The sequence below is a fragment of the Hirundo rustica genome, chromosome 4, assembly GCF_015227805.2.
Source record: "Hirundo rustica isolate bHirRus1 chromosome 4, bHirRus1.pri.v3, whole genome shotgun sequence".
Classification (NCBI taxonomy): Eukaryota; Metazoa; Chordata; class Aves; order Passeriformes; family Hirundinidae; genus Hirundo; species Hirundo rustica.
In genome coordinates this window covers 40,246,197-40,380,279 of record NC_053453.1, presented here as the reverse complement: position 1 = coordinate 40,380,279, position 134,083 = coordinate 40,246,197, and the positions used below count along the sequence as shown (strand labels likewise).

Genomic DNA, 134,083 nt, shown 5'->3' with positions numbered 1-134,083 from the left:
ACATTGCTCCCTGAGGACAGAGCTGGCACTCCTAAGTGGGAAAGTTCTCTAGGATGAAGTTAACCCCTCCAATAGCACCACCACAGTGGTCAGAATGCACCTAAATTTTGTCAAAAAGGCTCAGCAAAACTGGGTTGATCAGGCTAGACAAATACACTTTATACCTTACTTGTATAGTCTTGTTAGGTACAATTCAGATCACATTACAGGACAATTTCCACTCTTCTCTACATCTCTTTCATCCCCATCACAGCCATTTCTGTCTGGAATATACCAAAATTTACACTTTTTCTAAGGAAAAACTATACATGTGGGGCATCACAATTTTTATTTCTTTCAAAGTTTTAAGGCCCCAGAAGAGTCAGAACAAGACTAAATTTTGTAAAGCAGTTTCCCACTAAATTTAGGAAATGCTGTCAGAAGATTGATTAAACCCCAAGTTTTAATAAAAACTTTATTTTAAGAAATATCAGCTTTCAAGGCTTTCTTTATTTAGGGATGATTTTTCTGTCTTGCCCTCATTCTCCCTTCTTCATTACTTCTCTAGATCCTATCTTAACTTCTCCTTTTATAGCATTTCTGTTCTGAAGGAAACAGAGCAAAAGAGAATTTCAAAGGAAAATTATAAAATGGGAATAGAAAAACTTATGGAAGTATAAATACAACAAAAAAATAGGAAAGTAGAAACAGAGAATTTCAGAGGCATTTTATAGCATTTTAAAGTTTCTATTAAAATTTTGTTTTTAAAGGCTTTGATAAAAGGTGTCCTGTCCACTACAATTCTTTTAATGTCTTTGTGAATGAATTTATTGCCTTGAAGAACCAAACACTTTTATTATTTGCTTAAAGATGCACCAAGAGAAATAAACTTAATAATTTCAAGGCACAGAAGTAACTCCATTGATACTCATCTACTTGTTTAAAATAAGTGGTCAAAGTGTGTCTTGTCTCCCACAAGCACAATAATTTAATACAGCCTAAATTCCTGAAATGCTTGCTAGACATTCTATACACAATATAAAAAACATAATTTAGCAAGTTTAGAAATTATAAGGGATTCTTATATTCTTGTTTAAAAACCAGCTAAAAAACCCTGTAAATTGCTTACATAAATATATGTAAGATAATTCTGAATAGCATGGCTTTTGTATTACACTGAAATAAAAATAAAGCTTAAAAGTTTCAAAAATCAAGATTTAATATTGTACAATTTTATAAGAACTTCAAATACTCACATGTTTTTATGCCATTTATATGGTAAAAGGAGCTCAACATTTTTCCACTTTCTGTGGAGACACAGAAATCATATTATCTTCCTGCAGTGAGGTTTTCAATTGATATTTTACTATTGCTTTTTAATGTGAATTTGCATTAGGTCCTTCTTTACTTGTAACATATATGCCATCAAATACTCCAATATTGGGCATGCGAACAAATAGTACCTCAGCATTGCTATAGGGCACATACGGAACTATAATTTGAACAAGCTTGGGCTCTAGAAGAAAAAAAAATTGCCACATGTTAAATAAGCTGAAAATAAATGAAGTGAAAACCACATAATGCATCTGGAGCAACTGCCCTGAGAAATACTCCTGCAGAGCACAAATTAACAGCTACCATAGCAGGTCCTTGTTCAGAAAAAATAAACCTGAACTTTTAACTATTTATTACTGGTATTTCCTTTCTCAATCACAATTCCACCAAGAAGGTAAGCAGGATAACTGGAAAACTATACAGAAATGTAGATGTGGACAGGGAGATAGCCATGGAGAATGAGATGCATTTGATGGATACAACATTGACGTGTTTAGTTCTCTTCCCTTATATTTGGCTGTGACAGCTGTGAAATATCCCATCTAGAATGTTGTCATCTGTGTCGTGAATGAGGTATTAAATCTAATCCTACATAAAAAAAAAAAATTTGGAAAAGAATTTAGACTGTTACTCTCCAAAATACTGAAATCCTTGAGAAAGAAATGACAATGCAGCATTTCATAAATCTGTAAGTTGACAGCTGCAGCCTTTATATACTACATGTATAAGTGAATCCTGCCCACCCCTTTCACATATGCAAAAAATTTATACTGCACCAAAAACATTTCAACATTTTGGTAAACTAAGACCCTTCAATAAACCCTTCCCTATCCATGGGAAAGATGCTTCAACAAACAATGCAAAGCTTTTACTTCCATCTGTTATTATTTCTAATTCTTTCCTAGCAGCCTCTCACTAATGGTAGGGCAACTCTTTCTCACAGTTCTCAGAACAACTAATGTATCTCCAAAAATCAATAATCTGTTTCAACCCTTCCAATGTTTTCCTATTTCAATGCAAATCAATGATTCACCCAGCTTCCTCTGCCAGTAGGAACTGGATTTCCAGCTGTTTTCCCCATCACAGTTGTCACTAGTACTAATATGTTTTCCAAGGCTGCATTGTCTTTGCAAAAATAATCAAATTTGCTGTTAACAATTATGACTGGATCTCTACATATTATATTTAAGTTTCAATCCTTGGCTATTTAGCAAATTGACTCGATCCACAAAATTTATTAGATGATAGCATCAATAGTGAGACTGAAGTGTGTATTATTATCTGTATTTTCCACCATAAATAATGTCTTACTTAAAGTGCATTGAACGGTCTTCAGTTCGCTCATAGTTCCATTTTTCACACTTGCCACTGCTATTTCATAAACCATTCCAGGAGTTAGGTCATCAACCTTTAATTATTCTTTATTACTTAATAAAAACTTCTTCATTTCACCTATGCCTGCATTAGGTTTCACTTGAATGTAGGATTCCTGACACTCTTGTGGCAGCTTCCAGTGAAGGATTACACTCTCTTCTTCTACATCCTCAGAGTGAATAAAAACAGCTGTAGGTAGACTGACAGCTTGATCAAAGAAAAAGATGTCAGTATAAAACCATGCATCAAACTTACTATCACTTTACAATCACTTTCCAGTAATGTCTCTAGGTTTGTTTTTTCTTATAAAATGCCACTATTTTAAATCTACTGATTCATTTAATAATTTCTTAAAATAATTTGCATGGCAACTACTGTTACAGGCAGATTCTATTTTCTGTTTTCTCATAACAAATAAGGACTCATTTTTCAAGCATATTCCATTCTAATGGATGCATATGAAGTAAAAAGATGACAGTCTGCTCTAAAAATTTGAGAAATCATGGTGATGTTTTAACTTTGCTAAAATTAGAGATATAAACTGTAAATCAGAATTTATCAGCAGGATATAACTTCTTTAGTTCATACTAATATGCTGTAAGTAGACAAATGAATAAACAAACAAACAAATAAATAGATTGGTACTTTCACAATTCTGGAAGGTTCTGAAGAGTACCCCAACAACCACAATTTGACACGGCTTTAAAAATAGCTTTATGCCCTGTATTTTCAATTTAAACTCTGTCTAGTGAAATAAAACAACTATAAAATGGATACATCACCTGTTGTGATTAATATAGGCTTATCGTGGCAGCTTACAGTTCCTTTCTCTGCTATATTCTGTAAATATAACTGATACTGATGATAAGGTTTTCTATTTCCTATGACTATTGAAGCCTTGCTTTTTTCAACTGGCAACTGTTCCCAGATGTTGGTTTCAGTATCCAGTATGTTGATCAGGTAGTAATGAAAAGAAACACCATATGAATGCTGTGGAGGCTTCCATTAGGTAGCCTCTAACTTCTGGAAGTGCAAGGGCCCTGTTGAGTAAGATTAGGAACAGAAATACGATAATAGTTTCTCATGCCTTTCATCAATAACTGTGGGGTGTTTTGCAGTGTCATTTTGTTTGTTTGTTTGTGTGTTTGCTTGTTTTAAATAGAGCCTGAAAACCCAAAAATGCACACTTACATACAGGCTAAATACTATTAAAGCAAACCCAACAAAGCAACCTTGACAGTGTATCAGTGACAGTGAATTTTGATAAACAGAGAATCCAGGAAACAGTGCAATTAAAGGGAAAACATAAAAAATATATTGCTAACTTGTTATTACTGCTATTTATTTTGTTTCTAACTTGTTTCTACCTTCAGAATTGGACATAAACTAGTCTGGGCTCCTTCTGGGTTCCTTGCTGCTAATAAGAAACTATATCGAAGGCCTGGAGACAGCTGCCCAATTTTTGTTTAAGTTGTATTCACAGGCAAGTTCAGAATGTATGGTTTCCACTGATCAAGATAGTACTTAAGTATAAGTGCAAAGCCTGACTTAAGCCACATGTCCATAGTGCTCCACACAAATACAGCCTCAGCTGTCTTGACATCACGCACATCAAACATGAAGTTTTCTGGAGCCAGAGGTACTGAAAAAGAACATCAAAAAAGGAAAAAAAAATCATTAAAACCCTTTTATTTTTATATTTGTGTCTTTAAATATAAATGTAATCAGTGCAAGGCTTTTAAGAATAAATGCAAAAGATTAAAAAAAATCATTACATTCATATTCACAAATATATGGTAGCTGTACACAGCAGAAAAATCCTGTGAATAGTCTGAGCCAGTGGGATCTCTCTGAAGGGCATAGCAATCAGTTTGATTTTCTGGTATCACTGACAGAGATGAGATACTGTCTTTTAAAAGATAAGGAGAGCCATCTGTCCACAAGAGCTGACCTTCTTCCTAGATTGAAAAAAAAATTGAATTAAAATCCAGATTTTTTAGATTATCTCTATAAATTATTAAGGTTTCCCTCATTGCAAGTGTATTCCTAAATATCCAAAATTTACCTACTTCATTTTTACAAGTAAATTATATAGCTCTATTTTTAATAAAGGTTTCAATATAAAATTCCATCCCTTCTATTGCAAAAGATTACAAGATAATAATATAATATAATATAATATAATATAATATAATATAATATAATATAATATAATATAATATAATATAAATGAGTATGTTTCATCATTACAAACAAGACTTTAGAAATCATTATTAATCAAATAACTTAATAATCTTGTATGGATAATTTTCTAAAAAGTGTATTCACTTAAAAAATCCTTCAGTCAAAAATACTCATAAACTGAGAATGAAAATAAAAATATTTAGCTGAAAAAAAAAAACATGGCTAGATCCACAGTCAGATGAGGAAATACTATCTTTCACCCTCCTCCTGTGTGCCGGTTTCTCAGCTGTTAGGACACTCACTGACACCTCACTCCAGGTTTCTAACCTTTGAGGTACTTTCTGGTTGTCCAGCAGAGCTCTGCAAACCTTAGGGTGAGGCAACATGACCTTTGGGAGGAAAGATGCTTGCAGAATCTGCTTACAGCATCGCAAGGCAGAGCCCTCCAGTGGGACACAGGCTTCAATCTGCAATACACTAACATATTCTGATATCTACAGGGGATTAATAGAAAACCCAGAACGTTTAGGCATGGCATTGGGGCACTCTCCAGAGGTAAAAGAACCTAAGTGCTTTCAGACATAGCAGGTCTGTGGTCCTACAGGTCAAGTGAACACTTTAAGTACTTCAGTGGAGAAAAGTTCAGGTACCACCATCATTTTAAGACTTCTGTTGTTTATTCTTTTATTAGAGATGCTCAGAAGAGGGGAGGGGGGGGGATAAAGCTCTTTTTTCATTTCCCTGAGAAAATGCTAAATCATGTTTGTTGAGAATAAGCCTATTTTTTTGTGTTGAAAAAATTAAATAAAATATTGTGATACTTTTCTCTTCCCAAGAGAGCAAAGTGCATCTTTAATGGTATGAAATACTTGAACTTGTCTTTCAGGAGAATTTGCACATATAGTCCGCCGGTTCAGAAATGCTACACAGAACAATGCTGGTTTTGTGTTTTGTTTTGGTTTCTTGGGTGGGTTTTTTTTTGTTTTTTTTTTTTTTTGGTTTTTTTGTTGTTTTTTTTTTTTTTTTTTTTTTTTTTTGTTTTGTTTTGTTTTGTTTTGTTTTGTTTTAAATGGTCTTCCTAGACACTAGAGTTAATGACAGACACAGGAAACCACGGAATACTACAACGACATAAACCTCTGCAGCAAGGCTTGCAAGAGAAAGCACAGTAAACAATCGGGCTACCTTTTACACTTCCTAACCGAAGAACTGCACAGAGTGTCAGGACAGACATGGGGGTACCACCAAAGTACTCCATTCATTCATGCACTAACCTACACCTCCAGGGTCTCTGCTGCATTCCACGGAATGACTGCCCTCATCAGGAAGGGTTTGAATTCAGATGCAGATGAAAGCAGGGTTAAAGAAGGAGAAACTGTGAGAATACAAATGTTAATACAGAACTAATCCTGCTCACAGTGCTGCTAATTTTTATCAGTGTCACGGTACTTGGCAGTTTTCCTAAGGCTGCAGAAATCTCCTGAGTAGGTGATAGCTCCAGCTTTAACCTACTCAGAGCTTACTTTCTTTTTGACTTACTTTCAGCAAGTATTTCAAGCCCTGGCATTCTTGGAGAAAAATAGAAATTGATAAAATTGTTTTTGAAAAGAGATATAACTTCCTAATGCTTCAAATACTAATAAGAAAGCAAAAATAATTTAATCTGCAACTCAAATCTCAGATTTTAAAGAAATTCTGTGACTTGTACTGTGTGTCCCATGATATTTGAACTCCTGAGGTAAGTGCAATTTGGCGCAAGTACAATTCAGAATTCTCATAAGATGACAACAGGTGACAACAATGACATTTCAAATTGAAACATGCTCAGACAGTACTTGAACACCTTAATTAAGTACAAATATTTAGGAAAGAAATTCTTGTAAAACAAGCATCATATTATTATACCTTGTTATTCTTAAAACATGGTTCTCATCTAGTCCATTTAACTGACTGACTCCCACAAGCATCAAAATGCATGTAATGATTAAATAGTTGACTAACCATCAAATTCCAAACTGGCAATCTCTTTTCTGTGTAATCAGAGCTTAAAAAACCCCAACATTTTAGTACTCTTTCTAACTTGCAAAAATTGTAATGCTTCTGAGGAATAGTGCCTTATTTCTAAAATACCCAGTCGGTTACAAGAAATATCACTACGATGTAAAACTAACTGTGGTGGTGTGAGAATTGTTTTTATTAAGTTATTAAGTTATTTTTGTAATATTTTTAAGTTATTTTTATAATGGTTTCGTTCACTGTATACCCCTGTGTTCTGCATTGGTTTTCCCTTCTGCATCGGTTGTTTTGTCTATTGTAAAACCCGACGTTTTCTGTCATTCATCCCTTCCCTGCACCTGTCGCTGTCAATCCCCGCCCCCCCTCCTCGTGGTCGCCTGCCTGTAACTCAGAGACCCTTCCCTGGCTTCTAGAATCCTCCGGGAAGGGTGCCGAGTAATAGGCTGGGGCCCGGGAGACCCCCTCCCCTCATTTTGTGATTGGTCCCCAGTCCCATGGTTCACACCCCCGGTTAACCCCCCCCGATCCCTGTGACTGGCTGACCGGTTGTCGCCACCCCTGTTTCCACCCCACTTTAAAAGCTCGTGCACGCCTGCCCCCGGGGTCTCTTCTGGGCGGTGGGTCAGAGAGTGCTGAGCCCCGTGCTGCCTCTCCCCCTGAATAAAATCCTGTTTAACTGAGCCCAGAGGAGTCCGCCTTTTGATTGGCTGCCGTGGGTTGCATTCGCCATCTGCTGGCCGTCGCTGAGAGGGGAACCAAGACCCACAGGGAGGAGGTGGCTCGCCCGGCTTGCCACCCCGACCTCATACGTTGCCGCGGTGCAGGAGACTGAGCTAGCCCGTGGCCGCGCTCATCAGCGCGAGGAACAGCACCGCGACAACTAACAGCAATTTGAGAAGTTACTTTGGAGTTGGATTAACAAAATAATATTACCTGTAAAGTGCATATATTCCTGGTGCTTTATTAACCAGGATGGCTACAGTGCTTCTCAAACACAGATTTACATTTCCCCAGTCTGCATGCTATCCCATTCTGACTTATTTGTGTAGTCCCATTTTTTAACAAAGTCTGCAAAAAAGGGAATTTTTCTATCTCTATGACATGTGGTGTGACACCATTCCTGCTCTGACACACAAAGTTTGCTTTGGTTTTACTATTTTCACAGTAAAATAACTTTAAAATAATTTTACCAAAACAATATTAAAATTAAATTTCAGGGTGCAGATTTTTTAAAACAAAAACCACTGACTTTCTGCCAGCCTTCTATACTCAGTATGAGATAAGTTTTCATTAAACCAAATCACAGAAGCCTGCGTCCCACATTTCTGGTACAATGCCTCCATCTTTCCAAGAGCTTTCCCAATACTTTTATTCATGTCCATAGTTCTTCCAAAACCACGCACCACCCCAAACTGAATCATTTTGTAACAGCAGATGTGCCATTAAGAACTTTCGTATCCCAAATACACAGAACAGAAAATATTTTAGAAGAAACACCTTGCTCCATCTCTACTGGACAGACCTCACTAAGCTCAACACTCAACATTTCAAACCTGCATCAAAACTGAGAAAGCCAACCCCAGACTTTGATATCCATAGTAACAAGTGTGTAGACTGAGATTTAAAATCTGGTAATGCAGCACCACCTACAGGCGAAATAATGTCTCCGAAAATAAGTAACACGCACTGTCACACACACACACACGCGCGCACAAAATTACAGGTTAAGTGTACACTGTGTGGTTTTTTTTCCTCAGCTATGGCCGTCTAAATATTTTCAGTATTTCTAAATAGGGAGAAACAATGATTCTTCATCTAATTACTAATACCTATATGAACAAATAACCGATGTTTCTTAGCAACTTTTTATTCCAAAGGATTGGCTTCTCTATTTCAAAATTCTCCTGTTTCCATATCAGTAATAACAAAGATGATAAAATATACTGACCTTTAGGTCATTAAGACCTATCCACAACATGATTATTCGACTAATTTTCTGGAGATATGACAACACAAACCCATGTTCTTCTTCACTCCCTATGCTGAGAAGATGTGCCCCTTGTGAAGAGGTTTTGCAGGTTTGTTGTGCCACCTTCCATGGCTTGCTCTCCTTACCCATTTGGTAGCAGCTGCTCTGGAATGCCACCCACCCTGGGAAACAAGTGTCTAAAGGTGAACAAGGACAAGATTTCAAAGATATGCTGTATTACTCATGGCACTGGTGCTGATTTCTTTAATTACACAGATATTTTGAGGACAATAGCATTTAATTAAGTCATTATTTCAACCCCCAAAACATTCAGTGATTATAAACCAACACTCCTTCAAAGTCCTGAGTGTTTTCAGAAAATCTGGTTGACTGAACTAAAAGCTGCAACAGCAACCCGGGGTGGGGAGGGGGGGGAGGGGGGGGGGCGGGGAAGAGAAAAAAAAAAATCATTAATCTTTGTCACACTCTAGAAAAGAAATTAATTTTAAAGTTTTGTTTCTGATGATTCAATTTTTTAAATTAAAAAATTAATTTAACATATTTGCTTTTAATAACTTTTTGAGTTTAGGAAAATAATTATTTTCTTGAATTGGATTGTATATTATCCTTTATTTTGTGTATCTAATTTTAAAGATTCGAGGTTGCATTATGAGAGCAGCACATTTAAAGGAATGAGGATACATGACCAAGCCATAATATACCCAGAATCACAGTACTTCTAAGAAAAAAACACAGCTAAGCTTGCCACTCAACAATAAAAAAATCTCATAATTTTGAAAGCTTCAGAAAGTGTTCCAAATCCTTATTGAATTCAGGATTTCTTTTGCCTTTTTATTGAAACTACATAGGAAATTCAACCCATACACTCCAGTAGTTACAAGGCTTAACTTCAAAAGTGACTTTACTCTGTATTAGACTGCAAAAATATAGTTAAAATATCTGCAAATGTAAATTTGAATTCTTGCTCCTAAAATGCTAAGAAGTATTAATTAGAAATAACCTTCCTTCCTATGCAATTAACATTCAATTTATTTCCTCTTTCTAGAAATAACATCTATATCTACTAAAATACATAAAATGGAATACAGGATTTCACAATTTACCCTTAACCCTTCTAGAAAATATGCAGTACTAACTTGCATTCACTGTGACTACAAGAAACTGAAATATATACCTGTTTGAGCTTGAATATCCAGTGTTTGAGACACATTTACAAATTCAGGATTTAATTGTTCAAATATAAACTTAAATGTATAAATTGTGGCAGATGTCAAATTTCTCCATACAAAGAACCCACTGGGTCTTTTTATAATCTGAGAAGTACCATTCAGGAAAAAAGAAACTGAAAATTCTTTGATCATCATACTCCAATTCAAAGACACTGTAGTAGCTGTCACAAATATTTTGATGTCATTTTCTGAAATTCCACCTAGTAGACAATGAAAAAATAAAATCTGTGTTTGCCACAATGAAATAAATAACTCAAAGGTGTGTTTCATCAATATTATTACTTTTTTTCTTTGGAGAAGTGATGAGGGATAGCACCACTAGAGAAGGATATGTAGCATCATTTAAGAAAGTCATGTTTTCCTTTATTTTCATCATATGTTAGCTTACATCTGAAGCAAGCAGAGATAAAAGTGCTCACTTTCAGGAGTGTTTGAACAGAAAAAGTACATATTCAGATAGAATATTGGCTAAATAATAGACACTAAGTGCAGTAACACATTAGCAGCAAAACCATTTCATGTAGCTTACTGAATGTTCTTTTATCAGCTGATGGCTCCTGCAATGCTTTCAACTTACTGTGGGTTTTTTCCCAACTATGTTGTTTGAATTCAGATAGAAGTCTGTATTCCAAAGCTATGCAATTGTATGACCTTGCAATGTGTACAAAGGTAATGCTATAAACTATTTTAATTGACAAAGTAAGATTGGAAAGCCCCTTCATTCTGGTCCCACAGTGGGACTTGTGGTCCTGAATGGATTTACAGTTATAAATGATGTTTTTATAAACTTATATATTCTAATACTGAAAGTCTGTCCCAGTTAGTCACAATGTTAAGATCGTCAAGATACTTATTAACCCTTTTTAAGGAGGTACTGTTATAAAGTTGAAACTTTTTTTTTTTTTTTTTTTTAATTTATATAAGACAATGACCCTATGTTGTTATGAAATTTCCAGGCTTTAAGTAACTTTTTCCAAGGTCCTCTTTTATAAATTTCTTCTCCTAGAATTACTATAGTATAGAAAAACCTGTAATATTTAAAAATCTCACAAATTTTTACATCAGTCCCATCTTTTAGAATTGTTACACTAACCAAACACATTATATTAAGTAATTCCTTCAGCACTTCATGGCTGAAAACATACATCAATGCAAAGTTTCTAAATACGTGAGTAACCTCGGGATCTGAACCCCTACTTTTTAATCTTCAGTATTAGACCAACTATAAAGATACTAAAATATTTTTGTGTTACTCAACTTACGTGTTTTAAATGATTTTACACTTATGATTTGGCCATTTTTCAGGGATTCTATTGTAATATCATACTTCCTATTTTCCTCAAGCAGAACCGTAGTACTGACAGATTTCCGTTCAAGTTTAGAAGTGTTTCTTACATTCTGCAATTTAAAAGAATTTCTGAATATAGTGAAAGTAATAAAAATACAGTATATAAGTGAGCTTTCAGAAGGAGAGCTTATATTGCTTCACATCAAACTTGAGGCTGCAGTTACACTGTAAAACATCCAATGCATTTGAAACAAAGCCTGTTAGAAATCACTTTAATAACAAACACCTTCGTATTGAATCCCCCGTATTTTCTTTAAATTCCAGAACATCCTTCAAAATAAGAACAATGCTGTCCCGCTGAGATCCAGGGGTAGTGTCTGTGCCTCTCCTGGAGAAGTTAAACTGCTCCTTCAAACCACAGTACCTTGAAGAATTGGCATATTTTTAATTTTGAGCATATGACTATCCAACCTTATTCAACAGGATACTTAAGGGTCCTTGACTCCTACTGGCTTCAGTAATAGTAATAGTAGATGTAAATGACATGAATTAAAAAAACCAATACATTTTTTCCAAATTTTCTCTTTTTTTGCTATTTTACTATATTTTTTAACTTTTTTTTTTTTTTAGAAAGAAAACAACAAACCAAACAAGCACATAGTGCTATTAATTACTGCTACATACAGCTTAAATAACATGAAACAACTTATTGCTTAGATTGATAAAATATACTTTTTGACTGAAAGCATCTGCTTGCTGGTATGTCAGAATGTAATAGTCTGGATCCTCTCCTTTGGGCAGTTCAGTCCACTCCATCAAAGCTATTCTAGCAGGTTTCTTCGCCTGGTCGCAGTCTACACACTGTGCACCCTGTAACACAAACATACATGAACACAACTTAGTACAAAATGCAGCAAACACACCTCTAACTAAACAATTAAACTCTGTCAATTTTAATTCATTTTACCTAGAGCGTCTCAGCTAGCAACTGTTTGTACATGGACGAGTATCACCAGCTCTGCTGTGTGACACACAGAGACCTCCTTATATTTCACAAGTTCTGCAGGTACAGGTTCTAGTTTTATTTCTCTCTCCTGTGGTGGTGCAAGAGTTGTTTATCAAGTTATTTTTGTAAGTTTTGTAAGTTTTTTTGTAATGGTTCATTCCACTGTGCACCCCCCCCCCCCTTTTCTGTAATGTTTTCCCCCCTATGAGTTAGTTATATAACCAGTTGTTTAATGTCAATCACCCCCTTTCCACCTGTCCCTGTCAATCCCCTCTCTCTCCTCTTGGTCGCCCTGTCTGTCACTTCGGGACCCTTCCCTGGCTTCTGGAAAGATCCAGGGGAGGCATCGAGTGATAGGCTGGTGCCCAGGGAATCCCCTCCTCCCCTCTTGTGATTCGTTCTTTGTTCAGAGGTTGACACCCCCTGTTACACCCCCGTGTTCCCTTATTGGCTGACCCATTGCCGCCACCCCTGGATCCTCCCCCTTTTATAAGTTGCTGTTCGGCTTTGATCTGGGCTCTCTCTGGGCAGCAAGGGTCAGAGGCAGAGCTCCTTGCCGGACTCCCCTTAATAAACCACCTTTAACCCTGCTCAAAGAGAGTCGACCCTTTTTCCACCGCCTTAGTCATGACAACATCAGGACAATCGGCCAGTGTGGGGAACCAAAAACCCACCGGGAGGAGGTTACTCGCCCAGCCTGTAACCCCGACCAATCCACGCTGCCGCAGTGCAAAAACTGAGCTAGCCTGTGGTCAACACCTGCCAGGCGTGAGGGACACTGCGACACTCTCCAGAGGTGGAAAAATTATGTCAGCCAACCCAAATATGACAGAAAGCTGTCATCATTTTATACTGGAAACAATGTCAGAAATTTCAATTGCAATGTTCATACTGCAGCCACAGTTACAGGCAGCAGGAGCTGGAGGTCTCCATCCTATTCTTGTATTATATGTTAAAAACTTTACTGGCATCACTTTCAAATTTTTCACTATTTCAGAATAACAAATAGCCACTTTCAAGATGTAAAGAAAGAATTTATTAATTTAGCCATGGCAATGCAAATTTCATTCAGCATTTCAGCTTCTTGCAGAAGGACACTCATTCTAGACACAAGTTTTCTGCATTTTTGACACTACCTTTCTGACAATTTTATCTGCCTTTGAAGGACTTTGGCTTAACACCTCAGAGAAGCAGCTTCCTTCTCTGAATTTCATTTTGAACCAGAAAATTATGGCCTGCTTGGATCTAGTTTAAGATAAACCCAAATCAGATCTAACATTCAAAGAAACCGGAGCATGTGATGCCCATTCGTATCACAAAACATTTATAAAATACTGCAGTTCTGTCTTTTGTGGTCCATTTTTTCTTTCTTAATTAACTGAGATGACAAATAAATGCCATTTTAGCAATGAACTTAAAACCTAGTTCAAGAAAACTAAACCAAAATAAAAATCAAATACAAATCCCTAGGACACTAAAATAAAAGTTAGGAGTTTTATTAATGGTATTACTTTGTGTTGTCCTGTAAAGCAATGTATCACACACAAAAAAACCCCTCAAACTGAACCAAAACCATAAAAAGCAAAAACCCTCATGTTTATTTTTTGAAGTATAACTTACTCTGGAATTCAGTTTGGCTTAACATAGCTTCCTTTAACCAATGAATAACATAACTATAAATCTCTATCAATATCTCAGTGTTAAGAGTTTAAATTATACATTGTGAAGTATAAATTTTGTAAAGCTTATAAAGCCTTTAAACTCTATAAATTTTTTACAAGATGGTATATGCCTCTTCTGGAATGAACTGACACAATGACTTTTTGATAACATACACAAAAATTGTTTAAGGAAATTTTTCCAGGAAAATTTGCAGGTTTTTAATTCAGTATATTGGGTGTATAGCTTGCCTGCATTCCCTGAAAACACAATCTGTCTAGCCCAGACAATTCAAAGTGTAGGAAAATCTGTTTTTAAAGATAAAAATATATATTTGGCAATAATGGAACTAACCATTTTTAATAATTTTCACCAGCAGCAATTACCTGCCATTTTACTATACATAAATACATCCTACTTAGACCTAAAAAACAAGAAATGTGTTTTCAAGTGTACACAAAAATAGTTCCATACTTATACCTAATGAGAGGGATTTAGAATGTTCCTTTTTGTTGCCAGCACCTTGACATCATTTTTTAGGCCCTTATCTAAAGACTGAAGCAATTCAAAAAATGAAAACAAAATTATTAAATTGACCAAAAGGACCTAAGTTTGAAATCTGTCTTCAGGCTCCCTACACAGGAGCCAGGGAGACCTAAACAACAAAAGGCAACATATTGACTTTTGCCATCAATTGTGTCTCAACATAAAACTCAAGTAGGATTCTCAGTCTGAAAAAGAGGCAGTTGAGGGGAAATACAGCAGAAATCAAGAAAATCTTAAGTAGCCAAAAGTATTCAGAGATTGATTTTCATTTTCTCTTCAAATACAAGCATTGTGATGGATGAAACACAGATCGTGTGCTCCAGATTTAAAGAAGAGGAAAAAAAAGACAGTTATTCACAAATTAAGTATTTTATCTGACAAGGCTTAAAATGAGTACTAAAAGTTCCAAGAAGTGTCAGAGGAGGCCCATCCATGTTTGCAGAAGTTCAAGTTCACAGAAGAGAACTACAATGAAGCTCACAAATTACACTGAAAATACACCCGTCTCAAGAAGTCTTTAAGATACAAATGGCGGAAAACTTACACAGTGTAGGTAATTTTCTTATGCTATTCTTACAGTCCTCCCCAAGGGTCTGCTTTTTACCACTGCCAGAGGTATGATAATGAACTCATTAAAGTTTTTAATTCATAGCATACCTGTCTAAAAGGTGACTTAAAGATTTTGCGATCTCTTGCTTTTTCTGCAGAAGAGCATTAAACCCAAAGCAGCAGGCAATAAAGCAGATTAAAGATCTGAAAAGAGCTACAACAATTTAAGCAGAAAGAAGACTGGAAATGTTTAGTAGCACTAAACGAGAGCTCCCTGTGAACAGGGAGGGAGAACATAGGGAAAAAAACTGTCCAAATCATATACCATCAAGTTTCAACATTCACTTTGACTAGTTATCCACCCCCAAAAAACAGAGTATTTTCCTTACCTTAAATAAATATTTTAATAAAAGCAGAAGAAGAATTGGTTGATCCATAGAGAAAGATATGTTATAGTCACAGTATCTCTTATGTACTTTTATCACCACAGATTCAAAGCAAAATCATGTCAGGATATCCTAAGAAGGTAAAAACTAACATACACATTTATACTTCACATGGACACATGTGAGGCAGCCAATGGTGCACCCGAGATGTGTGTCTTTGCTCTGGCCCTGCCTCTTCCCAAGCCTCATATCAAGTTTCCTACGATCCTTTAATTTCAGTGAACTGTGGATGTGCCTCTTGTTCACTAGTCATTTAAAAACTTCTCAGTGTAAAAAAAGATTTTTAGTTTCTATGTGATTACCAGATCAAAATTCATTGCAATCACTTACTTATTTTCCTTCAGACTCTGGTTGTTTTCTACAGTACACTCTTCTGTGCACACATGTCCTGTGGTCAGTGTACAAAATAAGCCTGAAAACACTTTTCTGCAGAAGTACTAAGCACAGCTGCAGAACCATTGGTATGTCTTACGACTTTACAGAGATCCCACACAAAGTCACCAGTATAAGCAACTATAAATAAAGAATAGACAAGAATTCATAGCAATAGAACCACTGTTCCATTTCCCAAAGGCTGCTGAACAAGAACTTGGCTCAGAAAATATACTGGGTGGCATTCATCTTTGGCAAGATCTGAAGCAGCAATTTCAGAGTTGAACTTACCTCAATATAATTCCCAGTGCCCTAACCTTTCCCAAAATAACATTTTTAATAAAAAAATTAGTGTTCCACTGTGTTCATTGAAATTAAATCAATAAGCTGATAAAAATGGTTTACTGATTATAAAATAAATAAAAATCAATGTCATGGTATATGTGTACTATAAAAAATAGCAACAATCATATTGTATACTTCGTATTTTCTTAGGTGCTATGATCACATCGTAATTCTGTCTTGAGATACTACCTTGTTTTTCAGTGGGCTGTTCCTAATTTTTACTAAAACCTGTATCCCACCGAACTGTGAATTGTGAAATAAGGTATAAAACTTTTAACTAAAGCTTTATTTAGAACTTGTAGTAAACAAGGCAGGCTTACTCTCACCATAAAAATATAATTTTGGAGCTTTTATGTTATCCAGACCCAAAGACACACATAGTGAAATAAAAGCTGCTGCAACGAAACCCCTGATCTCAAAACACTGCATCAATCCCCCTGTCAGAGCAGCAGAGCACATGGATGTAATCACCTGAATGCTATTTTAGCTATCAACGACAAAAGTAAGCTACTGCCTATTCAGCTGTTTTGCAAAGCAGACATGCTCAATTTTTTTTCCAGAGCAATTTGTAATCATCAGGCACAAAGGGAGACTTTATTAACAAAGTGATTTTTGAGACACCAGCAGGAGCCCTCTCTGTGTTAACCCCAATAAATTAAGTGTGCATGGCACATTCCACCTAAATCAAAAGAACACTCCCCAAAACATAAACACGTGCCTTTTATTCAGCATTTCTAGTGATTAAGTTGTGACACCATTCACTACTGGTTTTCTCTAGACTGTGACATCAGCACAGAAGCAGCTCTTCAAGCCCCCCATACAAAAACTACTCGTAAAGCTAGAAACTACACATGTCAGACATTTTTTTCAGACTATCTCCCTGAAACAAGAAATCTCTGATCTTAGGGAATCATTTACCACTGATTCCAGTAGATATAGGACTACCTAATTGGTCTACATGTAGAATTATTTTTTCAAATATGCAAAAATGACAATTCCTAAATGATTGGTGTATGGCTGCCAAGATCTAGTCAATGTATCTTATTTGCTACAGTCCATTGTCCTTCAGCTCTGAATATACCTTTCCTCCCTAAACTCTGTTAATGGAGAGATAATCTTTTAAGTTTTCTTATTCTACAGGCAGCTTGCACATTCCACTTGACATTTAAAGTTTAGACAAAATTTAGTACACAGTGTTATGTGTTGTAGCGTATTAATTTGGTTTAAAGTGAGTTTCATTTTTATATTGGGGTTTGTAATGTTTTTCTATTGTATCCCCTGTCCCCCTTGGAAACTGTATCATGTGGTTTGTCCCTGCTTGGCCGCGCCCATCCCCCCACACTGGAATGTAACCCAACTCTGTTCCACTCCCACCTTGTCCCTGATTGGGCAGTGGCTTGTCCCTGCCTCTAGGATCGTCCCCCCTGGGAAAAAGCCCCGGGACAGAGGGGGCTGGGCTTTCACTGGCCCCGGTGGGAACGGGGAAAGAGGTCCAGCCGGCAGGAGCAGGACTCCAGAATAAAGCCGTGATATTCCTCGGGTGAGGGAGCAGGCTCTTTCCTTTTGCCATCAGCAGTCGTCTGGGTTTCTCTAATGAAATACCACAGTTATGCACAAACCATCTTCATCATAACCTTTTCTCATTAAAACCCTATTTTTCTATCACATTAATGTGCTGGTCTACCCTTCAAAAGATTTTTTACTTACATCTTGTGAATGTTTTTGAAAATATATTCCAGAGCACAGCTGAGAGTGTACAAATTTTCATTAATGTTCTGGCCTTCATGCTTTCTCCTCCACAATGGTTATATCACTATGGTCATGTGTGACAACTCATTTATGTTTTGTTCCCTGCAACACACTCCTATAGGGTTTTTCCTTTGGACATATACCCATGCATGATTACAGCAGCAGCAGCATCACAAGGTAACACTGAAAAATATTTTGATGAGACAAAACTTGGAAAAATTAGTTCAGTTCAATGTTTTCCATTGCCACAATATTCCTGAGTGGTATCTACATGTTTATTTGGCAGAAAGTTTTTACACAAAGGTGAATCTCTGTAGTATATGGAAACTGGATTAGTCCTTTAAATTCTTGTAAAAGGCAAGAAGGAAGAAAAAGAGATAGAAAGAATTATACAGAACTAATGAAAAAAAAAAAAAAAAAAAGACTGTTGCTGTAAGCCGAGTTTATCAGCAGGGCAGAAGTTCAAGAGGAAAAAAAGTAGTGTCTAGAAAAATGGAATGTGAAAGAAGGGGGAAAGGAACCACATCTGAAATAGAATTTTGTCACTGCTGAAGCACTGTGAACAGTACAGTGACCATTTATAATCCCAGAGTGGGTTTCTGTAAATGCCTCTACCTCTTGGTGGATTATGTGGCTTCTAACTACGCTCAAACATCAAAACTCAGGCTCGATCCTGCCCTAAAATTTCACCAATTTCAGGAGTATGTATTTGGGAAGACCTCTGTCTACAAGGTGGAAATAAATCATGCAAATGAATTATGTTTTACTTTTTATTTGTAATATACAGATTTGGCTAGCTAAAAATGGGAATATTAGCTGCCTGTGTTATCTGTATTCTCAGATTTTCATTAATGGAAACACACATAAGTGGCTTATACCTTGTATTAAAAGCTGTGTTTCAAATTCTGATTGTACATTGGCGCTATAGTTGGTCTTAACAAATTACCTGGTAAAAAGGCAATGGAATTATAAAAGTCTAAAAATAAATAATATGGCAAAGACTTACCATTTTATAGAAGCACATTCAGGTACAATCTAAGTATAGAGATATTTTTATGTTAGTCCCTAAAATATCTGCATAGTTTTATGGCTAAGCCTTTATATGTTGTGAATTGTTTTCAAGCACAGAACAGTGGAAATGTAGGAGCGAAGGGCCACTGGAAGCAGTTACAAATGGGAGAAATGACAAGGCAAGGATGGGACTGCAGCACAAGACCTCCACTGCATCGTGCACAGTTCCTGGCAATTTTCAGTGACAGAGTGGGAGTTTCAGGAACATGCTTTCCCAGCCTTCCTTTTAGGGGAGTAGAAATTATGCTAGCCTTAGTTTCAGAGCGGGTAGAAGGGAGGGAACTCTGGGGGGGTTAAATCTCTTCTGGTCAATAATAAACAGACTAACAGTTTTGGTATTTAACTAAGTAAGTTTTGAGTTAGATCAGCTTTCCAAAGAAGCTCACAAGACACACGTGCAGAGTTACACAAAGCTTGAGGGCTGAAGGCAGGAATGCAGAGTTGAGACATGAGAAAGCCAAGATAGAGCCATAAACTGCATATGTGGTTATGTGTAGGTTGCAGACAGAGGAAACTGGAGCAGAACAGTCCTCCACACTGCAGGCTCATTCAAACCTTCTCTCTGGTGCAAGGCCTGCAAGGACTAGTTCATGTTAGATAAGACACATCACATTCTGCCAGCTTCACCTTCCTGGAGGTAAAAGGGCTGGGTGGGCTGTCCAGGAAATATTCACGGGTTTTAATAGATGTTCGCTTTCTGGCAAGGCCAAGGCAGCCTGAGTGTGAAGTTTAACTGTAAAATGAAAGACAATCTTAGAGCCATCCTACCCAGCTCCACTGAAGATGTAAGATTTTGCTGTAGACTTGAGGGAGAATCCCAACACTGTTCCTACTGATTGTTGCATTAAAAAGAAATGCAAATTGTCTAAGTGGGAAAAATACCCCAGTTTAACATCATTTATCTTATTGCAGGTTGTCATGAAGTTAATTTTAAACATAACTTATTTTTTTCATTTCCAGGCTTTCCTAATGTTTTGAATTAGCACTCATCTTAGTGGCAAAGCTTAATCAATAGCATCAACACTGATTTATTATCACTCTGCAAAATAGTGTTTATTAAATTCTTCTGAATTACAAACACAGTTCTAAGTCTTAGAAAATCAAACGGTTTACATGGCTTATAAAAGGCCACAGCTGTTCAATGAGAATATTTGATGATTATATTGAAAAACACTGTATTTTGAGAGCTTCCTTTTAATCAAATGCTAAATTCATTAAGTTGATTTGGGCCAAACGCTCTTAATGCAAGTATAGAATACCTACGTCTATCTCAAAAAATCAAAAGTATGGTGGGGTTTTTTTTAAAGTTGTCCTTTAATTTGCTGTACAAGTACACCAACATTACAGGTATGATATAACTTCTGTTTCTTGCCTCCATAAAAAGTTCCTGTGCACAAATTCTGACAGCAGTATCAGAAAATATTTTGGTTCTAGGCCCTGGTATATAATACAACTTAAAATATCTGCCTTAGAAATCATAACAACATGCAGATGAAGCATAGGCTATCTCAAAATGTCACTTTATTTTGATCACTAGTTGATCATTATTTCTTTATAATGGTTAAATATTTTGCTGATATTTTATAATTTAATTTTTAAACCAAGTCACTATTTTTAGTGATATGGATGAGTAGATGAGTCTTGTTAATAACAACAGATTTCTCTGCATAAACTATTTTTCTTTGTAAGCCATCAAACAGAATGTAGCAAACAATTAAAGATTTATCACACAAAGTAGAAAAATAACCTTGGATTTTAAGGCAGTTTTAATTGCTTATGTTTAATTTTAAAAACCCATGTGATAATCCAACCTTTTTGTAATTAAACTATGACAGCTTGAAATCAAAACTGTCAGAAGATTTTCAAGCTTTTAGACAAGAAATTCAATTTTGAAATTGAATTGTTAATTTCAACTGTAAAAATCGTTAAAATTGTTGAATTGTTAACACAGTCAAAAGGAAAAATGATAAGGAAAATACTGTCATAATTAATATAATTTTCATCTAGTGAGTTTATAAAGCAAAGTTGTCTTCTAAAAACATGCTTAAACTGCATCCTTTATTTTTAAAAGTAGGTTATAGTATGTTGAGTAAAAGAGAGATGATATTCACCTTAAGGTGCCGAATCATGGATATTTACAACTTGATTGAACATTAGTAACTCACCTAAGTCCTTCAAACCATTTATTTTAACTGACTTATTTTTCCTGGACTCAAAAATTATGAATCCTAAATTCATGCAATAGTCTAAATATCTGTATTGAAAAAAAAATATATATATTGAATACAAATCTTCAGACTGGGAAAAAAAAAAGACAAAACCCATTATGAATATTTAAAATGTGTAATATTGTGGGGTTTTTTAATAAATATATATACATATAATCTTATTCTATACCAGCAAACAGCCAATTTCTTATCTGTGAAAAGTGGAAAAAAAGGATATAAAATGGCAACCTTCATAGCAGAAATGCCTTTCAGATATTTTTAAGGCACAAAAGCTGTAACTCTTTGGCCTTTACACAGTCATGCTTCATATTAATAATAGACATAAAAATTAAATATATGTCTAAGATTTCAAGATATTACGATTCTGCTGAACCATATATACTTTGGAGATCTCCTACAAGTACTTACAAATTAGAGTTTCTCAGTGACTTACAGTGTAAGCAAAATCCAATCATTGACAACAGCTTAATGGACAAAAGATAGATTTTTGAGCAAGGTAAAATAGATTACAGTTGAATCCACTTTTTTTAAAAAAAGTTAATTCAGTCATTTTCAAAATCCTAATATGCTTCTTTTCCATTTAAACATGGGACTGGTAATGGTTTTCAACTGGAGGCTTCTAAGTAAATTCTAAGTAAAACCACTGAGAAATTATTGGAGAAATTCTCCACTTTGATAGGTAGCCATGATCCAAAATTTTAAAACACTGGAAATTCTAACCATATTAACCAGCTTTTTTCACCACCTCATCAGAAAGCCACTGAGTAGAAATAAATGATGGATGAACTACACCTTGTTCAAAAGGATTTATGTTTTTCTTTCTACTCTTGCCAATATTTTCAAAGACAATTCGAAGAACAACAAACATCTTTGCTAAATTTGGGAAAAGTTACATTATAAAGCATAACTGATACCTTTTTTTAATTTCCCTGCAGAATACTATACCCATGCATGACCAAAAAACTGTGTCTGATGAAAGCTAAACCACGTCCACAGTCATGTTCAGTTCCATTGGCATGAGCAGTCTATAGGCTCTTGAAGGACGTACATAATTTCGGTGCCATTTCCTGAGCAGCGCAAGGGCACAGTCAGGATTCTTGTTCCAATTTCTCGACAACACTTACAGAATCTTAGATGGCTGTCAATATTGACATTGAAAATTGTTGCAGATGGGCATTTTCCATCACAAGATGCCACATTTATCTATGAGTAAAATAAAAGAAAATAAGAATAAGAATTAAAACTAGATATCTCAAATTTTATTATAAAAATATTACATTTCAAACTTCTTTGTGATTAAAACCTATTTTTACATTTGAAAATAACTCTGGTCTTAAAAATTATTCTATCTTCTAAAATTCATTCATTCTAAGTTTAGCCACATTTAAAATATTTTTTAAAGTTTAACTTTTTGTTATTGTTTAATCACGTGTTTTGTTTCAACCTTGTACTGTGAATACCAAAATTGAATCCCCATTTACAAATTAATAACTTTGGAACAGCATAGCTGAATGCATGTCCTTTTCATATTCACTGATAAAAAGTTAAATTATTCTAAGTAAAATGAAGAGAAGTTTATCTTTCTCCTGAAAGAGGAAAAGCATATCAGTACAAAAGCTTTTCCCTTTCTTATTTTTATTGTTTGTGACTGAGGGCTTTGTTATCACTCAAAGGAGTATATCCAAAAAGTAGATGCAGTAACAAACTAGCTACGGTACATACTAGCTAGAAAATTATTTGTGCTCTAGACTTCAGCAGAGCAATGCTTTCTCTGACTGTTACATTATGTGAAGAATTTTTTAGCTGATATGTTGACAGAAAAAAAAATATACTTTTTACTTAAGCAGAGTTGAAATGCTGGAAAATCAAGGATGGCTAGTCCTCTTTGTGACAGACTTAAATCTGATTTCTTCTGCAGGTGGGGCATATGAAAGACACTGAGCGACTCCCTTCCAAGCCTGTGATGAAATATGCCATACCCATAGAAATTAGACTAAAAGATTACTCTTATAACTTCTAAATTTTCTGAGATTTGACAGGACTAAAAAACAACTTTGTCCTAAGCACTAGTAATCCCAGTTATTAATTAATTAAATGCAATCATGCTCAGCCCTATCCAAAATTGGACAGCAGTAATCTGGCCAAGAACACACATGTAGCTTCCAGTCAGGCACAGCAGATATCACCATTTGATGGATGAAAATCGCATGATGGAAAAAGAGTGCCAGTGGGGGAGCTGGAGAGGAAAGGAAGGGGAGTTTGGGGTATGAGGACATGAAAATCTGGATGTGCTTCTATGTGACGGATAAGAGAATCTGGACTGTGTGAAGGATGTGCAGCCACCGAGGAAGTTGGGAGCCAGGAGATGCTGGGGAAAGGGGCCTCTAATACAGATAGAGGTGGGATGCTGGTAGGTCTTTTTGGAAGGTGGGTAGGAGGGAAGAAAAGATAGTTTACGACAGAAATATGAAAAGGAAGGCTTCATTTTTTGTGTCATCCAAGAACGACCTGGCCAACATTCTTGTTGCTCCTCTGTGAATGCTTTAGTTCTGCAGCATTGTAGAGGGACCACAGCTGAACAGAACTCTCTCTCATACTGCATCACTGATTAATAAAAGACACTAGAATGAGTTTGTTTCCACTGCCTATCCATTTCCTTAAAAGCCACAGCTCTTAGTTAGCCTTTTTGTCTGCAGGAGAGCAAAGATTGTCACAGAACTGGATGAAAGGGCAAGGATCTTTTCACATGGCTTAAAAAACCTATGAGGTTTGACAAAATCTTTCATTTTAGTATTATGAATTTAGTCAATACCATGTCTTTTGTTGTTGTTGTTGCATTGCTGTCTCTTACTGGGTTGTTGAAGTAACTCTGAAGCTCTCCAGACTCATCTCTTAACTATGGCAAATTACTCAAATTTAATCTATATATTTATACTCCCTCATTATCAGTCCTTCTAAAACTAAATAAATATGCCATGCACTCCTACAATTAAAATTTATCATGTCACTATTGACCTTCTATCACGATGGCTTTTAACATGTGATGACATTTTGCCTCTTCCCTAATGACTGCTTAGGTTCTCCAACAGAATCTTGCCAGAGGCCTCTACGAAGTCTTGAGATACTTTTGTCAATTGCTTCCCTTTCTAGTGCTACATGAGAAGCACATTTGCTGCTCAGAAATTTCCTGGGGTCTGTAGATGGGGCTACACCAAAGCTGAGAAATAGGATGTCTTAAGCAGACCCATAAATAAATGTTATTGTGGATTTATGATATGGAAACCCATGCCATATGAGGGAGAAGACAGAGTATAAAGGTCTTCAAAGAAGAATGCCACAGTGTTCCCTCACATTTTAAGATGAAACATTTCTGCTGCTCTTTTAGAGCAGGATATTATTTCACTCTCAAGAGTTCAATGCCTTCATTAGTTAAAGGAATTATAGTCAGTATTTTTAATTTGAAACCAGATGTTTCTCCAGGTAGGAGGGCTCAGTCTTTCAGTCATAGAAATAGCTAGTTTTCCTCAGTCTTTCAGTCATAGAAATAGCTAGTTTTCCTCAGTCTTTCAGTCATAGAAATAGCTAGTTTTCCTCCATTTATGGTAGGATAACATTCCTAGAGTCAAGGGTCTGTTTTCAAGAAGAACGCAGCATTTTTTTGTTGCTTGTTGTTATCTATAACAAACTCCTTAATGCTCAGCTTGGCATGCCATAGGCCCAGCATTGAAATTTTATGCTTACCGGGCTTTGACTTATACAGTCATTTTTTCGTATGGTTGTCCTGATTGTCATTTTCTGGCAAATCTTTTCTTCCTTTTTGCCTGATAAAATAAAAAAAGTGCATACTGAATTAACACATCTTCTACAATGTATTTGCTTCTTAAAAAAGTAAAAATATTAACATAATTTAAATAGTTATACTTCATTTTCATTAATGTACACATGGAAACTACTACTTCCATAATTTTCTTTTTAAATCTATCATATTAATATATTGATCCTGTGCAGTATTATCTATTTTTAGGTGGCACCTATGAATATCAAATGCCCCAAATAAGCTATAAAAATTTTTAAAATATTAAAGTATTAATATCTTTTTAAATTGATCATATGGCAAGAGAAATATAAGTGATTAGAAAAAAATTATTGAGTAATTTTGCAGAGCATTAGAATTAATTCTGTTTTATAGGGAATGTTGAATGCAAATAGGATTTTCATCTGCTTTTTATAAAATTTTCAGAACTTAACATTTGAGAAGGTGAAGGTGTAAATATGATTACAATCTTCATGCTATTTTGCATGATTAAAATTTAAATATAATTATATTATTTCAATATATTTTTTAGAAATATGTTCTTCAAGGAAGCCTTGAAAGAGAGACAAGCATTTGCTAAATAGGTGCACTTTTTATCACCAGATCTGAAGCATGTAGCACATTCAATCAGCATACAGATCTAGGATGAAGGAAATACTGAATTTTTATGTTCAGTCTTGGAGATATTAATAGGAGGGTTTGAGGCTCTTTTTTATTTGAAAAATAAAGCTGTACAGTGAAAAGCCATTTTTTAGCACAGTAAAAGTCATAATATAATACTGAAAAATTAAACATATAGTTTTTCATGCTTCACTGTGTATCAGACCATTATTACTGTCTGTGTCACAGCAGTTATTTAGATCTCCCGATCCACTATCCATCAAAATAATCTGTTAGTTTTGCTGTGTAACCATTCTGGATATACAGCATATAAAACAACAAGTACTATTCAGTAGTTTCTTGACCTTCCTTCAAAGTTGGGTGTACAGAAAAACAACTCTTCTGTTTCCCAGAAGCTTGAGAGTACTTTTATAAGATAATTGATCTCTGAGTAAGCAAGATATTCTGCAACCACAGCTCCATTAAAATTAGGTTGGCTGCAGAGTACAGTTAGATTTCAACCTGTGCATTGAAGAATCAAACAAAATTCTGTAACTGAATTAGCAGATCCTTGTATGGGCAAAGTTGTTAGACTGTAACATCTCACTTTTCCTTCCTCAGAAACACTTTAAAAAATTTCTGTGATGTTTCAATCTGAAAGTGTTTGCCAGCATGAGTATGAGAAAGTCTAATCTTTAGTCTAATCTTTGTACTGCTACAAGTCATACAGAGATATATATCTAACATTTCAGCATATAAACTGCTGATGTCTTATGAAAGCTCTGCTGTACACTTTCTTTTCTCCAACCTTGAACTGTAAAGATCTGCATTTCAGTATCAGATGTGCTTTGTTTACTCACTCCTTATATGAGGAAGTTTTTGTGACTCACCTATCCTAAAAAGCAAATTATGAGTGTACTGCAACAGTTCCATAACATTCTGTAATTTCTGGTGTAAAAAGTGTATAGCAATCTATGGGGTTGTAATTGCATGTGTTGTGTCCCCCTCTCTGCCCCTGCTGTCAATATTTTTGTAACTTTGAAAAACATATTATTTGTGACAAAGAAGAAGTACAGCATAAATCCATATCTGCAAAGGTGAGACCAGACAGTAACACACACTCTTGCTCAACTTTAAAGGCAAAAAGATTTCCATCATTAAATTTAGAGACCTGGATAACAGTATTCTGGATTATGATTTTTTTAAAGTAACATTTCTTATTAAAACTACCCTGTACAGTAATTTATGTGATAAAAAACCAATTTCTACAATAAGCAGCAAGGATAACTGTCAACAGCATATACCAGAAGTGGATGAACCTAATTCTGACAGGTGCTGAGCAGTGAATCTTAACCAGGCTTTAGAAAACCACTGATTTGGGAGGCCAGCAAAGGATCAGCATCTCTCAGTATCAGGCCCAGAGCCATTAACTGCATGGTAACATCCAATGATGATGACAGCTATGATACATATATCAAGCAGTGCTTATATTATTAAAAAAAAAAAAAAAATTATTAAAAATAGTACCTGGTTCACAATTAATACTACCAGTAGGCACTACTGGACTAATGGCAAAGGGTAATAGACCCAATCCAGAACCTGGCAGAATCATTAGGAATAGAAGATTCTCATGAAATAAAAACATTTCTGTATAAATGACACTTCATTAATTCTTACACTGCCAACTGCAATTTTTCTTTTAGCAAAAGAAGATGAGCTTTCCTATTAGTCTTCTACAATTTAGAAACTCTGCAGCTGCTTCAAGTCTCACTAAAAATGGCCTATACTTTATTACCCTCCTGGTTAACACACAACTGAAATGCTTACTTTTTAAACCAAACTTTTGGAATTTGTCTATGGCAAGGTAAGAATTAAATATATGCACTCACTTTGCATGCATTAAATCAAGCTCTTTCAGAAAAGTTATTTGTTCCCATTAAAATCCCAATGTGTTGCAAGCTCTATTAATAAGTTCATGTCTTAACTGCTCCACCACAGGGCACATGCTTTTAGTTAAAAATAAAACAAAATAAAAATAAAATAGCATATAATTGTATGAATAATATGTGGGGGGTTTAGCAGCCACCTCAGCAAGTATTTCTGAAGTACAACAATGCCTTTCCTGAGGCCACAGAATATGGCTGAAATTATAAATCTTCCTTGTCAACAGAGAACTAGCAGTCAATAATTTTTAAGACTAATTTTTTAAATAATGCCAACCTTTTCTTTTCTTTCTTTTTTTTTCTTTTTTTTTCCTTTTTTTTTTTTTTTTTTTCCTTTTAGGGGATGAGGGGGCAGATTTTGTTTTTTTCACACAGTTTATCTCATGAGAGAAAGATTATTGATTAGTAAGATTTTAGTACAATTCTGGTGTGTTACTTCTCTATGGTGATTCTCAATTTAAACAAAACATATTCTGTTGTATTTAAATGCCTTTCCTTTTCCATGTTTTGGTTACAATGGAATAACAATATTTGCAGTTTCCTTTCTAAGACTCACATGGCTTGGAAACTTGGTATTGTTCGGTATTTTATAAATACCACTACTTCTCGTTATTTCTCGAAATTATAATCAATACATTGCACTTCAGTTTTATATAATAACTGTGTAATGTATGTTTATAAGTCTGCAACTTGCTATTCAATAATGTTAAGTAAAGATTTGTATACAAAAATTCCAAAGACTAATTTGCTTTTACTCTAATGTTGAACACAAAAAAGGCCACAAAAGAGGGTTAAGATTTTCTGTAATGTTGAACATGCCCTTGCTCTACACAATTAGTTTTATAAAACAGTGTTTTATATATATATACATACACACATAATTATGTAAGTAGATAATAAGAATTTTTCTAGTCAAAACTGCAGAGAAAACCAGTTTGTTCTCAATTTATTTTTAAAATTGCATAAATTGTGAAAACTTTATGTCAGATTGAGTCACATTTAATTATATTTTAAAGTTACACACTTTAAAATGTGAATGTATTACCAGATATTAAAAGGCTGATTTTATATATGCATTTTATATAATCAGTATTAATTTCTCCTCATTTGGGATTTAAGAAAAAACATTCCAGTATTTTGGACCTAGAAAATACATATTAGGGATACAGAATAAATTGCTAAGTTTGAAGATGTTTTGCAAAAAGTCATTGAATCACGAATTACTTTTAAGAGGAAAAATTCTTGTCTTTTAGGTGAAGATCGTATAGGTGTGATTTGAGAGCTAACTTAACGATAAAGAGAACATTTTAAGTGTTTTAATTGAGACTATTTTAATCTTCCATGGGTTATATTTGGAGAGATTTGGTTATACTCCAGAACAGTAATATTAAAAATCACTGAGTCAGCAGCCAAATGAAGCAAGATCTTTTAATAAGAGTAGTTAGGCAACTACAACAATTTTATGTGATTTGTAGGAGAACTGCATGCTTTTTCCCTCATGTCCCAGCAACAGAGGTTAAAAAATAAGCCCTCCAAAACCAAAGCCAAACTAGCACATATTGCAGCCTTCATCACTTACAGGTCTTGCAGCAGCCATCATTATACGTCTGCACAATTCCTCCATTCTAGGAAAATAAAAGAAGAATATAGCAAAAAAGTCTGGGCCCAATGCAAATGGAAATTTTATCTCAAGACATTCTACGTTTTAAAGACGTCAAACTAATAAAAAGTTGTGCCATTAAAAGCAAGAGAATGTATCAACTGAAGGTTTGGTTCACAAATTCTTTACAGCCTTTGAAACTGAAAATTAACTCGTCACTCATGGCAAGTTCATTCGTGTTCAGTTGACATCTGATCTAGTTTCCTTTGAAGAAGTCACTTAGTTTCTATAACCATGTTTTTTATATAATCTACTATAATCCATTTCCCCACTATGGAGATTAATTAGGATAGTGAGACATAAACTTTAGAGAATTAAGGATTTTTAGAGGGGTTAAGATTTTAGTTAGAGATCAGCTTTGCTGAAATTAACTAAAGTAGATAGGTAGGCTTTGCTGAAATTAAAAGTTAGTAATTAAGAGAAATTGGGTTTGGGATCACTCTTCCATATTAGAATAACTGATTACTTGTTAACTTTATGTTTGGTTAGCTGTGTTTATAATGAAGAATACAGAAATTGATAAATAGCTTTTAGCAACATAAGACAATTGTAGGCCTCCTCTGCCCAGAAACCCATTGAATGGTCAAGAAGACAGGAAAGAGGAGTCCTACCGAGGGTTCATTTATCACATTTGCATTGAAAAGGTGGAAAGGTCAGAACGAGGAAGACTTCTTTACTTCCTCATTTTGGGGACCCCCTCCATGAAAAGGACCGCCGACCCATTTCAAAGGATAAACTACGCATGCTTAATAGCTTTTGAGCTAATTAACATATGAAGCGGGAAATGGGATGCACCAAGGTTATGAATATGCATTTGTGTTTTGGGTATTCAATACTTGTAAATAAAAGGACTCTGTAATCACATGTAAATTGCGGTGTGAATTTGGGAGCTATCCCATCATCGTAATAAACATAGTAATAAACACGTACTTTCTAACTTTAAACTGTTAGAGAGTTTTTGTCTGTCTTAGTTGGGTATCGATACTAGATCAATACCCATATTTTCTTTAATAAGTCAATAGTTTCAAAACTAAGCCCAGATCTGCATATCAAGCAGACTATAGAACATAAATAGAACTCTTAGGATAACATCAGACAAAAGACAGAAATTTTTCAGCTTCTGTCTTGTCATGCAAGCACATATTTTTTACCTCATTACATTGAGTAAGTTGTTCAAAAACTTCTTAAAAGAGCACTTAAACTCAGATATTCCTGAATTATCCTGAACTGCCTGTGAGAAAAGCTTTCTTCTCAGCTACTGGTTCAAGCCTATGCTCAGCATCTCTCAAAAACAGGTCAGATTGATTCAGAAAGTTAATTTTAGGGCTCCATTCTTCAAAATCTTAACCTAATAGATGGTGTCAGAATGGTTCCAAGGAAGAAACTCAAGCATTACCTCAAAGTAGTACAGGCATTATTTTTAAATAGAATACCTTCTTCAGGACTGGAAGAAATGGGAATGTTTTTAAACAAATGGAAGGGATAAGTAGGTACTAAATGTATAATCTGTAGTCAAGGCAGCAGTGGTACTTATCCTCTCTACGTATTTGTTTATCATTATTTGTAGCTCATACTAAATATAGGTTGTACTACAAGTGAAAGTTTTACAAGTATTATAAAGTTAGAGATTTATTAAATTAATAATTAAACCATAAGCAAATATGCAATCTTTGTGAAGAAAACATGTCCTTCAAAGCAGTTTATGTGGATATTCTACCTTTATATTTTTAAATATTTGATGTAGGTAGATACCCTACATTTTTTGTTATGTTATACAAATTTTAGTTTAAGAGATAATAAAGTTTATATATACTCATCTCCCTAATCATTGCACAACTTAAGGAATTTTTAATATAGCAGACTTTTATATGGAGCATTTTTGGATTTCCTGATCTGATTTATGTATTGTATGTGTTCTATGAACTTGGCAAAGTATTATTCCAAACTAAAGACACAGTGGTTAGCACTTTATATAGTAGTATATCAAGCATGATTCCAATTCCACCATATTCTAAAAGAAGTCATCAACAAGACCCCAGCCAAACTCTTTCACTCTTCACAGATATTTTGTCAGAAAAAAACCCCAGGAGTCTAGGAAATTACTGCAAATTGCTCATTTACACGCTTTTACTTACCACTTTTTTAATTTAAAGAAAGTGCATGAAGTTTGCATGTGTTGTGGAGTGTAAGCCAAAATCCAGAGCAATTATTGTCACTTACCTTACCCAAAGTACAAACCTTTGTACACTCAGTGTCATTAAACGGGGGGCAGACAACACTAGACCCCAGTACAATAGCCCCTGCAGCAGTCTTTACACATTTGTAGTTGGTACAATTGGATGTCCAGGTGCTTCCTTCCTGAATATATAAAAAAGCCATTGTTAGGAAAGCCAAAACACTTCAGCTTTATCTCCAACCTGAAATGTCTGTAAAAGTAGTGCCCTCATGCTGTAGCATTTACTGGAGTGGAAAGTCTGCTACAGACTACCCATAGATGGCAAAAGGGAAAGACCATCCTCCAAGTACCAGAGGTTATTCCTCCCTGGAGCCATGGCTCTACCCACCAGCATGCAGCTGAGCAAGGGTGTCCTACTGCAGAAAGAAAGGAGACTGTGCCAGTTCAGTTGTATCTTTTGCTCTGAAATCAATTGGAAATATGAACCAAGTCATGGCCACATCTAAATTTCTGCGTATGTGGATGCTGGAACACACCATCAAGACTCTGAACCCCAGAGCCTCAATTTGCACTTTTTCTTTCTGTAGTAACCAGCATGAAGAGAAGAGTGGCCCTCCTGAGAAAAGAGGGACATAGAAGTCCTGATGTAGGCTCAGGAGCTCTCAACACATCTAAATCATTTAGAGCTACAGTTTGAATCCTGTTCTGCAGTTAGAGCATATCCAGCCTTAAGTAAATGATGATATTTGCATATCTTTGCAGAAAATATTACAAGCAATATGATATTTACATGTGTGAAATGGCAGATCTTTAGATAAACACACTCATTTCCAATCATAGATCATAAATATAAGCATATAACGAGCAGTAAGGAGGTATGAAGCAAGAATGACAGCATGAGTTAACTAAAAAATGCCTGCCAGACTCCTGTCTATTGCATCATTACAGTTACTTCCTATCTCTGTTCAGAGGCACTTACCTCATACACAATCAGCGTTCCATTCTCTGTATGAAAAGAGCAGGACACATTTTGACATGTACCACAACAACTATGGTGACTGAAGGAAGGAATATATACTTGATGCTGGAAAGAAAGGAAAGGAAGAAGACAAACTAGCACTTTTAAAACATACATTATATGGTAATTATTTGATTTCTGAAATTAAAAACACTAAGGAAAACAATGGATGGATGGGCAGATGGATGGATGGATGGATGGATGGATGGATGGATGGATGGATGGATGGATGGATGGATTGACAGACAGATAGGTTTACATAGGCTGCTAGAAACTGCATCTCAAAATAATCATGTAGACAGAAGATACACATCATCAGTCCTAAGTTCTCAAGTTCTTGTTGAGTAAACAGGACTAGCAAAAATCTTCACTAAAACTTTTATCCTAGTTGTGCTCACAAATTGCATCATTCTTGTATTTTAAAATACTCACAGCTTCACATTGCTGGGAACAGTTAATCATTGTGAAATGCATGGCATTGTAGCCAGTGTTCTGATCTTTTTCTTGTAAACATTGTACAGTGTAACAAAGGTCTCCATCCAAGTACTGAATCACTGACTGTCCAGGATTCAGTACTGTGACCCCTTGGAAGATGCACACATCATCCTTCTCTAAAACCAAAAGAAATAAATGTTACCAGAGAGGAAAGGGGAAAAAAAAAAAAAAAAAAAAAAAAAAAAAAAAAAAAAAAAAAATATTTAAGAGAACCACTGAAAAGACAAAAGTAGGGCAAATTGCTATTCACTGCAAAAGTATTCTGCCTGTTAGACTTGATTGGTTTGTGGTTTTAATTACCAAACAAGAGCGGAAGGAATGATAATTCAGTTTTAGAAAATGCTGCAAAATGCCAAACTGCCAAAAACTGATATTTTTTTCTACTATGGAAGTAAAAAAAAAACCTCGGTTGTTCTTATTTTAAAAGTGTTCTAATATTTAACATTCAGCCATTCTGTACATCACAAAATGTAGCCTTTCTGTCAATTAAACTACTCTGTCTGCAAATACCCATGGTCCAGTAATCTGCTCAGGCTGTACCATAAATATGTGCTTGGCTCTTGGAGGCAGTTTAGCCTGACCTGCTGCCAGGATTGGAGCTTGCCTCAGCACCCCCATGCACAGTACAGCTGAAATCTACTCTACATGGGTAGCTGAGCAAGGGAAGGGAGCAAAGCTCTGATCTCAAGACTGGCTCTCTCTGCTTGTGCTGGCTGAGCAGGTCTGTTGCTCTGTATGAGATGTCTCATTTGTGTTGAAATCGGACTAGGAGCAGCTGCCTGACTCACACTCAGCTACCGTTCACAGCCTGCTTCCTACTTGCCTCTCACCAGAGAGACTGTACCTGACTCTGAGAGCATGGGCGCTTCTACAGCACTCCCAAACTCTGCCAGAATAGACACAAAATGGATGGGTTAGCAGGGAAATCATCATATTCAGAAAAGAGAGTATCTATCACTGCATAACTAGACAGACACACATGAAATTGAGTGTTTGTGGGGTTTTTTGAGAAGGTTACAATTACCTTATTTCTACTTTCTTTGCACGCCCTTTTAGCTAAAAACTAAAACACAACAATGAGGAATATGAAAAAGTTACCACAAATGTAGTGAGTGCATCCACAAGCACTGGAAACACTGTTATCTATTTTTTTAACTTCTCCCTGAGTATAGAAAGATGAAAGTTTGCAAAGTCATGCAGAATTAAATGCAGTTCCACACAGACAATTTTTCTCTAAAAAGGTAAAGTATTACTTTCATCACTTCCACCCCTTGCTTCATAAAAGAGAAAAATTGCAATGTACTCAAGAAACAGTAGCACATTGAGAGTTATTCAGTGTATTTATCCCTTAAAACAGGAAACAGCACTTCATTTTCTGTAGTGGTGTATAGAATAGCAGAGTCAATAAACACTGAGATACTAAGTTATTTCAATAACAAGTATCTTCACAAAAGATTGCCTCCTAAGAATTTTCTTCTGAAAGATAGGTGAAAGCCGTTTACATCTCAAATTTCTTAATAGACTTGAAAGTATGCTGTCTTCACATAAGGAAAAAAATTCATAGGCATTGGATAAGAAAAATATGGTCACTGTGGTATTAATGAGAGTTTGAATGTTCAGGTGTGGCAGCTCACCACGAGACTAGACGACCGCCGATGGCAAAGGAAAGAACCTGCTCTTTGTCTGGGGGGAAAATATTGCTTTATTCTCCAGTCCTGCACTGCTTTGACTGGAGATCTTCCCCAATCGCTTTCTGGGCCAGAGAGAGCTCAGCCCCGCCCATCCGGGGGTGTTTTCCCCAGGGGGCAGGGCCCAGAGGCAGGGACAAGAAATCATCCAATCAGGGAGAAGGGGCAGGGGAAGAGAATCAGGTTACAGATAAGCAAGGAAAAATCACATGATACAGATTACAAATCCGATAAAACACAATATAAACAAAATTAATGCATTACAACATTTCCCCTTTTCTTATTAAATTAAGAAGAAGGAAGGCTCGGTTCGTGGGAGATGCTCAAAGTTCAGACTTTGAGTACCTTTAAAGTTGCAGAAGAAAAATTACTTTTAGTGTAAACTGTTTAGAAAAACACTGTTAAGGAATAATGATAATTATAAGGAGAAGATTCGGCGCTTTCTCCTCCTCCAGGCAGCACTGGCCACTTCTCGAGCCTCTGCAGGTGATTTTGCAGTTTTAGAGACGAAAGGTTTCACCCACTTGGCAGGCACCCACTTGGGACCTGAGGGAGTGGACACGCAGGCGTATCCACGACCCCAGGTGATCAGATCATGAGGACCCTCCGTTTCCCTGGTTGCTGGATCCTTTACCATTACCAGAGGCTTTGCTTTCAGCTGCAGTTGGCAGTTCTCTCTGAAATGGCGCACAATTGGTGGGTTAAGATTTTCAAATGTAGAATTTAAAAAGTTCAGCGTGAACAAGGCCTTGGACAACTGGATTTGGGGTGTTTCTAGTTTTAGAGACTGATGTTGTGGGTTGAGGACCCTTTTGAGATTTTGGTGGGCTCTTTCCACGATGGCCTGACCTGTCGGGGAGTAGGGGATGCCTGTTTTGTGCTCTACTCCCCATTGCTGCAGGAAGCTTCTGAACTCCTTGGATGTGTATGTGGGTCCACTATCAGTTTTTATTGATTTGGGGATGCCCAGGAAGGAGAAAGCCTGTATTAGGTGTTTCATGGCATCACTAGACTTCTCCCCTGTGTGGGCAGAGGCATAGACAGCTCCAGAAAAGGTGTTGACAGATACATGGGCATACCTTTGCCTACCAAAGGACATGATGTAGGTCACGTCTGCTTGCCACACCTCACAGCTGTTCAATCCCCTGGGGTTCGCTCCTGCACTCAGGGCTGGGAGTGCGTGTTGCTGGCACGAGGGGCACACTGACACAATTGCCCGAGCCTGTTCCCGAGTTAGGTGGAACTGGTGGACTAGGCCTGGCGCATTCTGGTGAAAAAGCTGATGGCTGATTTTGGCTTGTCCAAAGATGTTTGGGAGTGGGGCCATCTCCACAGGTGCAGCAAGAGCATCAGCCCTTCTGTTGCCCTTGGCTATGAATCCTGGTAAATCGGTGTGTGCACCACATAAAATTGTTGCTCTCAGTGGGAGATCAGATTTACTAGTTTTGAGAGCAAGTTGAAAAGTGCGGAATTGGAGACCTCACTCAGTACAGCTTGTTCAGCTCTGGATACTACACCTGCTACATAGGCCGAATCTGTGATCAAATTGAATGGTTCAGGAAACTTTTCAAAAGCTCTAACAACTGCAGCCAACTCAACTACCTGAGGTGATCCTTCCACCTCGACAATATCTTTTTCCCACTGCTGAGTTTGAGGATTTTTCTAAGTTATTACTGATTTATGAGATGTTCCAGATGCATCTGTAAAAACGGTTAAAGCCTTTAAAGGCCTCCTGTTCTGAACACTTTTTAATGATAATTTGAACTGAATTTGTTCTCTAAATAATTTGTGAGCAGGCCGATGAATTGAAATTTGACCTGTGTAGCTATCCAGAGCAAACTGCAAAGCTTCATTTTCATGAATCAGGTGTTCCAACATTGCTTTTGTGATTTGGCCCGAGTTTATCTCAACTGGGATGTGAATACACTCAAAATCACTTCCTACCAACTCCCTGACCTGGGTCCTGGCTTTCCGGATCAATTCTGCTACCAGTTCCTGTGGCCTGGTCATTCTTTTGGACTGGTGGTGACTGAGGAAAACCCACTCTATGATTAAGAGGGGATCCCTACAGTCTTTGTCCTTTTTTGATTTTTCCACTCTTTCCCACTGAAAAATCATCCCGTGTAAGCGTGGCAATTTGCCTAAAATGATGAATTTGAATGGCAAGTCTGATTTGCACCTGTTGGCCTGTCTGGTGGCCATACAGTCCTGTACCTTTTCTAGGGCTGCTCTTGCCTCTTGGGTGAGGGTCCTCGGAGAACTTAGCTCCTCTCCCCCTTTAAAAAGATTAAACAGGGGATCTAGGTCTTCAGTGGTCAGATCTAGCCAAGCTCTTACCCAATTTAAGGACCCACACAACTGCTGGACATCTGCTAAGGTCTTGATATTATTTTTGACAACCAATTTTTGCGGCACAATGGTCCGCTTACCAATCTCCAGACCCAGGTACTTCCAAGGCAGCATCCTTTGAATCTTTTCCTCCTGAAGCTCGAACCCTGCAGCAACCAAAGAATCGATTGTCAGGTCAAGCGCGTGGGACAGTAAGTCATCATTGGGGGCACACACGAGCACATCATCCGTGTAGTGCAGTATGATGGCTTCTCCTACAGCTGTGCACACTGGGGACAGCAGGGAAGAGAGGTACTACTGACAAATAGATGGCGAGCTTTTCATCCCTTGGGGAAGAAATTTCCAGTGGTATCTTTTCCTTGGGGCTTCTGGGTTGAGGGTAGGAACTGAGAAGGCGAAACATGGGGCATCGTCAGGGTGCAGAGGGATCTTGAAAAAACAATCTTTGATATCAATAACTGCCAAATTCCAATTTTGGGGGAGCATCACTGGGGATGGCATCCCTGGTTGGAGAGAACCCATGTCCTCAATGACATTATTAATTTGATGGACATCATGGAGGAGCCGCCACTTGCCTTTGTTTGCCTTTTTTATAACAAAGACTGCGGAATTCCACGGAGACGTGGTTTCCACAATGTGGCCTTTAGCTAGCTGTTCATTCACTAGCTCCTGAAGTGCCTTCAATTTTTCTTTACTGAGTGGCCACTGCTCTACCCAGACTGGTGAATCAGTTTTCCAATTGCTTTTCTGGGTAGGGTGCTCTTCAGTGGCCGCAGCCTGAAAAACCGGGGGGCATCTGGAATGCCAGTCGTGACCCCTCACTGGGCCATCAGGTCTATCCCCCACAAGGGCTCTGAATAATCTAAAACAAATGGACGCAGCTAATTGTCCATTCAGCCCCTTAATTTGCACAACACTTTTGATTGTTTTGCCCATTTCATTCCCCCTATACCTTCTACGTGCCCAGCCACATTTTCCAGTTCCCAATGTGAGGGCTACATCCTTTCTGGTACAATCCATGCCTGTGTCCAAAACTCCTTTGAGGTTTATTACTTCACCACCGTGACGGACCTCACACCCTATTATGAGTTTGTCCCTCCCAGTAACTCGTGTGGGGCAAACCTCAAGGTGTTTGTCCCTTGTGCTGCTTTTTTCAGGGAACGGGTCAGGTGCTGAAATTGCCTGAGCTATTATCTGCCCCTCAGGCAGAAACAAAAGTGGGCGGACACAGTGCAGCCAGAGAACTAATTGTTTAGGGTTTGATGAGACGAGACCCGGAAGGATCTCGATCTCTCTCGGTGTGTACTTGGTGTCCCCAAGGACGACATACTTACTGCCAATATGTTGCCAGGAGCCTAGCACTTGTAGATCCAATGAACCTAAGTGCCAGGCCGTGTCACTTAGGTGCAAGGATTCTGTCAGTTGCAACCTAAAAGGCTTTTGGAGACATTCTGTGGTTAGATAGGGTCTGCTTACATCATGATCTGAAAGGGTCATATCTGGTGACTTCTGCTGAAAGGTAGAATTGATTATAACAGGATTATTTGATTTAACATTTGCATTTTTTAGTTTTTTCTCTCCCCCCCCGATTTGCCCTATTTATGTCGGCACACTGGGCAAGTAAGTGCTGACATTTTAGTTTTTTGAAAAATTCCCTTTGAACTATTGAGACCTCCCACCCCCATTGTCTCAAAAGTCCAGAAATTGCTTCTTTAAAGAGCATTGAGATGCCCAATGTCCAGCCTGATCACACAGGAGACACATCGTTCTTCTCTTGGGTGGTGGCTGTGGCACAGGCACAGAGGGCATGGCGTCTGCTGTGGCAGCTCTTTGCGGTGGTCTGAATGCATCTCTGTAACTGTGATTAAGGTGTGCTGTCATGAAAGGGACTTTCTGAGTGCATACGTGCAGCATGTCATCTAAGGTTGGAGCTGGTTCCATGGGCAGGCTGAGGATGGCTGCCTTGCACTGTTCGTTTGCATTAGTCAGTGCCATTTCCTCCAGGACCTGTTCCTGGGCTCCTTCATTCTTAACCTGTAACTCGATAGCTCGGGTTAATCGCTCAAGAAACATTACAAAAGGTTCTGATGGAAGCTGCTTTATTTTACTGTAAGGCTGGAAGGACCCATCGGGCTGGATTGAAAAGAATGCTTTTAAAGCAGTCTCTTTAATGCGTTCTAAAACAGCTAAAGGAATTTCTTGAGCTTGCTTGAGTGCTGTGACCTATTCACCATCACCACATAGATGTTCTAACCGAATTGGCAAATTATTATTATCAACAGCCGTTTCAGGATTTTGCCAAAGCTCCAGGAGTAAATCTCTTAATCTTTTTTTCCATGTGGAGTCCCAAAGCCTGTGTGGATGAAAGGAGGGCAGAAAAAAGCTGCCAGAGGTCAAAGGGAACAATAGGATTCCCTGCTAAATTTGCTTTTAAAAGGCTGCGAAAGTATTCACTTTCGCATCCAAATCTGGCCTGATCTTTGCACAAATCCTGAATCGCTTGTTGGGGGAAGGGGTCCCAATTACTGTGGACAGCACCCCCTCTTTTTGACCGTCGGTATGTGACGGGGTGGCAGAAAAGCCGGGATAATTTCCTGCTTCCGGGTTCCCGGCTCCCCTCCCCCCCTCTCCCCGCCCCACCCCCCGGGCGTGGGAACTGGTATTGTGGGTGGGGAAACCATGGGAACCAGGGGCAGGGAGGGGCTGGAGGCTTGAGTCACGTGGGGTGGAGTTGGAGGGCGGAGGTTTGAGGGTAGGGGGCAGAGTCAGAGGAGAGGGCAGTGCCGGGGGCGGCACCGAAGGGAAGGAGGGGTCTGGGGAGAGGAAGGGATTGTGAAAGGGATTGCGGGAAGGAGGGACAAACAAAGAGAGAGGCTCCTTGTGACTCGAGAGCACATGGCTTTGGTCATTTTGGGGAACAAAGGAGTCCCCTCCATCTTGTGACCCCCCCTTCTGAATTAAGACTAGCTTGGGATTCACTAAGATGGGGGTTTTGTGCACTCAATCTGCCTGCGAAAGTAAACCTAACCTGGGGTTTACCAAATGGGGAAGAAGGGAGTTTTGGGGAAAGTTTAGGGGTCTCTCGAGGAATATCTGATTTTGGGGAAGGGATTTTGGGGTCAGGATAGGGAGAAGCGGAGGAAACTGGGGAAAGTCTACAAGGAACCAGCTTTTTATTATTTTCATTTTGTTTTTGCATTGCAAATAGAATCTGCAGGCTCCAAAGAGCAAAATTTGCTTTTTCTTTATCATTAGGGGAGCTTGATTGAGACAATTTTTTTAAAACAGTTTCCCAAAATTCTGGGGAGCTTATTTGCTCAGATGATACATCTGGAAATTGAGCAAATAACCACCGAAGGAAAATTTTTAATTGCTTCTTGGAAAAATGGGTTTTCCCATCCTCTGAGATACTTAAAATTTGATAATAGGCTCTTTGTTGAGACATAGACAGCCTAGCACCCATTTTTTGGCTCAGATTTTAAGTTTCTACGTCTCCTTTTATCTGTGACTGAGAAACCAAAAGGAAAAAAACTCACTGGAGAGAGGAAAAAAAAAAACAAAAGGGGAAAGAGTTTCCTTTTCCACCCACCCTCAGGCTGCCGAAAGAAAGCACTTTGGAGGTTTACTCTGAAAGCAAAAACCTTCCACGAAAGGAGAAACTCTTTTCTGTGAGGTTTTAATGCCCCTTAAAAAGATTTTCCCTTAAAAAAACCGAAGGTGGTACTCACCAAAAATCCAGCGTTCCTTTGTCTTCTTTCCCAATCACTCCTTTTGCCTGACACTGACCCTTTTTCATGCAAAAAGAGCTTCCAGTCTCAGTTCCCAGGGTTAGTTTTCCACGAACACGTGGTCACTCTCTCTGAGAGCAGCTTGCCGATCAGGGGCCTCTTTGCAGCACTCCAATGGGGTTTTTTGAGTCCAAAGGACAAAACCGCAGCCCTGGCCTGTAGAATTCTGTGTTTCGGAGACTCCACAGCGAACGCCAAGCCTGAAGGGTCTGTCTCTGCGTGGGATTCCTTGGCCACATGCTCCCTGAGTGGTTCTTCCAGCTTTTTGGGAACTTTTTGTGGCTTTGAGCCCCACGTTGGATATCAGTTGTGGTAGCTCACCACGAGACTAGACAACCGCCGATGGCAAAAGAAAGAACCTGCTCTTTGTCTGGGGGGAAAATATTGCTTTATTCTCCAGTCCTGCCCTGCTTTGGCTGGAGATCTTCCCCGATCACTTTCCAGACCAGAGAGAGCTCGGCCCTGCCCATCCCCAGGCTTTATCCCCAGGGGGGCAGGGCCCAGAGGCAGGGACAAGACACTACTCAATCAGGGAGAAGTGGGAGTGGAAGAGAGTTGGGTTACAGCTGAGTAAAGACAAACCACGTGGCACAGATTACAAATCCGATGAAACACAATATAAACCAAATTAATGCATTACAACATTCAGGTATAATTATTTTCCAGATCACAGTCCCTATTATGACAAACTACATGAGGAGCAAAATATTTATGACTTCTCGTACCAGCTAAATTCAATAATGTTAAATCATTTTAATCAAAAGCATAAATGATTAACGAAACAACACATTTCTTCAGATGATACATATAATCATAAAGCTTATACCTCATTAATTATATTTTTAAATGTGAATTATTTTTTGTGGAAAGCCTTATTAGCATATTGCTTCATGTCAACACTGAACAGGATAAAATTACAGTTGCTTATTTTCCTTTTCCACCTTACAACACACAAAGTGAAATTTCCCCAAGGAATAGTTGGCAACACTATGCAGACACTTGGAATTACATGCTTGAGCTGGGATTGGAAGGCAGTATCACCCTGTTCACTCTTTACAACTAACTGAAACAAGGAGTGTAAAAGGGAGGAGTGAGACAGTTCAACACCATTAGTAACAATATTTAAAAGATGCCACTTACCAATTTACAGGTCAGCATAGTAGCATTTTCACAACCACATTCTGAGGAGATGAAGAAAACTGTGTTAGTCAATTAGCTAACTGTTTGCTTTGGTTAACAGCTGTGACTAAGTAATAAAGCAATAATTACCACAGTGCCATTCCGGACAACATTGCCCAAGTATTTTTTCCTTCACAGGTGTCATGCCATCTGTGCAAATCATAGGAGGCTCAGAACAAAGATTTTCATCACAAACTAAATTAGGGCAAAAGACATAAGAATTTACTCAACTTTCCTTCATGTTTTCCAGCTTACATTACTTTTGATAAACTATTTTTAAAATAAAATTATTTTATATAAATGTTATTGTGTTTCTTGAACATCTGAATTATACTTTGAATATAAAATAAAGATTTTCAAAAGTGATTTTAGTTGTCTTAGAACATGTTTAAATTTTCAGAGAACATCAAACAGGAATAATTTAATTTTCTTCCAACTTGAGAGTTACTCAAGATTGTAACAAAGACAACTAAAACCATAATCTCTGGGGAACATGAACTTGAAAGGTACTGGAAAGTGCATTTCTAGAAGATAACAGGGAGTAACTACCCTCCAGGTATGATGCTAATAAGAAAATACTGCTTCCCTTACCAGAAGTGGCTTACTGGGACTGTGAAAGAAGATCATGCATTAAGATCTAACTTCCTCCCTGCCAGAATAGGGGGGAAAAAAATGCCAAAGGCATTTGCAGAAAATTTCATCTGGGTAGAAGTGCTAGGAAAAGGAAAGGACCAAAATACAGAAATAACTGAAGTAAATATTACTAAACGCCAAACTTAGTGGAAGTCAATTTAATTATTTGAAATGACCCTGAAAGACTGAAGTACAATGAAAATTAATCTAAAGTAAGCAGTTATACTTGTAGATGTTACTTAAAAATGTATAACACAATTTATGTGTTTTATGAGGCTATGAAAAGGACTAAGTTACACTGCAAATATTTTTCTTCTGCCTGCTCACTGTTTGAATATTTGAAAATTTGAAACCCTTGGTCTACTCCTTCCCCTAGGGGCTAAAAATGTAAAGAAACTGCCTAAGCATTAGTGAATGGTACAACAGAGGAAAAACAACATGTTGTTTTATTAAATGTGTTTTAATATATGAACAATTGTATATTTATACTCCAAGGATGGGATCCAGTGCCACATTAATATACTAGGATTTAGATCACTGTGAAGATAACCATATTCTGTCTGGTGAACTAAATAACCTCTCCAGCCTCCACTAACTAGGTTTGTTTGACCACCACTGGGCATACCAAGATCTTTGAATCTACATCAAAGCTGGTACCTCTACATCCTAATTTGGACCTCTTAGTCTGTATCTGAAGCCCACCCTAATTACCAAACCTAAACAAATCCCTTCACACCCACACACTGTCTGTCATTTTTACTGAATTTGGTCACATGTAGAACTCACAACAGTTACACTCACCACAGTAGTAATGAGGACAACAGTAGTGTATGGTATTAAGGTCTACAGTGAGAATTTCCCCTTCACTACACATGGGAACAGGTTCAATACAGGATTCACACACTAAATTAAAAAAAAAAAAAAAAAAAACACCAAACAAAACCCAGACATATACAAAGTTTAAAATACTAAAAAGTTAGCACATGTGAATTCCAGCTCATAGACTATATAACAAGCAATACTGTGTTTGTTACTCAGAAAATAGAACTTTTAAGGATTTTATGGATAAACAAAGTTCAAATAAGATGTTCAAAATTATTTTGGAAATAAAAGATCCCCTACCCAAGAATAATTACGCCCAAGTCTGTGTGAAATCTCACTCCAAGAATTCCTGCCTTGAGTTATTTAATTTAGAATTAAAGTCTGTTTTTGTAAATACTTGACTATTCCTTAGCTCTCCATAAAAATATTAGAGGCTTCTTACCACAGAGATGAGAGAAACAACAGGGATCTTCCTGTTTTGCTTCAACAATAAATTGATCTTCTCTGCAGTCAGGCTGAGAGGCATTAAAACAAACTGAAGGATCACATTCTGTAGGAAACAAACACTGTTTTAAAAGTAGTCATTGAAACAATACAAAAAAGATAAAGAAAATATATTCTTCATATGCTGAATACAACAAAATACCCCAAATTGACTGTAAATCAAAAGTAACACAAAACACAAACTCAAGAAAATACTGGAGAATGTTAAAAAAACCACACATCATTGCCTGGTATTATTTACAGTGTCCCATTCTGTTAACAGTCAAGACAACTTGCAATGCAAATTTTTTTTCCAACATATAATACAAGTATGGAAAACTTTCCACTACCTGTGGTTTTGTATTTCCCTTACCACATCGGTACTGTGGACAGCAGGACAGAGGATGGTAGCCTACCACTAATTTTTCATTGGGTCTGCATGTTGGAATAATGGCATCACATAATGACATGTTACATTCTGTGGGATAAAAAACAATTTTGATGTCTTTAAACAGATACAACTGCAAGTCCTATAGTTCAGGCTAGTTATCTAATACAGGGATCCACAAAACAAGAGCAGCCCAAGTCAGCTTAAAGTTCACTCCATACCACTATGTAGACCTTTGAGCTCAACCCAAGCAAGCAGTTGTATCCCTCGTAAAACTGGTGTTTACTTGCTCTGCTCCCTATGCATGAAGCTAGCTATAACATCCCGCTGATATCCTTTGAGCAAATTGACAATACAACATTGGTTAGACGCATCTAATAAGCAAAAGCACCATATCAGCTGAACCATATGTTCTCATTTTCCTTGAAGAGGTTATGAAGAAATTAGTAAATTTTGCTTAATGTTTTAGAAGCAATAAGCTTATTCTTTTTTCTAATAACCATGGCTAGGCAGAATATTAGCACTCAGTGAACGGCTTGTGTGAAAGAGCAGTAGATCAGAGGATACTCCTCATCACACGAAGGAAGAAAAGCCAGAAATTTTGATGACATCCTCAAATACCAAGGTACTTCTATTATTATATATATATCAATTTATTATTAAGTTCCATGCAAGAGCTTAATTTTTTTTTTTTTTTTAACAGAAGTTTTGTTTAACTGGTGGACTTCTAAGAAAAAAATATTATTTCAGTGAATAATTCTTATTATACTTCTGTTACAGAAAACAAGTGTGGTATGTACCACAAACTTTCTTGGGGCAGCAAGCTCTCTCTTCAATGACATGGAGTAGAACTTCCCCTTCTCTTTCACAGACTGGTGGTGGATCCTCACTGCATTCAGGTTCTACAGCAATAATGCTTCCATTTTCTAAACAGCTGTACATGCAGCACCCGCTCATGGACCCATTCCAGATCTCCCCAGCAGAGTGGGGTTGTCCTTTATTATCTGTACAAGCTGGAAGAAAAAAAAAAAAATTATAGCCCTTCAACAAGCAGACAGCTCCTATTTCCTGCAAGCAACTATGACTTGCATAAAATTGTTGCCTAAAACAATATGGCTGCGCAGCATTATGATAAAAGAATCCAAGAAAGGATGATGACCATAAAAGCCCCAAAGGAACAAATGCTTTTCTATGGGTGAAAATGGGTGAGGGCAAGGGACAGATCCTGCCCTTATTATTCTTTCCTAAGTTCTGAAGGGAGAAAAGCCTGGGAGCTATAGAAGAATGACCATCACTTTTCCCCCAATAGAGGTACATCGGCACTGGCTCTTAAAGACAAGTTAACTGAAAGCACAAACTGCTGTAGCTTGAGAAAAAGGTAGGCTCTGTTGAAGGTACCTTTACCAGATTCACATTTACTGAGAACTGACACAGAACTTAAGCTTATCTCTTACCATGAACTGTTAATAGGACTGTGATTAATATTATCATAACTGCAAAACTACTCTGTCCTACTGTACTTACTACATTTTTCTTCTGGTATACAGAGGTCAGAGTCTGTTCTATGCAAAATGGTGCCATTTTTACACACACAGTCTTCCCTTAAATAGGAGCAGGGAAACTCTTCATAGAACCATTTATTCAAGCATGTCTTGGCTTCACAGGGTTGCACACAGGGCTCGTATTCCTTGCCCTCAGGACAGCTCAATGCTGCAAGGTATAAAAAAGGACATTGAGTGTTTCTGTATCCTTTTGGCATTTCATTGGTCAAATAGGTGGTAATAACAAGTGAGAATGCACAGAAAGCACATGTTTATATTTTTTAATGGTACTTTAGGTAAGCAGCTAATCCAACGGAGAGTAAAATTTAGTCATGACTAAATGATGTATTCTCATCTTAAGAACATGTACCCTGATTTACCAATGCTGTGATAAAATGAGATGTTACTTACAAGAAATATATTTTTAACTTATCACTAAACACTTAATCACTAAAAAATGTCACTAAAGCCACAGAAGGGCACAGAATATGGCTATCTGCTTACAACAATAATCAGGTGTCCTCCATTTAATGCAAATGTTGTGCTTGTTACATAAAGCCACATATGCAGAAAGTGCATCACACTCATAATTCCAAAAATTAGTACTGTTGATCCACATCTTCTCACAAAATTCCTGTGGTGACACCTAGGAACATATTGAAATTGGGAATTAACAAGTATAAGGATTTCCTGTAACTAAAATAAATCAGTAATTAAGAGAAATAATACAGCCACAAGGGGGAAAAGTCACTAGCAGTGTCTAAATTTAACAATATTTTTTGTCAAAACACTCATTCTGCAAAACTTAAACTGCCAGAATTCTTTATGCTGATCAATAGACAGAAAATGCAGTCCTAATGAAATTGTCACACTAGTTCAAAGAACTTTTCAGTATAGCCCTATCAACTAAAAGTGAACAATCTCAGCTAAACATTGCTACTATACCTTCTATACAACCCTGCTATGAATGAATTACTTATTACTCTGTTTCTGTTTCTGTAGGACCTGATAGTCTATTTTACTGAGCCTAAATGCAGGTTGTGCAACCTATCTTATTTCTGTTAGGTTTGTTTGCATAAATTTCCAACTGGATGTAAAAGATTTTATTTCATTCTGCCGTTTCACTACTGTGCTGCACCCGAGTTCTCCCTGTGGTTTCAGCAAATCTTCAAGCAGTATCTCACTTCTGCTAAGAAGTTCATCACACTGATGACTCTTTTACCTATCTTTGACCAGCTTCTTCATGCCAGCAAGTGCACAATACACTCCATCCACTCTGGCTCTGCCACCATCAAATACATGAAAGAAAACAAATTTCATAATGGATGAACCAACCACTTGAAAATTTTGATGATATTTCAGTTTTTGCTATAAATCAGGAAAAGATGCACTATCAGAGTTCTGGGAACATATATGTAGTAGGTATTTTGACTCCACAGATTTCCTCAAATTATTATAAAACAAGATGTCAAAACAATTATGCAAAGCATCCTACTACTCACTGGTGCTACTCTATCTTCTTGATTCCACACTGCTTACCAACACTCCCTCCCTAAGTTTCTGTGGTAAGCATCTCTTAAATTTTGTATATAAAGAAACTACTTTAGTTCCTTCCTTCCTTCCAGAAGAACTCTGCAATTTTTTTCTACCTCAGGAAAGTGAGGAGAGGTCTGACAAATTTGAAAGAAGGGACTCAGCTGCATACAATACTTTTAACAACATTTTTCTGCAATGAAAATCTAACTGTAACAATAAAAACAAAAGGTGGAAAGGCAAAAAGAAGAAGTGAATCAGGAATCTGAACACATCTATCAGAAAGAAAGGGACACTTGAGTAATCAATATATTTTCTTTTTACTAAGTCAGGAAAGTCAGTTAGAACTCAGAGATTTGCGGCTTACTAATTTTCTGTTCTGGAAAGCAGCTGTGCTGCACTACCCACTTCTAGTGACCTATAGAGGTCTACCCACCTCTATAGCTGCATGCTACATCTATATCCCCATCAGAAAGTACAATTTGTAGAAAAAAATTATAATTATTTCTGTAAGAAATGCTGCAAAATTGTCAATGTAATATTGACTATGTCAAAATTTTTAACTGGAAATTTCTTTAGTCCAATAAGTCTGCAACTGCATGAATTGCTGCTGTGTGCAGCAGAAGCATGAGTCTTTCTGTTCAAGTGATCCATGTCAAGCATTTAATAAAAATAACATCTCTGGAATGTGTTTATCTTGACATGATGATCCAGTGTCTTTCCTCTGAGAAATGCCCATTAAGTAATTTCAAAAACCAGTATAATAGCACAGGGTTCCATATAGATGTGTATTTACAATGGACAACTTGGGGGTATTAAAGCCACGCATTCCATTGTCAAATCAAAAAAATGTGCATGTATTGTCACTCTTTTCTTAATTATACAAATGTTATTTGATTTGGTGCTGCAGTTTTTCTGATCCTCATACTCACTTTCTTGTGACAAGGGATGAAAATGCTTCTCCTTAACAGTTCCATACAGTATGTGCAGTTATCTTCAGTACAGTTTCTTACTGGCCTCCTGGTTGTTACATCAAATGATTTCTCAACTTCCCAACTCTTAATGAACATTTCAATTTCCTCCATATTTGTAATTATGGTCATGTTTTTCATTTTCAGGTCATCACTAGGATCTCCATTACACAACCCTGGAGACAGAGCATCATATTCAAAGCATATACCTTCACTTGGGAAAGAAAAGGATCCCAGAGAGAAACAGCAGAGGACAGGAAAAAAAGCACTAAAGAAAACTTGAGACTTTACTGCAAAATATCAGGTAGCGCAACATTTTAAGCTAAGTTTGGATTTGTCTGCATAGTCTTCCTCTTCTTATCTTCTCATGACATGAAGAGGAACTATTCTATAATTCTTTCTACATTTGACCTCATCTTGTCCCACTCACTCAGCATGCACAGAGAAGATGGCATGATATTGGGAAAAGATGCAGGGCCAGGCCTCACCTTCTCTCACTAGATTTAGAAAAACTTTGCTTTTGTTTAAGCAGAAGACAGCAATTGATTTTGAAGACTTGATTTGTTTATGTTTATACTTGAAGCATATCTGAATTGCTTTGTTTGTTTTTAAAACTAAAAGAAGTTTAAAAGATTATAAGAAGTTCATTTTCCTTTTCAATATGAAGTAGATTATGTAAAATTACAAACCACCAGAAAATGAACATTTATGATAAAACTTAAGTAATTTTTAATCACCTGCTTACACTTTTCCATATTATTCATACCGGCAAAGTTATAAAAAGGCTTCAGGGAATCTTGAAACATGCTACATTTCCCATCATTGTAATTCTAGACTGAGACACTTCAGCACAGCTATGGACCCTAGACCCAGCCTCAAGAGGTCTAAATTCAGATTCTTAATTCACTTTTAATTCACTTAATTCCTCACAAGACTTGGACCCTTCCCAAAATACAACTTTTGTCAGTATTTTCATAGCAATAAGCTGCCACTGCTAACATCAGAGTTATCGTTTTCTCCATAACCACTGAAATGTACTATCACTAGCTGAACTTCTTTAGCAGCCACTTCTTCACTAATTTTTTTTTCTTTACTTGGCTTCAGCAATACTCTTAAAACAGGCAGAAATAAGTAAATTAAATATGTAATTTTTTTTAAAGTTATTTAGATACAATGTGCTAATCACTACTTGTTCTGCAAAGTACTTTATTAGGACACAGTGCTTTCAAAGAGAATGATTAATGTATTATTGGTTAATTAATAGTTATTTCACAGACCCTCACACAGGATTGTCAGCACAGGTAATGAGGGTCACAACGAGAGCTATAGGGACAGCTGGTCACAGACACAAAAGGGAGTTACAAATTTCAGTTGGGAATTTATTGAATAAGGAAAAGCTTGCCACCACAGCCTTACCGCAAAGTCCTTCTGTCTTCCTCGTTTTGTCAGAGTGTGATCCATACTGTATGTCTATGATGCCTGTAACATGAGCCCACTTGATGCTAATACCAGCTGGGGTATTAACAACATACATTGCACCAGTATCCTGAATGCTCAGTCCTTCTTTTGAAAATGGTAATAGTTGAATTACAGAATCTACAACTACCTAAAATAAACCAAAAACATTTTACAGATAAAGCCAGAATTCAATGATGTATTTTATATGTATTTCTATTTGATAACAAAAGATTTTTTTTCACAGCCTCTGCCATATATAATAGTCACAGTGCTTAAATTGGAGAGCTTCCCACCCATGCCACTTCCAAAAACTGCAAATGAAGTAGGCATGAGGAAAAAAGATATTTTCTAATTAGGGAAAGAATAAATCTTATTTATCCCATATCATATCATATCATATCATATCATATCATATCATATCATATCATATCATATCAAGCATATCATATCATATATCATATCATATCATATCATATCATATCATATCATATCATATCATATCATATCATATCATATCATATCATATCATATATCATATCATATATCATATTATATGATGAAACAAAGTCTCATTCCAATTATTCAAAGTCATCTGTTCTGACTTGTTACTAGGGTTCCTAGAAGTATAGTCTCAAGCCTAACTGCTTTTGCAGCTTCATTAAAATCTCAAAAGAATTTTAAAGTGCCATTTTGGAAAAATGACATTTAAGTGAAGCATGGTACCAGAAATGTAAATTGTTTTGCCTCCAGTATACCATGAATTACTGGGAATCTGATCTCAAGTAATCCTAATCCTGTTGTGGTTTACTTTAATTCTGATTTATCGCATTCTACAACAGAATAACTCTCCAGCTATTTTTAAGAGTACACACTGTTGATATGTACTTACTTTTCTTTCTAAGCGATTGATAAGTATTTGACAAGTGTGTGTTGTGACATTTAACTTCTTAAAACAGAGCCCTGAAGTGTTTGCAGGTGGCACCTTGAATGAAAAGTGACAAGAAAATTTAGTTACTATTATTTTTCTAATTCTGTGCCAGTGCTATTGGATTTTTTTATATTAATGAAGTTATTTTTTGTATTAATGCATTTTAAAATCAGCAAAATAAGTATGTACTTACTAGTTTTCTTATTGAATTTGCACTCTGGAAAACATTAAAAATAAATTAGAAGTGCAATAATAATCAGCAGCAATTTTATTTAGCAAAAATAAGTTACTATTTTCTTTGTCTTTGATGTTCTTCTACAATTAGCTAAATAATTAAACTAATTTAATATATTCCTTATAAATAATAAAAACCCCACACTTTTGAACTAACTTACTGCATATTGTGCAAGGTCCTTTCAAATTATATCTCTTAAAGAAAGAAAACTAGAGACTTCTAAAGCTCATCTGCATATGTATTCTGCATTCCCACCTCTAGAGTGCAACCAGAAACCAAGAGAGCAATTTAATAGAAAACATCTAAAACAATGCAAGGCTGGTGCCTTTAATAGTCTTAAAGTTGAAGTGTACAGTTGCCCTGTGAGAGTAAATAAGAGATGGGAAGGAAAGAAGCCTGTTGAAGCCCCTCATGGTTTATCAACAAACTGAAGATGGACTCAATCCAGTTGCTCAAGACCTGCATAAATTAGGACTATGGACAATGCAAAGGAAATGTATGTACAGACTCTAAGAATGAGACTGACCTGACCTAAACTGGCAATCTAAAAATAAAGTGGTTGAATCCCCTCTGTACAATGCAGACAGTTAGAAAACTACAAAGAACAACTCATCACAAAGTCATTAGTACCTTCCCAAAATAACTACAAAATATATTTTATGACTGTTAAAAATATTTTACTATTTTGATGATATTGTAAAGTATAAATTCAAGGTTAGGAGAACATTTCTGTGTGGAGAGCCTGAAAGGAGACATACATATTGAGAAGTTATGTCACCTCTGATAATTTAGAAGGAACATACATTTGAATTTCCTTATAACACAACAATTACTACTTAACTCAAGATAAAATTCTTTTCTCTAGACAGCATTATTAAGCAGGCTTCTTGAAAATTAAATTGTTTGGCTTTTTTTATTGAGTGTGGCTTTTATGTATAAGTTTTAATTGACATATTTTTGCATAATTTCAAACCTATAACACAAAAAACTACAAGGAACAATTATAATTACCACATAACTGCAAGAATCTTACCTGATTAGCAGGACATTTTTCAATATGAGCAACAATAATTTCTCCTGGTAACTTGACCAAAACATAGGAAGCCATATTACAGAGGGCTATGTTGTTTCCATCAAACGTAATAACACTTAGTTCAGACAGTACAGAACACTGACCTAAAAAAGAACTGTCATTTAATGAGGTCACCACAAAACTGAATACAGGGCATTTCTAAAAACTTTCATTTCTAGCATTATTTGCTTTTGCATATACATTCATAGATAGATAGATGACCTTGTTCTGCATACAGCATATTGAGCCATAGGCTGAAGCAAGAGTTTAGGCTACGCAGTGGAAATACTTTAACCTGCTTCTGAGTGCCCAGGGTAGGGGAGAATATTTAAACTGGTGAAAATTTTTACTTAAGTCAATGTTTTACAGGCCAGGTCAATGAATCTGCACAATGTGGGATAAAATATATGCACAAAATATTTATATATATTTTTGAGATACTGACAAGGGCCTTATTTGTCTTATCCTGAAAAAAATATTGTGCAATATTGGTTTCATTGATCCTGTAAGGTTTTAAATATGACTTCTCTTTAGCCTTTTTTCTCGGCAGGCTCATCCACCAGTTTCTACATCTTCTAAACATGAATAAAAACTGCAATTAGAGTTAAATTAAATATGGGTGTTCTGTCTTTCAGAAGACAGAATTTAATTTCTTTTTCTTCATAAAATGTTGAAATCTTAACATCTCTCCTGATAAAAATTCTGAAAAGTCTCAGCTGAAAAATATTGGAGTTCATGCTGCAGATGGCATTTCAATGTTTTCATTAAAAAAAAACCCAAAACCCTTAACTCCCCAGGATGTCAATTCAAAGGTACCAAAACGTTTCGTGTATTTAATTTTGCTTTGCTGATTAATAGCTTGTTTTAGTTCATTCCACTATTTAACCTCATATTCCCATTGTAATAGTGTTTTAATTTATTACTTGACATTTACAGATCAGGGCTCCATATTTTATTTAAAAATAAGAGTGACTTACAGGGACATTCCCATTCTGGACAACAGCTATCAGTGTTAACTTGAACAGGCATTCCTCGAAAACCACAATCTGGCTTATGCACATCCTTAGGGCAGTTCCTTGAAAGATTGTATAACATCCAACCCATATTAACACATACATATTGGTTACATTTATCAACAGGTTCGAGGTATCTTGGCTGTCATATAAGGAAAAAAACAACCAGAGTCAACTTTAACTTCATTGGCCTTATGAAGTCCAAGCAATTACTTGTCCATCCCCCAGCACTGAGAGAGAATCAGCACATCTACCTGCCCCTCATCAGTTATTTTGGAATGACTTGCATTTGTGTGGTTGTAACCAGCGACAATGATGCATGTCCATTCACCCACAACCTTCCTGTTCCATCCAGCTTTGCTGAAATACCCAATGTAAAACATCATGCATTGGGGGATATAATCTGAAGCATTTTAAGAAACACAAAATCATGCATTCTCATCATTTTAAATCCTATGACAAAGAAACAAGTGGAAAAAGGAAAGTCAGGGTAAGATTATGCAGAAACATGAAAATTGCAAGGATTATGGCTTTTTCTGCACCTCAGAAATATATTTAGCTGTCTAGAAAATTCATACAGCTTTAAAGCCTGTTTTTCTCAAAACAATACATCCAAGTTCCAGAATATACCAGGGCAGTGTAAGAGCAGCAACAAAACTATCCTCTAAGAATAACTGAGAATTTTAAAACAAGTAAATTAAATAGAAAATATGAACTATTTTAAATCTCTGCTGTTATATATGTAAAATAACAGAATAAACTGAAAAGTAATATATATTTTAACATACAGGGGAAAGTAAGACTGATCATACCACACACTCAGAAGATGTAGATATCAGTGTATGCATCATTGTGCCAAAGTAAGCCTTGTCAGCTACAGCTGTCGTTTCTGAGGAAGAAGGCACAACCATTTCATTACTAGAATGAGACAAGTCTGTTATAGCTCTGGTTTGCAGTTCTGTGGCCTCTGTTACACTAAAATAAGGTGCAATGGGTTTCTGTATTGGGATTTTGGACTTCTCAGATGTCGTTACATCCAGGACCCCAGAAATAGAGATATCTTTGACTGAGGTGGTATTTCTTGACACAAGCAGACTCTGAATTTCAGTTACTGGCAAATAAGGCAGGGAAGATTTGTCAGTTGTGGTTGTCTTTGTCCGGGTAACATTTTTTTGCTCATGTAAAGTCTGATCATCTTCTGAAATATCCACAGTTTTTTCAAATGAAGTAGAGTATTTAACTTCTGATGCTATGTATGAGGTACTCTTCATCTGTGATAATGGCGTTGTAGTACCAGTTGTTTTCATTATATTAATCTTTGGTGTTTCTCTACTGCTCTGTAAAGCTTGTATTACTGCAGTTGTAAATAAAGATTTGTGTGTTTCTATGGTGGTAGGAACTGAAGCTGAAGCTATATGAAAATCCAAACTGACAACAAAAGAATCTGTGGTTTTTGTAGTACTCCTAGAGGCTAGGGTAGTGCCTGAAATAACTAATAAACTGGCTGAAGAACTAGGTAGCATTTTTGCAAAAATATAAGGTGCTTTCGAGGATGTAGCATTCACTGTTGGGTTCATGATCATTGGCACAGTGGATTGAGTGATGATTCCAGCTGGTATGGCTGATATTGTTCCAGCTTCTTCTTCTGAACTTACCAAAGAACTCTGTTTTCCTAGAGAAACATTAGAGATATGAGCGGTCTTAGGAGGAGGCAAAGGCATGGAAGGATGGCTTTCTAAAGTGATTACAGAGGCTGTAGGCATTAGTAAAGAGGGCATTACAATAGAAGTTTTTAGTGCTGCTGAAAAGTTAGTAGAGAGACTTATTTTTAAAGTGAATTTAGATAAATCCACACAAGCTGCAAGGTCTATAATTGGAATTTTTGAAGTTCCTTGTGTATCTAGATATGAAACTGATGCTTGGGTAGCACTTATATTTTGTGTTAGTGAAGATGTGCTACCGACTGTGGGAATCAATGAAGAACTTGTAGACTGAGATGTCACATAAGATGGTACTGATGTTGATAACAAGGTTGAAAATAAAGACGACCTTTTAAAAGAAGGATCTTTGGAAATGAAAGTACCAAACTTTGAGCCATAGGGTCAGTTTTCAACTCTGTAACTGAACTTTTTGGGTACTCTGTAAGTTCTGAAGTGGTTATGGATGTAGCATTTAGAGGTAATACCAATGTCCTGAGAGGGAAGAGTGTAGACACAACGGATTTCATTGTCTTTTTAGAAATGGATGACAATGAAAACAAATCAGTGTGCATTATATGCTTATTTTCTGTTGAGGCTTTATTTACTACAGACCTATCAAAGACTGTTGAATTGACTAGAGGGGAAGCACTGAAAGGTACTGTATAAAGACTTTAGGGGGCAACAGTGGCACCTGCCATAGCTTTGGGCTTCAGGGAGGTAAACAGAGAATGCACTGGTGTAGATACTGTGGATGTTGCAGAGGGACTTGAAGAAGTGTTTTCAGGGATTTGAGAAACAACTTGAGGTGAAGATACAGTCATTACCGACAGAGCAGCAGAAATACTCCCCTTTTTTGATGGAGACATGTGCCTGGGAACAGTCATTGAAGTTTGCACTGAAAATGAGAATGGCTTTGGAGAAAAACTGGCCGAAGAACTAGCATTTAATGATATCAGAGAAGTTTTAGATAAGGGTTCTGCTGTTTTGAAATATGAAATTGTGATTAATTGCGGAACACTTGTCTCAGAGCTAGAAAATCTAGCAGTCATAGGAACTTAAGGAGCAGTTGAAGTCAGTTCAGAAATAGGTGTTGGGTAAAGTGCAATTTGACTAATGTCAGGCCTAGTTCTAACAGATTGTCATGGGTTGGCAGAGGTTTTTTTCTAGTTATGGAGAAATATAGAATGCTCTTCCCTGACAGGAGCTTAGAGTTGCTTTGGGAGGGGGAGGACAGGGACCTATCAGAAAACTAGCCAAGATATTGGCAGCAAGTTTAACCAAAGAAGATGCCAAATGCGACGTTGGGAAGTACCCATTTAAAACCCTCATCTGCCGCAGATTACTCTCTTCCTTTTAAGATGGCCATGAGGTAACGTCGTGGGCAGCAGGGAGGGCCCGGGCCAGGCCTCACTGCCCTCTGGCCGGCCGGGCCGGGCCCAGACAGGCCTACAGGAGCCGCTGCCCACATGGAGAGAGAGAGGCCAAGGCTGAGCTCCTTTCTCCTGGTGCCGGCCGGAGAGAAAAGAGAACAGCTCAGCAATGCCACGTGCTTACAGCTTTGTGGCAGCTCCGAGCCGGGCAGCCCTGGATGAGACCGGGCGTCGGAAGAGAGGACTTCCACCGGCTTCCCCTATTGGCACAACCTTGCATTTCTACAGTCTTGCTGTAGAACCTGGGGCAAGAGAGCACGTGGTCACTGCAGGCCTGGGCGCATTTAACCCTTTCCTAGCAACATGGAGTTTCTAAAGCAGAACCCTTCCTTGAGAGCGAGAAGAAAGAAAACAGAGGGTATGTAGAAAGGACATTGCATGAAGTCAGTGGATTAGAAGTGAAAGAACTGATAATAATATTGGAATAGGATTGAAAATTGGACAGTTTTAACTGGACTTCTCTGGGGTAAACTATGGAGAAATGGACTGATCTTAGTAGATATTAATGTTGTTGGGGAGAATGCTAATTCTAATCAAAATTGAGGACTAATGTGATTGAGATTTAATTGAGAACTTTATAATGCCCTCACTCCTAGGAGCTCTCAGCCTTTGAGATGAAGATGATTTCAGACTAGAAGAAGCATTCGTAAACAGTACCCCAGATACACTGAGAGGCCCATGGGTAGCCAAGGGAAAGGCTGCTAATGGATGGAACAGCACAATCTGCAAAAATTCCGAGCAGATGTGTGACATTGGGAGCCACTGGACTATTTTGTCTTGTGGCGAGTGTCTCCATGAGACTCTAGAGAGACTCTTCTTCCAAAGTAATGAAAGATTATGTTTAAATGGCAAAACTGACTGAAAATCACAAGTTGTGTCTTTCTGTGTTGTTTTGTAAGAAAGTTGATATTTTGTAGGGGGAGGGAAGAGTGTTTTGGTTTGGGTTTTCTTTTTCTCAACGTTCTTTCTTTTTTTTCATTCTTTTAGTGTGTGTTTATAAAACTATTTGTTAATTTTTAAGCTTGAGCCTGCTTTGTTTTTTCTCCTAATCTCTCTCCCACAGAAAAAAAGAATAAACACTAAGACCACTACACTAAATTTGGCAACCAGAATTTAGCAAATGTAAAACCACTACACAGACAAAGTAGATATAGGAGAAGTAGATGTGCTTAGTATCAGTCGTGGACCAAGAAGAAATATAGATCTTGTGAAAGTTTCTCTGTCAGCGCGCAAGGCAGACAAAGACACTTCTGAGTGTATTTCTGCTCCCTTAGAATGACTTACTGAAGAACTCCTACTCTTCCCAATCCCTGCAGGCAGCTCAGAAGTGACAAAAGATATCTTGGAGGCCAAAGTTGTTAGGGCTGAGGAAGGTCGAACTGTTCCTAGGTGAGTGGTTGATGTTTCCAGTGAAAATTGAACTACCACTAGGGAACTGGGTGTTAGTAATTCAGAATGTGTTGGAATAGGACTTGTACTGAGCAGGGTTGTTGAAGTTGTTATTGTAATGGGTAAAGTTATAGATGCATTAGAATGGGCAGTATGTGGTGTGACTGCTGAGGCTTGAAGAAGAATTGGAAAATCTGTTGAAGGGATGGGTTTGGAAAGGACAGTAGGGTTGGCTGTGCTGTGAAGTACATCAGAAGGCTCCACTGTACTTGGTAATGAAAATGTTGAGTAGGTGGCTGCATTAGATGCTTCCAATGAATAAAAGTCTTTAATGGACTCTCTTGACATATTCATTCCCCTTGAAGCTGTGTTTGCATTCATAGTTATTTTGTCTGTCACACTGATGAGAGTTGATTTATCCGGTGAAGTAACAAATGCAGGAGGTGTCTGAGGAAATCTCTCTCTGGTAGGACCCATGTGAGAGATTAACAGTGAAGGTTTCAGTCCAATTTCTGATTCTGTACGTGTCACAGGTATGCCTAAAAAGAAAAATGTGTGTTTAACTGTCTTTTATGTGTTATTAGTAAAGAAAAATAGTAAATCTATCTTGACTCAAATCCCATCTAAATATTAGCAAATCAGATCTTGCCAATGGTTCCAGGTCATGTGATGACTTTGAGGAATTCAGCTGACTCAAAATGTTTTCTAATTTTATCTGCAAATTAAGTAATATTTTTATTATTATTTGTGAAAATCTTTATTTTGCAGGGAAATTTTGAAGCAACAAGGTGATTCCATAGAAAATTCAATAAATCCAAAGTAGTAAAATACTTGAAATAAGTGCATTACATCCTTAGAAGATAGTATATGAAATAACCTTGTACTATCAAATATTAAGCAAAATGTATTTAATTCAAAATTCATACCATAAAAAATGATATGTATTAAATAAATTAAATTTTAATGTTAAAATAACATTTTATCCCACAAAGCAAATAATGTGGTATCTTTACACACCAGAAATCATGAAATAGATGAGCTGAACTTGTTAGTGTGTCATCCTCTGAAAAGACTGAAATTTTTGCCACAGCTGTATTTCTTTCACTTGGGATCTTTTCCTTACAGATGTGTAATATGCTAGCACTATATAGTCAAATATCGTTGCTCTGAGTATAACATAATCACAAAAGGTTATACATAACCCACTATTAGAGAAATATGAGAATTCAACTTAAAATATAACTTGTTTGAATGCAGAAGCTGTATTTTGGATGACTGGGAATGGAGTCCCAGAGACACAATCTTTAACATAAAGATATTCTGACAAAGCATTTAATTTAATTAAAAAAAAAAAAGGAAAAAGAAAAAAAAATAGTTACATTTGACTAATCCTTTCTTGGGATCTCTGGGGTAATTTATAAGAGTAGATTAACATAGTAAAGTATACTCACAGTCTTCTGGATAAACACATCTGAGTGTGACCTCATCAAGGATCATGCTTTTGGGACAGTATGGCATGCATCCTTCAACCCTTTAAAATATTGCATAGTCAATTCTAGAGCCACAGTAGAAGTTAATTTTAAATTATTTTACTTTGGCTAAACAAACTATTAGAATGTCTTATCAGAGGTCTGATAACTTTCCAATGAAATTATGAACATAGCATTTTGAGGCATTTCAAGGTCAAAAAGTTATTGAGCAGCATAATCCTATTTCTAAACTGTTCTAAATTATTTGCATAGGTTGATGAACATGATAGCTTTGGACCATTCTGCTTCCACAACCAGGTGGAAGTCTGTATTCCTAAGCAGAAATGTTTTTCACAGAATGATGAACTTGTTACAAGACTTTCGTTTTATCCAGATATGTTCACTTGAGATATTAAAATATTTAGATTGACTCCATAAAGCCTTTTTCTTGTATCCTTTCAACACAGGAGAATGCAGACAAATCACTATATTCTGATGTCTTTTTTTCTGGGGGGAATTTTCAATAAGAAAATCATGACATTGACAACCAGTGTTCCCATAAGGAAAAAGCTAAGAATACCAGCAGAGAAAATTGTCATATCATTAACATTACTAATCATAAATTACATACGCCTAGGGAGTCTGAAATCTAAAATATCTTTTCTTTTCCACCACATTGTGCCTTGAGCTTTTAGGCATTTATCTTTTTCATTTACTGTGGTTTCATAAAGTCCAGGGAAGAGCCATAGAGACAGGAAACCTGTTTACTATATCTCAAGCTAACATCATCCCTCTGAAATTCCCCCTTCATGCCAATGGTCATCTCCCAGTATAAGTTCCCTCTTCTTACAGGAGAGGGTGTATTCCTCCCTTACTATTCCTACAATTTTTGATCTCCATCATATAAACACCAGAAAGTTGTAATCATTTTTGCATCACGGTATGCTGGTTTAGGGTGTGACTATAAATCCATAGAAGGAAATAGCCTTCATTTAATTTAATAGCTTTCTACTTCACCACCACCAGAAGTTAATCCTCTGGTAGTGGTAGTAAATACAAACCCTCTTATTCTTGGATTGGAAAGCGTGTGTAAATGGGAATACAAACTATAGGAAATGAGGGGCTTGGTAAAATTTTTTTTCATATGACTTGTGAGAGTTTCTCATAAGAATGATATTGAAATCTGGATAGTAAAACTAAATGGATATTGCAGCAGCAGGAATTTTCAGAAAGCATATGATATGTCTATTACAAAAAACAATACAGTAACAATATGAGATTAATTTTACTTACAGAGGAAGAAATTTACATGCTATTCCTTCAGGATCACTACATGTCTTAAAACAAGGATTAGCACAAGATTCATATCGCCATTCACACATCCTTCTGTAAGGCACAGAAGCACTGAGGTCTGAGAATGAAAGAAAGGGGGGTTTTATTGATTCAGTACTCAATAAACAATAAATTTACAGCCTTTTTTGTAACATACATTGGGATTTTCAGATAAATGAAAAAATGAAAACCAAATAGACAGAATTTTCAGAACTTTCCAATAGGTGAAATTTTGTTCAGTTTCAAGCATTTTAAGTTTGTTCAAGCTAAGACACTTCAATGCTTGACAATAAAAGCAGCTATTCATTTATATAAGATATATTTCAAAACCTCAAAGATCAGTTAAAATAGTGAAGATACTGTTGGTTGCAGATGCAATACAATTACCCAATTCATTTAAAAGAATAGATACTTATAGATTACTAATGAGATAATACTAACATACATCATTTTGTGACATAACACTTTGATTCTGAAAGAGTAAGCCAATGAAAACATAGTTCAAAGATAAAGTGACCATCCTATTTGCAAAAGTTAGAAAATAATAGCATTTTGAGATGGAATTGAAGACAAAGAAAGACAGAAATTAAAAAGGAATAAAGTATTTGTTACTATTGCTGATGAAATACAAGAAAAAAAGTGCTCTGAAGGCAAGCAGAAAAAAAATGTTTATCCCTGGGGTTTATGCAAAATTTACCTTCAATACTAAAGCTACTGAAATGTTTGAATTCTTCTGAATCATCATACTTTTCCACTTTAACACTGGATGAGGTGAGAACGATGAAAAAGCCTTTTTTACTGTGCAGCTCGAAGGCACTGAGCCCTGGACTCCAGAGACCCTGGTGGTGGAAGAAGGTGGCTCGTCTCTGAAAGGAGGCACTTGCCTGCCACTGCTCTAGCCCAATGGTTTCATTGTCATGTACATACAGGAAGTAGTTCGGTCTTTCAGCAGATTCAAGGGAAACAAGAGACATAGCTTCCACAGAAGAAAAAAAATATATATATATATAAATTGTGAGATTTTTCACAGAAAACAACTTGAAGTTTAGTCCTATATTTTGGCTGTTAAGTGGCTGCTTTTAAAAACCTTCTTTTCACAAAGAAAAAAAAAATCAGCTTTATGTTGCACAAAAGAGAGTTAGAAACACAGTGCAGGGTCTAAAAGAGACTTCAAATGATCATATAATCAAGAACCACCAGGGAACTTTTCAGTTCTAAACTTTACAGACTAAAATTCAGCCTACTACTACTACCATTCAGAAATAATTCCTAAGCAGACTCAGACTGGAACTTGCATATCTTGGGAGTTTTTCTCAAGTTTGGACAAATGTCTGACAACTTAGCAGCACCAAAATTTCATTAGTAAATAATATAACATTGTAAGAACATTGAGGTCAAGCTTTTTTTATATGCAGTCATAGCCAGATATACAGTAAGAAAATCTACAGCCAAATAAGAGACTTGACCTCTCTATTTGCTCTACCCATGCCACAAATCACAAGTGAAAAAATTCTCTCAAAATGCAAGAATTTACAAGAAGAATTACTTCATACTTGATTTTCAACTTGAATATGGTCTTGAAGTTCTTTAATCTAGAGCAATACTATCTCATCCCTTATTTCCATATGAAAGTCATCTGTGTACTGCACAAATATAATGAATTATTTCCACTTTACATGGAGATTCGACAAGACTGAATTAATTCTTCTGTTGTATTTTTCATTTCAAAATCACATCTAAAAACCTAATTTTCCCATGGCAATAAGCATGCAACAATTTGTAAACTTAGTTTGATTTTTTTCCTGTAGAGAATGCCCTTCTTTATGTTGATTTTTGAGGGCTTGTGATTTTTTCAACACATTAAATTATTTGAGAAAGCAATGACAAAATCTTCATTGATTTAATTGGCACAACCTTCACATATGTGAAGAAAGAAAAATAGATACAGAAGAAAAGATATTTAAACATGGGGAGGTTTTGTCTGTAGTTTGGGTAAATCTCTGATAAGTAAAAAATAGAGCTAAATAAACCTAAGAAACTACCTTCTACATTGCACTGAGATGCTGCTTAATAACAATGCAGAAATGGATTGATCATTCTGAGTTGCACATTTTTTAGGTCAGGAAAAGTAACAAATCAGGTGAAAACAAAGTAGAACCAATTTTATTGGAGATGAAAGTATCCTGCATTGACCTTCAGTGTTGATATTTGCTAGATACTTGTGTAAAATTCACCAGTTTCCAGTTATACAATCTGACTGTATTTTTTCACAAAGTTAATCTATTCACTTGTATTTTGTAATATTTCTAAAACAATTTTTGAAAAGACAACTTTAAAGCTGGAAGTGAGGTTTTCTAATATTAAAAAAAAATAAATTTAAATCCCTCCTTCATTTTGAAATTGGCCACTTATTCCAATAAGTAAAAATATCTAGACTACTTTAGGACATTTAGAAGATGCAGCAAAAATCATTTATATATTTGAGATATATATCTCACCATTAGCAAAACTGCTGAGAACACTTACATAAATCTTTATCTTTGAAAAGACCCGGAGTTATCATGAAACTGAAAATTACATTTCCATTTGCTCCAGTTCTAGGCAAGGGAAATATCCTTTTGCTGGATACATTAGCCCCTATAATTGTGTCATTCACTCCAAAACTTGACAAAATATAGGGTCCTTCACCAAGAACTAAGGGAAGAAAAATAAAAGAAAAAAAAATAAAAGAGAAAAAAATTTTCATCACACAATATAAAAAAGTCTTAATTTTCCACTTAGTTCCCTTCGTAGTGGAAACATGCATAACTCAGTTCTTAACTTTAACCCTGGCACCACACATCTGGTCACTCACCCTACACATCACAAAAAAAATCAGAGGGGATAAACTGAAAAAAACTCATGGGTGGAGATAAAGACAGTTAAATCATGGTTTGGTTTGAGTTTTGTTTATAGAGAAATAAAGAAAAGGAAGCCAAAGAAAACAGTGACAAGAAAAGTGATGAAAAAAGTAGAATTCTTCACTGTCAGCTGACCAACATCCAGATGAACCCTAAGCAATGGCAGTCCCAGAAAACTTCCTCTCCAATTTCTATTGCTGAGTTCAGCATCAATGTGTTCTACAACATCCCTTTTGTCAGCTGGGGTCAGCTGTCCCGTCTCTGTCCTCTCTAACCGCCTAGGCAGCCCCAGCTTGCTTACTGGTGGATCAGCATGAGAACTGGGAAAAGCTTTGATCTGTGTAAGCAGTAGTTAAAACACCACTGTCATCACAAATACAGAATATATTATTAAATTCATGTTAATTCTACAAAGAAAATTAGCCAGATCCAGTACTCCTTCCCACTTTTTCATAGAATCATGGGATAATTAAGGTCAGAAAAGACCTTTAAGACCATTCTCATGATGTTCACCATTGAAGCCATGTCCTTAAACCTTTTTGAGTAAGATAAAATTCCCTATGACAGAGTAATTATGGGAAGTCAGCTATACCTAGCAAGATCCACATGCTACTACTGTAGTAGCCCAGACAGGAGGAGAAAAAAATCAACTCTATAATGATCCTCATTATAGGATGCAAGTCATCCTAGTCATCAAAAAGATACATTGAAAGTCATATTCATATCATTGCAATTAGTCAAATTTCCCTTTTCAATATCTATTACTCCCTATAAAGCATGTGCACAGTATCTAAATATTAGAGGGGATGATGCAGGAATTAATTCTGTTAAATGAATAACACCCTCATTCTAAGGTACTGTTCTTTTTACAGTACAGTGTTGTGAGGTTTGTGCAGAATATCCCATAGCCTATCAATGTCCAAGTACTGTAGGTCCCAGCTCTAAAATTTACTGTACAAACACAAGGAAATGTCCTTCTAGAGCTTCTCCCTGACTACTACCATATGTTGTAGAATGATGGATCAATTCACCACCCCACACTGAACATTCTGAAGTTATTAATGGAGGCATTAGGGATTACTAGGATCATTCAACACAGCTGGGCCACTAACCTTCACTCCTTATAAATAAAAGCAATGTTAAAACGACATACATCAAGTCAAAGAGAAAGCCCATAAAACAATTATTTCAAACAAGAATATCAAATAGTACATACCTTGGTTGTAATATTCACAGTCATAAGCTAAAAGAAAAAGAAAACGAGCTTGTTGTTGTTGTTGTTGTTATTACTATTATTATTACAAAGTAACAAGAGAATCCATGCATATCTGCATCCTAATAATGTAAAGCTTACTTTCAGGTGAGGAAGTTTCTTGTCCCACAACATATTTCAGTCAGTGATTTTATTTTCTTAGACTTTTGTTCAGTGACAGCAGCCTGAAGTGGGAATTATTCTACAGCTAAGAAGCCTTCTTGCTGTTGGTGAAAAGAACAGACTGGGTCTCTTTGCTGCCCTACACAGAAAATTGGACATCCACCAGTGCCTTTCTCTACAGTCTCCGCACTAACACACCCTGAGCACAGCCAGCCTTTTTCAGCAAGATGGAATTGTGAATTCGGGTGTATAAGGATGACACAGCTAACACAGAGACAGCTTGAGAGATGTGAACTATGTTTATTTTCCACCTGCTTCTGTCATATTTGTATAATTGGGCAGAAAAAAGTCAGAGATGCCTGTGAGATGAGCTCTGGTGCGTGGCCAGCCCAGGTACATACCACAGAGCAAAGGAGATCGCCAGTGAATTGCTGCTCCTTGCTGGCAGCACTTGTGGGCATAAGCCGCAATACTGGTACACAAACACTCGCAGTCCCCACCAAGATTGCAGTTGCATGTATCTGTGTGACAATTTTTGATAAAAGAAGTCACATCAATCTGGGGGGGGGGAAAGAAGAAAAATAGGTGACTTAATGGCATGAGCTGTAGAAATTCAAGTTGCAGCAGGAGTTTTACTTCTGGACTGACTAAAAGAATTAAGCACAAAAATAAAGTATTTTCTAAAGTTTGGGCATATTCCTACACAAAATCTGTGTTTCGAATGATCAGCTTATACCTAAGTTAAAGGTCAAAAGAAAAATTTAATCAGTGATAACTAAAAGCATGCTTGTCCACACACTTGTTGTTTATCAGTTTTAAAGAATTATTGAAGCTGGCAGTTCTACTTTTATTAGGCAAATACTGCCATCTGTAGTCATCCTGACAGTTTTCTATGAACAACAACAAAATCAGAGCTGTAACTCTGATTTCCAAGTTATTAAAGTAATAATTTGTAGGGGGGGGGGGGGGGCAGTTCCTGAGGGAAGAAAGCTTAAGATCACTTGTGACATTTTGCAGGAAAAAATACTTCTGCACTTACGTAGATTTTAATATAATTTGCCCACAAAAGTTCATCAGATCAGAAACCCACATACTCTAAAATCCAATCCAAATATTTCACAGTTTTACATAATACATTTTTCTTGAGTTTAAATCATCATTTTTGTAATGTTGAGCAACATTTCCAAAACAATGCTCTGACTCAACACATGGAATGTTTCAAGCAATGCTTCTCTTCAGTCTTTAGTCTCTGGTCTAGCTCAGTTGTAAAGCACTCAAATGGCACACACGTCAGATTACAGAAATACCACCACAGTAACAAAATAGTACTTATCTAACACGAAGACAGCTTCTCAACTGGCAGTTGCTAGAAGCTGGCAAAAGCTGGCAGGATCAAGGGCAGAGAGATATTATTGTGCTTTCATTCTTTTTCCTGTTTTGAAAATAGGGATACCACTAGGGATGTGGGGGACACACATGAGAACTAGCTCCATTGAAAGTGGGAGTAGTAGCTTTGTAGAAATCACCAAACAGCAAACTGACTCCAAAGATTTCAACCTGTCTCGCATGCCTGCAGAACAGCATCTCTCCATGGATCAGCAGTATCCTGCTTTTGTGATAAACTGGGAGCCTTGGGCCAAAGCTCCTGCTGAGTTCAGGAATTATGAGGAAGACCCTTTTTTCTCCAAATGTTCAGGTTCCTCAGACCCTGTTGAATTCAGTGTTTATCTGGGCAACTGCAATCCATCAGTTGCTGCCAGCCAGAGATGAAAGATTTTGTCTCCCTGAAAACTGGTGTTTCAGTCTGAGCTGAATTACAAGGCCCCCTGGCTCACAGACTGGCTTGCCTGCTTGCACTGCAGGATCTTCCACCTGTGTAGCAGGAGCAACAGTAAGCACATTTGAAACCCCCATCTACATTTTCTCTTCTTTCCACGTCCCCAATTTCAGTGTCTGCTCAGTCTTTTTTCTTGCCACCCTGCTCCCCACTCAGCAGTCTGCTGCACATGCCCTTGATTGGAGGGTCACTTTACATTACATTTGCAGGAGCCGTACTTTCACATGCTGAATAATAGCTTCTAAAAACACACAAAAGCTGTTTGCTTTACAGACTCTCATATACAAGATAGATACATATGTGTGGAAATACTTGATTACTAATTAAATAACATGTTTTGAACCTGGCATAGATTTTTTATTATAATTATGCTAAATTTTTGGCATAATAATTTCAAAGTCTTAATTACAACATGGATAAGATATAGAAAATTAATGTTCAAGAGAAAAGACCTTTCTAAGTTGTTATAAGAATAGTTTCTTAAAAACTCAAAAGTTCCATTTTTATTTATTATTTGCCACTTTGAAAATACACTAATCACTATGTTCTCAGGCACATGCTCAAAAAATTCTTTTCATAGTAACTTTAGTCAACATTAATAAATCTCTTGGATTAAGCTACTGCAACCTCCTTCACAAGAAAATTCCTAACCATGTTGATAATCTAGCTTCCGTCCTGAAAGTCAGGAGGTTCAGCTGAGACAGCTAATGATCTCACTTAGTATTAATAATCATGAAGAAATTAAGAGACTGAGATGAAACATCATAGTGGTTCTTGTTTCATCAGGTTTAAAGAAGCACCTAAATACCATTGGGAGGCTAAAATTACAAATAAAAAATGTGTAAAGCATGTCTTGCATTGATAATGGGTGGATTAAAATGGAATAAAATATTACCACAAGAAATAGTCTTGTCTCCATCTTGTCTAGACTGAACTGAAGGACATTCTTGTAACTCAAGTCCCAGGCTCAGCCAGGTATTGGGAAAACAAGGATACCAAACCTCAGAGTTTTTATAACACCAGATGATAAACTGCCAAACAAAAATACCAACAGCTCTCAAGCTGAAATCTTGCTCTCTCATATTTCTTTCTATATAGAGCAGGGCACTTAACGAAACAAAAACATTTGAGCTAAGCTGTAGGTGCATTACACATACACATATTTTAGAATCCCTCAATTTATACAAATTTAAAATTTATAAAACTTAGCTACCTATACAGATAAAAAGTATAAATAAAATCTAAAGAGAATAGACCCTTGACTAACACACAACTCTGTTACCACTTTTGTGTTTAGATTCCAGTCTTGAAAGGAACAAGAAGCTATACATAAATATAGTCCCTCCACACAGAGGTACTTGCAGGGCTTTACTCTGTATCCTCAGACTGAGGGTACTGGCAAGAAGAAATTAATTACTGGAATTTTATTATTTTCATGACAGCAATCTTAGATATTTAATAAACTTACCACATTGCGACAAGGTGCAAAAAGGTCACTGTATAAAATTGAGCATTCCTTTTTGGCATAAGGGAACTTGTTCTGATGTACTTCACATGGTCTCAGTGTTTCATTTGGGCTCTTGCACTTGAAAACAAGCAAAAAACCCACAAATATTTTATCGGTAGCTGTGTTTATCACAGACTCAGGTACACCATGGTCTCATATAATTCAATACTTGCATAGTCAGAAAATAAAAAATTTAAATGCTTTCTTCATCATCATCTTTTCTTGATTTGTTTTTATAATTGAAAACATTTGCACAAAAAAAAATCTTTTGTTTTGGTCTAAAGCACTAAAATGTTCCTGCTGTCTGCTCAGTGCATAAAGACAAAATGTTTTCTTTGTGACACATTATAATCATTACCAGAGCAACCAACTGTAACATCAAAAACAAATACGTGGTCCAAATCCATCCTGGGTGGTTTTCACTGACTTTAAATGGAGTCATACTACACATGGCTTTAGCCCTGTAAGTTCAAAATAAAGAAGCAGTGGTAGGAAGGGAGCAACTCAATAAAAAAAAAAATAGAGTCAAAGATCATCATGATGACTCAAAAATGGGTGAGGTACAACTACATCGTTCATAGGATCTCTTCACTAAGGAAAAACAAACAAACAAACAAAAAAACCAACCAAACAAACAAAACAAACAAACAAGCAAAAACAACCAGAAAAATACAGGAAAGGGACACACAGCTCAGAGAACAGGAGTTCATCTGAAACCATACTGTCTTGGTGCAGCAGGGAAGGTGGGTGTAATGCACCAGGAGGGTGGGATAATGAATGCATAGGCATCATTGGGGTGTCCCACAGCAGGCTTCGCTGCAGTGCAGTCACCTACCTATGCTGCCCTTCTGTGCAGGTGCTCAGACACTGCTGTGAGGATAGGTGCTGCCACTCCCAGGAAGGAGAAGCCCTGGAAGAATCCCATGCTTCACAGTGCTAATACAAGCACATTTCCCAGAAGCAGAGCTGGGCTCTAGACCTCCAGCTATCAAATACTCCTTTACAGCATTTAGATTTTTCAGAAATGGTGGCTCTACAAAGGCCAAAGGTCCATTCTGAAAAAATCCCAGAGGCCTACTGTGGGGGCAGATGAAGTATCAAGCCAGTCTGAGCACAGCCGACTGGCAAGACCAAGGCTGAACTTTGATCCTGAGCGCTCTGGCAGACATAGAGATCTGGAAGTTACATGAGATTTTACAGATAGATATCTTCACCAAAAAATAAGGTGCAAGTTTGAGATGCTGTCTTGGATTATGTAACCTAAAAATGTGTATTCTATTTCATCTGTTAAAAGCTGGGTTTTGGGAGATGTTTTATCCTTCTTACTCCAGCGGGGAGGGAGGAGGATGCCTCCTGATAATGGCCCAGCCATTAAATCCAGGTGGTGCAGTGTTTCTTATCTCTTTTACCACCCCTCCATCCTCCAGGGGGACGTCTTCTGATAATGGGCCATTAGGGCCCACCAATGACATGACACATTCCATCATCCCATTGTGAGATGCTCCACACAGTGGGGGAGGAGCCAACTGTTCTTAGCTAGATAAAAACTGGGACTGAAGGACACAAGGTGTCCAGTTTTTCCACTGGATTCCTGGAGGAAGACCAGAACCATCTTGTCACCACTGGACTTTCTACAGGACCATCTTTACTCCACAGAGCCACATCTGTTATTCCAGGAGGACTTACTTGGACTGCTTCCAACACCCTGACCAACAGGGTGCCAGGTTGTATCCCTGACTCTGTCAGGGTTTTTTCCAGGATCTTTGTTTGCTTCCTTGCTTGTTCTTTAGTACTTCTACATTTGTATTTTCCATTTTTTTTTAATATTCCTAGTAAAGAAGTGTTACTCCTATTCCCAAATCTTTGCCTGAAAGCCCCTAATTGCAAAATTATAATAATTTGGAGGGAAAGGGGTTTACATTCTCCATTCCAAGGGAGTCTCTAGCTTTCCCTGGCAGATAACTGTCTTTCAAAACCAAGACAGATGCATAAGCAAAAGTTATAACATCCTACAAGTTAATGTGCTATGCAAACCCTATACACCTTTTTAAGGGAGCCCCTGAATCGATAAATTGAAAAATTCATGCACTTCATACAAAGTATTCACACATTTGTTTATGTACAACCTTCTAGATGAGCAGTATAACTCTACACATTTGCCTTGCTTGCTTATGAAATTTAAACATTTTATGTGGAATAAAACATAGACTAAGGAAGATACTGAGGCAGAGAAGCCTCAAAATCTTTATTCCAAAGCATTATTCCATGAGGTGAGAGATAATTTGGTCAATTTCCTGCTGTGTCAAGGAGGGAACATAATAAAAACTGATCCTGAAAGGAGTGTGTTACAAATAATGATTTTTCAGAAGGTCCACAAGGCAATAAAATTTACATCTTGTCAGCACAAATTAATGAAATACCTATTCTCCTGTGTTATAAACCAGAGTTGCAGTCATCCACTCCCTACAGCATCCTCCTACCTTCTCCTCAGAAACCAAGTTTCCATACTGGGTTGTGCCTGTTGCTATTCTTAGCCTTTTCTGCCCATCTCTTCACCACCTCTCCTTGTCAGCTTAATCTGTTTACAAACTGCCCACGAAATAAATCTTCATTTATTTTCAGAGTTCAGAAAGAAACTCTTCCAGACCTTTTTTTTCCAGCATTCAGATTCTGTTTACTTTCAGTATCCTGATGTTTCCAATCCCAGAGAAATTACATTTGTTCTTAAAATTGAGATGAATCAAAATACCAGGAGTGTATCTAACTTCATAGAACACTGAAATGCAGACTGCTATAATTGTCTTATACAGGGGAAAACACATCTTTCCCTAAAGAGATTGCTTGGTTTCATTTAAATTTGATATCTGTTTGCTATGAGATAAGACTTTATTAACACATTTCACATCTACAGACACAAAAAATTAAAATGTCCTCTTATACTGTGACCATAATTTTAGAAAATACCTGTACATCATGTGCTTATAATGTGGTCATTTACAAATTAAAACTTTTTTTTCTGTACATTTTTATTGAACATGGGACTTACCTGTCCTAATACCCAGCTGTCTCCAAACACCTGTGCATTTCTCACCTCCATATTGTTTGATGTAGTCAGATCATTTGAAGTATATTTGTCAAAATTTCCACACAGGCCTGCCAGTTTGCCCTGAAAGAGAAAGTTGGTTTTTTTCATAAACTCAGTCAATAACTGGCACAAATGATGTGACATGAAATATAAAAATTTGTAAGTGACACACATGAAACATAAAAATTTATAAGTGAAAAGGGTGAATGTAAATTTGACTTGCTCTTTGAAAATATCCGACACTCTGCTATGCCTGTAGTTCCATGCCTGTAATAAATATATTTTAATAGAAATCAGTGGTTTTCTTCTTATTTTCCAGAGCTACTTCTCACTGCTGCCTGTGAAAATGGACTGGAATCTAGTAATATTTTTTTTCTGAAAGTTCAGTAGTGATTCTAGTCCAAAAGTCAAAGTTCAGGTGAATTGCCTCATGATTGTGAAGCCTGATTAGTTGTTGTCACTAAAACTTGCTGCCTCTAATTTTAGCTCACAGTAGCTAGAACATTTGTAATAACAATTATAAAAGAGACAGCTGCATCTTTCTTTCCTTGGGCATATGCTCTTTATGGAAAAACTATGCATGGACTATGTATACATGCATACATACTTAAATAAATAGGAAAATAGACATTCCTGCACAACAATAAAAAGTAGAGTTGGATTGCATGGTGTTGTGGCTCACACTACTGAGTTCTTTTTCCTTTAGGGCTGCTGCAGACATCTTACTGAACTGGAGCCTCTGGAAGAAACATTGGAAACAGAAAGAACTGGAAGTATTTGTGTTCCTAAATGCAGACTGTAGAACTCCGCTCCCTGCTAGCTTACTCAAAAACAGGAAGAATTTTTTTTTTTTCCGCTCTGTGTATTGATGGCTGATAGATCAACCTGTAGGTGAATTAAGTATTTTACAGCTATTTGGACAGAAGCCTAAAATAATTTTGCTTTAAAACCATATCAGATGGTCATTATAGCTTTTACTTACACTTCAAAAAATCTGATACTGTATCCTAGCCTAGCTAGCTTGCTTTCTTTTGCTGAATGAACCCCACCTTAATACATATGTTCATGTTTGAAACAAAGAGAAATGTAATTCTGAATTGCACTGATATGGTTACTCGGCAGCACCCAAAGATTGAATTGCAGGGACACCAAGGTAGATGATGATACAGGAATGGAAAAGAGAAGAGCAACTGGCAAAAAAAAAAAAAAAAAAAAAAAAAAAAAAAAAAAAAAAAAAAAAAGGAGTCTTGAATTCTTCCTTGTATCATGACTGAATACTGTCACAATATATCCATTAGGTTTAAATGTAAATTTTTGTCTAGATCTTTTTCTGTATTTTGTCTTTTTAAATTCAGCTCAAGAGTTGACTCCATCTGTTCATCTCAGAAGCCTCTACTACATCCCAGGTTGCAGTTCCATCATCAGTCTCATGCAATCAGTACTACAAACTTGCCATCTTCTATGTCACTGGGCTTGGCAGCTTCTTGTCCCTTGGCTTTAGCCAATGAAAACATGCAGTGAACTAGGTAACTCAAAAACTACTCCTCCCTTCCAGCCCCCAAAGTATCTTTGAGTCAGAGCTGAATCACTGAATCTCCAAGGTTGCAGTGTATGGAGTAAGTAACAGAGTAAGCATACACGTAGAAATCACTCCTTCTCTTCAGAAGTTGCATTCTCCATCTCTTCTTACCTGGGAAATGCTAGCAGACGAACACCACAATAATACAGATGTATCACTGTGAAAACCAGTCTTGAAGAAAAGACTATCACAGTTATTCAATAAAAGAGAGAATCTACACAAAATCTTGAGTTTATATTTCAGCTCACCTTCCATTGAGGTCCAACTTTAACATGCATCATTGTCTTCTTATCCCACAGAATTGTAATGTCCTCTTCTGGAAAGTGTATCACAGTGTAATATCCAGCCTTCCAGAGCTGATAGTTAGATTTGGTTTTGTGTGCCCCTAGGGTCTTCTGACACAAATGAATATTTATTAAGATCTACTAAAGTAATGCTACCAAGGTATACAGCCAGATAATAGTAAAGTGTACACTGAAGAATATTTTAGCATATAGCTGAATCAATAATATTAGTAGAACTGTTGTTTAAGACTTTCAATATTTTGTCTTTTCAGTCATTCAAATTTGCTTCATACTTTGGTTTCTTTTTCAAAACCAACTGGAAAGAAACTCATAAATGCCAGTACGTTTCAACTCCTTGAGACTTTAGGACAATCTTCTTCATGTGACAAATAGAACTTGGGGGGGGAAAAAAAAAAAGTATGTCCTGGGACATGCTGCTTTATCCAGGCCTAAACACTTGTACTAGATTAACTCAGACAGAGAGGCGCTTTCCAAAAACATGCTCCTTTAGAGCTATAAATTTGCAGTGCTTATCTTAAAGGGCAACCCAAAAAGGAAAGAAAATAACTAACCTGCTTCTCAGAAGGTTCACTAAAATAAATCTCAGTGTCTCCAATAGTGATGAAAACATTCTTTGAGCAAACAATATCATTGTCAAAGCACTTTTTGTTCTGAGCAATTATAGATATATTTGAGTTATCTGTGCTCTGCAAAATTAAGAAGAAATCATTTTACTTATATATTCCATTGCATTTCACTCCTGCAGATTTATTCTATGCTTACTATAACAAAAGAAAATTGGATACTGTAGAATTTACACACAACTGAAATTAAATTTAAGCAAGTTACCAAATGGAAATGCATTTCTAAATTCAAAGCTGAACCCACACAAACTTTGGAGTTAACACAAAGAGCCATTATGTTCAGCTGTGACTCCTCTTGCTGAAGATTTCACAAACTAAGAGGATCAGGCTACCCCTAAAATAAGAGTCTGGTCTAAGCTTTTAAAATATGCATATACTTGGAATCCAATATTTACAGCACAGTGTGGTTGTCGAAATTGAGACATGCTATAAAAAGAGCTTTATTTTTAAACCAAGGTACATGAGGTCAACCTGGTTTTGTATTTTAAAAACCAGGAAACCTACCATCTGTCAGTAGTAGAACAGTTTGTGTTCCATCACTCATCAAAATTCACAAAACCACGAGTCACACTCAATGTTATTGGAGGGGGTAAAGGTTTCTGCCAATATTTTTGTTTGTAGGGTTGTGGTATTTCTTTATGAGACTAGATGACCACCAATGGCAAAAGGAAAAAGTCTGCTCTCTATCACTGGGTGGGATATAACAGCTTTTACTCTCGAGTCCTGCCCTGCTTCGCTGTAGCCCTTCCCGATGGCTCACCAATGCCAGAGAGATGAGGCCCCGCCCGTGCTCCGGCTTTTTCCCCAGGGGCAGGGCCCGGGCCCAGAGGCAGGGACAAAACACTACCCAATCAGGGAGAACTGGGAGTGGAAGAGAGTTGGGTTACAGCTGAGTAAGGACTAACCACGTGATACAGATTACAAATCCGATGAAACACAATATAAACCAAATTAATGCATTACAACACAGGGTGGGGTTATTTTAACATTTAGAAGGTTTGAATACTTTGTTATCCTGATTTACGGGTGTTTTAGAACTTTAAACTCAAATGTACTGCCTTCCCAACCCCACACCTTTTTGCTCTACAGCTCTTCCGTTAATTTTCCATTCTAGGCACAAAAAAATCACCTTTGCACTTTGACTCAACACGTCTGTTTATTCACCTACAGCTTCTGTGGTTCTTCCTGAGGGAAACACACACGCACTCATGCTAAGATTTTTACTCAACTAAAGGTAAAAGTGGTAACACTGCCATAAACAAAGTGGAGTTATTCCTATTTTTTCCTATTTTAATTTGCTTTCCTGATCATTTCTGTACCAATCCTTGCAAATCAACAAGCAGCCAGAACTGTAGAAATTACTTGACAAAGTTAACTTCATAACACTGAGCCATTGAGCCAGTTAATATGAGCCAGTAACACTGTTTCTGAATCTGGTTCAATTTTTGATCGAATTCAGTCCTACAGTCATTAGAAACCTGAGACAGACATGAAATAAAAATCTTGGAAGTGGCAAGTAGCACCCACTGACTAATCTGGTCTTATATGGGATATTTGGTTAGTGCTGGAAAAAAAAAAAAGGGTCTCTTCTTGCTAAAGCACTTCTTGCTTCCACTTCTTTTGACCATAGTCTCTGAGACTGATTAGATGAAATTAATTGCAGGTGCTAATGGGCATGGTGTGCAAGATGGAAATGGTGGCTCTCAGCATCTCCGCAGTCTTGAGAACTACGCTTGGCTCCCAGCAATGTTGTTGAAGAGCTCCACTTGGCCACAACAGGGGGCATCCCTCGCCCTGGTTTCTGCCCACAGCATCTCTCCCTAGAGTTTCACTCCCTCCTGCGGTCAATGTACCACTGCCTTGGTCAGTGTACCCCCAAAAGTTGCTGGCTACTTAATCCTAACTACTTCTTGCCGGTCACACATTTGTACACTTATTTATTCTGAGCTCATCAGAATTCAAGAATTTAAAAAAAAAAAAAAAAATCAGTAATTTTTCCTCATCAGTGAGAAATAAAGCATGCAGAAAACATAGATGCTATAGGAAGCAGATTGTGTATTTTTGTCTTCATAAAAATCATAGTAACCAAACTCTTTAAAGAACACTTTCAATCTAAATCAAAAACAACCCCAACCCCAGATGATGGAAAGCATTGAGGTATTTTTTTGCCTCACAGAGGAGGTGCTACCATTTTGCTACCCTTAGTCTAGCATGGCCCACAAGCCAGAGGATGCTGCTACCTGGCATAGAAAACACTTTACAGAAAGAGAGTGCTTGTGAATGCGATGAACACAAGTTGTGGGAGACTGCCTGCAAGCTCTATGTTACCCTAATGCCAGGGCTTGGGAAACAGATGGTATTTGTCAGTAGTTAGTTTGGAAGACAAGAGTTACAGTGGTAAAGTTATTCACCAACAGCTTAATGGTAAGGGGGTGTAGGGAATCAGATCATGATTTAGCAAGGCAGCTCAGTTTAAAAGTATCGAAAGCTTTAAGGTAAAGCAAAGTTCATCTATTCATTCTGTTGTAAAGTTGTTTTAGGTTGCACTCAAAGTAAAATTGGTCACTACCTTATTGGGAAATACACTATGTTTTAATTAAACCAGGCCTGCTGCTGGAGTGAGTACAACAATTATTCCCATCCAAGTCAGATAATGGCCCAGAGCATTTTTTAATTTATTGGATGTCATGTGGTAATATTAAAAAGGAGACAATCTCATTAGTTTGGTAGATAGGATGCAAGCTGATACATTCTGTGCTGGCCAGCTGAAAATTGAGAAAGGGAGTTACTCCCCAGCATGGATCAGTGCAGAGAAGGACTTTGCTTGCAGTCTCTGGGTCTATTTGATGCCTAAGACACTGTGGGATTTTTTCATTGCACAGTTCATTCCTCTTCAGTAAGCTTAGTCTCAGCAAAAAGGAACACTCTGAGTTAATAGGGAAGCAATGTCTTCTCTGTAAGAAAAGAAATGAAGAGCTTGATTTTAAATAAGGATAGTTAAATCAGGCTAATTATCCCACAGTAAAAATACACCTTTTTTGGCAATGAAGACAAGTCCTTGAGGCAGCAGAGGGTAGCTATATTAGCTATGCTAATTGAAGCTGCTGCCTGTGCCCTCTGACAGTCCAGGCCAACCCCTTCAGCTGAACAGCAGCAACATACTCAAGTCAGAAGTTTTTGTGTATGGTTGGGATTTGAGCCAAGGGCACAAACTGAGTTATATTTCAAGTTAACTCTGCACTACAGAGAAGCCTGGAGCCAGGAAATGTTTTGCTGACCAAAGCCAGAACAGGGAGTCCTGAAGACATGTGAAGTTGCTTCCTTACTTGTAGGACTGCATGATGTGATAAATTACAAGAAATTATGCAAGACGGATATGCAGAGAGACTGTGGTAGTAGTTCAGTAGAGTTATTAGTAAACCAGACATTTAAGAAAAAAGAGCTTTGCATTATATCCTGAATCTTCTGTGCTTTCTCTTTTTCTAATTAAATCCTAGACCTAAACCCAAACATAAAAATATCATTATGGATTATATATCTCTTATGGCTCTAAGCTTTCACAAAATTATTTTCTTTACATACATACTCTTGCCATTCTTCCATACAGCTCAACAGCCATATAGTACTAGACAAATTCAAACTTGAATGACAGTTTCTATCACAGTCTTCAAATTATTCTGTAGCTGCTGCGCACGCAGTGTCTTCTTTCAATAAAGGAGAAATAAAGTGCAGTTGAAACTTAACACTTAACTATTACCAGTGCAAAAGAAAAGACTATTCAGATAAAGTGAGAATCATCTTCTGATGTTTATATAAGACAGAGAGGTCTTACGTAAATCTCAAGAGTTTTTAGGGAATGTGATGGTATAAATAAGAATGATTGAATTCCATCTCCCTAATCTGCACTAAATCCACACAAATATGTAAACAAGTTTTTGTCGCTACCACTAGAAGAAATGTCCGAGTAGACACTAGGAGCAGGTCTAATGAATAACAAGGTGGGGTTTTTTCGGTTTTGTTTTTTCCTTCACAGCCTCTTTCCAAGGCAGGGTCACTCTTTACCTTTTTAGGTAAAATGCACCCAGCAGGGGATGTACTACAGTTCATCATGTGAAACCTACTTATGCTGACAGAAACTAGAAATAAAATGGTTTTCCCACTGCAAGAATATCTTCCCACGTAAATTACCATATCCAGCCTGTTCCAACTTAATATCAGTTTCTTTGTGATAACATGGAGTTGCCAAGCAACAGAAAACACAGTCACAGCTCTGGGCAGTCAGTCAAGAGCTCATTGTCAGTCCCACTTCTCAGGACATTTTTTTCCTAGACTTCCCTGCACTTTTTTCCATATTTCTTCCTAGTTAAAAAAAGCAAAGCACTGCTTTCCTTTTCCTGGTTTGGTCGTGGTTAAGAGGTTTTTTTTTAGCAGTGTTTGGGAATGCTAGAGTTTATTTTTGTTAGAAACTTTCTATTTCAATATCCTGTTAGAAATTTTCTGTCCCTTTTAACCAACGACAATGCTGTGTAGTGTGCTTACATCATCAAAACACAGCCTGGGTGAAGACAATTTAATTGGCTGTATTAATTTCTTTGAAAGCTTCATTAAAACCTCTCTAACTGTGCAGTGTAAAGACACTCTTTTCCATTCTCAATACCCTGATTTAGCCACTACTTTTGGTTTGTTCCCTAAAAAATTGCAAAGTAGGGTGGCCATAAAGGCATGTAAAGATATCCTGGGAGTGGGATAGAGATAGATTAGGCCTATCTTCTTTTTCCTTTAATGATTTTTCAGATGTTTTCATATATAGCCACAAAAAGAAGTGCAAAAAACTCTAAAAATATTGGGGAAAAAAGATACAATAGTTTAAAAAGTAGAATTTGCTTTCTCTTTCCTACATATTTTCAGAGAGATTCCTTAGTTCTGTCAGATCTAATATTTCAGGAGATTTTATGGAATTAGCTTGGTTGTGGTTTATTGGCTCTGACTTTCTTCTGAAGGAACTTAACATTCAAAACTATTACTTTGAGTGAGCTTGATCTGGGAGAAGTAAAACATCTTAGCTTAGATTTAGTGAGCATTTGGGTATAAATATTTAAGTTATTTTGGACAACAGACAAATGCCTTGGCATCTAGCTTGTTCTTTCTCTATTAGTTTCCTGTACCACTTTACTACACGCTTGATCTCCAGATAATCAGTGAAAACACATTAATTATATAAAATTCATTTTAATTTACACTAAGAAGCATCTCTTATTGAAAGACTTCCTTTGTTTTGCTGCTGCACTATTTTCTTCTGCACCATTCCAAAGTTAGATATACAGTCCACATAATTTTATTTGACCCCTGTTTTTGTATCCTAACTAATTTGCATTAGCAAATGTTCTTCCCCCACAGCTATTAAAACAATGGAGCAATATTGCTTGGAGTCAACAGATGGCACTGAAACACACTGTCTCAGTTTGGGAAGAAATCCACATGAAAGTTGGGGAAAAATATATTATGGAAAAGATAGTGGTTGATCCTCTTACACGAGAGAGAAAAGAGAGGAAAGGAATAGTAATAGCACTTTTTTACCACCGAGGTTATGTATTTTCTATACAACTATTGGAAAAAAATAACCAAAAAAACCATTTAGGAACAAAGAATCTGAGAGCCAAATTCTGTATGCAAATGCACATTAATTTTCTTTTCTTTCACATCTTCTACATGGCTGCAGATTATTTTCACTCAAAATAAGGCAAAAAAGCTTGCAGTACACTTGTAAGATATGAGATATTTCTAGCTTTGAAGCACAGTTGGGTAGAAATGGAAGAGAACAACATGACTGAGTAGATTCACTATGAAAATTCAAGAGTGAGATTATTCCAGCTACTGACTTATCCTCAACCAACTTCCAGATGTTTGCTTATGCATCCATGATAACTCTTTCCTATTTCTTTAAAAGTGACTTTTGAAAAGGATACGTTTCAGGCAGAATAAGCTCTCAAAAACTCCAGAAGTTGTATGACAAGTATGTATATGCATATGTATGTATATGTACAAGCAACAGGAAAAACATTATATCCTTATATAATATTTTCTTTATACATAGGGTTTTTCCCTAGCAGATTTTACTGCAATATAGAGCTGTTGGGTGTTCTGAAAGTTTGTCAACAATAAAATCCAAACCGTTTTTTAAAAAATCTAATAATAATGAAAATACATGGCAGTAAATATTTTACTTTATCTACTTAAATAGTACCTTGTTCTAACTCAATGTTTCTTAATTTTGAAAACACTAGAAAGAGATCGCTGAAAAAGTTTTGATTTTCCTTTTTATGTATTTTAAGAGAATTATACTAAAATTGTGAGAAAAAAATCATTTAAAGCAGATTTCCTTTTGTTTCCTTTATTTAACTTTGCCTGCCTGTGTACCAGATTTAGCTTTTGAACAGATCGTATCACTGCAATCCCTTTCTAATTAAAAATGAGACCTTCTAAGGACAGAAGATTTGGGAATAATTGAATATTTGTTTCCAAGTGACACATTCTGTAATATGAATTATTCTGAATTGCAAATCAGCAGCACAGTTGGTGGTGTTATTTTAATATTTAAGCGTGTATTTATACGTATTTACATGAGAAATGTTAGTGGTTTTTATTAATAAGTGTGTGATAAATATTACTATTATATTGTTGGTTGTAATGATAAAGTTCAAGGGGAAAATAAAGGACAAGAGCTCCAGCAAATTATTGTAGAAGCTAGAAAGCTGAAACTTGCACAAAGCTTTTATGTTTTGCAATATAAAAAAATGTTGTGTGTGTTCGTTTACACTGATGAAGTTTAGTTTTTATCTATTCAGAAAAAAAACAACAAAAACCAACCAACCAAACAAACAAACAAAAATAAAAAAAACCCTCATATCCTGACCTAAATTAGAATTAATTCACAATTCTCATAGTTCACCAGCACCCAGAGTCAGAGGCCATAAACTAAGTAGCACCTGCAGGTGACTGGCCCAAGCAACCCACCCCTTCAAACACAGAGAAAGAAGGGTTGGGTGTTACTGCTTCACACACAGCTCTGAAACAGCAGCACATCATGCTGGGTTTTGCTCATCTTTTACTGCGTGGTATCAACAGTCCACGAAGCTCTAGCCACCAGAGGCCCTCAAACTCAGGCAGCCATTCTTACAGTGAGCTGCCTTTTCAGTCAGCCATAAGAGTAAAACATTCTGGAGTGAGTATAGCCAAAGGGCTTTTGGATGATGAACATCAACCCAAAATCAGTTCAAGGCAAAAGGTCACTAAATAGCAAAGCCCTAAGAAAGAGAATCCAACTTCTGAATCACACTATGCACACATCACCTCCAAATTGCCCTTCTCATCTTAAGAAATTTTCTCCAAGCCTTTCCTGGAAGCCCTCCATGCTAATCTGTGCAAATTGAAAGAAATCTTTCCTCTGTTGGAGAATAAAAGTGATTCATTCACTGCATAATTTAATGGTCTGGAGAATCAGGTGGTGGAGGCGGAAAGGCATGTAGAGGTAATTGAGTCTGAAATCATTGATCTGAAGAAAATGGAACCAGAGCATAAATCCATTGCCAACTGTAATCAGATCTTTTGCTTGCAGAAGGAATAGAACAAATAGAAAAACAGGTACAGCTGAATACAGGATGGAAAGGGCTGTCCCCCAGAGAGAGCTTACTATTGACCCTTACAGGACTTCCAGAGACCCAGAAAAAAAAGGGCATCCAGAAAGGTTTCCTCTGAAAGCATGGGACTGATGAAAAGCAGACTGTTGGTATTCTTTGCAACTAGAGCAGGGCAAGCTATTCACAGTACACAGTATTTTCATTGAAATGTAGTCTCTTTCTTTTATGGACACAAATTTTCACACAACACATCATTATTTCTACACAGTTACTGCTGCTATAAATTATTTGACAAGGGTTGTAGGTGGAAATATTTTAGTACATAATTTACTCATGAAACTACATGCTGGAATGTGGCTTGTGGAGTAGATATATATTAATTAAAAATTTAAAGGCACTCTGATTGAAATCTCATGTACAGTTTTATTTACTGAAAAAATGAAAATTACTTTTAGAAGGTGGTGTCCAATTTTAAACATTTGTAATTTCAAACTCAACATTATTTACTTTTCCATTAAAATCTCCAGAATATATTTAAAAAACCCTATTTGTCTTAACTATGAATAGTCAGCTTGACAATGCTGATTAACCAGGAACCTGCACCTTTGATTCTCTGTGGGGTGACTGACAGCAAGAAGAATGCATTTATTTTACAAATAGTCTATGAGAGAGACCATGCCATATATTTAATTCTACAGATTTGCCAATTTCATGGATCTACAGTCTGGCTACCTGGCACAAATGATGTTGAAAAAGAGCTGCATAAAAGTTACAGATATTCAATAAGTGAGAATAGTCCTGCTTCTGACTCCTCACATGTGTCAGATGAGTAACTGAAAAATTGTTGCTGTGTGATTGCTCCAGCTTATGCCCAGTCACTACCTAAAAAATTTACCAATCAAGATAAATATGTCAGTAAATAATGGCTAAAATATTATCAGCATATTAAACAACCCCTGTATTAAGCACTCTAATAAAAGTATAATTTACTAAGAGCTTTGAATTTGCTTCAGGTTACAAAAGAAGAGGAATGCAAGAGGAATACAAAAAAAGAGGAATGGCTGTATTCCCCAGAGCAGTCCAGGTATCTAGCTCTGGGGACTGCTCAGCTATAGGAGAACCTTTTGGGAAACTATAGTGGTGATTCCTGAGAGGATGCATGTTTTGTCAAATGAACTTAACGAATGGGCTCTTATGTAATGTCTGCTGACCCAAAAGAGTTACAGCTGCACTTCTATTTGGCATAACAGTTTGATTATTTGATCAAATGACTCAAAATAGTTGTTGGTTTCATAATCCTCCAACTTTGGCTTTAAAAGTTTTCATGACTGCATCCAAAAGGCTTTAAAAGGTGAATTTAAAAAGCTCAAACCCCCAATGGCAGGTGAAAAGAAGTGAAAATATTTTTACCACATACTTTGAATTCAAGACTAATCTATTAAATAGGAAGAGCTGAGGATGAGGCCTTGGTTATGCTGACCTTCATCTCTCAGGATATAGGAACAAAGTAATCCATCCCTTTCTGTGCTTTAGAACCTTCTCGACAACATAAGGTTAGTGGAAATACTTCAGTGGGGCTTTATGGGGTGTTTTTAAAAAGACAGTTGAGCATTGCAGTAGAGCTCCCTCTCATTTCAGAATATTCTGATGGGTAGTTTATCCCTCTGAACTCCTGCTTGAAATCTGCCTGAAAACAGAGAAAATATTTTTTCTGAGAAATGCTACTAATAATTTTTTTCGGGGAATATTTTTTCCTGAGAAAAAAAGTTCTTTTGTTTCACAGAAGAAAACATGTCTGAGGGGGTCCAAGTACACAGACCCTACAAGCCTTAATAAAAATGCTGAGCTGCAGGACTGAAAATCACCACAGAAATAAAAAAGGTCAACCCATATCATAGAAAGACATCAATTTTATCAAAAAAGAAGTCTATGAAACAGGTAAGTGGAAGAAACAAACCGCAACTAGAGAAAATTTTTCCAGAAAAATAATCTCATTTTTTGGAGGAAAGAATATAGTACCATCAAAGATAGTAAAATAAGACAATAAGCAAGAAAATGGAAGGAAAAAAGCCACTTAAATATTTTCAAGTAAGAAACTGTTTCACTTTAAATTTATAGTTCATATTTAGATTAGCAAAATGAAGTGTTTACACGGTCTAAACTGATAAATTAGTTGGTCTGCTAAGTTTTTTGGGTTTTTTAACCTTCAAAATAACAGATTTTAATATGTTAAAAATAAATATTGATGTCTTCTCTGTGAATGTAATTTATCTATACAGGGACTTTACATCTCAGTGTGTCATTAACTCCTAATTCTTTGATAAAAGTATAGTTAACATTTCACGAGACTTTACTGTCCTAATATTATTAATTGCTGATCTAAATATTTTCTGCTATTTTCTGCCCAATGGACAAATCTGTTGAACTAGTTATAAAGGGCTTTTTCATACACTTACAGTCACCTTAAACAAAACAGCCTGACAGGAGACACTGATATTGAGAACAAGTAAGTTTCATAATTGGCTGAAAGCTTATACTTAATTTTTCTCCCACAAGAGCACAAGGGCTCCTTATTAAAAACATAATAAAGGTAAGGATGAGTTCTTTGTTTGGTACAGTGGAATATGATGACAAATTAAAGAGTTGTTCAAACGGATCAGATTTAGGAAGGCCACCAGCCAAATCAAACAGTGAGAGCTGGTAACATGGATGGGAACAGCACATTATCATGCCTCTAGGGATGATGGATTCAGATTATAATTCTTGCACTCAGTTCTGTATCTGGGAAGAGCTCCTATGCCAACAAACTGATTTTAGCTATAACTTCCCTTATTGCCCTGCTACACCACCTTTAGAATATTTCTGTTAGTAGAAACAAAGCAGTCCACCACTTATAGGAAAAAAGATTAAAGGATAAAAGATAAAAGGACAAACTTTTTCCAGTTTTGTGTATACAATACTACAACCACTTTAGCTAATTCTGTTTCAGGAATCTGATGAGCATTTCAGGCTATCCATAAAAATCAGCCTCACAACAGCATTGCAAACTAGCATTAAATCAATGGAATGTGTATTAGCAGCTGTGAGATCTATGATCTGTGATACTTTACAGGCAGGAAACTTGAAGCACACTACACACACACCCATGGCAAGGGGTTTGAACTAGAAGACCTTTAAATATCCCTTCCAACCCAAATCATTCTATGATTCTATGATTGTTTAAAAAAAAAAAAAAATTGTAAACAGGTAGCATGGTTTAGGTGCCACTGCCTTGGATAGCTGTGCCAGCCAAGATGCTAGGCAAGGAATTTAAATTTTGCACTTATATATAAACTTTTCCACTTTTCATCTGGCTATAAGATAACAGGCTAAAAGAGACAGGGCTCTCTTCCATATCTTCTCAAAAAGTAGTAGCTCAAGGTAGATTCATATTACTTGGACACTACTATTTAAAATGTCACAATATAGGGGAAGAGGATTATACAGAAAGAGAAATGTGGAAACCTCAGCTCTAGGAACAAAAAAGAATGCTTCAAAGAAGAGCAGCCTCATCATGTTATCATGTCTGCATAGATTATGCAGCTCAACCACATCAGGATATGGTACAAGTGTAGTGTAATTATGTAAATGCAAAGGAAAGCATATGTGATTATCACTCAGGCTGCCACTGTGAAGATGTCCCCACATTACATGGGTTTCACTTCTTTTTCTCACTTAAAATTTCGTTCCTGCATAATAGTACCTAATTTAGTGCCTAACTTTGTGGTAATGTAGTTACAGGGGTTTTTTTTCTGTTCATAGATTTGCATTTGTTCATTGTTGAATTTCCTCTTTTTTCTTATTATGCAGTGTCTTCTGACATAGCAACTCCTGAAGCTTTTGTTTCAGCTGTTCAGACTGAATTTTTATCATCAGAATACCTCAATCCTCACATCACCTTTTCAAAATTGTTTCTGATACTGAGTGCAGGTCTCAGCACATATCCCTATGGGATTTCACCAGGATTTCTCCCTTCTGGAAGAAAAAAAAAGGCCACTTATTCCTATGTTTTGACCTTTGACATGTAATTAGTTCAGCAGAGGGCAACAAAGATGTTGAAGGGATGAGAGCATCTCTCTTATGAGCAAAGTCTGAGGAAGCTGGGCCTGTTCAGCCTCCAGAAGAGGTGGCTGAGAGGGGACATTATCAAAGTTTATAAATATCTAAGGGAGTGTGTCAAGAGGATGGAACCAGGATCTTCTCAGCCAAGCAACAGGACAAGAGGCAATGGGCAGAAAGAGATGCACAGGGAAGTTCTGCTTAATATAAGGAAGAACAACTTCATTGCGCAGGTGACTGAGCACTTGAACAGATTGCCCAGAGAGAGTGTGGAGATAATGAAGAACTGTCTGGACACAATCCTGTATCCATGTGATCTAGGGATGACCTGGCCTGAGCAGGGCAGTTGACCAGATGACCCACTGTGGTCCATTCCAAGCTGACCCCACTCTGTGATTTTGTGTTTCAAAGAATATTTGTTCTCATCCTATATGAGAGTAGTTTCTAAAATATATTTTGAAAATCTTTCTCTGAAAGGTCTTTGAGCTAAAATATACACATATTAACTTGATTATCCTACCCATATATTTACTGCCTTCACAGAATAACTCAGAAGACTCACTATGCATGATTTCTAAACAAAAAAAAAGGGGGGGGTGGTTCAATTCTTCCCCATTGCAATCTCTCTCTATTAAAATTTCTATTAGTTCCTTCATATATAAATCATACATATTGCTCTGTTCCTGTCAAATTCAGATGTTAGATCCTTTAAATATTTGGTTATTTTGCCATCTTCCATTCCTCTGATTCCAGGGCTGCACATCACATAGTTCATCAGTTCTGTGTTTTAGTTCCCTCAAACTCTGGGGCAATCTGCCAATACTAATCCCATCCTTTGTTTCTTTTTCCTTTTTTTTCCCCCTCTTAAAAGTTTCTCTAAACATTTCCCAGTTAAAAAAATCAGCCACAGATATGCTTCTGTTCCAGACAATAATTATGCAGTGCCTAATATGTACTAAAGAGTCCTTCAAGAAAGTTCTCCATATACTAAAAGAAAGAAGAAATGTGAAAAAATTAGGCTATACTTTCTCTCACGTTAGCTGAGTTTGGGAAAAAAATTAAGCTTGAAAAGCTGAAAAAAGTCAGAGAAGTCTGAAAAAGCAGATCTGTGTAGGCCGTATTTGTTCATCATTTGTGTTCACATTCACCTGAAGAATGGCCTACTGGCAATGTGCCACATGCCTCAATTATCTGGCTGCCAACTTTATTCTTGGATGCCAAATGCTCCCCATGGTTTATTTCCAGATAGGTTCTTTCTTACACAGTAGAGGTGGACAGGTGATATTTGATTGTAGTAAAAAGCCACAACATTCCAATTATCCTACAAAAATTGAAAAAGGAGCATAGATTTGTCTTACAAACCTCTCTGATGAATGGCACAGAGAATTAAGAAATGACAACCTACCTTTCCACATCATCATACAGGCAAGATGATTTTACAGGTCAAGTAACCCCTATTTTTTGCATCTTAAAGGAGGAAGGTTTTTACAAATGTTCATATAGCTCTAAGAGTAAGAGCTCTGTTATCATAATTGATACATGCCAGGAGTTTGCTATGAGGTATTATTATCTTTTTCAAATCTCTTTTATCTTTTTAAACATGCACAAAAAATCTGGAACCAATGTATTTTATTTCACAGCTGTGGATACTCTGCTAAAGCATACTTGAAATAAACTATTTGCAATAGTCTTTGTTGAGAAACTATGCTTTATTCTCAAGGTTAGACAGTCAGGAAAATGAGTATTCTTCTATATATATTACTGTAACTGAGAACACAGACACTAATCTTAAAATAGCAACAATTATAATAAACAATAGTGGTTTTAGTAATAGACTATATTTTTAAATGTCAAGAATGGTATTTTTAAACAAAAAGTTAGCAATATGCTCTAAATGTGTGCTATGAGGAACATTAGCATGTCGCTGCCAGACAATCTCAATGAATGAGTTCACTGTTGAATTATGAAATCATTGTGTTTGATATTATTATATACATACAGTGCAGCCTGAGCTCATCACTAACCCCAGGCCAAGCAGGGTTTGTAGATAATTATTAAATAAATCTGCGGATTATATGTAGTTCTAACGGTTTCTATAGTGTTATTCTTTGCTCATTGTGACAAAAGCATGGTTAAGGTAAAACAGAAAACATTGATTTTTCTTTTTCTCTAAACCATAGCGATAAGCAAGAACACACCCACGTATCATTTTCAAACAGATGAGCATAAAATACTCATGTACAGGTTCTTTCACATCTGTCCAAAACTGTTTTCCTAATGTTTGTTTCTATAGATCAACGCCTGATGTTCAAAATACTTGTTTTCTCATGGACACAAGAAAACATGACCACTCCCCTTACCTTTAGCAGGTAGGTTTGGCAGTCACTGACATAATCATACTCCAGTCCATCAAAGGTGTAGTAATGTCGGTCTCCATAAATGGTGCAGACAGCAGGGCAGGGATAACTGGTGCAGTTGAAGATGCCTCTCCTACAAACACTGCAAGGAAAACCAACCAAATCAGTAACTCCTCCTAATGGCAGTCATTTGCTGTATATTTTTAAGAAGAAGTTTTCTTGTGTTCTTTATTTCAAATCATACAAAAATCCATGAACGGAATAAAATTCTCACACCTTGAAGCAGAGAGTTATACTGTGAATTGCTTTTGAAGATACTGGTGATGCCACGGCAAGAAAGTGTTGAACATTTTGCCATCAGCCCATTTGTAAAATAAAAATGCATTAAAAATAAATGCAAAATCTCAGACTTTGCAGGGCTTATACAAATATTTCCATCACTGCCTCCAGTATAGATAAGGCACAATGCCACAACGTGCTCATTCTTAAGGTGTTGCTGTATACTATTGTATTTCATTTTTATATTGGGTTTTGTAATGGTTTCTTCTGTACTCTCCTGTAACCCTGGAAAATGTAACATCACGAGGTTTGTCCCTGACCCCTTTCCCTGCCCATTCTTCCACACTGGAATGTAATCTAACTCTGTTCCACTCCCACCTTATCCCTGACTGGGTAGTGGCTTGTCCCTGCATTTAGCCCCTTCCCCTGGATGTAAGCCAGGAAAAGCACATGGAATCTCTCTTGGCTCGAGGACAGGGACTGGGCTCCTGACTCAGGTGGGGGCAGGACCACAGGAGAAAGACTGAATAAAGCCCTGATTCCCCCCGGATCAAGTGCAGGCCTTCCTTTGCCATCGACTAGAACCTGCTCTCTCTCTAAAGGAAAAGGTTCACAGCCTCTCTTGGGTTTTGGGGCCCTGAGGAAAAATCCTTCCAACTGTGGTTTGTCTCTCAAGCTAGCTGAGGCTAGCCTACACATTTTCAAAGGAAAATACCTCCAGCTGCTACCTGTAAGATTTCAGGATATCAGACAAATATGGAATGAGTTTAAGAAATTAATGCTGATATTTTGCAAAATTACGTTCCTGTCGGCTACATTCAGTGGCTTACACAAATTTGTATGAAAGTAGTACTGGTGTCCTCTATTTTTGCTTGTGTAAATCCTTAGTGGATTTGCCAGTGCAGTTTTTAACTGATTAAAAGCTGCCATGACAATTTTTTTTTTCATTATTAAATATACACTTAATTGAATATAGATAGATGGCTAGAAAATTAACATCTCTCTCTTTTTGTCCTTGGTTGCCTCTCATTATATGCTATTCTGCAAAATGCCACATGTCTTAATATCAGAGACTAACAAATATGTGTGGAATTAAATATTAGTTCTTGACTGCTTTTTAACTTGTATATCCAACAGTAAACCTCCTAAAAGATATATCCTGTAACTATCTATAAACAAGCATATATATTTTTGATTTTCAAAGTACTCAACACATTTTCTGTATCAGTTTCACTTTGGGTCTAGACCCAGATGATTTGAAAGTATGCAAAATGAACTCACCAGGTGTAACATGGAGTAGCTATCACTTCTCCTGACAGAAATTCTCTGTCTTTCCAAGTGCATGGACAACTGTCAGGAATATAACATTTCCCTCTGTGCTCAGCCATCCTTCAAAATAAAGGAATTATTAAGATGAAAGAGTAAATCCAAAAGCAGATCGATGTAACTGAATGTGTAGTGTATTGTTGAAACCCCACCAAGGGCAATCAGTCTTCCATCCAGCCAAGGAAAGTTGTTTCCTCAGCAAAAGCTGTCCAAATCAAATGATCTCCACAGTGCACAGCTGGAGACCTCGCCAAGCTCGCAGCTGCAGCTCTCCTATCTAGAAAGGGGTATGTTGTTGTGGGCTGCAGTTGCCATGCAGGAGTGTAGGTAGTGTAATTATTCCTCTCTGAAAACTCCAGAGCATCTGAGTACCATGAGAGCTACTGAGGCTGGGGCCCGACTATCCTTCCATCTCTGCTGTTGTGCAGAGTGTTATCCTTCCACCTCTTGTCTTGTTGTGCCACGAAAACAGCTGGACTGGAGTGCCTGCTCCTCTGCACAGACAGACAGTGCCTGTCCTGTTCTGGGTACAGAACAGTGAGCTTCCCTATGGCACCTGCTGTGCAGTTTATGAAGAGCAGTGGTGGAGTGGTGGAGGTTACTTGCCTGCACAATGGAAGCTGAAACAACTAACAAGGTTAAGACAAAACAGGCATTTAATGCAAAAAGTGTCAAATCTAATTAGATCAATAAGCGACCTATTAGATATATGGTCAGCCACGTGCTTGCTATCTCATTTCACCTATTCAGCAATTTTAACTTTCTTAACAAAAATTTTACTGACACTCCCAGTGCTGTTCTTTAGGAGAGCAATTCCTGGACTTGTCACGCAACACAGGGTTCTAAGTATACTTTAGAGACTGTTTCACTAGAAGTTGAATGGAATGCACAGTTTCATTTTCTTCACCCCATTATTACTTCATTAAACAGTAATCAGCTCTAAGTAAAAGAGTCAAGTGCTCAGAAAATTTCTCAAGGATAGGAAAACACCAGAACAGATGGCTTGGGAAGGTACTTATTCTCTGTCAATAGAAGCTAAATGTCTCCCAAGAATAATATCGGTATTGCTGGTGCTGCCTTAAAGCATGAGATTAATTTAGCTCCATAAAGTCCCTTTCCACACTACTCTGTGCTTCTGCATCTCAGTTCAGCCTCATATCTCCAGTTCAGTGTAAGGGTGACTTTCAGTGTATCTTTGGGTGATCAATTTACCATCATTCTCAGCTCTTTTCCTCATGAAAATTTGGGCTGTTATATTATGCAACTTCTAAAGTATATCAGAGACTTCCAGCATCTCTTTGTCACCTCTTCAACTACTGACTAAAAGAACAACAAGCTGTTGTGCAAGAGCTTTAACAATAGAAAATGTAAACCATTTTTACTTTAGGAAGAGCATTTGTTTGCATACTAGAGTTCATAATTTCATGGTTTTCCAGAGGAAAGGGTTTCAATACCATGCACAAACTGCTCTAATTTACAAGCACCATAAATACCCAAGATGCTAGAATAAGGTGCCAGTCTCCAGGGGAATTCAGGATTCCACCCCAAAAGCTTAGGTCATTCAGTCAAACAATGGGTAGTGGTGGAAATAAGGTGGGAAAGGAGAACCAAAGAGAAGAACAGCAACTTGGGAGAATTAAAAAAAAAATTACAGTAAAATGTCTCACAAGAAGTTTCTAATGATCTGTCCACTTAGATTTAATAGCAGGAGATATATGTTTAACATTTTCTTGCATAAAAAAGAGACCTTCTGAAACTAATTTTTAAGATAATACAGCTGGCCCCCTTCCTAGTTAAAAGCCATATTTCCTTTTCGAACCATGAGGCCTGAAAGGCATAATATTAAGTACAATTTAACAATGAGCAGATTACTAATGCATTGTGTTATACACTTTGCAACCTAATAGCAAAAATAGTGTTTATTCTCTTACGTAATAAAATAATTCATGTGTTTTACTCTATTATTTGACAGAAACTAGGACTTTGCTTATCTGTACTCCTGTTATAGTTCTACTTCAGAAATAATCAAGTAATACTCAGTTTGAAATGGTATGAGTGTGAGACCAAGGCTTTAACTCTGTTTGTTAATCTTCAAAAGAACTTTCAAGTCAATGCTGCTTGTGTCATTTCATGCAAATATCACAGTGATATTTCAGTTTATTACTAGTTTATTACTTTACATATTCATGCACTTTTGTGCTAAAAAATAATTTTTTGTTCCCATAACACTAATGTTCCTGAAAGCTAAGTTCTCAGTTGAGGCAGAGGTTTTAGAGGACTACAGAATACCAGACAAGAACTAGTGAAATCTTAAATAGCTCATGCCTGAAATCTGTACCCTCACCAGTGCTTGGTCATCTATGAATATCACAAGATGCTGGAAGGAGAATGGTCACAGTCTCATTATACTCTGGGATACACTGTCAGGAGAAACACTGGCTACACAGACAATGAAATAAAATGGAAAGTTGAAGAAAAAACGGGAGCACTCCACCTGAGATGAGCAGCCAATTAAATCATTTTGCACAGCACATTTGACTCCTCAACCTGCAAATGCACACAGGAGGTGTCAGGGGTGGGAATGGAAACAAATGGAGGGAGTGGTGATTGAACCTGAAATAAACTACAACAGAATTTTATAGATTTTATACCAAATTTGACACCTGCCAAGCTCGGCACTATTTATGGGCACCAAATCCAAATAGAGGAGCTGAAAAAATAAAAAAAAGGACAGGGAGAACAATGGGAAATAGGGCAGAAACCAGTCCATATACCTGCCCTTCCCTGCCCCAGGCTGGGCATCGACATTGTAAGCCTGAGTGGAAATTTAGGTGAGACAAAGTCTTGGGCAGCAATAAACAGGAGCACAAAGGGTTTACATGAAAAATTTTTGTCATATTTGCTTTTACATTCAAATAAACAATACTGTGCAAATGGTGGAAGTCATCTCCTGTCCAGACAACTGGAATGATAGTAAGCTGGATATCTGATGGTCTTTAGCTGTCACTGTGCGTCTGCGACAATTTATAGAACAATAGTTTCAAAATTAGAAGTGTGATACCACTGGAATTTAAAAAGCAAAAACAAATTTACAGAGTTGAACTGTGGAAAATATGTATTTGGCTTGTGCTCCAGGTCATTCCATCAAAGCTTACCCAGGGGGACAAATGCAGCCACTTGCACAGGGTGGTGAGAGGACACAGGAGAAGTTCATGGCAAGGTTCGTGCAAGAGATCCCACAATTCACTCCTGCTGCTGGTAACCCAGGCACAGGAGATCTGCAGTCATAGTAGATTTTTCCTTCAGGGCATATGTGAGCTTCAAATGCAAAATGAAGGTTAAATAAGATCAACTGTTCTTTTACACTGAAGGTTTTCTCTTTGGTTTTGCTCACAATCTATGTAATTTTGGATACAAAAGGAGGTTACGTTACAGTTCATATAAGACTACAATAGGAATAACAGTCTATAACATAATCTATATTACAGACATATAAAATTAATATACATTCTAATGTAAAAAACCAAATAATATTAAGCATCTGTATGTATGCATCCTGGATCTCAGACACAGTCCATTCTAGATGATAGAGCCATTACACCTTAGGTAGAAAAAACCCTTAGAAGTGGCATAATTTCCAAGGTACTTCTAAATCCATTGGAAACGCATTAAAAATTTATTTTCTAGAAATTAAGATCTTAGAGCTTCCTAGTGAGCCTAATTATAGATATTCCCATGAGAACACATTGACCTAGATGTCACATGCAATTATTTATTTCTTTTAATTTCCCAAGTGACTGAGTATTACAGTTTGTGCCACAGAAAAAGAGGGGAAAAAAGTCCCAAGACTATTTGTGCTCCTGGCCTCCTATTTAAATATGTTGTGATATAAAGTAGCTCACAATTTAAATACATACAAAGAGAAAACCAAATTAATATCCAATATCAAATTCTCTATTTATGCAACTTTTATATGGGACAAGACTATAAATTACCTATGTTTTCTGTAGTGGCTTCAATACATTTCACTGTTCCATTCAAACATTGACTAGAAAAGAAAAGGAAACCCATGTTTATTCAAGGGGAAAAATGTTTTGTAGCCACCATGTTAAAAAAGATTATACAGTTCAACCTAAATTAAACAACAGAAATTAGGAGGAGAAAGAGGACTAAAATCCAAAATCTTCAGTTCAGCTCAATATTTTGTTGCTATTTTCTAATTTCTGATCTGTAGAGAGGGCCTAAATTCATCATGTATGTACTATGCAATTTCCTAACTTTCACTGAATTAAAAAAAAAAACCAAAAAACTGACTATTTAAACTCCTGTGAGAAAGGAGGGTCAAGTGATTTAGGATGCAGGCAGTATAACACAAAACTTTATCCACCATGGTGTACAGAATTTTCCAGTATTTTGTTAAAATAATCAGGTACATAATCCAATTTATATCAGGCTCCCTTTCACTAAGTGTGAAAAAAAACCCCAAACAAAAAAACCTTGATACAATAAGTTTTCAATCTACATGAGAAAAAAATCTCAAACCACTTAAAGTAGTGTCCAAACTGTGATACAAGAAAGATAAAACTCTTGCACTCAAACCTACCAGGAGCCTGTTGGCGTAGGAAGGATTTCTCCAGGCTGGAGGGCTTTGCCTTTATAATGACAATGACAGCCAGACCTGTTAAAAGAATAGTCATGCATTTAGGTACAAAAGTAAGATGAAATGGGATTTAAGGGCTCTCTATGTGTTGAGCTGTTATGATATGAAGGTCTCATAACATTAATTTAATTTAAACTCAATCATTATATGTACAATATTCTTTGAAAGACAAAAACTTAAAGATGACACTCAGGCTGTATTGAAGTCAGTGGCAAAACTCATATCATCTTCAACAAAGCCAGGATTTTCCTCAATCTCTGTACTTTTTATTTGCTGTTTCTGTGCATCATTCCAATATTCTTCTCAGTTATGGGAGTATAATGAAAACATGCAGTTCCCATTCAAAGTGTTGTTAAAATCGTGAGATAGAGCAATTATAGCAAAAGCCGTTAAGCATGTGATAAGAGCCAGATGAGTTAGAAGTAGCAACAGAATTACCTAGAAACCATGAAAAAATATGTGAATAAGAAGTTAGTTCACACTCTTGAATAGTTTAAAACAGTCTTTATCCCTTCAGTATGAACTTTACTGATCTTTTCAAAATATATGTTGCAATGAACGGAAATAACTGTAACTACCTGTAGTGGTAAGCTATAAAATTTTGGGTATGCAACATACAAAAACTATTTCCTCTCATTGACCATCTCCTCCCATTTAACTGAAAAACATGTTTGCATTTTGAGACAAAAAAAGACCATTCTAGCCACTCTTCCCATACTATCCCTTACTTCATGGACTGTTGCTTTATAGATTCCTTCTTGCTTTTTTTTCAAGTGCTACAAACAAGGTTTTCACATGAAAATGCTACCCCATGAATTAAAAAAGTTTCACTACCCTTCTCTAAAGCAGTTTGACACATCTGCTCTAAAGCAAAGCAGATGTATGTACACACAGTAAGAGATGAGGTCTCACTATTGATTAGTAAGACAGAACATTTAATCTTCACATATTTTTTGTTATCTTCTCTAGGAAGTCTGGATATGGAGGGAAACAGCAGAAAAGCTACTTCAAATCTTGCTGGAAAGAGGAAAATGTGCCCATACATATATTCTATTTTTTTATTACTTACATTGATACACAAAAGTTGACCGACTCTTCGAAATACTTCCCATCAGGACAATTACATCCTTCTGCACAGTCATCAGCACAGATATTTGCCATAGAAAGTGAAGCACAGGAATGTTTACAAAAAGAAGAGCAATGATGATAGAGCATACCACTGTGACACATCACAGCTGGAGGAAAGAGAGGGAGAAAGGGAGAACAGCATATTCTTAAAAGGTGAAAAATAGAAAACAAAGCAGTCTATCATGGAAATTCAAAAAAATCAAAGCAAATTAGTCTCTTGTTGCACTGGGTTTAGTTGAAAAGCATGAGAAAAATATGCTGCTTTACCAATTTCTTAAGTTAGAAATATTTAGATTAAGGCGCCTTTGTGTTAAAATAATTATTTGACTGGGATAATCAGTTTTGTAAACAGTATTTTTCTATTCTTTCTATATGTTAAACTGGGCATCTATCTAGTAATTCAGGCTTCCAAGAGAGGAAGAATGGTCCGGCTAAGGCTGAGGCATTGCTATAAGGCTTGGAAACAGAAATACAGGAGTTGGACTTCGAAAATCTTTGTGGGTCCCTTCCAGCTCACGGTACTCTTAAGATTCTGTGAAATCCTTTGCTTTAAATCACTACTGTATCCTACTTGTCCAATCACTGCCCACCCTGCTCTGCCCACCCTAGGGAGCCCCTGCCAGCCCAGCTTGCCCTCCCTTAGGGGATAGCTCCCCTCCTGTCACTCCCTGACTATTTTATCCTAATAGGGGCTTTCACATGACTTATGACTTCAAAGAAAGAATTTCATTTTTCTCGTGGCCAATAAAAAGAGCAGACACTTCCTGCGAGGTAGCTCAGGGGCCCCAATTCAGGTGCCTAATGTAAAGGCTGTTATCATTCTTCCCCAGTACATCATTACACCATGGTGCAATTCTAGATTCCAAGAAAAAGAAGCCAAACCCTGTGTTTTGTCGAGTGAATGAAATTTGCAGAGTTTTACACATTTCTAAAAGATATCCCATTATGGAAACGTTACTCACTACAGTAAGAAACATGAGATCTGAAGTCAATGATGATGCCGTGCTTGCCACAGACATAAGCATAGTGTGCCAAAGCGTTGCACAAGCAGCTGCTTCCACATTTGCACGCGTCAAAGCGGCAGAGCTGGTAGAACGGCCCCGGACTGATGTAGGCATGGCAGGGAGCAAAAACAGCTTGGTTGATGATATCACAGTGAGAGGCATACCCAGCTAAGAGAAGGTGATATTGTTTTAGCCAGATCCATTTAAATACAACAGTTATTCATATAAATAGCATAGAATATTAAAACCAAACATAGCCAGCTGTGCAATAAACACTTGCATACATCCGTCTGTAAAATTCTATAGTTAAAAATTGATATTACAAGCAACTCCCTTAACAGCAAACTCCACTTAAGAGAAAAATAACTTTACTAAAACAGTTATGCCTTCCTCTTATAGCACAGGAAATTTAAGTGCCAAAATAATATACTTCAAAAGAATAGCTAAGAGTCCGCTAAAGCTTGGAATATGGTTTTCCTACTTGACATTCATTTAGCTTTAACATCAAGAATGGCCTTCCAGGATTGTACTTCCTGGCATGTGATCTCAGGAAGCATAACAAAGTAGAGCTTGAGGGCATGCAAATCCCAAGCTGCTCATACACCTTCTAGCAACAGCAAACCCTTCTCCGGCCCTCCAGCCACTGAAACAGACTACCACCACTAGAGGTGGAATAGCTAAGGAACACTGTGATGTGGATTGTATTTAAGCCACTTTTGCTGCTAAAAGAATGCAACCCCCGTTCAACCTGCATGTTCATTTCCACGTACACACAGAAGAATTTGACATTTTATGGACTCTCTCCGTAAACTAGGTTCAAGGACTGAACTTGACTTGGTTGAAAATTAACCTGGCAAAATAAGTAACCAAACAAATAATATTTTTTAATTTTTTTCTTTTGTTTAATCAGGTCAGTATCATCTCAGACCTGGAAAAGATGCCTGTGCTTGTAGCATGGTGTGGATCACTTCATTCTCCACTGCTTTTTCACAGCGATTTTTAGAGGATCCTAGGGAAATTCGGGATGGAAAGGATTCAGAATGTCATGCAGTCCACCCTCCTGCTCTAAGCAGCTCACATTTATGTCACTCCACCTTCACTGATCTAGACAGAACTGAGGGTGAGACATGAAGGCTCTGAGCTGATCTGGCTGAGAGATCTGGCTGTCTTTAGAGGACAAACAACAAGGAAGGCATAAAAACTCCTAGAATGCCCCACTAGAGATGTATTGTTATTCTAGGCTTGCTTCAAAATGCTTTAAATATGGATAAATCCCACATCCTTAGTGAGATCTGGTGTCTGAAATATTAAAAATATTAGACTACATTCTGTCAGAACTGGCAACTGCAGTCTACCCATTGTCTTCATTAATTGAAAAGAACAGCAATGCAAAAGGAGACAGTGAAAGTTCAACACAAACCATAGGCATGCCAACCAGCGAAAATGAAACCTTTGCACAGGAATTTGAAGAAATTCAAGGCTCTCAGATTGTCTGCATCAGTTTTTGTCAGAGAACATAGTTGGAGGATAAAGAAATTTTTAATGCAATAAGTATGGAGAAGACAGAGACAGGACTTTTGATCTCAACACTCTCCTGTATAGTTTCTTCAACAATCTACAAACAAGCATCACATCTTTCAACTCAACTGGCATAATTTACAGGACAATAGATAGCTAAAAATCTGCATGTATAACAGACTGAAGAATTAAGTACTCACAGTCAGTACACCCAGCAACAAATGAACAACTAGCTTTTACTTATCAAGTACTTATTTCATTTAAGAGGGCAGGGTAGGGCAGGGAAGGGCAAGGCAAGGCAAGGCAAGGCAAGGCAAGGCAAGGCAAGGCAAGGCAAGGCAAGGCAAGGCAACGTGTGAGAAGGAAAGATGCGGGAAGGTGCGGGAAGGTGCGGGAAGGTGCGGGAAGGTGCGGGAAGGTGCGGGAAGGGAAGGTGCGGGAAGGTGCGGGAAGGTGCGGGAAGGTGCGGGAAGGTGCGGGAAGGGAAGGTGCGGGAAGGTGCGGGAAGGTGCGGGAAGGTGCGGGAAGGTGCGGGAAGGTGCGGGAAGGTGCGGGAAGGTGCGGGAAGGTGCGGGAAGGGAAGGGAAGGGAAGGGAAGGGAAGGGAAGGGAAGGGAAGGGAAGGGAAGGGAAGGGAAGGGAAGGGAAGGGAAGGGAAGGGAAGGGAAGGGAAGGTGCGGGAAGGGAAGGGAAGGGAAGGGAAGGGAAGGGAAGGAAGGGAAGGGAAGGGAAGGGAAGGGAAGGGAAGGGAAGGGAAGGGAAGGGAAGGGAAGGGAAGGGAAGGGAAGGGAAGGGAAGGGAAAGGGAAGGGAAGGGAAGGGAAGGGAAGGGAAGGGAAGGGAAGGGAAGGGAAGGGAAGGGAAGGGAAGGTGCGGGAAGGGAAGGGAAGGTGCGGGAAGGGAAGGGAAGGTGCGGGAAGGTGCGGGAAGGTGCGGGAAGGTGCGGGAAGGGAAGGTGCGGGAAGGGAAGGGAAGGTGCGGGAAGGGAAGGGAAGGGAAGGTGCGGGAAGGGAAGGTGCGGGAAGGGAAGGGAAGGTGCGGGAAGGGAAGGTGCGGGAAGGGAAGGTGCGGGAAGGGAAGGTGCGGGAAGGTGCGGGAAGGTGCGGGAAGGGAAGGTGCGGGAAGGTGCGGGAAGGTGCGGGAAGGTGCGGGAAGGTGCGGGAAGGTGCGGGAAGGGAAGGGAAGGGAAGGGAAGGGAAGGGAAGGGAAGGGAAGGGAAGGGAAGGGAAGGGAAGGGAAGGGAAGGGAAGGGAAGGGAAGGGAAGGGAAGGGAAGGGAAGGGAAGGGAAGGGAAGGGAAGGGAAGGGAAGGGAAGGGAAGGGAAGGGAAGGGAAGGGAAGGGAAGGGAAGGTGCGGGAAGGTGCGGGAAGGTGCGGGAAGGTGCGGGAAGGTGCGGGAAGGGAAGGTGCGGGAAGGGAAGGTGCGGGAAGGGAAGGTGCGGGAAGGGAAGGGAAGGTGCGGGAAGGGAAGGGAAGGTGCGGGAAGGGAAGGTGCGGGAAGGGAAGGTGCGGGAAGGGAAGGTGCGGGAAGGGAAGGTGCGGGAAGGGAAGGGAAGGTGCGGGAAGGGAAGGGAAGGTGCGGGAAGGGAAGGTGCGGGAAGGGAAGGGAAGGGAAGGGAAGGGAAGGGAAGGGAAGGGAAGGGAAGGGAAGGGAAGGGAAGGGAAGGGAAGGGAAGGGAAGGGAAGGGAAGGGAAGGTGCGGGAAGGGAAGGGAAGGGAAGGTGCGGGAAGGGAAGGTGCGGGAAGGGAAGGGAAGGGAAGGTGCGGGAAGGGAAGGGAAGGTGCGGGAAGGGAAGGGAAGGGAAGGGAAGGGAAGGAAGGGAAGGGAAGGGAAGGGAAGGGAAGGGAAGGGAAGGGAAGGGAAGGGAAGGGAAGGGAAGGGAAGGGAAGGGAAGGGAAGGGAAGGGAAGGGAAGGGAAGGGAAGGGAAGGGAAGGGAAGGGAAGGGAAGGGAAGGGAAGGGAAGGGAAGGGAAGGGAAGGGAAGGGAAGGGAAGGTGCGGGAAGGGAAGGGAAGGTGCGGGAAGGGAAGGGAAGGTGCGGGAAGGTGCGGGAAGGGAAGGTGCGGGAAGGGAAGGGAAGGTGCGGGAAGGGAAGGGAAGGGAAGGGAAGGGAAGGGAAGGTGCGGGAAGGGAAGGTGCGGGAAGGGAAGGGAAGGTGCGGGAAGGGAAGGGAAGGGAAGGTGCGGGAAGGGAAGGGAAGGGAAGGGAAGGTGCGGGAAGGGAAGGTGCGGGAAGGTGCGGGAAGGTGCGGGAAGGTGCGGGAAGGTGCGGGAAGGTGCGGGAAGGGAAGGGAAGGGAAGGGAAGGGAAGGGAAGGGAAGGGAAGGGAAGGGAAGGGAAGGGAAGGGAAGGGAAGGGAAGGGAAGGGAAGGGAAGGGAAGGGAAGGGAAGGGAAGGGAAGGGAAGGTGCGGGAAGGGAAGGGAAGGGAAGGGAAGGGAAGGTGCGGGAAGGTGCGGGAAGGTGCGGGAAGGTGCGGGAAGGTGCGGGAAGGTGCGGGAAGGTGCGGGAAGGGAAGGTGCGGGAAGGTGCGGGAAGGTGCGGGAAGGTGCGGGAAGGTGCGGGAAGGTGCGGGAAGGGAAGGTGCGGGAAGGGAAGGTGCGGGAAGGGAAGGTGCGGGAAGGGAAGGGAAGGTGCGGGAAGGGAAGGGAAGGTGCGGGAAGGGAAGGTGCGGGAAGGGAAGGTGCGGGAAGGGAAGGTGCGGGAAGGTGCGGGAAGGTGCGGGAAGGTGCGGGAAGGGAAGGGAAGGGAAGGGAAGGGAAGGGAAGGGAAGGGAAGGGAAGGGAAGGGAAGGGAAGGGAAGGGAAGGGAAGGGAAGGGAAGGGAAGGGAAGGGAAGGGAAGGGAAGGGAAGGGAAGGGAAGGGAAGGGAAGGGAAGGGAAGGGAAGGGAAGGGAAGGGAAGGTGCGGGAAGGGAAGGGAAGGTGCGGGAAGGGAAGGTGCGGGAAGGTGCGGGAAGGTGCGGGAAGGTGCGGGAAGGTGCGGGAAGGTGCGGGAAGGTGCGGGAAGGGAAGGTGCGGGAAGGGAAGGGAAGGTGCGGGAAGGTGCGGGAAGGGAAGGGAAGGTGCGGGAAGGGAAGGTGCGGGAAGGGAAGGGAAGGTGCGGGAAGGGAAGGGAAGGGAAGGGAAGGGAAGGGAAGGGAGGGAAGGGAAGGGAAGGGAAGGGAAGGGAAGGGAAGGGAAGGGAAGGGAAGGGAAGGGAAGGGAGGGAAGGGAAGGGAAGGGAAGGGAAGGGAAGGGAAGGGAAGGGAAGGGAAGGGTAGGGAAGGTGCGGGAAGGGAAGGTGCGGGAAGGGAAGGTGCGGGAAGGGAAGGGAAGGGAAGGGAAGGGAAGGGAAGGGAAGGGAAGGGAAGGGAAGGGAAGGGAAGGGAAGGGAAGGAAGGGAAGGGAAGGGAAGGGAAGGGAAGGAAGGGAAGGGAAGGGAAGGGAAGGGAAGGGAAGGGAAGGGAAGGGAAGGAAGGGAAGGGAAGGGAAGGGAAGGGAAGGGAAGGGAAGGGAAGGGAAGGTGCGGGAAGGGAAGGGAAGGTGCGGGAAGGGAAGGGAAGGGAAGGTGCGGGAAGGGAAGGGAAGGGAAGGTGCGGGAAGGGAAGGGAAGGTGCGGGAAGGTGCGGGAAGGTGCGGGAAGGTGCGGGAAGGTGCGGGAAGGTGCGGGAAGGTGCGGGAAGGTGCGGGAAGGGAAGGGAAGGGAAGGGAAGGGAAGGGAAGGGAAGGGAAGGGAAGGGAAGGGAAGGGAAGGGAAGGGAAGGGAAGGGAAGGGAAGGGAAGGGAAGGGAAGGGAAGGGAAGGGAAGGGAAGGGAAGGGAAGGGACATCTGAAGCTGAAATACATGTATGTGCAACTTTTTCACAGAGAAGATAAAAACTGTCCCATAATAATAAGATACAGCTAATACCAGACTCCCATTGAAAACATACCATTTTGCTGATTCATGTTGCAAGGATCAACCACAGGAATATTGATAGGCATGGAGCAAGCTGAGGAAACCTTCCATGCATTCGCGTGAAGTTGTGGGGTCCCTTCTATCATCCCTGCTGGAGACCTGAAAAGGAAAATATCAGCACTGCAAGCATCCTGCTGACCTTAGGGTCTACATAGGTGAATATTCAAGTTCATAAAAAAAGGCTTAGATGCATAGTCACTTTGAACAGTCAATGTGCCAAAAGAATTTCCATCTCTGAGGTCTAAAAGAAGAACGGAAATGTAAAACTTTTTCCTCAACATTTTATTCATGTGAAAATGTTCCTATACTCCAAGTCTGTTGTGTCAACAAGTTTTGTGACATTATAGCTTGAGGAACTTTGGAGGAAATAAGGTTTAAAAGTAAGGAAAGTGTGCCCTTCTAATTAAAATATTCCTGTGGTTCAGAATTACATTTTTTTTTACATTTAAACTTGATGTGGGGAGGAGAATCAAGCAGTAGTAAATGCCAACCATGTGAGGATGATGCAAGTATTATCACCCACTCTTTTTCTCAGTGCTCATATATTTGCTCTGAAGATAAGGGAGCAACAAGAAAGGGAAAAGTGCATTCAAATAATATCATCATCCAGTAACTTATACAAATAATATGATAGCTTTCTATAATTACTTAGCAAAACATCTTAGAATGCCTACATTTTTGACTTTCATATTTTTGAAAGTTTTAATTAAGACATTTTAAATTGATTAGTTTAATAAAGTTTGAGCATGTTGATGATATTAGATAATCAGATGATTATGTTCAACAAAACTTTTCACTTGTTATTAAACATGATACAAATGTACAACATGCAACTTACAGAAAATCATCTCTTAAATTTCCATTGAATGTTCCACATAGTCCTAATGTTCTTCTCTTCCATCTGACATCAACTTGAACATAGATCCTCTCTCCATCTTTAGCAAACAGTATCTTCAAACCAAAACTAGTTTTCAGTTGAACAAAGAAAGTAGATATATTCTGAATTTCAATAGCCCCTGAACATAGCAAAAGAAGAAGAAAAGCAAAGTCACTGAAACCCAACTTCCAGGTTGTACTGGTTTACTCATTAAACAAAAAAAAATTTGAAAACTCAGAAATAAAATGAAAAATTATGCACAACTTCACCATCAGCTAAATATCCTCACCCATTCTCCAAGCTTATTTCCAGTTACAATACAAATCAAGAATTCCAGCTACTGTCGACAGTAAAAAAATCTCACACCGTTCTGTACCTGTGAGTTATCTAGAAACCATGCTTGCATCTCTCTCTGTTTTTGTGGTGGTTTTTTTGTTTGTTTGTTTTGTTTTGGTTTTTATTTTTGAAGAAAGTAATGCAACTGCAAGCCTCTGGCAATGAGACAGCAAGACAAGAAAACCCTTGTTTGTTAATCTCCAGTGATATTATAAAAGTAAGAAATAGATGTCTGTAAAGTGTATTGAGTCTTCAGATAGAAGGTTCTTTCTTACCATTACTGACATGACATCAGTACAGCTGCTTCCTTGGACTGTATGTGAACTGAGCCCCTGTCAAATTCCCAGCTTCCCTTCCCAGGAAATCCATTATGTGAGGAAATGGAAATTTCACAGTCGCAGCATTCATTTGCTATACACTGTTGGGCTACTTGCAGCTGAAGGCCTAAAGTAAATCTACCTTCATAAGCAGCCTCTACGCATGCACACACACACAGACTCAGCTGCATAAACTGAGAGAGGAAGATAAAAATCTTAAAGATGTCCTTAGGGAATCAAATTTACTAGATATACACAATTATCAAGAATGTGACACCAAAATATTTTTCATAGACTGTATTTGTTGCAGACTGTGGAAAGAGACAAGAACATGAATAGGGACTAATTAAAAAGAAATAAAATGAAGTTAGCAATCAAATTATGAACATAATTTGTCAGAACTGTTAACATAGAGCACAACTGAGCTATGAAGCTCATTACCATAGGAAGCTGTGAATGCAAAAGTAGTAATGTGACTGGACAAATTCAATGAAGAAAAGACATAACTGCAATCACCAGCACAGGACTCCTTAAACTCCATTTTGCTGAAGGCTGGGTAAGAACTTTACTGTCACTTTACTCTTTTAGAAAAACACTAAAATTCCAGTACCTGGTCACCATAAATTTCAAAATTTAGCAATATAATTTCTACCTTCAGTACTTAATTTTATAAGATGCTTTTAGGGCTGCTTTATTTTACTATCCTTTCAAAAAACTTGAAGCAACCTGTCTGAAATCACAATATAAGTCAGCAGTGAAATCAATATAGATCCCATGAAGCACATGGATTCTATTCCATTCTATTTAGTCTAAAAAGCTTTTAAAAAGCTAGACCTTAGGATCAAGGTCTCTTTACATCCTTCCTTCTTCTTATCTCTCTCCCCCTAAACACAAACAAAACTAGTGGAATTTCTAGGTACTCTGCAAGGTAAGGAATGCAAAGAAATGAAGGCATAATGAAGAACTGTTTCAAGACTATAAAAGTAAATTTCTATAATTATTACTAATGTTCTAAGAAGTAAGTGATTTTATGCTTTTATAAGTTATGTTTAAAGAAATTCCTTTTTCATAGACTGATATTTTTAAAAAGTTTTGGAGCATATAAGAGATAGAATGTGAACTCTGGTAATATTCTCCATGCACTTCTTACCATTGAGGTTAAGAACTTGGTTAGGGACAGTATGGATTTGACCATATCTTGTGAGAGTTACTTGTTTCCTCACATCATCTTCAAGAACTAGTGTTATAGACTCAATGCAGGCGTGGTCAAAGTTCTAAGTAGAAACAAGTTTTACCATCAGAAACAGAGAATGGCATTAATATTACCATGGAAAACAGAACCAAACAAACCAGGGGTTAAAAAAACATACAGAAAGGAAATATCAGAACTGTCATAAGGTAAATCAGTTGTAAACTATCCTTCAAAGCATTAAACGAAGCACTCAAAACTATATGTACAACATAATAAAACATTGCTTATGCATAATCTCCATATGCTAGAATGCATTTTAGCTATTATGGCAGTCTCATAGTAAGTGGACAGAGGTCCCCAGGTACTGATACTGAGTGCAAAATTCCATATTTGCACAGCCACCCTGGGCACTGCTCACTGGTGAGTTAACCATTGGTAGAGCAAGAGTCAGACACTATCTAAATCAAGCTGCTGCAACCAGAGCACATATGCAGCAATGCAGGAAAAAGAACCTTTGGCACATTAAGGTGTTTCTCACCTTGAAATGTAGTGATGATCCCTGATACAGACAAAAAGGACATAAATTCTCCAGTACTGTATTACAGTGATTTATAAATATCTGACTATTGAAAAATTGTGAACTATAAACTATGTCACAAACATCATTTTAGTGTGCAATCCAGGCAGAATTTATGAAGCTAAATACAGGACAAATCCAACACATAATTAGCTCAAACCAAGTGTCATGCTTCCCAGGGACCCCTCTGTTTTCATCCTGAAACTTTTGAAGGTGCCTAGTTGTACAAAGGGTTATTATGGGTAGCAACCTTGTTTCTCAGTGGCCACCTAACCAGCAATTTCATGATTGAGGCCACCTGAAATGGAGAAACAGCTGTCTCAACACCTCTTCAGGAGAAGGAGGTGCTTACAATAAAGGCAGAGAGGCACTAGCTCATAATCAAGCTTTAGAAGGGAGGACATGAGAGACAGTCCCAGAGTAGGGCATTGCTCCCTGTTGAGGTGTTCAGACATCCCTGTCCTCAGCACATGGTCAGCTGTGACTCACAGTCTCAAAGCTCCTTCTGAGAGCCTAACAGCACCATTAAATCCACTCTCACAGGTAAGTACTCTTTATAAGCACCTTTATCCCTAAAGCCTGTTGTTAAATGTCTGCCAAAATATTTTCAAGCAAGTATGTGTGGTGCCTAGTCTCATAGATGGTTTTCTAAAAGGCATTGTTCCAACAAATCAAATATGTTATAACATATCAAATAAAAATCTAAAGCTACAAAAAAATAAATTATTGCCTAAATTATGATGTGTTAAACCTACAGTTCTGCCAACAGCAGCTTTTCCAATGCCTGACATCTATTGGCACTACAATGAAAGGTGTTTATACAACTTTAATGTGCATATTTGAGTAACTCCTTAGACTTGATCCCTCTAAAGCTGCAATAGCTTTTACAAAGGACAATATAAGATGTAGCAACACAAACAATTATAAAAAAAAAGCTGTAAGATGGTTTCAGTTTATATTTTCTATTTAACATAACCAAGTAGTTTACAGTAGAACTTGAAGATTGTCTGAAATATGATGGAACTGATTTTTTCAACATTTAAAAAAAAATGTGGCTTACCTGTCCACAAGGTGCTTTCTGTAAAGTGATTGTGAATTTGTTTTTTCCAGTACCTTTTACCAAAATGTACTGGCATATCCCAAGAAAGGTAAAATGACGTCCATCAAATGTTGTGAAATGAGAACTGCCTATGATGGAGCACTCAGCTTGAGAGAAAAAGAATGTTCACTTGCATAAGAATATATCATTATTCAGTAAATTATGTAAGAGAGGAAAAAAATGAAACTTTCTCCTGATTTCTAGGTATGTAACCCCAGCTAACTTTAATCTAACAATAATGGCATTTAGAAACAAATTATGCTAAAAGCATCTCTTTCCAACAGATAACATCTCATAAAGAACACATCCATGTGCAGCATCTGTTGGTTCTAACTAGGTGAGATGCCCATGACTAAAATACAAAAGACTTTTCCCTCTATTAGAATTCAGAAGTATCCTAGAATATTATTTTCTTTATTTTCCATGACCAAGTATGAAAGAGGATAAGCTTCTTTCTCCATCCTTCTAGGTACTAGGTAACTGCTTGTTACCACAGGCATGAAAGGGATGCAGGTGCCATCAGGGCACATATTTTGGGGTTTTTTTTCCAGTTCAAATCAGGAACGCACTGCTGAAGCAAGTCTGCAGCTCATTCCCACTTACTGCACTTTCATTCACACCATCAGAGCACATGAACTAGATCCATTTTGGTTGCAGGACATGCACTATGGGAGCACATCTAACCTGCTCCCACTAGTAACAGCAACTCAATCCCTAGGACGAGACCAAAGTAGTTGTAATGAACTCCGCACATGCACACACAACACACACAAAACATAGAGAGTGGTTCTTCTCAATGGCAATTGTTTTAATTGTTTTACATTACAGATAACGCTGTCAAGCCTTGCTTGGCAACTGTTAAGCCTTATTACCTCATTCAAAGAGAGCTCTCTAATTTGTAAAAAAAAAAATCTCTCTTTCACAAGCTTCATAATATAATCTTGTCTGAGGTACAAAACTATCAAGGGAGTTTCACCACCCACCTGCTGCATGTTCCTCTGTGTAACTCATTACAGACACATGCTATCTTTAAAGATAAGGATCATTATTCAAACATGAACTGCTATTACAAGAGAGAAAATCCAGCCCGTAGCATCAGAATGATAGTTTTCTTATTATTTACAATAAAGTTGCACCTGTAAGTGAGGAGATCCTTATACCTGGCCTAGGTACTGCACAGGCAGTAAAAATACACCATCTGTGGCAAATAGCACTGAGCATAAACAAGAGATAGAAAACAAGAGGTGGAAATAGCACACTAATGTAGGGGATCAAGTGGGAAAAGGCAGGTTGAGTTTAATCAGGTAAATAACAGCTTCATTCCAACTGGCCCACAGCTACTGTCAATATCCACCTGCTTAATCTTTCTTCCTAAACAGGCAGCTAAAAGCCTTGGATGATGATTCTGAGGCCTTTAGAAAAGTTTATCATTTTTGCTATGAAGTGTAAAAAGAGTAATGAAATACAAATACCTGGACAGTCATGATCAGTGCAGTTCCAAATGCCACCAACACAAACACTAAAAAGAAAAATCACAAAACAGAGAAATAGTGTTCTGATCTTTAGCAAAATAAGTAGCTTTGAGTTAATTAATGTGCCTTGAATTCACACAGAATAACCTGTATATTTTAATGATACACAGGCCTCAGACTGTAAAACATAGGCACTATTATTTAAAATGTGAGACTATGATGTTAAACTAACAATGGACAGTAGTCCTAGAGAGATTAAATACACAGGTTTTCACATACCAGTTGCTACATTCTTGTTCAATTTTTGAGCCTACAGGGAAAGCAGTTCCATGATAAATACAAGGACAATTCGACAAAGCGATACAAGTTCCATTTTCCATAATGAGACCTATTGGGAAAGAAGTTAATAAATTAGATATAGAAAAAATAAACAGACCCCAGATCACTGCTCTTCCCCTATCTGACTAAAACATTCCAATCTGCCAGAAGGTGATGTCATCAGTCTTAAACAAGAACCAGCAAAAATGATCATCCAGTGAGTACAGAGACCTCAGAGCTCAGCTCCCTAATAAGAAGTTGTCATTCTCAATCATTGCTTTATGCAAAATATCTGCCTTAAGCATGTAAAACTGTACAGACTCAAAAAGAAAATATTCTGAAATCTCATTATATTTAGTCCATCTAGAACTAGGACAGTTCATAGTCCAGTCAATCATTTTTGTCCAGTACAGATCTGAGAAACTTTGCTTTCTTGTACATGACACATTCTGTTTAAGCAAAATTTCTACAGATTTTTAAATAATTCAAATAAAGTAAGACTAAATCTGTGCAATATCTTATTGTAGGAAGCACTAGGAACAGTTCCAGATTTTAACTAATACTGCATGCTGGGACACCTTTGTATTCTAGATAAATGTTTATCACACAATAAAGGGCAGAATCCAAGTGACAACAACAGCTAGGGAAAAATTTACAATATTCATAAGTTTCAGGTTTTAATTTCAACCACAATCTATTTAGACATTATGATGTTGGATACTAGCTTTACATGGGTTTTTTTAAATAACACTGACAATATTTACCCTCTGGACAGTAACAGCCATCTAAGCAGTGCAGATTGCTGCCAAGACAATCTTTTTCAAATGTGCAAGTTGGTGGACAACAGCTGATACAGTCACGGTGAACAAAGGTGTCTTCACATTTCTCAGCTAAAAAAAAAAAAACCATGGTGTACTGAACATTAGTGCAATTTTTCTTTCCATGCTAGAAAACCTATTTCTGTCAAATAAACATTGTGCAGCTCCTCTGGTATAAATAGGTAATCAGACCAAGTAAAATGGATGTTTTGGAGGAGTTCTAACTGATGAACTATGGTGAAGCTCTTGTCAATATTTAAGTCCTTCTATAGCAAATCCTTATATCATCTCTAAGTTACAGCTTCTGTGACCGGTGTTGCTTGTCACTATCGGAGCCGCTGGCTCCATTTTGCCCAGGCTAGCTCGAGACTGCAACAAGACAGGAAAACTCCCCTGGGTCCTAGAAACCCAGGGAGCAGTAAAGAGGCTTTTCCCCTTATCACAAGAGAGACCCCATCAGTGGCAGAGGAAAGGAGTCAGACTTGGTGAGAGGGCAAGTTCAAGGCCTTTCTTCCCCGCTTTATCCCATCCTGTTCAGATGTCTGCCTCAGTTGTGCAGCTCTTGCCAAATCCTGACTCGACTCGTGGTCCGTGCTTATATACATGGGAGGGGCTAAAGGAGGGGACAAACCAACACCCAATGAAGGACAAGGTGGGAGTGGAAGAGGGTTGGAGGGACATTTAAAGAAACCAGTGGGAACATAAAGGGAGGAACCTCCTCGGCTCTTGCCCTCTCATTTGATGTCCTTACCTGAACTCTCCAGAAGCTGGGAGGAACAATCGAATGACAGGCAGGGCCCGTAGGAGGGAACTGGGTGGAATGTGGGCAGATTGACAGGGAAGAGGGGCAGGGACAAACCTCGGGACATAACATTTCCTCAGGAAAACAGGGGAGTACAGAACAAACCATTATAACACAAAACCCAATATAAAAATAAGTAACATAGAATACAATACGAAAACAATGCAACACAGCAGACAGGGAAATGTTTTCATATCTCAGTTCATATCTTTCTAGTTCTAAACCTTGTGCATGAGACTGAGCTGCAATTGATGGGTGGTAGTGATAATAAGAAGGAGCTGGATTAACTATGTTAATTCTGTTATAGGGCCAGTAGAGGCTGAAAGGTCTTCTGGGACAAAGAGCAACAAAAGATATCCACAGATGTTTGCTTTTTGTCCTAGAATATGATCAGCACATGTGATGTTTCAATAAATCCACAAAAACATGAATTTTATATTAATCTAAATCATAGCACAATGTAATTAAAATATTCCTCTAGCAAGTCATTGACTTCATTGGTTGCCAGCAAGAGTGAAACTGGCTGATCAGCTTGAGTACCAGGTTTGAGTTCTACAAGGAAAAATGTTGTCAAGATGGAATATTTGAACGGAATACATGGGATATCTCAAAGGTCACGTAGTATGCTTTATTAATGAGTCTTACCACAGGCAGGAAAGTCATCCCTCCAGTCCCTCACTGGGGACCCAGCGTGAGAGCATGCTCTAGCATACTCTGTCACTGCCCTGCAGTATGTTTCATCATCATCCACTCTGAAATGATAAAATAAGAGAATAATCAAGTAACACAAATCCCATCTAAAAATTTCTGCCATGTGACACGGCACAGGATATTTCATGCATAAAGGGTCATAAGGCACACAGGGAAAATATAAAAAGGAATGAGTTATACTGAACACACCATTGTAGTTTTGATTTGTGCATTTGATCTCACAAAAAGTTATTTCATTTTAATATTACAACAATGACTAAAACCACTAATCTATTATCTTCAACAAGAGTTGCTTGAAGTGAAAGAGAAACAGGACCCTTTCTAGAAGGCAAAAGACAACTCAAGACTCTCAAGAACCCTCTCTCAGGCCTCTTCCTCCTGCTTGATGTAGAAACTTTGACCTACACTTATAAAAGACATTCTGGTTCAAGTGAGAACTTCAAGTCTCCAATTGCTTTGAACTTAGATGAGAAGAACCTTATTAGTGGAATCCTGAGCTTGTACTATATTTTTCAGAGCCAGAAGTATTATCCACTGAATACTGTGGACAGGCTCAGGGATTCATAGCACAGCCTTGGACAAAGACAAGATTTCTTTCTTAATCTATGCAGAAGAAGCTGCACAGTGCATTTTTACCAGAATCAAGTAAAAAGACATTCATCAATGTTTAGGCAAGTTCAAAGTTTCTTCAGATGTGTCATGGATTAGTACAGTTTGGTTTTTTAGTTATAAAAGAATGTAGGATAATTCTCCAGGTCAAGACCTGGGAATTGCTTTAAAAAGGACAGGGACCTATCAGAGGGTTAGTTGGAATATTGCCATCTGTTCTGACCACTGAAAATTGTTAGCTACGACTTTGAGAAGTACCATATAAACCCCCTTGATTTCCTTTTACTGGAAGTCCTTTACTGGAAGTGGGTCCTTTTACTTCTTTCCTTTGGCCAGAGAGAGAGACAGGTAACATCGAGTTGGGCCTGCTGCTCCCCCCTTTTTGGGAGGATCTGGCCTGAGGCCTGGCCAGATTCCATCGGCTCCCAGGTGGTGGGGGGGAAGGAGAGGTTGCTGCTTTCCAACAACTACTTTCTCTAAACTTCCCTGGAGCAGGGAGAGATCTCTGCCGGGCCCCTGATAAGAGCTATGGGCACCATTTAGGCTGAGGCCACCCCAATTTACACCGAAGGGTGGGCTGAGAAGGCATTTATGATCCTGCCTGGGTTTTTTTGTGATTCCAAACTGCCTGTGTGCTCTGATCTCTGATGTTTCTGTATGAGTTCTTCCTCCCTCACCAGCGCGGCCTTGAACATCTAACACCACGAGCTACAGAGAGAGAGACAAAACTCCGAGCAGATTTAACCCTTTCCTGGCAACATGAAGCTTCCAGAGCTTAGCCCTTCTCTGAGAGAGTAAGAAAGGACAGAGTGGACATAAAGAAAAAAAAAGCATGAAGTCAGTAGAGCAAGTAGAGCCAAGAGGAAAGACTATTAGGACTGAGAGTTAAAGAGTTGGTTGTTCCATTCTTACTTGAGCCATGGAAATGAACTCTATATTTAGATCATTCCTTTAAATCATAGGAAAGATATGCATTTGGGGAGATGATTGTTTTGATTTTGTGTGTGGATTTGAGCAAAGGTGTTTTTGATAGACTAAGTAATATTAGTCTTGTAAGATGCTTGAATAGAGATGAGAAGCCCCCTGCACCAGTGGAGAAGTGAGAAGATATCTCTGTACCTTGAAATGAAGAATCCTTTGCTTTAGACTTATTCATCTTTAAAAGTATGCATAAGTCTAAGACCCATGACCCATAAGCAGCTGGGGAACCTGCTAATGGGAGGGGTCACAAAGGCAGGTTTCCCCAGGCGGCTGTTTTTGTGACAGTTAAAAAAGCCACAAGAGAACTGTTCTAAGTTGTCAGTGGGATCCATGACTCTAAGAGAGACTCATCCCCTAAAGAATTAATGAAATACTATTGAGAGATAGTGAAACTGACTGAAAATTACAAGTTTTGTCTCTTTATGTTTTTTTATAGGAAAGTGAACAGTTTGTAAGGGGAGGGAAGAGTGTTTTTTGAAGTTTCATTCTGTTTTAATTTTTTTCCAACTTTCTTTTTTTCTATTCTTTTAGTGTGTGTTAATAAAACTATTTGTTAATTTTTAAGGTTGAGCCTGCTTTGTTTTTCTCCTAGTCTCTCTCCCACAGTAAGAGTAAGTGCTAAGACCAAAATTTAGTGAACATGAAACCACTACAAGATGTAAGTCACATACGGTGAAATACCACCAAACTTTTGTTTCTGTGAAAGTCGAACAACTCACAACATTCCCTGTGGAAGATTTGATGCCAAAATAAACTAGTCATAATGTGGTATTTCTATTATATGCATGTTTATGACAGACCAACTGAATTTGCCTCTCAGCACACAGGATCATGCTTCCAAAATTAATTGTCTTAAGAATATGTTATATTGTGTTTATATTTTGCTTTCAACACATCTATTATCAAATCAAACACCACTATACTCTTTGCTACACTGATCAGAGCCTCTCCAGCTCTCCTTATCTAATCCAATTAAACGGGTCTTAATAGAAAGAATACTTGGCCTATACTATGGCCACACAAAAAACCTTCATAAACCGACAGTAAGCCACAAGAAGAGAGGTCTCTTTCATGAACAAAATAAGCCTAAATTAATGAAGTTCTGAGACACAGAAACTTCAAGGTTTTTAACATTCACAAAACTCACATCAATATGTATCAGATTGTTCACAAAAAATCCAACCCTCGTCCTTAACACCACAGCACTGATTTAATATCCTACTTGAAAATAATGGTTTTCATTATTCTTCAAAAGTCACAGTAAATTCCTGAGTTACACAGAGACCATACAGAGGAAACTCATCTCTTTTCTGAGCAACACCAATGTTTGCCTACAAACACAAATTCTTCCATTTGACTCTATGGTAAATCAGAACACTAAACATTCATCAAAAATTGAACTAACAAGTTGTAATGGATTATACTGAGGGATCCTTATGTTCAGTCTTGTGATCCTTTCTGTATACTTTTGATTAAATTTGTGATACTCTGAGAATAATATACTCTGGAAAAAAACATCCTATTTCTGACTATTACTTCTTCATTTGAAAACCTTACTAAAAAGGAAGTGGTACATTGCTCAATTATCTCTTCAGTTACTGGAGTACAAGTTTAACTTGAATGACAACAACTAATGAGGAGTCTGGAGAGCTAAGGGAAAAATACTACGTTGCCTATAATGCCAGCAGCTGAGGGGGTATGACTCCCGCCAAAGCACGAGTTGAATTTCTTTTGGCAGCTCTGAATTTAACTAAATGGCACCATTTTGTAAAAATTCTACTAATTGGAATGATAGCGGTTACTTGTAAAAAAAGCAGTCCAGCTCTGTCTAACCAATGGCCCAGTTGCTCCAGTATTCTAGAGATTTCTTCCTAGTATCATCTCCATGTAGCTCTGTTTCAGGGCCTCCCGATACAAGTTTCATGGGTTTTCTGTGATTAGCAACTCATCTTTTGTCATGAGTGATTCTCCATGAATTTACCTTCCACGTATTTGTCTAGTGTTTCCTTGAATCTATGTAAGCCTTTAGCAATCAAATATCCCTTGTCAGGCTAGTTCTGTGCCTTTTGTTCCCACACAAATCACCCCCTGAGAAACCCTATCTCTTTCACTTTGAACTTGGCTCTTCCCAACTTCCCTCAATGTTCTTTCATTCTGGTCCCACACAAAAGACTGAGCATTCATTTCATGTGTCAAGATTAAATAGACAAGAATTCCAGAACTTACCTGCATAGATCATTCATACAGCTCGAAATATAAGAATACGGATCTATACTTTCATGACAGCTGAGAAAAGGAAACTGTAGGAATATTTGGCACTTGAAGAATATGTCCTGTGCATTAAGGAGAATCAGTAAATGGAAGTTAGCCAATACGTTCTGAACAGACATCATTCTCTTCAGCTTTGTTTCCCTAGTCTAAGGTCCTTTATGTTCCCATTAAAATTTGAGCATGGTGCTGCCTCAATTTACTATTACATCTCTTTCATTATTCTTCCTAAACTATTTTCTCTGTACCTAGGCCTGCTTGACTGCATGCTGGTCCTAAACCACCTGGGATGAAACAGTATGAAATGACAAAACAATTTTGTGTCAATGCAGCAGCTGACCTGCAACTATTTCTGCAGTACTCCACAATCACTAAAATAATGAGGTGTAAGATGCCAAAACTGGAAACTGAGCCCAAGTTTAATGCAGTAGTAAAGAGCTCTGCCAGCAGACTGGTGCCACTTGGCACATCCAATCTGAGCCTTTGTACTTTTAAGCTAAACGTATGAAGAACTTCAGGTACACCCTAGCAACAGCCCTGATCTGAATCTTTCCCAAAGCGTCAATGCATTTACAGCTTTTTCAACACTGTGTATATTGTTAGATTCTTGTACCATCATTAGGCCATGAATATTAAGAAAATACATGTATACATATGCATGTATCTATGTATATACATAAAATATAATTAATTTACCTCAGTGGATTCTGCATTGGCTGAGCAAGGACTGGAAAAATCGGAGATAGTAGGGACACAAGTTAAATCATCTGAGGCTTGCACAGCCCAGCTATTTGCAAATTCAGCAATGTCTTCTGTATATTCACCTACTGCATAAAAACATTGGGAAAGCAACAATAAAAAAATTGTCAACACAAGCACATAAGACAGCTTTGAAAATTTTAGTAATTTTTCAATGTGTTCATTACCTCAATTACAGATTATTTCAGTGTATGAGTAATAAAGAAAAGCTTTGGTTTTTTTTTTTTAAATTTCAGGTTGTATTTTAAACTACATTTAAATTAAAAAATGGAAAAAATACATGACAAGGTGTTGTCTTTGGTTATTTTAAGTGCAATCACTGATAATTCCATCACAAATATACAAATAATGAAAAGTGTAAGGCAGTGAATACTTACGAAAAATTACATTTTTTGGAAGCAATTTAAGTCTTTCATCATGTTTCACAAAGGCCAGTTAGTGCTATTATCTCCCTCTTTTTCCCTTATTGCAGAAAAGCCCTACAACACATACTCATGAGATGGCCAGCTCTCCTCACAGCATGAGCACAGGAGAATTAACAAACAAGATGCATGACTGGAAGTCATGGCAACAGGCTTAGATACATGAACATACAAGAAGGTTGGCAGTAAAAAAACAGACACAAAATTCCCATATACTTGTAGCAAGAACTAAATATTGCATTTTCTGTACATTCTTAATTAGGTTAAAAAGCTTATATTGCCTCCACTTTGAAGAACCTGACAGTAATTGCCTATGCTATGGTTATCTATATCTACACAGGGCTAGGAGACAAGATATTGAAACAAAACCAGCTAGAGGGTTGTTTTTTTGGTTTTTTTTTCACAGAACTGTACTATAGAAAACTTAATCTAACATCTAGCACAAGAGGTATAAAGTTGGACACCGCAAAGTGGAAAGCCACAAAGCACACTAACGAGATATATATACTTGGATCTCCACAAATAAGATCCTAAACATCAGTCTGCTTTACTTAAGAATAAGGGAGACTTAAAATATTTCTTCCTCTCTGACAGAGTAGTTCATGCCGAAAACCCTTCCCAAACATGAGAGGCTGGGGTTTGATCAAAAGGTGAACCTCTTGATATAACTCTGCTTCTACAAAAACATTAAAAATACTTCATGTACATTTCGACATGGCTTGAAAAAAATTTCTAAGTCTTTAAAAAATATCACAAAATAAAATCATTGTCATTGAAACAGTGCTATACACAGATATAGTCCTTCTTATTAAAGCAATACAAAAATGGCATTAAAGGTGAAGATAAGGAAACAGAAAATGAGTTTGTTTTTAAACTGTGTTTGAAAGAGAATATTATATGCCTCTCAGCAACTTATTTATTTAAGCATTACAAATAATGAACATTTGGACTCTGGAAGACTCAGGATAGATGTAAGAGCTACCTTTACACTACTCAGGGAAGTAGTTTAGGTGGTAGAAAGAAATATCAAATTATTGATAAGATTTAGAAATTCTTAGAAAAATGTTGCAGCTTGGAAGGGATCTGAATTAGCAATCTTGTCTTGTGAAGATCTCAGAATTTCATGCTTTGTATTTGTAGAGTCAAGTCATCATTTATTAAACTGGTTCTGAATTAAAGTGATTCATTTGGCTCTCACTTGTACACTGCAATAATGCTATAATTTCTATTAAAGAAAAATGCTAGATGAAATGATCATGTTGAAAAAACTTACCTTAGATGTATTATAATAGATAATACATCTAAATATACTGAAATTACTGAATTTTAGAGATCACATAAATTCATTATTTCTTCCAAATATTATTTTTCTCTATTATTACACATCAGCAAAAAACTGGTTATTAAACATACTGTACTCTGGTGTGCAGAAGCTACTGCACAAAACTTACTGCTCTCATGGCAGAAAAGGTATGAAAAATTTATACTCAGGCAGATTTTTAAAGAGTCTGTAAAGATAGATACAGTGAGCATTCCTTCCCTAAGAAAGTTTTAAAGCTTCACTACCATCCATAAAAAACAGGGAAAAAAGTTATTGTGGGATACCTTTTGTCACTCAAGAACGTGCAGAGCCATGGGACTAGATTCTCTCAGCAGTTAATGGTAACAGTAAGATAATCTTAGTTTGTTTGTATAAGAGAGTGAGAAAAAATCCTCATATTTTAAAGCTTGTTCTTTTCTTCTTTTTTCTTTTTTCTTTTTCTTTTTTTTTTTCCCCCACAGTAGTTGCAAGTAGGAGTATTCCCTACCTAGGCTACAGAATACAAGTTTGAAAACTCACCTCTGCTTCAGACACATCACAAAGCAGCTCCTCATCCTAGAGGGTAGTCAGAGGCCCATAGTCCATCATACCAACAAGGGACTCCCAGGAAACAGCTTGGAACTTTATTTATTTCAACTAGGTTTTTTATGATGCTGCTATAAAAGAATGGCTAGAAATGGTGCTCTTCCCTCCATCTTTAAACACAGGGAAAACCATAAACCTTTGTTTATGTATTTATTGAAGGCATTTTCAGCAGCTAGTATAAACATACCACAAGTGCTTTGCAGAGCAAGAGGCTTAAATGGACATGTAAATACTTTCTTGAACTAGGACCTTTTCCCTTTGCATCTTAAATGATGAGGCGAAGTAAAAGTAGAGCAGATATACTCTTTTATTGAAATAACTGAAACAAGACTGCCTTTTTACAGCATTATATTTATATAGCACTTTATTTGAAGTGAACATGGAAATTGTTCACACAAAATAAGGGTAAGCTATTTACTTACTATTTTGAAGTATCAGGTCATCATATTTATTGCCATTAAAATTTCCACAAAGGCCACAAGGTTTTCCCTTACGATCTTCTGTCAGCTTAATATAAATACCAGAGTTTCCATCCCAAGCAAGAGAAAAACCAAAGGTAGTCTTCACCAGAATATAATCAGCCAGTCTCTCAATGAAAGCATTTCCAACTGTCTGAGGCAATATTAATCTGGAAAAAATATAGTCTGCATCAAAGATCTCAGATGACATTAGGTTCATGCTAGAAAAATACCACATAGAACATCACCTTCCAACTCAACAAACGCTTTTTCCTGGGTGTACACAGTCACTCCATTCAATTCTCCATCATGTTTTTACTATCTTATGTTTACTTCTCTGTATCAACCATCAAAAATGAGTGTTTTCTCTAGTATACACCTATCAGTTGTACCAATTATAGGCTTGAAAGAATGATGCATCTTTCCTTTCAAAGCCTGGCACACCACATTGAGGAAAACTTGAATTCATGAGCATGCTGCATTGGGCAAGGAGCCTATGGTGTTATGACCACCAGCAGCCTTCTGGGCACTGGGTCATCACTGGGTTAGACATCTGCAAATGAAGGAACTTGCAGTACAGAAAACACCACTGACAAAAAAGTTGTAACTCTTCCTCCTTTGGTGAAAGACCACTGGACAATAACAAGCCCAGATCTAATCCTAGTCTTCCAAAATTGCTTCTACTGGGTTGAACAGTATCAGCCTAGCTACCATTCTCAGATACTAAAGGCATTACAAAGCGGATGGCAAAAGCACCTCAACAACTTTCTTAAATTTTTTGTACTTTATCAACCAGTAAAATATACTTATGAGAGCCTTGGGTGCATCTTTTTACCGACAAAACAAAAGGTAAATTTGGAGGTTTGATGAACCTCAGAGATATTTTGTGGCACTTTTGCTCCAAAGGGGCTAAAGATCTTTGTTTTAACCAATTTGGACTCATTTAGAAGAAGATCATGTTGTACATTAGTGATAGCTACCAAGAATAAATAATGATTGTCTTGTTCAAAATGCTATTGGGATACACCAGAAATTAGCTGGGACTGCCTGACACAGACTTTGTCTGTAGAAAGAAGGAATGAATAATTGTTAGGTTACAGCTAAGAAGCTGAACACAGTAAATGCAGGGAGTGTATTCTATTCTCACTCGGGTATTAGATCAGTACTGCTACAGCTGCTCACACTAGAGCATTATCAGCACCAATACAGAACAGCAAGGGATCAAAAAAGGTACAGATCAAATTAATTTACCTGGATTGTGTAAGAAGCATCGGTTTCCCAAACTCCAGATTATCTTTTTGCAATAAAACATTAAAACTCACCATTAGAACACTTACCTGACTCCATTTTTTCTTACTTCATGTCCTGAAATCCTTATTTCTTCTTGGCTTGAAAAAAATAAGCTGATGGACCTATGACAAGTATATACTGAACCATAACAGTGAGGACTGTTATGAACCTTTGAGGGAAAAAAAAGAATAAATGCATGTCCTCAATAGTTTTGCATAATTTTTATTAAATTCCTGTATGATATTTAACACTTTTATGCTCTAGTTACTCAGAGAGCTTTATAAATAAATATCTAGATTATTACAAAGTCACAATTACAAAGATATGCAAAACTCAGAGTTCACACTACACAATACTACTGAGAAATACAGCAACTGTTTAATAGTGCATAGTATCACTGGCCAGTGGCCTAAATACTGGATGAAAGAATCAGGTATTTTATGCTGACAAACTTGAGAGACACTGTAGTGAGCTAGCTTATAGAGGCCAAAGAGGCTTGTTACACTCACTGAAGAGACACCCCTATTTTTCCATTTCTAGAAACCTGATCTATAAAACAGGATTAGAAAGCAGTATAGAACCTCAGTGTAATAGCAGCACTCTTCCTGCCAGTTGAGACTGGTACTAGCTGAACTACAGCATGCCCTCCTGAACCACTCAGGATTTCTTGAGATTTTGAAGTGCTCCCACAGATTACTGCAGGCATCTAAGTTACATGGATCTGTTAAAATTCATTTTGCACTGACTTTCCAGCCCTGCTAATGGAGAAGGGTAGGCTTTTCTGAAGTGTGCTTCTCTCCGTTATACATGTACAGCATAATGAAATGGGATTGGTTTAGCTGCATATCAACTTATCTTGCTTGACTACAGTACCCTCGGGACTTGAAAACTGTGGGTTTGCTTGAGCAAAACTTACACAGTTTTCAATAATCTCAGTGGGAATAAGCCACTCAAATCTGTAGGATGTCCTATAGTGCTTCAAAAGCCTGTGAGCTCATTTTAGACACCACTGAAGAGAGAGGGGAATGTGTTTTGAACTTTAGATGCCTATCATTACCCAGATTAAAATACAGACAGTTTAGATAGCTCAAATATGACATGTTACTCTGTGTGTCATCATTCTCTGAGAAGGATGGGAATTTCATTACCAGTTTACTTGACAGCGCTCTAAAGCTAAATAAACTTGTAATTGGGAACATTTTACCAACATAGTGATGGAGGCTGTAAATGTAACTGTTTTGAAGAAAATATCTGTGAATAAACACATACAGTGCTCATGAATACTTGAATTAATCTTCCTTGACTAACACTAAATCTGGAAGTAAAAACCAATGACTGTTTCTTTGGGTGAAATAAACTAGACCAGGAAAAACATTAGGAGTTTTTACACATATAAAGATAATCTTAATTAAAGACAACATAAAAGTTATTAGTCCTAGCAGATGGCTTCTATGTAAACCTGTCCCAAGATGGAAACATAATAAAGGAAAATCAAAATAATTCTTAAGCATTTTTCTCCTCTTGAGGGGTGAATTATTAAAGCCAGAAGGACCATAATGCTAGGATTTCGCAAGGTTTTTGTCTCTCCATTGCCCAGTCTGCCTACAGTGTCAGATTACTTATGTCTTTACTGAGTAAACATTTTCAGTTTTTAGCAAAACATGACATTTGTTCCAGCAACTGAATAGAACCTTCTCTCTTTCCAGAGCCACTGGAATCCACTGGCATATTGATTCCTAATTTTAATATAATCTTGGACTTTGCTACAGTACTTTCTGAAAACCTTTAAGAGGTCACAGCTTCACACAGAATCCAAATAATTAAAATGAAAGGCAGGTGTAACAGCATCTCTCTGTAACTTGAGTAGGTAAAAATGGCAGTTTTAATGGTAGATTTCTCTTCACTAAGTGCTGTTATCTGAGGGAAGAAGAGACCTTCTGTTTATAAATGAAAAACAGTCCTCAGAGCAGAAATCAACATCTAGCTCTGCCCTCATGCCTAGGACCACAAGGAGCCCTCTTGTCTCTTCCTTGCCCAATCAGCACCAAATCCCAAACATTGTGAATAAGATAATATAATGATCTTGTATTCTCTCCCCACAGTAACCACCAGCCTGACAAATAGGGCATCTCTCTTCAAAGAGGGTATAGGACTGAACTCTCCCTGACCCACAGTCATTAACCATTAACCATAACTCAGAAATCTGAAGAAATTACTAAAAAGAGTAAAAACTAAAAAGAGCCCTCCATATATAGGTCAAGATAAAACAGCTTTTGAGCTGTTAATCTTCTCTGCATGAAATAGAGGTTCCAAAATTAGAATGCAAATCCTTAGAGGGGACAAGATAGGGAGCAAATCCCATTGGCCAGGGAGGCAGATACTCATAGCGTGCCAATAGCTGTGAATTAGGGCCTAGCACATTCGTGTTCCTCGCTATTAGGCAAGTGAGAGCTGTTTGCACTTTACTGAGCAATTCAATATTTTTTTATAACCTGATAGCTGAAGTTTATTGACATTTCTGGAGTCTAGTTTAAGATGCATCCAGAAGAAAGAGAGCAGAGATCCCATTAAGGATCAGAGGAGTAAGAAATACTATTTTTAATATACCGACTCTTTTGTTTATAATTTCATCAGTATTTTGAGTCACTGCACATAGGTTTAGGCTTTTCCAGAAGTTTTCCACATTTCCACAGTTCTATATTTAAGTAATTAATGCCCAGTTTGGTACATTTGTTGTCTCTCTACTTATTTTATTTACTTATTTACTTTTATATTTACTTACATACTTATTTCTAGTGTATGTTTATATACTTACCCAAACAGTGTATTGGGGTTCCAGAGTACTGCAGTCTTTTGCAAATATATAGGAGCAATTTCCTGGGAAGTAGTAGTAGATGCCATCAAACGTTTCAAAATTATACTGTCCCCACGATTTGCAAATCCCATCTCGGTCCTTACCAGTGTTAGGTACTGGAGAGAACACACTGAGGTTACAAGAAGCATGGTCATCAAAAATTAGCAAGTACAAAAGACAAATTTACGCCTTCAACTTTAAATAAAGTCAGCACTCTTTTTTTATCTTAAGCCTGCAGTTTTAACCATGTGCAATCATCCTTATGTTTTTTATTAGCACCAGTAGAGACATTTTAATTACAAGTAGAGGCAAGGGATTTAGGTATTCTGCACACCCTGGAAGACAATTCTTGTTGATCCCTACAAACAGCAGATTCCAGAAACTAGTGTATCTAAAGAGTGGGTAATTTAATTTGCAATAAGCCACTGCTTGTTAAAAGAAATGCAGCTTTTTTTTTTGGTTATTCGGCTAACTTTAAAAAAAGCTGCCTGGCTACTTATAAAATAGACAATGATATATCTGTTATGATATCTATATATCATTACAGACTAAGCGCTAAAATGCAGGCATTTCTGATGTTGCTTTCTCTATGTCCCTAATGCATTTCTGATGTTACTTTCTATATGTTCCTAATGCATATAATTTTAATCCTCATAGCAACTGGCCCAATGAGAGTCCTTCTACAGAATAATCACAAATATGCTGGTAACAGTATTTTTTTTTTCAAAATCGTATCCTAAATCTTCCTCAAAGCTGACATTAAACTACTTTGGCCCAAAAAACTCACCAATTTGGCACCTGCTTCCTTGAGCCTGAAATAACTGACAGTCACAGTCACCTGCCTCTGTGCAGGTTGCTCCATTAAGGCACTCCTGAGGACATGAACCTGTAAGCAAGCATTCCAGCCTTTTAACGGATGCAGTATTTTGCAAACAGGCTGAGAGATCCCAGTTAAATATTTTATTGTTAAATCATGAGCTGTTATATTAGCTGAGAAAATTAACAAACAACTATCTCTATTTTTTACCATATGCTTCATTTTATACTTTGTGTTCCTTGGTTAAAAGAGAAGTAAGGTTCTCATTTGGTTTGAGACTTATAAACTAACAAAGGAGCAAAAGGTCAACCTCCTCCAAGCAAACAAAATGTCAAGTTCCCATGTAAAGAAATCAAATCCCAGTCCTGCCGATCTCAAAGTATACAGGACACAGATCATTCTAATTCACTAAATTCAGCATAATTTACACATATATTCAGCTTCTCCCTCATAAACATTACTGTGAAGGGTACATTCAGTTTATGAACAGGTCAGAATATATCTTTTAGAATCAAAACCAGTCCTAAACAACCTTCCCCACATGCTAAAAAAAAGTCAGCTAAATGTTATTTCTGCTTCAGTGGGGACTGGAGTAAGAGACTTGAGATTCCATGGGAATGGTTTGTTTTATGTTATAATTAGTATTTTTTTTTTTTCCAAAAGCAGTTACATTAAATGGTTTTATAGTCTGTTTGAAAGCTAAGATCTCCTTATGGTTCACTAATCATCCATTGAGGTGGATTGAAATCATCATTCCCCAAAAGTGGAGAAGAAAGCTAGTCTCAAAACAAAACTTCACCAGTTTTTGCAGATAGTTGCTTGCCTTCTTGGAGTAGGATTAAAACTCTACATACATACAAAAGTTTCCAATGTTGCTGACGGAGATTAAAAAAGCATTGCAAAAGGCAGGAAGGAAATTAAATAAACAGGCCCTTCCACTCCCAATGAGGCACAGCAAAGCTGCTAGTGACATTAAATGGGGAAAAAATGGAACATTCACAGTACAGGTACACGGAAGCTACCAGTGGTTAGGAATATCATCCATCATTGTGAAAATTCCTTTCCATACTTAGCTTTGAATTTTTTCCATTCAAGAACTGCTTTCCAAATATACATAGATACTCTGAAAATACCAACAAAGCAAAACTATATAGAAACTATTGTTTCTATAACAGCACTAAGGGGGAAAACTTTTTCTGATTTTAGAATTTTGAGTTGTAAAATTGCATATATTCATTTACAGAGAAAAATGCAAAAGAAGGTACATGCCCAGGCATTTTCCAAGAAGGATACCAAAATTCCTACCAAAGTTGCATACAGTGAACTTTTCTGCAAAACAATTTCTGTAAACTGAGCCTGCTTTACATGTTTGTCCAATGCTTAAATCCCTACAGGAGCAGCTTCATGCTCATTGCCTGAGTACTCCTTTCCCTTTGCACAACTAGTTATAAGCCTCTCTGACAACCTCTGACAAGGCCAGAAAAAAGTGGCAGAAATGAAAAATTGTAATAGAAATAAACTTAAACAAACAAACAAACAAACAAACAAAGAAAACAAACCACAAAAACCCACCAAAATTTTAAAAGATTGGCTTCACTGACTGTTCAGATTTGGTTCTAAGACCTTGTTTTGAACGTACAATTTTAGCAGATTTTTTTTTTCCCATATTCAAACATGGATAAAATGAGAAAATGAGACAGGACAGAGTTTTTGTAAGGGCATGAAGAAGAGGGCTTCCACAGCCCATGGTAACACAGGGGAGGAAGGCAGCATTTTCAGGGCTCTCTCCTGCAGGTGAGGAGCACAGCACTGACCTCCTGGTGGACTCCACATCAGGGCCCCATGATGGTGCAATTGAAGGAGGCAGCTTTGAACCTGTCAGAGAATATAAAAGCAAATTCAGGGCATTTGTGGTTTACCAATTAATTGATAAAAGCCTGAGGCCATGCATTCAAACACTTGTTTGGGGATTTTAATACAGAATAGTAATTTGCATCTCAACAAGCACATGGCACAGTCATGGATGCTGCTGGAGGGATTGGCAGCCTGGGAAGGAGAAGCACAGTGGCTTTTGAGGAGACTGGGGAAAGATACAGCCTCTGTGTGAGCTCACTACTGCTTCTCAGCTATGCCCTCTAGTCCTGGAGAATCACTGAGGTTCCACACGGGAAGTTTTGCATTTACATTTGGAAGGAAAAGGAAGGGGAGAGAGTGCAATCTGCCTTTTCATTTCACTCAAATACCCATAGTTGAAGAGCTATTGTTTCCACTCACCTGGCTCATGCTCTGTGCTGCACCCCGAACCTCCCACTATGGCCAGTCTAGCTGCAATGGATTTTGTGTTCTCCTTGACATCCTTCAGAATTGCATTTTGGTTCATCCCAAACAAAAGAGAAAGCAGATCTGCCTGACCTGCTTCCTGTTTAGGAACAGGGAGCCTCACGCTATGAGGAAGCCCTGGCCCAGCATCTGCCCAGCACTCTGATACTGCAGTTTGTCACATCACTTTTTTACCCTTCCAAGAACTGACTCCATTCCAGACTGAAAGTACTCTGGGGCTTTTGCCCCCACTAGTCTGACTAGAAAGTTTACTAGGACGTAATGCTGAGTACTTAAATATTTCGCACTTAATTTATTCATGGCCAGTTTAAATCCCTTCCTTTATAAATTTGGTCCTTCTTGTTTAAATAGCTCTTCTTCCCTGTGTTTTTTAATTTCTTATCTGATATTCTATGAAAAAAACAGTTACCTTTCTGCAGTACCCACAGACTTAAGTGCCAGCCTTCAGCTGCACAACTAAGTGAAGAAATTATTTTAGTCTTTGCTTGTAAGCTAATTTCTTTCTTTCCTCCTGACGCCACTCTTTCTCCACATCTCAAGTTTGAACTGATGGATCTCAAAGTTAACAACACTGTGCAAGGGACATTTTAGGATTAGTCTTGCCAATGCCCCTTACAGTGACATAGAAATTTCCCTTTTCCAAATGGAAATATGTTACGGGATGCTTCCAAGTAGTGCAATCTGTTTAAAATCAACCTTAAATAGATTGCATTGAATCACCACCCAGAAAGCCTCCTACACCAAAATTATTCTTGGTGCCGACGGCCCATTGCCAGCTGCAGAGGGTCCCTTCCCTCCCTACACAACAAGACCCATTTCCATTTTTCCTGATAGCAACTCCAAGCCATTCACCTCAGAAAAGCTGCTTTTGGCCTTTGAATCATTTCGCAGAGCATCCTTGGTGCAACAGCACTTCCCTGCTGAGGCCCCTCCAAGGACACCTCCAGTCCTGCTTCTCTCAGAGGCTTGCTTACCTTCAGTGCAGTGTTTCACACCAGCTGCCCTCTGACTCGGTAGCAGCACACAAAGAAAATCACCCCTGGTTCAGCTGCAGGCTCCCTGAAACCCCCTGAGGCAGGACCGCCTCTGGCTTCCTGCCTACCCCCTTCAAAGGGGTTATAACCCTTGGCTGGGCTCCATAGCTCAAGTGTGTACAAGTGAGGGAACAAGATTCCTCCATTTAGGATTGAATTTCAGCACAACATTCCTGGGATGTAGCACTGAGGCAGCGTGGGGGCCAGGGCGATGGGAACCAGGGCTGGGCTGGAGCCCGCCAGGGCACCATGTCCGCGAGGAAGCCTTGCCAGTGGCACTGCATGTCTCACAAACACAAACAGCTTCCCAGGTTCTGTTCACCCACACAAAAGACAGAGATGCCCTGGGTTTATTTCCCATGGTGTGTGTCAGTTGGCTCGGCAGGGTAGGTCACCCACTGGGTGCTTTGCTGAGGGAGAACAAAGGCACCAGGCCACAGCTCAGGCGGGGTGAGCGGGTGGAGAGTAGCTGCTCCTCCTCACTGTCCTCCTGTTACTGAAGCCCATCTCCCCACAAAGGGTCATTTGTAAGGATGGCAAAGGCCCAGAGCAGAAAAGGGAGGAGGGTTTCCCCACCCTCCTGCTTTTGGAGGTATAACCTACCTCGGCTGTTACAAGATCTCTTTTCTGTTGTGTTGCATTAGACTCATTTCTGGAAGAAAACAAAAAGGATCTTGTATTATCAAAAGTCCCTGGAGCAACCTGAATAAGCAAGTCCCCAGAGAGAAGTGTTTCTCTCTGATTACCATCACTTTATCAAAGAGGTCTTTCTTGGGTTAACATTTAAAAGGTTAGGGTTTTTTGGGGTTTTTTTTTTGGGGGGGGGGCTTGTTTTGTTTTGTTTTGGGTTTGGAGTTTTTTTGGTTGTTGTTTTGGGGGGTTTTTTGTTTGTTTTTTGTTTTGTTTTGTTTTTGTTTTTTTTTTGTGTGGTTTTTTGTTTGTTTGTTTGTGGTTTTTTTTGTTGTTTTTTTGTTTTGGTTTTGGGTTTTTCTTTTGTTTTTTTTTGTTTTTTGACTGTGTCTCATTTTACGAATTGGGTGACACTCCCAATCTCTGCTTGGACAAGGAGGTACCTGGATCTTTGGGGAGACAAAAATAGGTAAAACAGACTTACATAACAGGATACAAAATTGTAAATCAGCTTCATATTTACTTCATGCTGCATGTCAGTGGCTACAAGTTCCCAAGAGTGTTGCTTGAATATACTCTGATGGTACTTTTGATAGCAAGAGATGACTCTCCAGATGGAGCCAACTTTAATTTGTGATTAAGTTTAGAAACAAGGGCATCAAACTATAAAACACACTTAGTTCTATCAACACTCCATAATGGCATATTATTTGATATGCCTGTGTGTCTGCTAGATGTATTAGAAGTCATATGACACACAAAGCTACGTCCAGCTTGATGGTTCCATTGGAACTGTTGGCATAGATCCCATTCAATTCAATAGGATCAGGAACACTGCCTAGTTTGGGTTTTGTTTGGATTCCAGCTTCTATGAGAAAATTTGTATTGAAAATGTTTATTCTAAGGCTGTATAGCACTTACTTCTCTGTGCTTCAAATAGCAACTAGGATTTTATCGTGCAGTTAAAACTGTAGATGGACACTCATTTAATGTATTTTTCCAGTCATGAAATCATGATCTCATGCTGTTTTCGTTCCATTATTCCTCTAAGCTTTCTTGAGACCATAGAAGTATCATTTTTCATAAGGACCTCCATTTTTCAAACAGAAGACCCATGCCCATTGCATAAATACTTGGAAAAGACTTGTAAACATTCTGAAACTGTGTTCTACATCCAACCTACACATAGATGACATTTTACATGTTGAATTCAAGGCTATATTTTACTTTCTAACTTGCACTGCATTGCACTTGCTCATTCGTGTTCTGTCTGTAGGACTTGACGAATAAGGAATAAAAACTTACCTCAAAGTTCTCAAAAGAGAAAGCTTGCAATAAGATCCTGTAGATTAAAAAATCATGAAGTTAAACATTTTCTTCTACAGAATCACTCTGCCCTTGGCAAGCAATGTCAAGTTTAAAACAACATAATTGAATTTCAGGGTTTAACAATCCTGAGTTTTCCAGGGCACCTTTGTACAAACTCTGTATCCAAGGAATGTAGCACTATATGCACTCCTTCATAAGAATTTGATTCTCCCCCAGTCTTCCCCTGCAGGTTTTCATGGTTGTAGTTCTGGTACATGCTACCATGACATAGTGAAAAGAGTTCATAGTTCTTTTGATGCTCAGAACAACAACAACAACAACAATTAAAAAAAAAAAAAACAGGTAAATAGGTAAAATAGAACAGGTACTCAGAGCTTTCTAAAATCAAACCTCCAGGGTTATAATATTTTTCTGACTTGCTCCTTGTAAGACTCAATTGTAAATAATTTTAAATGAGTCAATGCTTAAAACAAGAGAAAAAATAACAAAACCAAACAAACCACAAAAAAACTTTAAAATTACATTGGAATCTTTATAATTGTAGCAAGGAAATTATCTATAAGATCCAGATGCATTACATAGAAAATAAGATAATTTCTACAACTAGAAAAGCGATCATTTACCCTAGCAGTCTAAAATGTTTAAACAAACTGCAGGTGCAGTCTGTTCAAACAAAATCTTACCTCACTGAGATATCATTAGATGCTACTCATCTGACAATAATAGCAAGAAAGGCAAGAAAATTAGACCTTGTTCATAAATAATTGTTTTCTAACAAATTCAGACATAATAAACAACTCTTAAAAATTATATTTTAGTTTATACAACTGTGAGAGAGAATGATGATATATACTTGCTTAAATTACACTTACAAATTCCAGCAAGGTCAAAAATTATAATAATTGGGAAAGAAATGGTTGTAATATAAAAATATTTAGAAATAATATTGGTAAATATTAGAATGATTACAAAAGAAATTGAATAAAATTCTTACCTTGCAAAGTGGACAGCAGTGAATGAAGCAAGAATATACTCCATGGTATCATTAAACTGAACTTTCCTACAATGTTCATTTCAGCGTAAGTTAGAAAAAGGGAATTTATCCAAATTAATGGCTTTGATTATATGGCATCTTACAATGATGTATTTCTAGAGTGTGTTTCAATCTTAGAGGTTCAATAATGGACTCATTACTTAAAATAACGCAATGCAGGAGCAGGAAAAGAAACAGAGACATCAAGCTGGCTTAGCTACATTACAGCTTCAGGAGCTTGCGAGTGTTGCGTACAACTTCCTGGTTGCATGTCTCTCATTAGCAATGCATGGTGGCTCCTCAGCACAGTCTGTATTAGTTACACTTCTTCCAGACCTGCGAGTATTACTCCCTGTTGAATTGAATTGGCCCTTTATAACACAGCAGACAATGACAGAAATGTTGCCATGTCATAGTGGTTTGAGAGATCCTTCTGTCGTTCACACACCTTTGTGTGTATTGAGGCTTGAGCTGAGGGCTATTCTCTACTCCTTAGGAACGGCAAAATATATTTGCAAGACCATGAAATAATACCCACTGTAATAAATTATAACTACATGTTTTTACATTAATGTTTTTTCCTTGTCCTGGAAAGGAGAGATGAATTTCTATTAAATAATACATCTGGCTTTTTTAAGAATATTCCGGATGCCTTTCTGGATATAGTTTGCTTATAGCAAAAATGAAGGTTTCTGAGAGGATAATTACATTTTGGTTTTAATAAATCATATTATGAAAATTCACATTAGTAAAAAGGAGAAGAAAATGTCAACGGGGCCAAAGAGTTTAATTTTTAATTTTCATTAAAATATAAAACAACAATTTTACCAAATTAAAAATTATCATGTTTTTAAAATAAATAAAGTCTCTTACCTGTTTCCATAATGGAAACAGAATCATTGAAAAGCACAGCTTCAAAGACATATAATGCTACCCAAAATTGCTGCTGCTCATTTTATTTGCAAAGCCTATCTTTTGCCTAGCCTCCATTCTTCCTAGGAATTGCTTTGTGAGACTATCTGAGCATGCTACAGAAGGTGTGGTTGGACCCAAATAAAATTTACAGGTTGATGGCCTCACTTGGGTAAAAAGTTCTCCCACCCTTTCTTCTAGCCCCTTCTTTTTCCTGCTCCCCAGATGGACAAGAGAGAGCAAATGAAAACTCAGCCTCGCCAAGCATGGACAAGGACAAAACCCTGCATCCACACAACAGCCAACAGCTCCAGTGAAGGTTTGGATCACTGATGGCAACAAGGGTACTTATGGCAAACTGATGCGTAACACTACACTCCTGTGGAGTATTTATGAACTATTTTTATTACTGTTGGATCTGAGAAGCTGACATTCCTGTAGTTGCATTTCAAGAGAGCTTTTGCTTTGTTTTTACTTCTGACTAGCTATGGGCTTGTTCCCATGGATTGACTGTTTGTCTGCAGCTGGACTGCATCTCTCAGCTCAGTTGCACCTGCAAGCATGTGAGCCAAAACCACTCCACACCACAAACAGAAGCAAAAGAAGTGAATTCCTAGGCCATATGGGACACATTGATATAGTCATTCACAGACTTAACTCTTATGTGAGAACTTACAGAAATAGACTTCCACCATCTCATAAACCCTACTCTCAAGACTGACTCTTCAAAATGAGATGAAACCCAAGCATTAACTCTTCCAAATTTCATCACCAGTCTCTTCTGTTATCTTACTGTTCAAGCTAAGTCCTCGTTAGAACTGTTGAAGCTCATGCTCCTTGAGAAATCAGAGTCTTGGCTTCCTACCTTCTCACAACTGTATTTCTTACCATGCTTTCATATGCAGTTTTCACAAACTAAATTAATGTAATATTACTAAGAAATTAGAGGTTTTAACGGGGGGGGGGGGGGGGGGGGGGGGGGGGGGGGGGGGGGGCCCGCGTTGTAGGGGCGAGCTGTGTGTGGAGAAACTACCCAAAATAGCTTTTGTGTGAGTTTGTTTGGTTTGGTGGTTTTTTTTTTTTTTAAAACAATTTTTCTGCCAGCAAATTGGTATATGTAGTATTTCACAGTTGTTTAACTTCAACTATTTAAAAATAGGGCCAAGCCCTTTATTAGCTGCAAAGGAACTTTGTAAGAGTTAAAGCAATAGACTTCATAAAGTTTAGACATCTCAGCCCAAGGTAAGGCAGGAAACAGCAAAGTCCCAAGCACATTAAGGACGTCAGCTAAGGAAAAAGGATTATGCATCCAAGTACTCTGAACTCAGAGGACGACATTAAGAAAGAGATTTAAAAAATCAAACTAAATTCTATCAAGGCAACAAGACAAGTATTAGAATTATTATGTAGTATTATCTACACAAGTATTAGAATAGTCCCAGACCGGCATTTCTGAAAAACTTGAACAGAAAAAAAATGCACTAGAAACTAATTGCCTTTATAAGAAAACAAGTACAATACAGAACACACTTGTCCACACTTTAAAAATGCCAGTGTTACATTTTTAAGTTACAGATTTTTTTCTTCAAAAATTAAACATTTCAGTGGTAATATACTTGCACATTGAAGTCAAAATAAATTTTCTCCAAATTTTCCAACATAATGTTTGAGAGGACTTAAGTTTATATACAGGTCACAATATTCATCAGGATTACAAACAGATAAGGAAATAACTGCCTTCTGTGCCATGGGCACAAGCTTAACCTGGTTTGAAAGTGGGTCCACTGTCATTGTTAACGAAACATGGTATTTTCAACGAAAATTTGAAGTGAGGCTGTATTTTGTTGTGCACAGATGATCTTCCTAAGGATTAGCAGTGGTGAAATCAATGAAAGAGCTGGACAATATGAGGTTAGGGTCATTTCCTCTCTTTTCTGACAACCCCGCTGCTCAAGAACCTTCCTAATGGTTTGAAGATCAAAGTCTTACTGTTTCTCTGGGGATGTGTTTCTCTGGCCAGAGTTGATGCTCGATGACAAGTGCTTGATTACCATCCCTGAAGAATCAGGACATGAGGAAAGGAGACATTTTTACAAACACCTTCAAACTTTACAGTCGTCACAGTTTCCCAATGAAGTTAAGCCCTCTAGTGGGTGATCAGTAAGCAACATCTCAGAATAAAATCTCCAGCCCTCCAGGCAAGACAGCAGCCCAATTCTACAAACATTTCTCATTTAAAAGCAAGCGTGAGGGAATGATATCACTGCAGGATTAATGGGGCATTTTTACAGGATCAGAGTTCAGTTCAGAAAGCATTTTATTATGTAAGAGTCTTCTGTTTTGAAGAAATGACATGTAGATATAATCTCTGAATATATTAGTAGCAATGCAAGTTTTATTTTCAGCCTTTCACAAAGAACAATAATCCCCAATTGTTACAAGCTGTTCTGTGTGCAGAAAAACAGATCCATCAGGCTTCCTCAGAACTGTGAAATCCACTCCTAAGGTTACTGGTATCAGGTATTGCATATCCCCCTGCCTCATTAAGTTTCACACCACCACAATTTTGCATCATCTCATTCTTTTCCATTTCACAGATCTAACAGCCAGACAAGAATCAGTTTTGGACAAGCCACAGCATAGGGTACGTATGTGCCAACTGGCAGGCCAGGAAGCATTTCCTAAACAATGAGTGAACCATTGCTTTCCAGTCATGCAGCCAAAAACTGAGAGTATTTTCCTTCAGCTGAAGCTAATTAATATCAAGACACAAGTTTTCACAAAACTCAGGAATTCAAGCAATCAAACTCAAGTTAGCTCTGCATAGCATCATTTCCTTGGAAAACCAAGCCAGGAGGCTGAGCATAGCAGTTTACAGCAACCGAAGAGCTTAGAGTGCAGGAAAGGGGGACTGAGGAATGCAGACCATGCCTTTTGCCAAAGACAGGAGCCTGGGATGGAGTATCCTATTTGCTTCATGTGAAAACAAATAATTCTGGTATGTAAATTGGTGATAGAACATGCAACAGTCCCCTTTGCTTCAACAGGAGCATGAGAGGTTTGAATATGAGCATGGCACTTCTATTCAAATCATGGAATGCAGTTATTTCATGGCAGAAACCGACAGCTAAAATGGGGAGATGGATGCAGAGTTCCTTTTTTAGAAGGAATGTCTGGTACACATTTAACTCTTGAGTAACTGAGTAAGGTAAATATACCTTTAATACTCTTCTACAGTGTGGTGGTTTCAGGCAGATTTTGGGAGAAACCCTCCCACGGGGCCCCCCCTCCCCTCCTCCAACCGGTTCAGGAAAAAGATTTCCTCAGAGAGAAGTGGAAAAAACCTGTTTATTAAACAGGCAAAGCACTCCCAGCACAATACCCGATGACAAGAGCTTCGTGCCGCTTACGGAGGGATAACAAACTTAAAGAAAGTCTCCTCTTGAGGGTCGTCACTGTGCTCCACCGCTCCGTCTCCGCTGACGTTGGGAGAAAAGGAGATGTGCAGGGCTGGTCTTGGTGGGGTGGGTCCCCTGTGGAGGCCCCCGGTGCTTCCCCAGGTCCTTAGTCCGGAGAGGTTGGAACAGTTCCGAGGAGAGGGCAAAAAAGCAAAAAGGAAGGAAAAAAAGGACAAAAAAGAAAAAGAAAAAAAAGCAAAAAGCTTCAGCTATTCTACAGCGTCTAACTACGCTAGCACTAAACTAACTAACTGCCGGGGAAAAAACAACAGAGCTTCTTTCGTCTTGCCGTGTTCCAGCTCCCCCCGCTTCAAGGTCACTCCGATGAGCAGAGTTTTCCTGGGGAAAAACAAACCGCGCTTGCCCTCCCCCCTGCACCCAACAGACGATTGGGGATACACAGTCACCCCAGGACATACAGAAAAAGCAGAGGACCTCATGACAATGCTTAACATTGATAAAAACTGTAAGCACCTGTTTCATTAAACTAGAGCAAAAGAGTGTATTTTACTATGCTTTTCAATTCCTCAACACACAAGGTAAGCTGGTTAACTTTGTGTTGACAGAGTACACTGAAGAAGTCTCCCATTAAGTCAGTGAGGATAACATGCTAAGAGAAAGTCCAACAAAAATCTCAAGCACCAAGGTGCCCCTATGACAATTCCAGTACTGCCATACAAGCAGAGACATTAAAATATCAGGCTTGAGGAGCAATACAGTAGCTGGGCTCTCAGTATCTTAGTCTCCAGTACTTCTCCCAGTTCCACTCCAAACTGGTTTACGAACATGGGCAACAGCTCCAAGCTGTACTCACACCGGTTGGTCAGCTTGTATCCACAGC

The 134,083-nt window shown here is 37.9% G+C and overlaps 1 protein-coding gene across 1 annotated transcript; it reads right to left on the bottom strand.

The window, feature by feature from the left end:
- Window positions 1–19,754: 19,754 nt before the first annotated feature.
- On the bottom strand, window positions 19,755–128,912 carry OTOGL (otogelin like). The gene is made up of 60 exons (XM_040062736.1): window positions 128,834–128,912; window positions 127,816–127,852; window positions 126,484–126,532; window positions 124,321–124,381; window positions 122,477–122,575; window positions 121,651–121,805; window positions 118,883–119,004; window positions 117,510–117,715; window positions 114,697–114,824; window positions 113,959–114,065; window positions 110,077–110,183; window positions 108,576–108,701; window positions 107,773–107,881; window positions 107,494–107,540; window positions 105,983–106,128; window positions 104,304–104,427; window positions 102,462–102,639; window positions 101,598–101,722; window positions 96,132–96,341; window positions 95,111–95,276; window positions 93,985–94,059; window positions 93,377–93,429; window positions 92,537–92,699; window positions 89,337–89,444; window positions 87,780–87,918; window positions 73,613–73,747; window positions 73,005–73,151; window positions 71,139–71,258; window positions 68,054–68,170; window positions 65,150–65,306; window positions 64,590–64,616; window positions 63,000–63,167; window positions 61,171–61,449; window positions 60,435–60,552; window positions 59,124–59,203; window positions 58,163–58,211; window positions 57,664–57,754; window positions 56,497–56,505; window positions 53,118–53,295; window positions 52,102–52,244; window positions 51,027–51,050; window positions 50,795–50,887; window positions 49,864–50,053; window positions 48,409–48,623; window positions 46,448–46,589; window positions 45,927–46,112; window positions 45,203–45,415; window positions 44,388–44,492; window positions 43,974–44,081; window positions 43,511–43,612; window positions 42,167–42,271; window positions 42,038–42,078; window positions 34,171–34,234; window positions 33,010–33,188; window positions 32,539–32,643; window positions 31,622–31,741; window positions 29,303–29,348; window positions 25,108–25,187; window positions 22,281–22,569; window positions 19,755–19,871 (listed from the first exon to the last, which is right to left on the bottom strand). The coding sequence occupies exons 1-59, from the start codon at window positions 128,910–128,912 to the stop codon at window positions 22,369–22,371; spliced, it is 7,056 nt and encodes a 2,351-aa protein (XP_039918670.1). The 3' UTR covers window positions 19,755–19,871; window positions 22,281–22,368.
- Window positions 128,913–134,083: the final 5,171 nt, after the last annotated feature.

Coding starts and splice junctions, on each gene's coding strand:
- OTOGL (XM_040062736.1), bottom strand. CDS start 128,912: ATGAACATTGTAGGAAAGTTCAGTTTAATGATACCATGGAGTATATTC. Junction 104,428..105,982: donor AGAAAGCACCTTGTGGACAG/GTAAGCCACATT, acceptor GTTTCTACTTAG/AACTTTGACCACGCCTGCAT. Junction 44,082..44,387: donor CTGTCCACAGTACCGATGTG/GTAAGGGAAATA, acceptor TGTTTCCTACAG/AATGTGATCCTTCAGTTTGT.